Raw genomic sequence first — 144,179 nt, forward strand, 5'->3', positions numbered from 1 at the left:
CATCCCATACAGTACATGCTAGCATTTGGAAAACAATCCAGCTGAGGTGCAATTTGCTATCGTGAGAGTTTTTGGCTTGAAACAAGCCCCCCAAGGGAGCCTGTGGGATTTTTTCCTACTCCATGTTTTTGTATACAATATAAGCTCAGTCAAGCATCTGCAACAGTTCTGTCCATAACAAAAATCAATCAATATCTTGCCAGCATATCAATATGGGAAAAACAATCCTGAGTCAATCATTTGGTACTGTAATTTTTTGGGTTAAGAGAAACTTTGGAACTGCAGTTTAAAAAGTCTTATTTTTTTCTTTAAGCAAGGGATCCTTTTGTCACTCCTACACACTGAACATATCCATTCTGATACTACTGAAGCTCGCGTCTAGGCCAGAGGCCGCCTTAGCCTTGACTTCCAACGCGTTATCTAAGTCATCCAGCTTCTGGCTTAGCTCATTGTCAGACTCATCTGAACAACTCTCGGTGGGTAGTGAGGTTGGAACCCCTGAGGTGCTGCAGGAAGTTGAGGTAACCGTTGAAGGTGAGGAGAGGGGGGGGGGAGGAGAGGCAGACGGGGAGGAGGAAGCAGCTTTCCGGGCTGTGGTGGCCTGGAACAGGACATTTGGCCAGGACTTCATGGACAAGTGAGAGAGATGAGGAAAGGTGTTATTAGAAGAAGCTGCAGACTGCGAGGTAGATGTGGTGTTAGGAGTAGGGGAGCAGACAGAGTGAGGTAATAATCTAGTATGCTCTTTGGCATTTCTCATTGCTTGTTTGATTGTTTTCTCTTTGTGCAAGCTCGACTGAAGGTGTTGGCCAAGTGCTTCATTCCCGTTAACAACCACATTGCAGGCAACACACGTGTAGTTGCTCACTGCCTTTCGAAGCACTGTCTCTTGCGGGTCAGTAAAAGGATGTCCGAAGTAACAGAAGGACTTCTGATGACGCACCACTGAATCTTCGTCAGCAAAAATCATCTGGCACTTCCTGCATATAAACTCATGCTTGACGGACGGTACAATAAAAGCGTCAGGAAAATCCATGGTACTTTTGGTATCTGTTTTCGGTTCTTCTTTTGTGCTTTCTGTTGAAGAGCCTTTGTTGGTGTCATCCTTAGCATCTTTAGCTTCTTTTGGTTTGAAGGAATTGGTGGTGGTGCTCTGTATGCTCTGGGGTGTCTTTACTGGGGTTGGTTTCTGTTGCTGCTGCTGTTGCTGTTGCTGTTGTTTCAGCTGTTGCTCAAGTTGTTTCTGCTGCTGCTGTTGTTGCTTCTGCAGTGAATCCTGGAGGGACTGCTGGTACTGCTGGTACTGCTGTAGGAGAGCGGTCTGGGAGAGACCAGCGGCCATGGCAGCTTGTGGGACTGCTGCTGGGCCATATGGAAACAGATTCTCCATTCCACACAGTGGTGGGAAGTAGCCCCCTGTTTGGACCCCTCTAGGAAGCTGGGGAGAAAAGCAATTGGGAAATCCAGGTAGAAAGTAGGGCAGGAACTGCCCCCCCAAGAAACAGCTGGGATCACCTGTAGCAAGAGCATTCTGAAGTGCCTGAAGCTGTGTGGCGTCCAGTGAAGTCTCACTTCCTGGTTTCCCCGGAGCTGGACATGGTTTCTCCCTTTTCTTGGCCATGCTGGGGGTCTCAGGACGTGAGCTGCTTTCGTTCCCTCTGTCCTTCACCTTCATCTGAGGCGGTTTGTCTCCTGGCTTCTTGCTGCTGTCTCTCTCTGAGTCTTTACCTTGCTGCTCTGTATGATTTACTGCTGCCAAAGGTGTGGAGGGAACAGGAGGAGGAGGAGGAGGTGGAGGAGGAGGAGGAGTCTGCAGAAGAGTCTTGGTTGGGGTAGTGCTGAGAGACATGGCAGGAGAGGGGGTGGCTGGTGTAGGGAACCCAAGCATGCCAGCACCGGGAGACGCTAAAGCTGAAATACAGTGGTATATAAATATGGAAATATTCAATATTTAAATATTCAACCCCAAATCACGATGGATATTAGTTTGTATGACAAGATAATGCGTAATTTGTCACTGGCTGAGTCTTTATTTCTCTTGTTAAGATTTTGTTATGGATCAAAACTGTCACATGCGCTTTATGATAATTTCAATCTGCCAATATATTATAATATAAATATACCAAACCTACAATAAGGGGGAAAACAAACAACACAAACAAAAGCCATGATATAGACACATTTGTTGTAAAAAATCTCTGAATTATCAATTAGCAGTTCAACTCTGATGATGACATTATGCATGCACTAACTCCCACCATTTTAAAATAGTTTTAAAAAATAAAACTTTTTGACAAACACCACTGTGATACAGAATAAACAGTAGTATAGTAGAATAAAATAGTGCATGATAAAGCTCAATTCATAAAGCTTCTAGTCAATTTAACTTTTTTTTTGTCACTGTTCGTCATACTAACTCACCAGGTGTGTTGGGTGGGAAAACAGGAAGTGACGATGGCCCATTGACCCCAGGAAGTAGCACTGGCGGAAGGCCAGATAACCCTGGGTAGCCTGAGGGTAGGCTGAGGCCATGAAGTGCATTATTGTTGTCCACTGCAGTCTGTTGCTGCTGGCCAGGCAGGAGTCCATCTCCAGCTTTCTTCATGCGGTCCAGCTCTTGCTGGGCCATCAGCTGACGGACAGTGGTTGGTGCTAGGTAGTCCTTTTCTCTATCTACCTGGTTTCCCAGGGTTTCTTGCACTTTGGCGATGTGCTGTTTGGAGAAGATGTGGTCTCGGATGGACATCCGGGCCGTGTACTTCATACCACACAAAGTGCACTCGGGCCGGGGCCCATCTGGTGAGCCTTGACTTATCATGAATGGCTTTCCAATGTTAATCTTGAATTTCTTTTCTTTAGCACGGGCATTCTGGAACCACACCTGGACAACACGCTTGGGGAGTCCAATCTCATTACCCAGCATCTCACACTCTTGCATTGTAGGAGTGCGGTAGTCACTAAAACAGGCTTTGAGGACTTTAAGTTGCAGATTACTCATTTGGGTCCTGAATCGTTTGTGGCCTGGCCTGTCCCCAGCATTACTGCCTTTCCCGGATTTGAAAGGGTTACCTGCCCCAAAGGGACTGGGGGAACTGGGATCAGCTAGGCTTGATGATTCACTCCTGTCATTGCTTTCGTCCATGTCATCATCTCTGGAGCTAAAGTAAGAGTCATAGTCTTTTCCAGAGAAGCTGAGGGCAGGGCTCACCATGCTGTATTGGAACCTTTCATTGCCACCATCAGAATTTGATGCCAGGCCACTCTTGTCACTTAGCTTGTCTCCTCCATTGGCTGTGAGGCTCTCAACTTCGTTGTTATTACCCTCATCTCCAGTTGTAGCGTCACTAATGGCTGTATTAATTGATGATGTCTCGTCGAAGTCCATCTTACTGATATCATAAGATGAGGCTTCTGCTGAATTCATATTAGGCCCTTCAGTTTCATCACAGTTTTCAGCTTTTAAGGATGAAGGGCTTAAGAAGTTTTTTAATTGTGCCTCAGATGGTTTGACTGGAGTTGAGGATGCAGCAGGCAGCTCATACTCATTTGGCTCAGTCTTGGTAGGCAGCAGTGAGTAGTCAAAGAAATTATACTTATTTGGGCTTTCACCTCTTTCATTGTCTTGATTCATCATTGGGCTTGGTGGCAAGCTAAAGCCTGCCTGCTTAGCCTCATGCCAGTGTCTAGATCGTATGTGGCTATCTAGAGCAGATTTAGCCTTGAACAGTGCTCTACAAAAGGGACATTTTTTGTGAGACTGGGAGGGCCCTATAGCCCTAAACTGCCCCTTTCTCTCTCTTGCACGAGTGTTTTGGAACCAAACTTGAACAACTCTCTTTTTCAAGCCAACCTCTCGCGCAATGTGGTCCAACATCTTCCTTGTTGGGTTAGAGTCAAGTAGGTATTTGTCATAGAGAATCTCCAGTTGTTCTGGTGTGATGGTGGTTCTCAAACGTTTATCTCTGTGTTGTTCTTCACTACTGTTTCCACCATCTTTATCGTTAGTACTTTCGTCCTTGTCATCCAGTTTTCTCTTCATTGCCCCAGAGCCTGCAGCAGAGGCCAAACCAGAGCTACCCTGAGAGGGTATTTGGGAGAGACCTCCAGATAACAGCTGGCTAGCCATTAGGGGGTTGTTGGGGTCAAATATCATATAGGGCATATCAATGGGTCTTTCAAGAAACTGAGAGTGAAGGAATTGGTTTTGGGCAGCCAAGAAATGCATGTGCTGGTGCTCCTGCCATAGCTCCACAGTGGGGAATGCAATCTTACACTGGTCACACTGGTACTGAAGCATCTGGTGTGGGAGGCTGTTTGTGAGTGAGGAAAGGGCAAGGGAGAGTGGACTTGAGGGCACTGCAGCTGCCTGTGGCTGGGAATGGGGTCTTGACATTTGTGCCTGGGGAGCTTTCTGAGGAGGTGGCTGAGGTGTGCAAGCCTTAGATGGTCTGGGTTCTGGTAGTGACTTGATCACTGGCGAGGCGGCACTCTCCGTTTGTTTAGGTTCAGTTTCAGGGGCAACATCTGGCTTGGGGGAAGTTTTTCCCATACTGGCACGAGGAGAGGCCATTGCAGGGGAGCTTGAGCCAGAACTGGTGGCAGTTCCTTGGGACTGTCTGGGAGGCTCGAAAGATACTCTAGCTGGACCTTGCTGCTCAATATAATCTATGTATTCCTCACAGGTGTTGTCTTCGTTACCTTCCTCATCTTCATCCTTATAACACAACTTTTTCTGGTGAGTGATAAGGTCAAAGATGCGTGGGAACACAATGTTGCACTTTTTACACTGGTACTGCATGTTGCTGGTTCTGATGTATCGCTCATTGGTCAGCTCTTTTTTCTCATTGTCTTTAGAATCTGCCTGGTTTTCATAGGTCTTGCGAGCTTTTTGGCGGGCATTCTGGAACCACACCACAATGACCCGGGATGGTAGGTTGAGCACAGTGGAGAGCTGCTCAATCTCATCATCCTTTGGATAGGCATTAGTGTCAAAGAAATCTTGAAGTACCCTCAACTGGTAATCAGTGAATCTGGTCCTGGATGATCTCTTGTTGATGGTTGAGTCAGTTCTGTAGTATTCATGTGCACTGAGCTGGGGCTCCATTCGAATATCTTCCAATGTAGTGATGGGAGGAATATTAAAATTGTAGGGAGAGTCTTTACTCCGCTGCCTCTCTTTGAAAAGAGTGTTACGGAACCAGTGCTTTATGACTTTTTGGGGCAAGCCAGACTTCTCTGACATCTCCTGAATTTGCTCTTCATTGGGGGAATTGTTGATGTCAAAGTTGGCACGGAGGATCTTAAGCTGGTCATCTGTGATACGGGTGCGTGGTCGCTTAAACTGGGACTGGCGGAGGAAGTTTGGATCAAGACCCAATTGTTGCTGGCAGAGCTGTGTAAGGTCTGTGGAAAGAGAGTCCATAGTGGGCAGCTGGAGGGCCAGCTGAGGGGGCAGGCCTGGGTGTTGGACGGACTGCATCATTAGAGGTGGAAAAAGGGGCAAATCCAAGGGAACAGGGAGCTGCACTTGGGCAGGTGCAGGAGGGGCAGTAGGTGGTGGAGGAGGGGGTGGCGGTGCCTGGTGAGAGGGTTGGTGTGGGGTCTGATGGGGGACAGGAACTGATGAAGGTACTGGGGTTTGGGGCTTGGTCATTGATGTAGAAGGAGGCTGAGGAGCTGTCACTGGGGCTGGAGCAGGAGGCGGCGGAGGAGGAGGAGGAGGTGGTGGCGGTGGTGGTGGAGTCTCAGGTGAAGCAGGATTTATTGGATAGAGTTTGTCATAGGCCTCTCTGTACTGCTGGGCAAACTTTTCCAGCTCCACATATGGGAAAAATTGACTGTGCACATGTTCCTGGTGGCTTTTGAGAATAAGCATATTGGAGAAGAGTTTTCCACACATCCCGCACTCAAGCTTATCAATGTTCATTTCCGCTTGTTCAACTCCATCTTTGTTTTTCTTTTGGTTTTTTTGTCTGTTTTCATTGTACTGGATGACCAGTTCAAATCCGAAATTCTCTAGCAGTGCTTTGGCTGCATTGCCCCTTGCTCCTGACACAATACGTGGAGGAGGAATCAATGGCTCTGGGAACTTTGACTTTTTAGCGTCTTTTCCTCCATCTAATGCATCACTTGCATTTTCCATCTTTGCTCTGTTTTCTTGTTTTTCTAGGTGGTCCTCTGCCTCTCTTGACATCTGAATTTCTGAAACTGACACAGTGCTGGATTCCATTTTGGGTTTATGGTTCTGTAGTTGCTGGTTTTTCTGTTGCTGAATTTGCGACTGTTGCTGAGAAGCTTGCTGCTGTTGCTGCTGAGCCTGTTGCTGGGCCTGAGCCTGCTGCAGCTGGTGCTGCTGTTGCATCTGTTGCTTCAGGTCCTCTAGGAATGATCCAGTAAGGCCAGGCATGCCAAAAGCTGCTGCTGAGTGCAGCGCAAGTTCTGGGCTAAGGTTGAACTCTGCTCCTGGGATGTAGAAAGGGAAGAGGAACTGTGGCTGTTGAAATTGCAGCAGTGCTTCTGGGGTCATAGGAAAATGGGGGAAGAAAGCTGGATTAAGGAACTGAGGCTGGAAGAAAGCAGCCTGTTGCTGGAGTTCATGTTGAAGCTGCAGTTGCAGTTGGGCTGATGACTGTGCTGACTGATGGCCACTTGCCTGTGCTGAAATATGCTCAGTAGTTGTTGTTTGTTTCGTGTTGGTGCTGCTGTTAGCTTCTTTGGGTTCCACAGTGTTTTCTTTGTTAGCAGAGGGTGTTCCACTTCTAGCAGTGTCTGAGTTGTTGTTGTTCCCTTGTGTGCTTGGGGCTGGGCTTTTTGCAGGCACTGGACCACTAGTGCCAGTGATACTGCTACTGCTGCTCATTTCAGTTTTGGCTGTTCTGGCTTTGGTCTGGTGGAGTACTGACCTCATGTGAATTTCAAGTGTTGAGCTTTGGCTGTAGGCAACATTGCAAATATTGCATTTGAACGGTTTGTTGTCAATGCTGTTGCTTGTCTCTTGTGGAACAGGGCTTGAGGCCTCTTGAAGAACCTTCTTCAACTTATGCAGGTGGGAAACTGAATTATAGTGGACTAGGAGGATGTTCTTCTGGGTGAAGGACTCCTTACATACTGTGCACTTGTAAGGCCGAGAAGGATCCAAAAATTTCTCCATTGTAAAGTTGGGCCCTTTTCTAAATGGTAGGGTCCTTTTTGGTTCTGCTCCCATGTCATCTAGCAGAGAGCTACTGTCACTTCCTGTAGGACTGGGCTTCTCTTCCTGGTCCATTTCATCATCTTTGTCCAAGTCATGTTCAAAGACCTGAGCTTCTTCCAAGGCCCTGGCCTCGCTCTCAGTGATATCTCCATTCAGTGGCAGATTTCCTATGAGTTGCTGCACCTCAGCTTCACTAAGTTCAGGGTGTCCATTTTCCAAATGCTTCCTGAGGGCCAGGAATGTCCTGAAGCTGCGCTGGCAAAGGCTGCACATAGTGGCTGCTCTGATGGCATGGTACTGGGAATGTATCTGAAGTTTCTGCATTGTCTTGAAGGCCAGGCTGCAATGGTTGCAACGATATTTGTAGACATGACGATCAGATACTGAGAGCTGCTGTTGTTGCTGCTGGAGCCTTTGGAGCTCACTGAGATGATCCTGTAGGGTATCAGGGGACTTGCTATCATGTCCTAACCCACTGGCTCTCTTCCAGCCTGGGGCCTCTGAGGCCTCCTTTGGGGGCTTGAGCTCCTCACCCTGCAGGTCCAATTCATTCTTGTCGTGACTGGTCAGCTCATCCTTTGAGGTGTTTCCTAAAAGCAGAAAATGCAATTTGAAGTACAATACACATTGCTGCATTGCAATTGCATGCAATACTGCATCATTTACTTTTTGTTTATTATTATTATTTATTTTATTTCCATTCTTATTTTTCTGATAAATTACAAAAAACTGAATAAACCTAAGAATTATACATGATTAAACAAGTTAATGGTAAAGAGAAAATATTCTCAGTACCAAATTCTGCTCACCTTGAGACTTTCCTGACCCATCAGTAAGAGAGGTAGAGGAATCCATTAAAGACAGACCTTTTTCTTGTCCACTTTGGGGATGGATTATATTATTTGGTGTTGTTGTGTCAGGTCCGACAACCTATCAAGACAAAAGAAATTTCTACATTATCATATAAATTTAAAATAATGATATGAGATGGTAGATTACATCTCCAATATTTGTAAATGTGAATTTCAAAGAAGAAGCAATCAAGGTTATGGCAGTATCTCAAGGGAGTTTAACAAATGCATGGGAAATGTTTTATGGGAATCTTGCAGTAAACATTTGCCCTAAACTACACAGGAGACCAGAAGGAGGACTGGACAGTCCTGACAAAACATTTCCATAACATGTTCACTTCTCAAAATGAGTATTAAAAAGGAAAAACACTGTTTCTGGGTGTCTAAAAACACTTCACAAACATTTGAAGTGACAGAAACATCAGTTAATATTTATCAAGTAAAGTAAAACTACAGCATATTCATATTCTGCAATTACAATGAATCTTCCTGCTAAGTATCACCCTTTACTTTTTCTTTTGCAAATTTGCAAGAACACATTTGTGCTGATACATTCTCTCTCTCTCTCTCTCTCACACACACACACACACACACACACAAATCTTATTCATAATCATTACTACTACATACAGTCAGAATCAGCTTTTCTACACAGTCAGGAGCCACACTGTGAAGGTGGGTGAGATGCAGCTGCAGGTGAATCTTGTTGCTCAGGACATCCTGGCACAGTGGGCAGCGGATCACTGGCTGCATGGAATGCTGGGACATCACATGGAGCTGCATACGGTTGGCATCTTTACTGCTGTAGTTGCAATATGGACACTGCTGAACCTAAAATAACAGGGTGGTATAATCAGTCTCTGGTTAGGAGTGGAGAAATAATGCAATGTTATCCAAGAAAAATGACATCCTGTGCAAAGTAAAAATTAAACCAAGAGCAGGAATTACTTTTTGCACAAGATGTACTCCATAGTGGGTATCATTCTTGCCCAACAGAGCCATTAGCATAGCTTGTGGTCCACTGTCTGCCTCACTATAGAAATGGCCAGACATTTTTGAAAACAAACAATGGTTTGATCAAGACATGCAAGAACCATGTCTCCTGCACTGTTAAGGGTGAAAATAATCACATATCTGCAACATCAAATTGAATTTTTACAGGGCTTTCCTATTCTTCACTGCCCACTCATCCATTACATTCACCTCTCCCAACCAACCCCCATGCCCACCTTAAGACAGAAAATGTAGATCAACCATGTTTCATGTAATTCACTTAAGTCTCTCATCTCATGCAATTTTATTAGCAGAAAACACGATTGGCCAGAATTTCTAATCAGGGTATTACAAATGACAAAGGTGTGTACTCTCCCAAGCTACGCCTTGCCCTCATTACAGGGAGTACTCTGAACATGGCTGCCTCCCCACCACCTGTCTTAATAGAATCCATTTCTGAAATGACTAAGTCCTCCCTCCTTGCAGGGCCCAGAACCAGACAAGCTAATACTTCATAATCTAATTTAAAAACACATATAATTTAAAGAGATGCAAAAAGGGGGAAAGAAGCAGGGAGGGAGGCCTAAGGCTAGTGCAGGTATTCCACTTAAGAACACAAAGACTGGCCCACTGTGCTTGATGCTAAAAAGCTCTGTCAGGGAAGGAATGGTGGGCTGCATTTAACCCTTTGATAGAAAGCTGGCGCCAGCAATTGCTAAATGCTTAGCTTAGCATTTCTGCTTCTTACAATTCACAAGTATCTTCCCATTAGCTCATCCCACAGTGACAGTGAAGGTTGGATTTCATTAGTGCTTGGAGGAGAACCTGCCTCATTAGCTATTAGCTTTCTGTACCTAACATGTAACAATTTACTTGGAATATGAATTGCTAGATGCCCACTCTAAATAGATGCACACAAAGCTCGATAACCTACAGATGCATTTTCTCTGGAAAGGTGAGAACAGCTATAGGTCTTTGGTTGTCCTCAGTGCACTTCAAACACTTGGAGGATCAGTTGGAACACACCCTGTACCAGTAACACTTTCAAGATTGTTGCTAGCATAGCACAATTGGCAGTTTCCTTTTGATATTCTACAAACCTGCTCATTGGCAGAGGTCTTCCCCTCAGCAGACTTTGGCCTTTTGGGTGGACTTTCAATTTGTCGATCTGGCAGGAGGGAATGTTTAACCATAGCATTCGGTCCGGTAACCTCTTTGGATATGGCATTTATTCCTGGCAGATGGTGGAGGGAGAGAGAAGAGGAGAGACAGAGACAACATGTTAAGCATTAAAAATGAATGTTTTTCATTTCATCAGTTATTATTTATGTGTATAGCTTGTAAGTCTGCATTTGTGTAATAAAAGTTTAGATATGTTTATAATAAATCTTCACATTAAGTATTCAACAACACAACAAAGCTGATACAATTGCAAAATTATTAATGGATCAACAATAGATTTTTTTTTTAATGGAGCTTTTTGGAATGAGCACTGGAGCAGATTGACAAAGGAATGAAAGAGAGTAACAGGGCCCTATGTCACATTGATATATAGTATCCCATACATCACACAATTGAGTGAATAAATTGAAATGTCTGATATTTTGTGGCTGTGTTAGATGAAGTGGTCAAATGACTATTGATACACACATAACATAAACAAGTCTACTAAATTAATATTCACAGGGAAATAGGTGATGATTTTAAAAATGATTTGACCCCAAGACAACATAAGCATGGATACAAGCATGGACTGTATTATGCACATTCATATACACTGACGTGTTTCTGCCCTGAGGACATGTGAAATGGAGAAAACTCAAGCAGGCTCATTATCACAGCACGACATACATTAAATGTTATGGTAATATTATACACTTCATTAGTTCATATACATTTCCCCAGCTGCCTCAACAACTTCTCTGTCTGTACAAGATGCTAAATTTTCGGGGCTTGGTCACGGCTGGTGGTACAGTAGCAACACTACTTGTGTGTGTCTATTTGTATGTGTGCGTATAAGCGTGTGTGACGTTAACAGCAGGGCTCAATGTGGAGAGATCAGCCTCTGGTAGTATTTAGTAAATGCTGTAGCCGCTGATAAATCTTTCATTAGCCTCATCCTGAGATACAGGCCATGCAGGCCCTGCTATACTCTGCCACTGCAATTTACCCACTTGGCACAACACAAAGACACAGCAACAGCAACTCTCCCTCCCTCCCTCCTTCGCTCCCTCTCCGTTGCTCTCTTCCACCCTCTCTCCCTAAGCCATCACCCCCCCCCCTTCTCGTCTGGTCACTCAAGGCAATATGTGAGCCTCACTCTTGCGAATCAACGCTTCACGCTAGATGCACAAATGGAAAAAAAGGGAAATCAAAGCACTGATACATGGAGAGGGGGTTGAAAAAAAACATTTTGTATTTCATATTATTCTGTGGCTCGTGTTTGTATTGGGCGCATATCAATTCCTCCGGCCCGTTCATGCATTTTAATTCTGTTGCATTAAGTAGGCGTTCCACTTATTTTATTTGTAATCCCCTATATCTGGAGCCTGAAATATTGGCCTGTCAAGGAAAGTGACAAGAGAGAGAGGGAGGGAGCAAGAAAGGAAGAGAGAGGGGAGAAAAAAAAACACAAGGGCACAATGTGAATTTCTAAGAACATCCGAGAATTGCTCTGCAGCTCAGAATAGCGAGGTAATCTCGTCTTCCACTGCTTGTGATGGCCCCTGCAGGGCTTGTGTGTGCATGTATGTGTGTGTATTATGTGCTTCATGACAGGCCTCTGACACTCTATTGGTCAGACCAGTCCAGACTGGAAGCACCCGCCATATCACCTGACCTTTCCAAAGCCTCCGCTCTGCCTCCCATATTCATTATGACTATTTCTAATTTCAACTTTCAATTTTTGCCTCCGTCTTCTAGTCAATTTGCAACTAAATTACATCCCCGCGAAAGGAGATGAGGCGATTGTCGGGCACGGGGCAGCAAACACATTTACAATGCGGTGGGGGAAAAAGCCCACAGATCACCATTGATTACTGTCATATTGAATGTAAATGTATGTTTGTGTAGTATGTGTGTGTGTGCATGTGCAACATGGAGATCTGTCCTTCTGGTTTACATTCATCTCAACACTTATGACAACACACAAAGAAAAACAGTTGGTTAACCTTGAATGTTGAGAGAGCCATTCTCTCTATGGCCATTAGGAGCTTTAAATGGAAAGCCCTGCGAGTGAATAATACAGTTGTTTTGAGGCACAGAATTGCATTCAAAATTGTAGAGTGTCCTCTAAAGATATAATAAAACCTGTAACACAAATACAAACACTATCTATAAATGTATGAGAGAAAATCAAAATATCCCTCTGCCTGTAGGTTTTAACCAGCTTCATATTCTTCAATAGTGCATGGATAGCTAAAATAATTAGAGAGAAATAATGGAAGAGAACAGGACTGAGAACAAGACAGGAGCAGGAGAGTCTCCTCTCATTTTCCTTTGTCTCTGAGTCTGCGCCCCACACTTAATGACTGTGTCCTTTTTCCTCCCTGTTCTTTCCCCTCCCTTCCCACCTTCCCTCCATCCTTAGGTGGACGCTAGCAGCTGCAGCCCAGTGAAGCGGAGGGGTAGAATAAACCTGACACCCCCCCCCCCCCTTCCACCAATGACAAATGTCTGCGTGCAGCAGGACCTTGCTTGATTAGATAAATCAAAAGGTGATTTATGACACTCAACCCCTTTTGCATTGCAGGGGGAGAGAGCAGCACACTCGCCACCCATCTTTATTTGCAACTGTCAATGGTGTTTAGGGAGCTTTGTACACACACACTTATATACAAGCAAGTGGGCGCTCGAATGGAGAGAAATACAAAGCAATGGAGAGAGAGGCAGAGAAATGTAGAGAAACAGAGGCAAGAACAAGAAAAAATGATAGAGAGGGACAGAGAAGCCTGTAGCTCTAAATACCTCAGGATATATCTGTCCCAAATTGTTCCTCAAAAGGCAGGACGACCGACTATACCATCATAGCTAATGCTTTTCCCGTGGATCTATTTTAGAATCTGCCCTTTTGTGTTGGAAAGGGTGAGACATTTTGTGCAAACTGAACCAAGCAAATGAGATTTTCACACAAACAAGAATATCATTCCAACTGTAACTTTATATGAAAAGAACTACATCTTGCAGCGGGCTTTCAAAACAATCAACCGTAGCTATTGCAATCTTTTACTCTTTTTTTTCATTCTTTTACAAGCTGCAAAACAATTAGATTCCATTCTTGACATTTCATTTCATGAAAATAAAAAAAAGAAAACAAACACGGAGCGGGGGAGGGGGGGCTGTCAATTAAGAGGGCGCAGGCTGGGTGGCGGCAGCTTGGATTTAGTATTCAATTTAGCTGTCCTGAGCCCTGGCAGACTGGCTAAGGTTACGGAGCAGTAAATCTAGGAGGGAGAGCTGGCCAAAACGGGCCAGGGAGGGCTGGCCAGCATGATTTACTGGCCTACTGCTCTGAGGTTACGCATTAGGCTGACCCCTGGTCACCTGATAACATTACAGCAACACACTCTGAACCCCAAACTCCCACTGAAGCACTCAGCAGGCCCAGATCTAGCCGGAGGGATGTAGAGAAAGAGAGAGAGAGAGGGACTGGGAAAGAGTGAGAGGGAGAGAGGTAGAAACATAGTCAGATGGAGAGGGAGAGAGAGGAAGAGAGAAGCTGTTGAACAGCAGCTGTCTTGTAGTTTGTGTTTTTTAATGACTAGCCCTCCTTTCTTCCATCTCCAGCTTGTGTTCTAATGAGAGATAAATATGAGCATGGCCTTGTCACATTTGACAAATTGTCTGAGACGTTCAACAAGCTGTCATTACACAAGAAAACACACATACATGCACAAAGGAATCGCTGCAGGCTTGTAATTAAACATGCTAATGTCTTTAATATATTTTAATCTCATCTTAGAGAGACAGAAAACGAGCACAGCTCCCGTCTCTAGTTGGGCAAATTTGCAAGATGCATGCAAATAAAAAAAAAAGACTGAAAACATTCTGAATGTGAAGAAGCAAATATGGAATATTTAACATCTGATCTTGTTTGCATGCAATTCCATTTTGCCCCCCCCCCCTGTTATCTGCACAATTCAAAATTGTACACGAAATTAATACATAACATTTGACAGTAGGAACAATGAGTAATTTCTTTGCTAATTTGAAGCAGGTAGAGATCTGTAATTTCCTTAGACTGCCTGACAGGCTCATTTCCATGCTGGGGCCTTTGTTTAGTTGGTTATTTATAAGAAGTGGGCCCCTGAGCCATGGTGGCGACATGCACCATCTACACACACAGCACAAAGCTATCTGGAAGTAATCCACATCGGGGACATTTGCATGGAAAATGTAACATGGATTATAATTAATCTAAAGTGACATGGGATTATAAAAGACAATGTAAATGAAGCAAGGGAAAAAGCTCTTTCTGTCTTTCCTTGCCCCTCCCCCCACCCCCCTTCTCTCTCTTCCCCTCTCTATCTATCTGCCCCTCTTTGTTTAAAGGATCTTGGTCTTGGAGATGAAGTGTGCAAACATACTGCTCACTTGGTCACACTGTAATCCCTTCCCTGGAGATCTCCATACGGACACACACACACACATGCAAACACACACATGCACAGATCTGAACATTTCAAGCTTGCCAGAGATTTGGGGCTGACGATGGAGATGCTAAATCTTACTACTTTAAGCTGGAAAAAGAGAAAAACAAGGCCCTGTCTCTGATGATAACCCTAGCATAACAACACGCTGACACACCAGGCTCCCTTTTGCATTTTTTTGGCATTTGACTTTCTGAAACCTCCTTTAATCCAAATGCAAAATAAAACACCAAAAACCCACTAGCAATATTATATCTGGCTTCCTAGTCAAACTAGCAGATGACCCCAAGGCAATTCCTAGAACAAATTATTCACAAAAAAAATAAAAGGCATACATTTCTGCTTTATTAAACAGATTTCTGACATCTGACAAACTACACTTGGGAACACACACATACGTAAGCACGCTTTGAAGTAGGAAGTAGGAGGGACCGGGACACATTTTTTTTTTTTTTGCATGTGTGCGGCGGTGTTAAATGACGCTGGCGGTAATATGCGGCGGTAAATGCATGGATGGTGGTTCCCCGCCAGTCCGTCAGACAGGCCTGTCAGAGAGATAGAGCTGAAAGATAGATGACTAGCCAAACTAATAGGCCCCAGCCTCACTCAGCTCTCCTTCTGCCTCATTGAGCCTCACATTATGGAGCTAGGTATGGCACGCTAGGAAGAGGAGGTGGAGAGGGAGCTTGAGATGGATAGAGGTTGGGAGTTGGAAGGTGTGTGCGTGTCTGTGAGTTGGGTAAGAGAGAAAGAGGAGGAGAGACATTAGCAAAGGGAGAAAGAATGAGAGAGAGAACCCCATGCAATGACAGAGGGAAAAAAGAGGAGAGAGAGACCCCATGCAATATTCATCCCCAGCCATGGATTTCCATCTCATACATAAAAAGACCATATGAATTCTTATTTGGGTAAATCAAATCTAACAAAGCCAGGGCTATCCCGACCACAGCCTCGCAGCAGAGGCATTATGTGCGCCCTACCTCGCCCCAAAATAACAAAAACACCAAGCCGTCTTGTACAGATTGTTGCCCCTCCCCACTTACAACATTGCCATTCTTACAGACGAATAAACAGTTATTTCTATCTTGTGCTCTTTTTCTATCCGAGGTAATGCCGGGTTATAGGGTCACAGATTGGACAACAATTAAGGGATGGATTGAGCTGGAGAAAAAAAGAAATGGGAGAAAGAAAAATGAAGGCAGGGTGCAGGAAAAAAAAAACTAATTTAAGGGTTGCAGGGATGCGGTGCAATATTAGAAAAACATATACACAGGCCCCCCATCTAATCCTGCGCTTATGAAAAATTAATATGTCATCGGAGAGGGCACAAGAACGAGAAAAGATTAATGCAAGGCGCTTATAAATTACAAGCACGCAAACTGATTTGATTAAAAAATAATCTGGGGCCTGGACATTGCCTGGTAATATCCACAACACTCAACTTATCCCTCTCCCTTTCTCTCTTTTTTTTCTCTCTCCTTCTTTCCCACTCTCTCTCTCTCTCTCTCTTTTTCTCTTTCTGTCAGATGGAAACGATTAAAGCAGGTCACATGGAGGCTAGTCAGCAGCATTCACATGTTACACACACATGTTAGAACCTTATCTGAGAGAAAGGGAGAGATGAGCGATAACTTAGAAAAGAAGGGAAGCTTACGGTTCATATGTGTTTTGTACGTGTGTGTGTGTGTGTGTGTGTGTGTGTGTGTGTGTATAGACTTACGGTCAGTTCTCCTGCTGTCAGTCAAGTCTCCATCAGTGAGTCCAAGCCTGGAGGAAGAGCGAGGAGGTCTCTCACCATCCTCAGCAGTCTCTTCTGAAAATGCACAGAAAACGACTACATTACCCATGATGCTCTCCAAAGAAAAAACAGTATTTGCTGGCACAGCACTGAAAAAGAAACCTCCCATGGTTTATCAGATATCAGATATTGCTGTATCATATTAGTCACTTTGAAAATTTTCCTGCTTGTACATGTTCAGTTAATCCTCATAAAACCCCCTTTTTCTAAACAAAGGTGAAGTTCTCCCTGCTGAACAGGATATCTGACCAGCACATAATGCTTCTTGTGACTTGAACACATGTTCTGTTGAAAATAGCCCTGCCATGCCACTTCTAGTGCCTGAAACATAATACAGACATGGCCTGAAAGCAGGGAAGTTGTGTGACAACAAAATATATCCTACAGGGAAACTATTCCAGTCATTTTGATTCCCTCTCTACAGAGGGCACAATGTATTTAAAGATAAGGAATAATTATGTTTACTATGTTTTTTTAATTATTATTTCAGGTAAGACTTTCATAATACAGCATAAATGAAAATAGAAATGTTACTGTTTTAATGTAAAAACACAATTGTATGAAAAAGCTATCCATTCTAATCAATTAAAACCACTTGAAAAAAATAGAGACCAATATTAACATCAACATATAGCCTACAGCACCCATTCTATTCTATAAGGTCAAAGTAAAAAAACTAAAAGTCAAAAACACCATCGCATGTAGAGTGTGCCTATTTATTACTGTATACCTAAAAAAAAATGTGCGTGCATGCACACACACTTGCACAGACACACAAGCCAACACACACACATGCAGCTCTGTACTATTAGCAGATTAGCCTGCCCATCTCTGAGAGTTCAGCCCCTTGTTTGATAATTCTGTGTATCTGCAGTGTTCTGCCAGTGGATTAAAGTGTGTGTACGTGTGTGCGTGTGCTTTGTGTGTGTGTGTACAAGTGTGTATGTGTGTATATGTGTCGCCAGCACAAGCTAACACTAATCCTAGCCAAGCCCCAGCGCTCCCTTTCATCCAGCCATCATTTGTCTCCGGCTGGGCTGATGTCACTTTGTAATGAATTTTGAGCAGTCTGAGAGAGGCCAGATAACCAGGCATGCGCACACACACACACACACACACACACACACAAACATATATACACACACACATATATAGTACCCTTCTCCATCTCAGGGTAACACACACAAATGCAAAATCAAACAGAAACACTTGCACACAGGCGTCAAATCATACACACACAGTATCATATTCACACACACACGGAGCAAAACCGTTAAAAATTTCATGTCTTCTAAATGGGGGGAAGGGGGGTCTCTTTCACCACAAACCCCTCACTCTGCCAGACTATGAAAGCGGTGTATGTGTCTGTGTGCATGTGTGTGTAAAAGAGCTGTGCTCATCAATCCTGCACTGCCTTAATAACCATATTTTACAACACACACACACTCATAGAGAGTCATATTCATAGAAATCAGGCAAAGGGTGCATTGAGGTCAGCCTGCATTTGCATACAATCACTTTGGCCATTGTATGACGAGCACAAGAGGTCTGCAAAACCCCCCTCGGAAACATGATATGATTAACCCTTTCACATGCAGCAGGGTGCACACACACACACGCACAACCAAAGACACACACACACAGACAAAGACAGACAGACACATAGACTAAGCGCTGGCGCCGTTGCTTTAAGCGCCAACACATTAAGTGGACATTATATACAGCATGAAATTTTCATGGCAGATGCTGGTGTGTGATTGAGGAGGAAAATTCTGCTTGTGTGTGTGTGTTAGTATTCATGAACACTGTTGTATTTTTTGCATTTGCACATGCGTGTCAGTGATGTACGCACATGTGTACACACAGTCTTTTTCAAGGTGTATGTGCATCCTTGTACGTGTGTGTGTGTGTGTGTGTGTGTGTGTGTGTGTGTGTGTGTGTGTGTGTGTGTGTGTGTGTGTGAATGAGAGAGAAACTGGGACTGCACTCTGCTCCTGATGTTTTATTAATACGTTGGTGACAACAGGGATGAAATATCTCCTGTCAGCCAAGAGAGCCTGGGCTGCAGAAATTGCAATTTTCACTGCTGGTGCTGCAGCGTCCATCTTTGTATTTTAATTCATCCCACCTTCGTATGGAGGGAAAGAGGAAGGATAGCATGAGTGTGTGTGTGTGTGTGTGTGTGTGTGTGTGTGTGTGTGTGTGTGTGCATTGGTATAAATGTTTTGTGTGTAGTGGGTTTGAAAGTCCTTCTTCACTGGTTTATCTTTTCTCTATACTTGACTTTTGTTCGATGCCAAGGAAAAGCAAATGGCACAAATCGAACAGCATGTTTCACAGAACAGTGAGAGAAGAAGGGGAGGGAGATGGGTCAAAACAGAAATACAGAGAGAGAGAAAGCTTTCGAAGATCTCACATACTGCAAGGTCAGGACAATGTCTCAAAAGAAAGGAAAAAAAAATCGCAAAAAGCAGGAGGAAAAAAGCATTAAAAACATTGCCTACTTTCATTCCTTCACTGCACCCCACGGTATATATAAACACATATATGTAGAATATTACATATACCATCGATTGGATTGAAAGCAACATTATTATTATTATTATTATTATAGCTTTTAATTTATATCACAAATACTTCTAATTTCATATTATCACCTGTGACTTTAAACCAAAAGTACAACACGTTACTGACCATTATCATCAGAGAATAATCAGTGTAAGCTCATGCACTTAAAATAAACTAAACTTGGTTGGTAAGCTTGGTATGATGTTTGCAAGAGATGATTGCCCTGTTTTATTAGCCTATTAAAGCTAATTAAACTCTCCCATTTTCTTAAAGGAGGGCAACAAGGAGAGGAGGATGTGAGTCTTGTGAAAGTGGCTAGATGCAGCCGGTGCTTGATCATGACGTTACGAAACCACCATCTTATCTAACCTCTAGGGGGCAGTCTACCTGTAGCTCGACAGGGCACAAGAAAAATGAGAGACAATGAACAGAGAGAGAAAGAAAGAGAGGGAGGAATGAGGGTGAAGAGTGGGTGAAGAAAGAGAAAAAGAGAGAGGAAAGGAGGGGTGATCATCTGGGCCTCATCAGTGCTTCTTTTTTCACTCCTTTCCCCTTCTAGTCGGTTAGATCTGTGGCCGGTGTGTGTGTATGTGTGTGTGTGTGTGCGTGCGTGCGTACAAACGGGGAATGTGTTTCCACACTGAGGACATTCCCAGACGAGCTCTCTCAATACATCAGCACAGCGTCTGCCCTCTGACTGACCCTGACAGTTACACACCACATGAGTGTGTACGGGCAGTGCGTGTGTGACGGTGTGTGTGTGCACATGTTTGAGTGTGTTAGCGTGGATGTGCGCCATTGATCAAGTGAGTGAGACAGTGTCTGCATGTGTTTGCATGTGAGTTGTCATGTGCAAGTGTGTGTGTGTGTGTGTGTGTGTGAGAGAGAGACAGAGGGTTCTGCGGCAGGGACTCTTAACCATCAACTTAATCGCTACCAGAAGACACACAGAGCAAAACTTTTGCAGTCACCTTCCACTGCCTCTGTGCACACACACACACACACACACACACACACACACACACACACACACACACACACACACACACACACACACACACACAGGGAGTGGGTCAGGCTGTGGAGGGTGTGTGATTTTGGCAGCCTGGTGGGACTCTCTTTGATGTGGGCCGGTCGGAACATTAAAGCCGGCCGGTGAGCTCGAGCTAACCACAGACCCTGGGTCCGATTACCCTGCAACCAACACCAGCCTATATTTAACCGTTACAGAGGAAGAATAATTAAGTGACTCCTGATCAGGGATACAGCCAAATCAGTCTGGTTTTACATTTAACTATTAATTGGTAGCCAGTGTAACCAATTAGGTCCCTGGATGAATGACTCTCTTGTTTGTCCAATAAATAACTCCTGAAATCCCTGAATACAGCATATTTGGTTTACATGATAGAAGAAAAATAATATGTTCGGAATTATTTCAGTGCAGATTTTAGTACAAAACTATTTTACAAATGCTTGTGTTACTTCAAAACACCACAATAAAAAATAAAATAGAAAAATACGTTTTGGACAGATAGATACAGGAGGATAAGGAGGGAGATAAATAGAAAGAGATGTTTGGGAAAGAAAAAATGGAGGAATAGACATATGGAAGATGGAGGCAATGGAGGATGTATTGAAAGTGTGTTTGCGTGTGTGTGTGTGTGCCCTCTAGCTGTATAATGACCTGCTCTGAGACCACTCGCTCCCCTTCCCGTCTCCCCCTAAGGGCCCATAACTGCCATGCCGGGTCATTATGTGCCCGGTGGAGGACTCAGTCGTACAGCACACAACCCGTAGAGCAATGCCACGCCGAGAAAACTGGACGGAGGCTCCAAAATGGCTGAATTCATTAGCTGGGCCGAGCTGCCTCTAATTTGCTTCCTTAGGGCTAGGATGCTGCTCATTAAAGGGGTAAAGGAGTAAAAAAAAACTTTTCTTCCCATTATTGTTTATCTTAAATCATAGACACCATGAAAGCGGAGTATCAAGTGAAATGGTAATTGCTGCCAAAGAAAATATCAGGAGAAATATATGAGAAATGCTATAACAACTAGACTGAGAGACTAATACTGTATGACTGTTAGGATTCTATATGCTACAGTATTATCAGTGCTGTTGTGTTATATGTCCACAAAATAATAATAAAGAGTAGATATGTTCTGTGTCCGTTGTGTGTGTTGTAGTAATGCAGCCTTAATGTTTTGCGTAACACCCATGACTGCCATGTCTCCCCCACTTAGCCATGATGTTGACGCTGATTTCTTCTTACAACTCTGGTCATGTCCCCTGTGAGTGTATGTGTGTATGTGTATGTATGTGTATGTATGTGTGTGTGCGTGTGTGCGTGTGTGCGTGTGCGTGTGTGAGAGCAATAGGGGCCCTGTGATGTCACATTCCTGCGTCGCGCGCGTGGCTCTAGTTTGGCCTCTAGGTTTTAAAGAGGAAAGCTTTGAAACATTACACCATCCCACACGGGCACAGCCATGCGCACACACACACGCACACGCACACACACACACACACACACACACACACACACACACACACACAGTCAAGGGCCAGTGGTAATACTGCCAGGGTAATAACCTTACAGACTTACTGATCTCCCTCCCTCCCGTTCTCTCACCCTCAAATCTTTATTTACCCTACTCTCCCTCTTTATCCCCCCCTCTCCTCGTTCTCCCTGTACCTTTCCCCCCCGAATTTCAGCGCGTTTAACAAGCATTTAGATCTTAACCAGATGTTGTTAATGTAGCATGTCTAAAATACTAAACATCAACCCAGCGGAGAGGGGCTACAGCTCCTGCACAGGGCCTGGGAATAACTGACACACACACGCACACACACCTGCACTCGCTCACACACACCTACACACAAAAACCCTCTGCATATAACACACATTTACTCCCACATAGCGCTCAATGTATTTCATGCAGAGAGGTCCACAGCCCACATGCTAACATGTAAACACACACACACCAGAACAAGCAAACACACGTGTTTCCATCCACACGCTCCAATCCACCCACACCCACCCACTTATTGCTTAAAACACATGAGAACTTATTACACCAGCAAAAAATATCTATTGTTTCAGGTCGACTCTGAAAGCCAGACAATAGGATTGTCACATTTAATACGCTCCTGGTGTGAATGTCAATAAGTTGAACTGACAGAATAAGCTGAAAAAATGACTTTTGTGTAAAAAACGCTTGTATCAGCAGCTCCAAATTTGCTTTGTTGTTGTCAATTACGACTTCCTCAGACACTTCATTGTATTTTCTTTCACTCAAATTGCCTGCTCTGCTGTCTTGCAGGCGACTAACAAAACACCTATTACTCCTTTGAAAAAAAGAAGAGGAAGAAAAAAAAGAAAAAGAAATCATATGAATAAACATAGCCAAGATTAAAGCCTTGCATGCCTTGCTTGCTGCGCAGACAGAAACTGTTGTTTCGTGTTAAGAGGGGTTTCATTTTCAGTGCTGTGAGCAATGGGGGGGGGGGGTGATGTTAATGATTCTTTAATAGCAAATACAAAAGGTTTTCACAGGACAAAAATATGGCTTCAAAAGGTTCAGTGGTGGAAAAAAAATTGCCGCAACACCTGGCCTTATACAATAGACTAGCACACCTACTGTACACCTCCACACATGCACACACACACCTGCATCTTACACAACAGCCATATTGCATTTCGGCTGTTTGAATCACCTTAGGCTGAGTAGGTGAATTGAGGAGGCGGCACGGCAAGCTTACTGAGGGATTTAGGAATAATTTGAAAAGAAGATTCCTCTCCTCTGTTTCACCCCCCCCCCCCCCATCTCTTTCTCAATGTTCTGTTTTTCCTGGTCTTTTATGATTCCTCCGTCCAATATTTATCTGGTCCCTGATTATAAACATCTGGCCGATGGGCCAGTCTGCATCGCAGCAGCCGCAAAACACACACACACACACACACACACACACACACACTCCTTCTCAGAGAGTCACACACATAGTGGAAATATCACACACGCTCGCCAACGTGACCCTGTCAGGTCCAGACGGGAGGACGGAGGGAGGAAGAAACAGAAAGAGAGAGTCGGACCAGACAGAGACAGAGACAGAGAGAGAACTAGGAGCTGAGGGTTAATGGCCTTCCCATCTCTGTGATAAGAATTCATTCTGTTCTATTACCAGCACTTATCTACAGAGGCTGCTGTCTTTCCCCTCTCTCTCCCTCAAAAACATGCACACACACACACACACACACACACACACTGAGGGTCTGAGATCGATAGATGAACCTAATGAAGAAAGCAGCTGTTTCTCGGCATACCTGCTCAACTCTATCAGCCCAACAAGATCTCCCTACCGCATTCATCTGTCTATCTATCCATCCATTTATCTATCCACCTATCTATCCAGCTCTGTCCATCTATTTTTATATCTTTTCACGCAGCTATCCATCTATATACCTATCCTATCTGTTCCTTAGTGCCTCCATTTATCCCCTATCTGTCCATCCATCACTACACTGGTAAACAAAGATACCAGCAGGACAGATATAGTTTCCAATTGACCAGACTGGTCCTTGTCATGTATTCAAGGTTTATTTATTTTCCGGGAACTAATACGAGGCAGAGAATCGGGGAATCTAATAAAATGGCTGCCATGGTTTAAGAGAAAGGCTGTGTGTGTGTGTGCGTATGTGTCTATGCTTAAAATAGGCCTGTGACGGGCAGTGGCCAAATGGATAATGCTTAAACAGATCTTTATCCTATTGGGCTACTGTCCCGTTTTTAGCTGCATAAAAACCATCTGCTTTCAGAGCCACCAAAAACAAGACTGTAATCCTGGATGGGAATCAAAGAAAACATTTAAGTAGATAGAAAGGACAGATAAAAATACAGTTATAGGATCATGAAAAGTTGTGTTTAAATCGGTGTGCAGTTTTCCATTTCTTAAAAATAAAATTTGGAGATTTAGCGCAACAGAAATGTGAATGATCCTCATTCTGAAAAACTACACATTTCTGATATCTCATAATATAACATGCTTTGTATGCATGCTGCATTCATTGTATAATTCTTAGCCAGGATAACAGTGTGTTTGTGTGAATTATATATGAAGAAATGTGACAAAAAATTACTTCAGGTTTCCATTCATTCTATTCATTTTCAATGCTTTTCCATGACTACATTCCTTATTGATGGGGGCTTCAGTTGAGTCTGGAGCACCACATAGCTGTCATTAGCACATAACAATTTCATATACTGACAATAAGTCCATGTGACAAGTCTTTTGCCATAGAAGAGTGTGCAAAACAAAAATGTGTGCATCATCAGGGCCTTATTATGTATTGAGGTTGGGAGGATGGCAGGACTCTTCAACATTAGAAGAATGGAGTCACGGAAGAAAAAGAAAAATATCTTCGAGCCCAAATATTCATTAGGTTGCTCCGAATCATCTCCAAAATGACCACATGGAACCTGTAATACATGGGCACATATGTTCACATGCAACACACACACACACACACATGAATACACAAACCTGGGGCAATTGCCTCGGAGATGGTATTCGCAGACAGTTACAAATAAGGAGTGTTGGCTTTCCTCTGACTTTCTCAAAAACATGCAAAAAATGTCCATTTCATTACTGGCTAAACAATGTCATATGGGCCCCCACTGGCCCTAATAGAAGCAGACAAAGACAGAGCAGCACACATATGCTTCGAATAAATCAGATTACTGAAGGAGAGTGGGGGAGAGAAAGAGTGAGAGAAAGAGGGAAAGAAAGAGAGACACCGCCAGACACTTAGAGGATTGACAATATATCCCTTTTCTTGCTACCTCCACCCCTCCCTTTCTCCCTTCCTTCACTTTCTTAACTCCCCCAACCCCCACCCCCCAAGCGGGATCTGTTTTAGATTTGAGCCAGTGCTAGAGCCATATCTCTACCTTATCTCTGCTAGCCGTCAGAAAACAGAAAGCTCCATGTTTCCATGCATTAGACTCCCGGCCCCTGACACGCCAATTGAAAATCTCACAGCCCCTCAAAATGGTTGAGCAGGAAAATAAAACAGCAGAGAGATCATTTAATCAAATGAAATGCAGGTTACCGGGGGTTACGTTGATATCATTTTTTGGAGAGCGCTCTGATACAGTGTCGTATCAAAGAAAATGTCAGCCGTGAAAATTATGGAAATGCATTTTGGCGTTGTGACAACAAATGTCACCCGAAATCCCCCAAAATGAGATCACTCTTTGGGAGCCACAAAGTGTCATTAACTATTTGAGAAGCCATTAGAATTTGAGGGGCTGTGACATTTTTTACCCCCTGACCACCTCTGGGTATCGACCCCCATGAAGATATCCTGTTGTGTTTTTGGCTCCAATTATGCCAAAGCTCTTCTCTGATGACTGTAAAGGGAAGTATTGATTCTCCTTAAAGTTGTAACAAAAGAAGAAGAAAGCGTAGACAGGGCGGGGAATATGTTAACAATTTGAAGAAAAAGGAAAAATCAATATTCAAATGACTCCTTACATTGATTTATAATTAAGTCTTAATTGCGGCTGGGCTTGGACTTTTAAACTGCCCCGTGACGTTAGCTGGGAAAGAAGATAGGGGAGCATTATTGATACACTTTAACAGTGTTGGTCGTCCAGACATTGATTCAGCCGTTTTGCGGTGCCTTTGGCAAGCTCTGAGGATCTAAATGCACGAGCATTCGAGGAAACACGCATAAACACACATTACGGAGAAGATGCACATACACCTGCACGCACAAACAAATACACACACCTAAGTGAACTAACAGCATAATTAACCTTCATCCGGGAAAAGTCAGAGTTGCCTTATCTGCAAACTTGACTGTGCATGTGTGTGTGTGTGTGTGTGTGTGCTTGTGTTGTAATTACACCATTAGGTGTGGAACTGATTGACTTCAGATGGGGTTGGTGGAGGTATTATTCTGGACAAAATAAGTGAGTGAAAGGAATGTGTGTGAGTGTGTGTGGGTGGGTGTGTGTGTTTAAATGTATGCTTATTTGAGCTTACATGATTTTATATTTGATATCCCACTGCATTTATTTGCAGTCTGAGTGGGTATGTTTGTCTCTTCAGGTGCTTCAACCCATGTGGCAATGTGTGAGTATGTGTTCATGTTCAAATCTGTGTGTATTTGTCCCCACGGGCCTAATCAGGTATCAGATACCTTTTGTTTTGGGAGCTCATTGATGGATGAAATCTTTATCTGTGCTATTGATCAGGAGGGCGCGGGTCCTAAACTGTCTGTCTAGCTGCCTGCCTGCTCCTGCTCTAACAAGATTGCCAGGGCCGAGTATATCAGTTAACATTTAATCAATGGCAGCTTAAGACACTGGGGCTAAGGGAAAGAAGCCCACCGCTTCAGCCCCCTGCCCCAAACCATTACCCGGGATTGAAGGGGAACTATACTTGCGTGTGTGTGGGTTCCAGATGATTACAAGGGATTGGGTCTGGTTGATCACATGTCTTCAGGGGACAGAGGTGTGTGTATGAGTGTGTTTGTGTGTCAGTGTTTACAGGCATGCGAGTGCTGGCCTGTCGATACATGTTAATACGTCAAAAACGCCAGAGGGGGGTGGTATGTGCTACACTGCCCCTGCCACTCTGCAGAAAATAAGAAAACTGAATGAAGTGACTGATGTGTTAGAAAAATTGCCATTCAAATCAAGTGAAGGCTTCAAATTAAACACGCTTGTGTGAAAACACACACACACACACACACACACACACACACACACACACACACACACACACACACACACTGCAGTGGAGAGATATGACATATCAGGCAAAGTGTGATTTTTTATTTCTGCCTCGCTTGCAAAAAGCCCCCTGATGGTAAAATGCAAAAAAGGAGAGTCAGCAGAAAAAGAAATATGATCTGTTAGACTTTTTTTCCCCTGCTTTTTATTTTACCATCAGCTCATCTTACTGTAAACGAAACCCCATCAGATCTAAGAGGCAGATCCTTCGTCTCCCATCTCCAATTTTTTCTTTCATTTTCTTATTCATGCTATCGCTGGACCTCATCATCATCAAATCTCATTTTGAGAGGATTAAAGATATACTTACAGTATTTGCCCATGTACCGTGTGTGTGTATGTAAGGTTCAGAATGAGAATGTTAGTGCATAAGTGTGTGTTTGTCAGGGGGTTGCTCTGATGGGGGAAGCCCCTCTTACGTCCCTGCCTTTCGTCCAAAGCCTGGGAGATTCCCACCACCAAAAATCAATGTGTGTGAGAGCATATGTGCGCCTGTGTGTGTGTGTGTGTGTGTCAAGGTTTTGTAAGACAAATCTCTCCAGCGTGCGCCGCTTTAGTGCTATTGAACCAGGCTTCGATCACTCGGCCACTGTGAATAATGCAAGGGAGGCTACTGCTCACTTACAGCACAGGATGCTTGCGTGCATGTGTGTGTATGTGTGTGTGTGTGTGTGTGTGTGACAGGACAGTCCTTTTTCCTTCTTGCAAATGCAACAGGGCAGTTCTTCGACGTTCCTCCACTTGGCCCTCTTAATCTCATGTCAGATACAGGAACTCCCACATTGATACTGTCTCTTTGAGTGCGTGCGCCACGTGTGTGTGTGTGAGTGCGAGTGTGTACGCTGGAGGCTCCTACAGTAGACGGGAAGAGCTTAACTCAAGCAGACAGCTCAGGCCTGCACTTTGACACACCCTGACTCATTACATACAGCCGGCACACAGTGGAATATTGTCATTAAAAAAGACAATTAGATATGAAGTCAAGGGAGCATCACTTACACACACATGGACACACACGCCTGCAAACACACAGCGCAGGAAATATAGGTGAACACACTCTCGTCTTCATATCCCCAGGTATGTGAAGCGGAGATATTAATAATCAGGATGTTACAGAGTAATTAAAATGATTCCAAATGATGAGTGTGAGTGTGTGTGTGTGTGTGTGTGTGTGTGTTGAATGTGTGTGTGTTTCTGTTAATTAAGCTGAATGATTTGATATGACACAAACCGTAATGCTTTAACGGTGTCCTATACTTGATGCAGCTGGAGGGGACGACAGTTGATGGGGCTATCGGGAGAGACAGGGCGACACACACACACACACACACACAAGACAGACACTGCTCATAGGCCCTGCGTCTAAGAGGAGCATCTCTTTTTTCGACATAATTATCTGTGTCATCACTTATGAGGCAATTAAACAAACATCAGTTCCTATTTCCTCTCCTCTCTTCTTCTTCTGCTTCCTCATCCTCTTCTCTCCTGCCATCTGTGCTCCCATCGCCTCTCCTCTGCTCTTTTTTATTTAATCTTCTCCTTGCTCCTCTCCTCTCCTCTCCCTCTGTTCCTCTTCCTCCCCTCCTGTGTGACTCCAGACAAGGTTTCAATTTCAGCATGCTGATTGTCTCATTGCCGACTCTATGCATGTCTAACACTTACTGGCACTCTGGGGACCGGCAATACACACCATAGAATGCCTATTACACTCCCACACGTTTCTGGTGAGTGTGTGTGTGTGTGTGTGTGTGTGTGTGTGTATGTGTGTGTTTGTGTGCAAGGGGTGATGAGGGTGTAAAATGCCTATTACGCTGAGAGTCTGGTCTCTCTTACACTGGAGAGAATTCTCTGGCGCCTAAAGAGCAGAAAATTGCAACGCTCCTCTTCCTCACTCCCCATTAACCTGCTTTTGAAACAAAGGCCTGACCAAGGTGTGTGTTTTTGTGCGTGTGTGTGTATCCGTGCCCATTAGCACTATGTGCCATCATGGGTAAAGCACCTTGTGGGCCCAACCAAGCAGAAACACCATTGCCCTCCCTGCATAAACGTTATGTCTCTTTGTTTTCTATTTTATTTAGCTGCTTTGTACGGGCTACTTTTTGCGTACTTACACAACACCTTCTGTTCACCATCTTTTTGTCTCTCTATTCAGTCACCCACATTTTGTAAAATGTATATTTTTATGCCACTAAATGAACTTGTCACTCATTTTTTTTTTCTTCTTTCCTCCCATCCTTCATAGAAAATGGCAAAGGGAGATGGCATCTTATGAAGAGCTTCAAGATGACTAAAGCAGCAGGCATATTTGTCTAATTTGCACAAAGACATCCACATCAAAGCACAAATCAAGAGCCAGGCTCATTCAATGGATTTTTATCAGTCTATCCATTTCTTGTTCTTTTTTTTCCAGCATCCTTTTTCCTCTCTCTGTCACATTCCTCTTTCTCTCTCTATTTTCAGAGCGTTATTAGGACATGATAAAAGCGAAGGGGATGTCATGACATGGGACCCCCTGTTAGCATTAAGAGGTGGGAGAGAGAACGAATGGGAGAAGGGGGGGGTTTGTCTGGAAATTACTGCTCACAAGGCATTGATTCTCTGCTTTAATCTCACACGGTGTGCTCAAATTTCCTATTAGGGAGATGAAGAAAGGGAGAGAGAGAAGGAGATGGGTCTTATTCACATAGGTGGGAAGGTGAAACTTGGCAGGTCTCTCAGTGTTTCTTTGGGCAGACAAAACATACCATTTCCCTTATTCTAGAAAAAGAAGCGATGTTAAGAATCTTTATGTTTTTACATGTGCTGTGTTGCTTTTAGGCCATTAGTCTGCTGTAAGTAAACATTGGAGCTACTGAACCACTGGAGGGTCACACACACACATACGACAAGCCACTGACAGCTGCTATAGCTGCAAAGCTTCCTCCGGTTAGCGACGATTAGCCTTGGCTATAGGTAATCAATAGCTGCTATCAATTCCATACCTCCAACTGATGGATGAGGTAAAGGAAACAGAAAGGAGAGCGAGGAAGAAGGGGTAATAGAAGGAAAGAATCTGTTGCTGCTGCAAGGAATGGCAGAAATGCTACCTGACAATAATACCTCCTAAAGTAATGTTCCTGCTTTCTTCTTTGTGTGAGTGTGTATGTATATAGGCTGCCTTAAAATGTCCATCTGTGAATTGAATCATCGCGGTCTGAGATTAGTGGCTGCTTGGACCCAGTGAGCGTATTGCCTGGTTACCGTGGCTCTGGCTCCACACAACCCTCCTCCCATCACCGGATTGTTTGTCTTAATGCTGTGTGACACGGCCTATTGTTTTGTCCATCTGTGGTTAAGAGTCAATGGACAGAGGGTGTATGAGGGGATTGGGGAGAGAAAAGAATGGAGGTGAGGGAGACGAAAATAAAGAAGAGCAGGGGTGAGGTGAAAGGGGGGTTGGGGGGGGGGGGGTGTTAAGGCAGAAAAAAGGAAAGAAACAAGATGGGGACAAGAGCTGAGAGGTGAAAAAATATTTAAAGAGAAAGAGACTGAGAGTAAGGGGAAACATGCAATAACCCTGTGATTTCAACATGGTCCTCGAACTTTACATTCACTTCCTTTTCCAGGACCTTCCAGAGGCTTTCAGTTCCATATGGAGAGGGGCCTTAAGCTCTTTGTGATATCACCAACGTGAAAGACGTCCTGGCCCTGTGACGCCAGTCCCCTCTTCAAAGGGTTAAGTCATATTTAGTATGCGTCCTCATAGCCCCCATGGCTTTGTATTGTAAATAAGACTAATGTGGCATTGGTCAGGTATGCTAATTCAGATAATCAGCGCAATTTCTGCATATTATAACTGTCAGTGTGGTGGGCACAGAACCTTGGCGGAAAACATGAGGGAACAATTTAGCCCGGGTAATACCCCTCCACCAAAGAGCTGCTCAACTCAAAGAAAAACAATCGGCCTGAGCCCATACCGCCCCGACACACCATTACAAAAATAGTTTATGGTGAACGAGGCTCATTTTTTTCTTAGGCACAAGTCAGCCTGCTGCCCTTTTTTTCCCTATGTGCACACACAGACCACAAAGTAATTATAATTCGCTTGGATGGAATTATTCAAAAAATGACCACATCTTTTACTCCCTCAGCCATAGAGAATATGGTTTTGGGAAATTTGGGGTAAATTGCTACTTGCTGAAAATATAATAATATACATATATGAATGTGTCTTATTTTGATTTGACAAATGATTTAAAATGCAGTGTATTGTCTCCAGCTAATTGTACAGCAATAAAAAACTACATACTTCACAGAAATCCTCTTGGGTAAAATCACATCACCCTCATCAGAATAGTTCTCCCCAGGAAGTGCATTTTACTCATGTTGGGCACATAAAATAACATTCCAAGTTTTTATTATGCAAGGAATGGATCCCGCCTGACTGAAATCTGTGGACTTTACCTTTTATGTAAGTAACTTCCTGCTTCACAGTAAATGAGAGAGAAAAGGTCACGAATAATTTATCAACTGTAGGCAATCAGCTGTAAGCTTGTAAGCAAATCAATATGCAATATAATTGGCTGCCTTAACTTATTAAATAGCTAATCTAAACAGATATCTAATGGGTAAATGCATCAGAGGGATGGCACATGCAACAGGAGCACAAAACAGTAGCTACCACGATATTGTCCTTTGATGAGCCAGTCAGCTTGTCTCACCTACTACATTCTGACTTGAAAAAGAAAATGGCCACCACTGCGTTAACTCTAGTGGTTAGCTAGATCTGGGTGTGTGTTGCATCCTTTCTCTCACTCCTCTGGCCATCCGTGAATGTTTATGTAATGGCCACAAATTACTGAGACAAACCCTGGAAATAGACTGTCTGAGGAGAGACCTTCTTGAAAAAAAAAAGAAGAGAACCGCTGGAATGGCAAAACCACCCCCACCACCCAGAGGAAAAAAAAGTATAAGATGAAGGAGTGAAAGTGAGGGAGGAGGGAAAACCTAATTCCTCAAAAGATGCCTCTGTGTCATCACATCGAAATGCTCCTCGGGAGACAGCAAAAGCCCGTTACCACATTGAGAATTGAATGATCGTTTTTGGTGCTTTGACTCAGTTCAGACAGTTTGGATTGGGTAAATTTGGAAACAAGGAATGTCGGTGTACTTGGAAACAAGCAAGACGGCACACTTGCACTCTGCCCATGTTCCATCACTTCCTGCTGGACACATACACACATATAGGGATAATAAGTGTCCATTAGGCTCAGTTCTTAGCCTGCAGCTGCTATGTAAATGGTTAGCGCAGCTCCACTAATTTGGCTAGGACAAAAAATGTCCCTGAGCCTTATCACTCAGAGAAAACAAAAGGCCCTGGAAACACACACATGCACACACTCACATATATACACACATACACCCACACGATAAAAGTGTTGTTGGTCTCTCTAAGTCAGAAGAGGTCTTTTGTTTAAAAGGGAGAATCAGACAAAGAGGGTCCTCTCCCTCCCTCTTTAATGCATGTTGGGTGGTGGCGGTGTGGCGGGGGGGGTATAGAGGGATGGAGATGTGGGGTGGTGGGGTGGTGGAGGGATGGATGACAGGCCGGGCTCTCAGAAATAATTACCTCCATAAGATCCCATCTCCCTTTCCTTTTTATGAGGGACAGAGGGAACGAAAGGGGGAAAAAATGACAGAAAGTAAAGTATGCAGAAAAGGCCCTAGTGTTTCTGCTTGGTCTGGCTTATGAGGAGCTTTACACATGATGGAGCACAGGGCTAATGGGTGAGGATACACACATAGAAAAACACACTCATGCACACATACACAGACCTCCTCACAGTGTTCTTTATTGCTAAACAAGTGGTCAAATGGGTGAGGCAGCGGCGGCAACAGAAAAACAGTCGGACGAAGAAAAATCACCGTAACAACTAAACTTCAGAGACTGTTAATGTCTCCAAAACTACATTTTTCTGCTTGAATTTTACTAAATAGCTCTATTCAGGGAATAACTTCATTATAGAGTGGAGAAGGACACAAAAAAAAATCTAATTTCTCTAACAACTTTTGGACAACCCTCAAAGCAAAATGGCCTCCAAGTCCTCCATGTTGAGAGGCAATTCATTTATGCTTGCTCTTCTGATGCAAACTGGCATTTTTTATAAACTCAATTTTCTTTAACACTTTTAATTGTACACAGAGAGGGACAATTTATCTCAGCGATGTGGGCACACTGGGCCTTTTGTCTCTGAAGGACACAAAAGATCATGGCAAAATCTTTTTGCTGTACAGTCAGGGTCAGAGTTAGTGCCTACAAATGCATGAGCAGATAGGCACACACACACACACACACTTTTCACTGTCACTTCACAATGGTGTTTTCCTAGAGTAAAAGGATGAGATGACTAGGCCCAAGTTTGGGGAATTACAGACTCAAAAGGATAACAAAGAGTGAAAGGTTGTCAAATAAACATGCACCAGCAAACACATGCATTGACATGCACACAATGCAGTCCAGCAGAAGTGTTGCTTGTACAATCCTGTCTTTGTTCAAAACACCTATACCCTTGCATGGTGTCTGTGCAGTACTATATCCTTAATTAGGCCATAAAATCAGCATCAAAATTGTTTAATGAAAGACATTCACATGTACATAAAGTCCAGGGCATTAGAACTCTTATTCCCAAATGGGCCTATAATTATCTGGCTCAGTGCCAGGTCCCAGGCTTTAAGAGAAAGATACCGGTCAGCACTTAAATTAATCTTTTTCATACCAGTCTCTAATGAACAGAAAGTGCTCGAGTCAGGAGTTGCAGCCCCAGAAAACTAACAGAACGCATACACATGCACATACACACAAATAGAGGGTCTTTAAACTGAACACTGGCTGGAAATGTTGCCTACTATAGAGCCTTTTCCATTGGTGAAAACATTCACATCATCTATCACTATAGGAGCGTAAAGCAGCGATAATATACCTTTTCTTCCATATAACATAACCTACTGTAGCATGTACTGTTCGCATGGGTTGTTGTGTAGCTAAAATATACAAAAAGGAAGAAAAAAACATGTTCTCATGTTCTATTTGACTGCAGAACTATAGAACAAGAATACAACCGTGATTTATTACATTAACTTCAGTGTTTGATCTCTGGTTGAAACTGTCTTATTCCTTCCCTCTGTCTACACCTGCCAAATGTGTATGGTCTACAAGGAAATACCTTTGAAACATTTACCATGTACCCTGTGAAAGAATACTGTTGTTCACTAAAAATTATATAGAGTGGGCAAAAGGAGGGCATCCAAAAAGGTGGCTTACCATTTTGGACGCCGCCAGTGTCCGCTTAAGCTTTGCACTAGCTTCCTCATGGAAATTCACCATGTGGCATCAAAGCCAAGGTATAAAACGAGGGCCCGAGCAACAAATATGGTGTGTTTTAAGAGTGGAACATTTGAAATAGGTGCAGCGGGTGAATATTGTTTTTGACAGGTTTAAAACCTGGTTGTGCTCACTGGTTTGAGATGTAAAAAGGAGAGGAAAAAAAAGGCTTGAAGCTGGGCTTGTGTTCTGGAGGAAAAAAAGTGGACAGGAGCAGGAGAGAGTAGGAGATGGAATAAGCAGGACAAAAAAGGAGAGAGAGAGAAATAGAAAAAGAGAGCAGGAGAAAAAGAGAGGGGGGGGCATGTTAAAATGTACGGTAATGATTTATCTGAGCATGCTTTTCTGCTGCACCCCAAATCTCATCGAAACTTTGATCCATGTGTAATTAAAACCAAACGTACGCCGGCAACAGTCTCCATTTCAGGATTGGGAGCGCTTCTCCTGTTCGTGTGTGTGTGTGTGTGTGTGTGTGTGTGTGTGTGTGTGTGTGTGCGTGCGTGCGTGTGTTAGGATTCACATATGTTTCTAAGCGCTGGGCCCCCATCTGTTTTGGGAGTACATGTACAGTATAAACAGACACTTTGGGGAGTACAGATTCATGTTGAAATACACATAGGCGCTGACACACACACACACACACACACATACACACACACACTGATGGATGTATGGACTAATGCTATGCTGGAATGCTATTCAAAACGTGTTACCCCTCCACCCCCACCCCACCCGCTCCTTCAGGTCAAGCAAAGCAAAAACAAGTTAAGCGCTCATTTTCTCCCGGCAGCATTAACATAGGGATGACTAAATAATGGACTCTGACTCTTGGTCTTCTGGTTTAAATTACAGCACAGCCCCCTCCCCTTACACCCTGCAACCCCTCACCAACCATCCAACCCCCACTCAAAGAAAAACGATTAATCTTTTTTTTTTTTTGTCTCTCTGAATGTTTTACAGTTCTGTTACACTTATTAGCTGCTGGCAGGACGGAGAGTCTTAAATGAAAGCCAAATTGCTTTGGTCATGAGAAAGGAAATGAAAGCTCACTCCAGGGAGAGACTGTGTAGCCGTAGCATACGTGTGTGTGTGTGTGTGTGTGTATGTGTGTGTGTGTGTGTGTGTAAGTAAGTAAGTAATGTATGTGTGTGTGACAAATGTATGTGTGTACAGACCTTTTCACTATGAGATACTCCCAAGGTGAAATTTCATAAGCTGACTGCTTGCCTGCCTGGGATGTCCCTGTGCACGGGACAGTGTGTGAGTATGTGTGTTGCAGATATAAGCGCGGCAGCCTAATAGGAACAGTATGCTCATTTTGGAGAGATTAGGAGGAATGGACGGGTCTGTATCGAGAGACGTGATCTGGATATGAAGGCCAAAGGAGGGAGGGAGGGAGGGAGAGAGGGAGGTTTGACAGAATAAAGAGGGAGTGGTGCAAGAAAAGAAAAAAAGAGATGGGAGGAGTGTAACGAGTAAAGAAAGACGGATCTGACTTCAAACGAAGAAAACTGACCACCACAACTGGAATCAGCATTTATCTAAAATCTAAAATGTGAAAAACAAAAAAAGTCAGGGAGTGTGTGTACTGCACCAGAAAGAAGACAGGTGACAAAAAAAGCATGAAACATGAACCCCAAAATAGCCTTAAAAATAACAACAAAAAAAAACTTAAGCAAACAGACAAAGAGGCACAGACCTTGGCCGGAGGAGCACTCCTTGACGTGGAACAGCTCGTGGAGGCTCAGTCCATCCTCGTCCCCTCCCAGGCCTTGCTGGTGCAGCTGGAGTTTCCTCAGTCCTTCGTTCTGCTGGTGGCGAGCTGAGCGGGCGTGCTGCACCAGGTTGAGGCGGGCCTTGGTGGAGTAGTCGCACAGTGTGCAGTAGTAGACGCACGACTCCGGGCTGTACGCACTGTCCTGCTTCTGCAAGAGCTGTGGAACGGGAGAGAGGAAGAGTGCAGATGTTAGATGGTGTTCATGTTTTAGGGCATGCTGTGGTCGATTCAAGAATGAATGAGTGTTTTCAATACTGGTGATATTGCAAAGATACTTGGATGAATTTCAATGCAACAAGTGACGCAGAAAATCATGTTCTTAGTGTTTTGTGCTTTATGGCTATAAAAGCCTTCCCTTCTACTCTCCACCAGTTTGGTTCCAAACTTCCAACGCCCAGAAATCCCATTTCTCTGGCTTCAAACAAGAAAGTCAGTGGGTAACACCTCAGTCACTTGGCCTGTCTTCACCCTTTACAGTATGTGATTTAAACTAATGAAGCAAAAAGGCCACAGATTACCCACTAATCTTCGGTATTAGAACGCTGTTAATTTCATTTTTACCACAGAGTCACAGTAGAGCTAGTAGTGGGCAGTGCTACAACAAGCTACGATAGAGAGCAATGATTAAATCCAAAGGACGAAGACCATTTTGTTTAATAATTTCAAATAGAGAGAATACTATTAGCGCAGTAACAGATGTTCAAATACTACACATTCCAAATTAACTGGATATGTTTTAGGTGACAAAGATTAAAAACACACAAAGAGTCAGATAAGGGGTTGAGTTCAGAACACTATTTTTGTCTGTAACATGCACATTGTCCAGCTCTCCTCATTGTTTGCAGCTGCAGGGGTTTCTCATTCAACGTGTGCTGTCAGTTGCAAGCCCTTAATTTCCAGTTGCCTCTTTAATGGCATTGCAGCCATGCAAAGCTACCCCCTACCTCGATGTGTGCATGCGCACAAACACACACAAACGCACGCACAGCCCCCATCCCACCTTGCCCTACTCCCATACACCCAGTCAAGCCAAGCATATCAAGTGTGCCTCTGTTGTTGCTGCCGGGCTAATGAACAATGCACAAAAACAAAAGACCAGGCCAAGCTTTTATTATCTGATCCTCTGTGGAGGGAGGGGAGGGGGGAGGGGGGAAGACACGGAGAGGAAAAGAGAGCAAGGCAAAGAGACAGAGACACAGAGGTGGCTCACCAAGGTTAGTTTATGCTTTGTTAAGATTTATTCATACAGCCATGTGAGAAACAGGTGCAGGGTTCTATGCATGAATTAATACACATAATGGCGTGTGTGTCTGTGCGTGTGCTAACCCTACTCTGTCTCTCATGGTTCCTATAGGAGGAAGTTTCATTCTTGAAGCACATGAAAAGTTAGCTAGGTGATATTTTCTCCCGAGCATTGTGGCATCATGTTATATGGAGCAAGAAGAGAGAGATTGGAAAAATGTATGTGTGGGAGGAGTGTGTGTGTGTGTGTGTGTGTGTGTGTGTGTGGTGAGAGGAATAGGGCGGAGGGGTGGTGGTGGTGGTGGTGGGGGGGGCACAGTTAGCTGCAGGTGTGTGAGTTCTAACCCCCCTCTTCCCTCTTCCTCCTTTGACAAACAGGGATTAGCAACATAGCTACAGCCGCTAACACATCTTTTCTCTCTGTCTCTCCCTCTTTCTTTCTTTTGTAGGAAATCTTACGAGGTTTTTCTCACGAGACGGTGGGACGTCCCCTCGCAGTCAGAGGCCCTTTCAGAAGTCTTAAGTTTTAATTAAGTCAGAGTTGTCAGAAGAAAGCTCCCCTAGTCCAGAGCTCAGGGCCATTAATTACAGCTATCTTTGTTTCTCTGTGAAAAGAGGCCTCCCTCGCTCCCTCTCTCTCTCTTTCTGGGCTTCTTTTCTTTCTTCCCCTCCCTCCCTCCCTGGAAAACTGGGCTGCTGAGCTTTACCGTGGAAACCACACAGACGTGTGCTCACGGAAGCAAACGCACATATATCACATGCACAGAGTGCACACAAACATGCATACACATGAAAATGTCTTTTCATTTGAAATATAAACTTTTCTAATTGCCTCGCCTTCCTTTTGAGATTTTTTGGGCACATCCAACTGGTAGGAGACCCTGGGGTAGACCTAGAACATGCTGGAGAGATTATATATCCCATCTGGCTTGGGAACGCCTCAGGATCCCCCAGGAAGAGCTGCAAAATGTTGCTGAGGAGAGGGACGTCTGCACTACCTTGCTTAGACTGCTATTACCTTAATGGTATGGCCATTAAGGTGATTGCACTAGTTCAAAATTAAAATTTTCATATAAAATCAGCAGTGGCTTAAAATGCTTTACATCCTTCAATGCCTTCACATATATTCTATTTGTTTTGAGGATATGAGGCTTGGGCAGAACGTAGTTAGATGATATACTTGGGGTTGAACCGGGCTGCCAGATAGGTTTAGGCCTAATATTAATTCTCTCCCCATCAGCACATTCCAGAGGGTTTGTTTAAGACCTAAACTAGAGGACTGTCTGTCGCTCTCTGGCACTCTGCAGGCCTGAAATGCAGGCGGTCTGGTGATCACAGGCCAGAACATCCATGATTTATGAACTTTTAAAGGAGCACTTTGACTCCTGCCAGGCGTGGGCTGTGTAATGCATATTCAAACACACAAACACACTGTTTCTGCTCCTGGGTTTGCGCCCGTGTGTGTCTGCTTAAAATGTGTATGTAATTTATGCCGCGGCTGATTTGTGTGTGTGTATATGTGTGCTGTACATACATTTGTGTCATATGAGCATCTGTGTGTGCCTGTGTTGTGCGTGTGTGTGTAGAATGGCAAAAAAGCCCATCCCTGTCAATATGGCACCTCTCCAGAGTGCCCGGTGGTTAATTGTTGGGGATTAGTGTTTGGCAAACAACCAAATAAGCTAACACTCCCTGTGGGCCAATCAAAATCAGCTAAACAGTACTCCCAGGGTGGACCTAAACATGGCACAGACGGCTCTGGATGGTGGAGGAGGTGCACATACACACCCCCATACACACAGAATGCAAAATATGACACTCGGGACTTCCTGTTTACCTGTCAAAAACACAACATTGTGAGCTGTGTCGATGACACGCACACACACACACAGACACACACACTGGGACTTGCATGAGGAGAGGGGAGGAGAGTCAATTTGACAGGTAAGGGAAGCTCCCTTGTGTGGTGGTTTGCTGTTGGTGTGTGTGTGTGTGTGTGTGTGTGTGTGTGTGTGTGTGTGTGTGTGGGTGAGGATGACAGAGGACTGCATTCATTATGCAGAATGAGATGTTTACAAAACACCTTTCTCGCACACACATAAACACAAGCGCACACACCTCCCCTCCGCTCACTCCCTGGGTTTGCGGGGACGATAGCAGCGCTGCTGTCTCATATTCATTTGTTCTATCTGTGGTGACAAAGCTGCCTCATTAACTGAATTCTTAATAAGCCAAGGCAAAAAGACATCTCCTCACAACTTCTTTTATCTCTCTGTGCATGTACATGTACGTGAAAGTGTGTGTGTGTGTGGGTATAATTTCAGTGCTTCAAGTTCTTTTCTTCTTACTGTACGTGTGTGTGTGTGTGTGTTTGGTTTTTATGCATCAGTAATTTCGACTCCACATTTTTTGATTTTACCTCACAAGTGTGTTTTTGTGTCTGTCTACAATTCAATCCTGCGTTCTTTTCTTGCCTGTGCTTGTGTGTGTGCGCTGGTAACATGACAAAAATATTTTGAAAGAAGCGCAAAGCAGTGGGGTTGTGTTTTCCTCCATAAACCAAATGAAAAATTAGGGTATTCAGTACAAACATGACATTTCCTGTCATTAACGGTAGAACCAGGCAACTAATGAACATATAGTGAAAATAAGAAGCTTCCACTACCGCAGCTATCTCTTAATAACCAGTGTGTGTGTGTGTGTGTGTGTGTGTGTGCATGTGTGTGTGTCAGAGCGTGTGTGTACACGTTTTATACCTAAAGAATCAGTACATACATGCTGTTTTCCTTTTTGTGTCCGCTGAGAGTATGCACATGCATGCAAATGTGCATCCCACACATTGTGAAAATGAAAACCTCTTTATCTCCTTTCATCAGTGTTTTTTTTAGGGGAAGCAGGGAGCTTGTTGTTGGGTATACCTTCTTTTTGGAACGTCACCAGCTTCCGGTGCTATCCCCTGGGCCCCCGGGGGCCATCGGAGACAAAAACAGCCCCACTTGGCCCAGCAAATAACAAAAGCGTGTTTTGTTCCTTGAAAGTATTTTAAACACATACCAGCGCTGCCTGGAAGGCTGCCAAGTGTAGAATTCCATCAGTGCTACCACCTCCCTTACACATGTTACTGCTAACCGCCGCTCAGCCCCCAAGACATAGATGTAACGCAAGATCACTGCCAATGGATTTGCTGGCAGACTGCACTGCTGAAAAGAGATGCTGAGGGCCCAGGTATGTGCCACCTTCCCTTCCACAGATAAAGAAAGCAGCAAATATAGTGTATAGAGAGACAGATTCAGTGCTGCACACGCACAAAAACAAATATGCAAATAGATGTCACATACAAAAACTGCTGAATGCACATTGCATATGCACACATATATACACAAAATGCACATCTCCTGCTTCTCTCTCTCTCTCTCTCTCTCTCTCTCTCTCTCTCACACAAGGCCACTGTGTGTGATCTAAAGATACTGGAGACACAAAACAATCCCAGAAAAAAAAATCCCCCACAACCTACCCAACCTTCTTTTCTTTCCTGATGATGGCCGTCTTCCCTTTCTTTACTACCAAGCCTCTCACTTTCATAAATGCAACGAAACATATTTCCTGGAGCTAAATTGCCTCTCCTGTTTCTCTCTGTCTCTGCCTGCTGGTAGTCACATATGATCACAGCTCTGGGGCCTGTCCATGAGGTGCAGGGCCTGTGGGCGAGCTTAGCTTAGGTCACCCAATAATAATAAGCATCTATCGCATAATGGCTGGCAAGCCAAATAAATGAATTATCACAACGAGTCTTTCATACTAGCTTTCTGCTGCTCTTCTCCATTTCTCTCCAACTTCCTTCTTTTTTTTCCACTCCATTTCTTTTTTATTCCTCTTTGCTATTTATCAGCAGAAAAAATTGAGGAAGCCAATTGTGATAGGGCTTTGTGAGAGCTTGGAAAATAATGTAACTCATTAATGGTCTTGCCCTCCATTTTTCTGACTCCACACAGTCACTCACACATACACTTGTAGCAGTGACGTAAGTGTGTCTGACGTATGGGGCCAAAGGTCAATCTGAAGTTCACAGCTTCCTGACCTCTGGCCCCTCTCTTGGAAAAATCCCTTCTGACTCTATCTCTTACTCTCTCTGTTGCCCGGGCACACACACACACACACACACACACACACACACACACACACACACACACACACACACACACACACACATTGTGCTTACCAGAGCAAAGAAACAAGGAAAAAAAGAATCCTGCTGATTTACAACATGATCCATTTCTTCGGGTCCTAGTCGGTGAGGGTGTAGGTAATACCTTTTTTGCGTCTCTAAGCACAGTCTCCATATATTTTATTTTGTACTGCAGTTGGGAATAACAGATTCTAGGAGACAGAGACATGGACAAATCTTACTTACTCATCGGTGCATGTGTGTATGTGTGTTAGGTGTCTTGAAAGCCAGCTCACCTCCACCCCCCATGAAAATGGATCAGTATTTACATTAGCATTAGATTTAGACAGCATGGCTCAGCCACTTACTCCCTATTAGCCATCCTGACCTTAGCCCATTAGGGTCTAAAAGCCCCCGCTTGTCTCCATTGCCGCCAGGTGAGACTGACCAGACCTCCCCATTTCCCTAAACCATATTGCTGCTGAGATTATCTTTTCCATCGACTCACAATGGGACAGAGATCATAAAATGCTGAGATCAAGATCATCGAAATGCTAACATGCTTGTGGGATTATCTTTTTCCAGTGCTGTGCAAGGGGAGGGATATTGCTGAAATATGAACATGCTTTTGGGTAAGGTTCATCATTTTCCATTTTTCCCAACATGCAAAGATGCTTTTGGGAAATCAAGGCAAGGCCTAATTGACAGGATCTATGAAGAGAAAAACAAAAATAAAGGGGTTGAAAATCTGGGGCTTCAGCTTATTGGCTGGTACCATCAAAGAGGTTTGTACTACACTGATGTTGTTATACTTAACTAAAACTGAAAGGAAAGAGAAGGGAAAATAACTTTGGTGCAGAGAGGAGCAGCAATTTCTGCCAAGTTTGTTTTTCTTCGTTCTGTTCATAACGGAGACTTGCTGAAAAATGTCTATTAGAAAGAGTTAGACAAAAAGAATGACAGAAACATACAGTGAGAGAAACTAACCGATAGATTGAGAGGCGAAGAGAGTGAGAATCTATGACAGAGAAAACAAAAGAACAAGAGACGGAGAGAGAGAGAGGGAATGATAGGGAAGAATCTAGACGAGCGCAGTCGGGTTCAAATCACTAATTACACATTCCTGAGCCTGTGAAGGGGAGTATTGTTTTCCAGTTAGCCCCTACCCTGTCGCATGGTTTCACTTAGCACAAAACAAAAGGTACAGGGAACAAAACACAAGCCTAATACCAGGCCCTCCTAATGACAGAGAAATGGGAGAAATTATCCCTGGGGTGGATCCTCGTGAGAAAATGGCTGGTGATTACTGGACAATGGGAGTTCATTTTGAAACTGTCACAAAATGGCAGACTGTCTGCTTCTTTATTTTAAGAGCCGTATTCATTAGATGAGTGCGCTGTCATACTACGTTTTTGATAGATACACCACTGCACACATGACCTCGCTAATCTATACCTATCTAACTTTAAATATATATATATATATAATGTTACAAAATCCACTTCCTCACACTAAAATGTTATATTTCAACACACTTCATAGAACAAAAGGCGAGGTTAAAGGCCTTATTCCTCAAAAACAATGTGGCTTATTGTGTGCACAAGCTGTGTATAAGTGTGTAAGTGTGTGTGTGTGTGTGTGTGTGTGTGTGTGAGAGAGCACACGTTGGAGTGGTACCTCTGCCAGGGAGAGCACAATGAAAGCACCTCTTCAGCAGCGTCGCTTTGCATATTGCCACAGGAAATCAAATGCCTTGCAGTTGACCTACAAGATGGCACACTTGATCCCTCCCTACGTTCTTTACAGAAGGCGGCTGATCTCAGTCTGCGCGTCTCTCCTTTTGTCTGCTTTACAACTCTTTATCAAAACTCAAACATTTAAATAGTGGCTGTGTATCACAGAGCACACACTGATAACTATTTCTGTAACAGTTTCTGACACGTCACATAAACTCAGTCAACCAGACATTTGACAACCTGGGGTTTTCTGTCGACCCCCATAAACCCATAATGATGAGCTCTGTGCTGTTCCGGCAACATAGAGGACCCTACCATTTTCTGCATGAGCCGGGGGGTGGGGGGGGGGTGGGTAAGCGGATAGCACTGGCAGCACTGGGCAGAGTCGCCTGGCTGGTAGTGTTTGCCCAGGCCCCGGCCGTCTAAAGGAAGGATATTGTTTTCCCCTGAAAAAGCCTCAGCCGCAGTCTACATACCAGCGTCCACTCAACATACCAATGGGCTCTTTGAAGATTACTCAAATGTTTGCCTTTGTTCCCCCCCCCCCCCATCCGCCCCTACCCCTAGTCCTAACCTACACTCCTGCCAGAACGAGGAAAAGAGGAGAAAGGACAGAGGGAAAAAAAATCAGACTTATATCTTCAGAAAACAGTGGGAAAGCAATACCTCCCTCAGCTGCACTCAGATTCAAAATGGCCTCTGTAGGGGATGGGCAAACTCTGAAAGGAATAATAGCGCTATGGCCACCAGCATAGTAAATCTAAACATAAACAATAGAGAAGGGCGGCATATTAATGCATGGCGGCATGTTAAATGCAAGTCTCCCATCTGTCTGCTGATAAAGTGCAACATGCTTTTAAGGACAGTCCACTCCTCATCCCTGTGCAAGTAAGTCCACAATTAGAGTTGAGTATGATAATTCCAATGGGTTAATTTAACTAAATGTGCTGAAACTCAGGACCCCCCACCCCCCCTCCACCTAACCCACATTAATCCTGAACAAGTAAGTGGGCTTTCTATCAGGTCTATTTCAAAGCATTAGGGATTACCTCGCAGAAACTAAGCTGCTTGAACTCACAGGAGGTCAGCGGTATTGTGCTGCTGCAAGGATGGAAGACCAGCGGTAGAGACGGATAGACAGCAGGACAGGTCAGTTCCTCTTTCTCCAGCTCTCCAACAGCATCCCTCAATCCTTCACCCTCCCTCCTTCTTTCTCTCTCTTTTCATCCCCGTCTCTCTCTCTTAACCGTATAATCGAATATCTCCCACTACTTATCTATTCACTGAGCACCTAATGGTTAAAATCAATTACAGCTGGAATGCTGAAATGCCGAATACTGGGCCACATGCTGATAATGACAGAGAGAGTGTGAGAAGGAGAGGGAAAGCAAGAAAGAGAGAGAGAGAGACTTGGGACTGTTCCAAGAGAGGCACAATTACCTCCAATCGATTGATTATTGATTTGGAAGGGCGTTGAGGAGTATTTCAGTTCAACTTTGTCCATATCAATATCCTGATAGCTTCATGAGAGGGGAAAAGCATGATTGTGCTATCTAAATACCATTCTAAACCTGATGTAACATTTCAGACTATTTGAAGAATAGAACACCTACATGTCCCTAATTAACACATACAGTATTAAGACAACTTTCATAGAAATTAGGCATGCAAGTCAGTGAACGCCAATGAACTTACACAAAAATATTTATCTGATCTGGCTGCCATGTGATCTGTCTGAAGCGGCTCTGATCAAATCAAGGTATCAAAAGTGAAGGCAACGTTCCCCGAGAGATCACATTTGAGATCATGTGCCCTCTTTGATTATACCTCAGTTTTTTTCAAAACACTCTTGTTATCTTTGTCCCAACAGGATGATCAAGACCCAAGAGAGAAAAGAAGGGATAGAGGGGAGTTGAAGATGGGAAAAAAAAGGGAAGGGAGGAAGGGAGAAGTGTGTGAGTAGGGGCTGTAGGGAAGGAAGGAGGAGGAGGAGGGAAGTGTGTATTTGGGTGGGTGTGGGAGGGTTCAGCCAAGGGGAAAAAAAAGACAAACTCCTGCGAGCTCCTTTGTTCCTGCATCCCAGCGATGTTCCCTTCCCTCTGGTGGTCTGGAAGACACTGACCCCCACCCCCTGTACACACTCCACACTACTAACCCCCCTCCCTTTCTGCTATCATTCCCATACCTGTCAGCCCTGATCTGCTTCACAGTCCCCTGCACATGGACAAATGGCTTGGCCCTGGCCTGGCCTGGCCCAAATGACCCACAGCTCAGAGAGGAGTGGGGATGATTATGAAGAGGATCACATCTGGCTATTAATATGAGAAAACCAGCCCTGTCTGTTTCTTTTGTCTTACACACAGAAAAACACACCTTGCTAAAGGAGGAAAAAAAGGCTTCTCTACCATCACAGTCTGCAGGCCTTAACCAATTCACCGGAGAGGTATGAAGAAGAGAGGAGGGGAGGGGGAAGCTGGCTAGTGTAATTAAACATTACATATGAGTGTCAATCAGGAGCTGGACCAAAGCTGGACATTGCACACACACCAATGCTTTGCCGACCATCTGGTTAAGGCATTGGAGGGAGAAGGGGCGAAACTCTTATTAATATCTATGAGGATTATTTGTAGAAGGGGGAGGGTGGAAAAGTCTGTCCATTCAAACCTTTCTGTCAAACACACAATGCGGCAGCATGCACACAAACACACACCTGCTTTTATGCTTTAATTAGCCGCCACCATCCGTCCCCCAATTCACCATCCCCGGACCTCTGAAAGATTTCCATTGTAATCTCCATGCAGGTGAAAGAGGAGACGATTTGAATAATCTACTAACCGGCGTCTCTTTGCCTTGCTCACACAGAGAGAGAGAGAGAGAGAGAGAGAGAACCTTTCTGGCAAAAACACTGAAGTGAATTCATTCGTCTGTTCAGGTTTACATCGCTGAACTCTCGGCAGCAGGCTGCATCATCCGTCTCCATGACAGAACATGAAAATCTATATCTCACATTCAAGTAGCATCAACTGTGAAGTGTCTGCGAACATTCCTTTTTGAAGAGAATAGCAACTCTTTAAGTCTGTCTGTGAGTGTGCGACAAGGACACAGTGATCAAGAGCCTGTGTCTGGAACAAGCGGACATGGGCTCAAGTGGAAAATGGTAACTTGATAACCAAGACTACAACTGTGTGTGAGTGTGTATGAGGTTACTGTATGTGCCAGTGTGTCTCTATGAATGTATGTAATCCCATACCTCTGTATGCACATATGCATTTACGTGAGTGTGTGTCATAAATGGTGCCATGCATTTGTAATAGATTTCTATTCCGGGGACCAGCACAATGGCTTTTTATGCAGATCTATTGAAGTCAATCTCCTGTCCATTTCCCCATCACACAAGTCCAAATGACAGTCCAATAATTTGGGCTGCATATATATAGGGCCATTTGATTTTCAAATGAGAGTGGGCATGGTTGACCCTTGCTAATAGCCAAGGCACAGCGGTAGACTTAATATCACAGATGCATAAGCACAGCCATCTCCAACTGAGGGAGATGGAGGAGAATAAAATGTGAGGGAGGGGGCAAGAGAAAGGGGGGAAGGAAGAAAATAAAAATACAAAAAATACAAAGGAGATGATGAAAATGAGAAAAGGGGAGACTCTTCTTTTGATGCATCTTTTCCTTCCATCCCTCCCTCCCTCCTCCCATCACTCCACTTGTTTAATTCCCCCCACCCCTCGTTTCCCGGCTGTGGTATTGCCAAGAGGATCATGGGTAATGAGATGGCCTATCTGCGGCTCCCCAGGGGAGAGACAGAATGAGGGAGAGAGAATGAGAGAAAGAGAGAGTCAGAGACAAAACAAAGAGGGTGGGTAAGACAGAGGGAGTAAAAGAGTGTGAGACAGCATCAGAAGGAGACACTTTCCATCTCTCCTCTTATACTTTGTATGTCCCACTAATAAAAAGCGCTCCATCCAAATGTCCTCACCTCCCTCTCTCCCTCCATGTCTATCATAAAAAGTTGAGCATTTTATAAGCCTATGAGTCTGAATTCAAAGGAGAGCATAAGGGAAGAAAGGAAGGAAAGGGAAGAAATAATGAAAAGAAAAACAGAGACATGGAAATGTGCAGTGGACCCCAGACGTCCATTTCCGCTTGAATTATGATGGAAAGCTGGACAGACAGACAGGGGTGGGGTGGTGGTGGCTAAGGACAGTTTAAGATTTATTCGGACAGCCATCTGAGAAACAGGTGCCACGGCCTATGAGACACAGTGTGTGTGTGTACATGTGTGTGTGGTCCTTGACCATGCCACATTGACCATGAACATTCTCAACTCCTAATGACCCAGGGGCAAGCACAGCCCAGATCTTAACCTCAAAGCTCAGTGGGGACACACTTACACACAAACACACATGCTCACTACAAAATAAAGCCCCTGCTTAGCCCTGCAGCACTTGTGAATGGCACTGACAGATTTACTCCTGTCTCCATGTGTATTAAGGCCAGTGTTTGTTATTAAAAATCATAACGAAGCCCTACATCATCTCATATTCAAAGCTAAGCCAAACACGAGCCAGGCCAGCTATGGACACGCTACGCTACGGCAACATTTAACGCAGGGCTTACCTCACAGGCTGCTAGCATGCAAACGCTACATTAAAACATCTTCCATTTAGTCATTTATAAAGATTTGAAGTTGACAGCTGTGATAATATTGAAGTGAGGTTATATAGACACTTTTAAATTCCAACCAAATTCAGTATCATGAGAGATAATGTGGAAAAAACGCCCTGTGCAGTAGTAAACAAACAGGGACCAATGAGATTGCCTACATTTCCTCCCCAATCAGCAGCGAGGCGTAGACCTCTGCTTTTCCCATATAAGGCCCATGACTTCCTGCGCCACCTGCTGTGCCCTGGACACCAGATGACTTGATGTCCATGTGCTGCTAATGTCATTTCCCTCTTGCTGTTTCAAAGTCTGGAAAAAAAACACTTTCAAACTCTCAATTCCCCTTAGAAGTACTCCATTGCTGCTACAAAGCAGCCATAAAATCTCCTGAATATGCTTTTTGTTTGTATCTTCAAATGGTTTCCCATGCCATAAAGATATTCTCTGTTTCCAAAAAACCAGATGGTAAAGTCGTCAGCACTCGAATCTTTTATGCGCCCGGCCAAGCTACCTCCATCCCCATGTGCTTTTCACCTCTGCCAATACATAAAAGGAGAGGTGTTTTTCTGGTCAAATAAAGAAATGATTTTTTTCCCTCTGCTTTTGCTCTGCCGCTCCTTGCTTTCTCTCCCCCTCTCTCTGCTTTACTACCACATGTCCAAGGGTAAAATAGTGGGATTTCTGCCAGAGGCATAAAAAGCGTCATCTGTGGAACAGATTTGTTGAGGCCTGTGGGGTAGGTGGGTGGGTAGATGAGGTACAGGGGTGTATGGGTGCACAGAGGGGACATTGGGATGACCCTCACTTGCCTTAGCTAAACTGGTGTTTGTGTGTGTTTCTTGGAAAGCAAAATGAGAACTAAGTTAGGAATATGTTCAGACAAGCCTCTTTATTTCATTTCTGTACAGTTTTTACTGTACTGTGACTGTGCTGTAACTGACATAAATAGCTTTCTTTAGATGATTAAATGGCTGCCAATGATCAGTGTAGCCTAGGTAACCTATCTGGCTATTGCCTTATATTAAATCAACTTAAACTGCCGTCAAAAGTGGCTCAATACTCTAAAATGCATGCACACATTCATAGACAGACACACACCTATGCTGAAGTCTTCCTCTGACAGTAAGGAGATCCTGATTAGTCTGGATGAATCAAGCTGATCCTATAGGTCAGGACCTCAGTTAATGTAGCCCAATATGCAAACAGCCCTTTGGTTAAGGATTTATAAATCAAAAATATTTCAATGCAATTAGTGATCAGTCCCTGAGGACAGACATCTCCAACTCATCCCGTGCCAAGTTCAGCCTTTGCCAGATTGTCAGCCAATCCTGTGTCAATATGTACATCCTGTCTAAGTCAACTACGACTGTGAGAATGCCAGTGTGCTTAATCCACTCAAGCCTTGCAACTGTAAGTAAGAATCGGTCACAGATTTCCAAATGAATGCAATTCCTTAAAGGTTACTGTGCAATGCAGAAAAATGATTCAAAAGGAGTGACTAAAGTCTGGTGGGTCATTTAATTTTTTTATAAATGTAAGGTTGCAGATTCAAATCTCAATCAAAATCATTGTATGTCATTCTGTCTCATCTGACATTTTACAATTATTTAAAAATAAAAATGACACTTTGAAAAGTAAATAATTGTGACATTTTCTTAGATAATGCAAAAGTGTGTACATAAGTATAGAAATAAAATTGTAGTTGTATATTCTATTTAAAATAAAACATCAATGGACAGTTTTATATCCTCTTGCTATTGTTGTCTCTACATTTAAGGCACAACATCCACACACACACACACACACACACACACACACACACACACAAACACCTCCCACTGCCAAATGTTGCGTAGAGTAGTAAAGAAATCCTCATTAATGTAATGCACTTGATCCTGTCCTGTAGGTCAAGGCCTCGGAAATGTAACAGCATCCTATTAAGCTGAAGGAGACGTCTGACAAACTAAATCACCTAAAACATATTGGAGAGGAGAGCGATGCCAAATGTTGGTCGTGTTGGAATTTCTTTGCAGAAACTGTTTATTGCTCATAGTGTGAAGAGTTTAATTAGTTAAGTAAGTGACTCCTGCTCTGATGGGCAACGAGTGTGGTAACCCTAAAACAAGTCACGACCAAATAATCCCATGCACCTATCGGCCATGTGTGTGTCTGCAGGAGAGCTGTGTGGATGTGGATGTAAATTAGTGTGTTTCTGGAAACATAAATTATGAAATGTATTAAATAAAATACATTTCCACATGTGTACACTTACATTAAAACATTTGAAGCCATTTTTTTAAACAATAATTAAAAAATACAAACATTACATAGAAATCGTGTTTTGTAATGTCTCTTGTTCTTCATGTGTGTCTCATATAGGGATCATATATCAAACGTTACATATATAGAGAGTGGTCTACGTTCAATGTGTCATTATTCAAGTTGTTAATAAGGCTCTACACTCTTATCATGACAGCTGAATTCTTGAATTATTCCAGAATTATTTACAGCTGGAAAAAAACAAGCTGAAGAAAATCAAAACTTTGAAACATTTGAAACTTGCTGTATGATTAACAGCAACAGTAGTGCCAGCTGGTCACAAGCAGCACATGTACCCATATCAGATGGGAATCACCCATCATCCACAGTGACCTTTTCCATCTCTGTCATTCCGTTCTCATGGGAACTTTATATCCATGTGACACTGCAGTTAAGGGGATGGAGCAAATTCTATATAAACAAAAACATGTGTGGTTTTTCTGAATCTGAACTTAAAGTGGTGTTCCCCTCAGATGTATACCAGTAAGAATGTTATTTTATCTGTATTGTACTGTGTGGATGTCAGTGTCCTGCAAAAATAATGTTTCCCCAAATTGATATCTGCATTTTCTTACTCACAGTCACTGTTCTTTTATTGCTGAGATTTTTTTTCTCAGTTGGAACAAAAACATGAGATTAGAGAACCGATGTTTCTGCAGGACACTTATAACACTGGATAAGAGCGTTTTTACCTTGTAGAGGCGGATGGCAGCCTCATGCCTCTGGTTGGTGGCATGCAGCCTCAGTTTATCCACGCTGTTGCTGTAGTAGTCACAGGCATTGCACTTGAGGTGCACTGGGTTGCCAATGGCCACACACTTTAATCTCCACTGGTTGGCCTTCCCTCCCTCCTTGATGTGGGCCACCAGCTGGTGCTTCTGCATGTGCTTGTCTGTCTTGCAGTGCAGCTGAAAGTTGGCCTTAAGCTGCGTGTTGTAGCTGCAGAGCTTGCACTGGTAGACGTCACCCATCACGCAACGCCACTCCTCTTCAGGCAAAGAGCGCTCTGCATTGACGTGGGCATTGAGAGCCTCCAGGCTGTCCGTGGAGTAGCAGTTGCACACAGCGCACTGGTAGAGGCGCAGTGAGGGGTCGTTGATGGGTGGCGACAAAGAGGAGAGGGAGGGGTCTGATGAAGACATACCCCCCATTCCACCTGAGGACACCAGGGATAGGTCGTCTGCCATGAGTTGACCACTGGCAAGACGCAACTCCGCTGATAGGTCAGTATTCACTACAAAGAAAATGAGCGAGAACGCAGGTTAGACAGCAAAGAGAAATACAGAAAGATGTTTAAAAAGTAGGGCTTTCATAAGGATTACATACGTGGAAGCAGAGAAGGATAACATGTCAGATAGAAGGCAGGCAGTATGCACAGCGGGAAGAATGGTACAAAAAAACAAAGAGGTATGACAGAAAGACAAAGCTCTGATGAAAATGAAAGGCAGGGAGGGATAAAGGATAGAGAGGAAGAGAAAAGGCTCTTTTAATGAAATTAAGTGTGGAGAGAGAAGTGAGTCCTCTATGCAGGCCTCTCTCACACAAAAGGATTTGATAAAATAAAGCCTCAGACTAGGGCTCCTTACAAAGTCTTGTCTATAAAAAACCCTAATAGGATTGAATCAGGATCAATTACAATCATCCTTTTCAACTTGCTAACTCGCTCATCAGGTAGCTTTAATTACTGCTCTCAGCAATGGCGAGGCAACGGTTTTAGGGCTCCAGGCTTTTCTCACATTCACACACAGATTTGGAAAAGCTGATCAATGCATTAAACATGTTTTCTCTTTCTTCTGCCCGCCCACCCTAGGACAAAAAAAAACTGATCTGCCATTCATACAAATGTAATTAACTCTTTCGTTTGATCCCTTCATTGCCTCTCTATGCAAGTTACCAAAGCTCATCAGATCTTTTTTTTCAGATAATATCTCAACACAGTGTTTGGAGCACAGAGGATTTAACAATTACACATCATCTGGACCTTTTTTTTTTTTTTTTTTTACACTTTAAGTATAATTCCCCCAATTAGTGGATGACTAAATGTGTGTTTTTGTGCAGGTGTGTGTATGTGTATTGGTTTTGAAAAAGACCACACATTTACCTGAATGAGGATGCAAAATGTGAGCAGAAATTTAGAATATGTAAATCTACCATTGTGTATATGCATTTAAGCATGTATATTCAGTGACTATTTGAATATATAAATATCCCGCTCACACTGTCTAAACCTATGTACAGCTGCGCTCACTACGGGGAGCTGTGTGTTATCAGTGTAATTCACTGAGAGTACATCTGCTGGCTGGGCTGTGACCTCCACACGAGAGGAGGGAGTGGGTGTGTAACACTGCAGGGTCATTGTTAAATCTCTCTCACTCCTACGGGAATCCGCTTCCTGCTGTGTAAGAGTGTGTGTGTCTGTGCGTGCGTGTGTGTGTGTGCACATGTGTGTGTTCTCTCCAGGGTAAGCGAAGGTGGGGTGGTGTGTGTAGGGGGGGGGATTAAGCTGACTTAAGAAAATTACAAATGAAAGATTAAGAATAATTCTCATGTGGCGTCTCATAATCATTTTTTAATCAGTGAGAAGGGTCAAAGAAAAGAGACAATGACAGAGGGACAATATGAGAGCAGAGATAAGAGGGGAAGCGAAAGAGGGTGCGGCAAGGAGGGCAAGGTAAAAAGGATGGGAACAGAAAAAGAGAAGGTGAGAGGGCAGGGAGAAAAATGAAGAGCAACAAAGGAAAGGTTCAAAGATAAAAACAATACCCAGATGGCATCAGATACATGAGAAAAAACAGATAAAACTGACCATGTGAAAGATGAGGTGAAGAAAATTGAATAACAAGCTTGAGGGCAAAAATAAAAGTAAAACACTTTGTCACACCCTCATCAGAAATGCCTTCTTTTGCATTTTAATTGGCTAATGTGTAGAACTTATCAGACGTGTATCCCTGTGTTCCATTTCAATTCTAGAATCACTCACCTAGACCAGATCCAAGAGCAGCCGCAGTTGCAGGATCTAGCTGGAATGGGTTAATCATCATCTGGGCGTCTGGGCCGCTGCTGCCGGCTGGGTTCTCCAGTTTTACACCTGCCAGGCCCATGTTTTGAGCAAGGTAGTACTGGTAAAGCTCTGCCTCGGCCGGGGCCAGGCCTAGATGGAGGCTGTGTTGGATCTGCTTCATGTTCTGCTGCAGCAGCATCATGTTGTGCATGTGTTTCTCACTGGTCATATGGATTCGCAAGTTCCGCGCCACGTTGGTCTCATAGTCACAAACCTGTTGGGATAAATTAAATGTTTTAGGGTATGGTTTATCATCGTCATCAAAGCATTGTTCCACACTTTAAATTTCATTAAAACATATTTACACATTAACATTTACATTTATATAATGTTCAAATTGGCATTGACAACAACAGAAGCTACAAAAAAAACACAAACACAAATCTTAATACCTAATCCATGTGATAACATTTGATACAAGCATTTTAGTAACGTGGTCATGATGATGAATTTTTTATGGTTTCTACAATACTTGGAGATAAAACTAGAATGTATGAGAAATTCTGAGGTCCAGAGGTCAGATGATGTGGCCAAGAAAAATAATAGACATAGTGACGCAGAAGGAAATAACTGCCTCATTGTGTAGACATTGAAACAAGCAAATTGGTATGTTGCTGCCACACTGCTACAATGACGCACTGTGTGTTTCATTACCTCACAGCGCCAAGTGGGCTTCTGTTTGGGCTTGGATGGTGAGGGTGCACCGCAGCCTCCACCAATGCTGGCACTGGGTACAGGGTTGGCATGGTTGTGGTTGTATTGTACCTCACTGCCACCATTCTGGAGTGTTTGTACGTTGTTCAGATGCTTGTCTGACTGCATGTGGATGCTAAGGTTGCCTTTGGTGGTGGTTGAGTAGTTGCATACCTAAAAAGGAAGAATTTACAGTGATGCATGATATACATTATATGCATTTGTGAAAATAAAAACTGCTGATATCTGAAAAAAACATTTAGTAAAATTGATTTTCTTTAGTCAGTTGTAATAATAACCTTTATAGCTGTGATCGGTGTTGTTGAATAAAAAGACAAAGACAAACACATTTAACTCTGTCTCTTTCCTCCCTTCTGACATTAAATGTTCAATTCAAAAGTAAATTGCATTGTCTATATTGCCAAGATTATGATATACTTTATCTATTAGCATATGTCCACCAAACCCAGTGATTAGTTTTGGTTAAATAAAAGTTACAAATTGGCTTAAAAAACAAGGGCATTATCTTAATTTTGAGATTCCAGAAAGACAAAAAATACAAACAATATTCATGAAGATGAAAAATTAGACGGACAGACCTCACAGCGGAAAGGCTTGTATCCACAGGTATAGCTTTCTCCTCTGGCTAAACGTGGGTGAGGCTGTCCTGTGCGGCAGTAAGCACATGATCCACCAGACTCTGGATGTTTCTCTTTCATGTGGGCGTCCAGCGTCTGCTGGTACTTATAGTGCCAGTTACACTTGGGACACTTCAGCGTCTTGCAGGAGTTACGTGAATGCATCATCGTCATATGCCCTCCCAGAGACCGTGAGGATCCCAAGACTGTGTCACACTTGGGGCACTCCACCCCACTACCTGGGGACCCTTCACCTGGACCAGGGGTACCAGGTGTTCCTGGAGTTCCAGGTGTACTAGGATTTCCTGTGTGTTGATGCAGAGGCCCAGGACTCTCATCATCTCTGCGCAACATCATCATGTCAAGGGGGTGGGAGGATGGCGACAACCCATCCCGTCCAGCCAGGGCTTCACTGGTTGAGTCGTTGCTGCTCTCACGCTCTCTGGCAGCTGCCAGGGCAGTGGACAGACGGCTCTTCTCCATCTCCAGCTTCTCACACACAGGCAGGGAGGAAGAGGAGGTTGATGCAGGGCCTTTGCTGTCACTGTTAAACTTTAGCACACTGTTGGAAAGGGGGGAAATACTTTGGTTTAAGAGAGGGAAATCTTTGCTACTCGTGCTGTTGGCCCGCTGGCCTGTCATCGCCATGGTCATGGCCTGTTCCTCCTCCTCATCTGCCTCCATTTCTACTCCACCACCATTGGAGTAAGCATCCTCATCCTGCTCTGGACTTTCTCCTCCCACTGCACCGGGCTCCCGCTTGATGGGCGGGTACTGGCTCAGGTCCGGCCCATTGGGTTGCAAAGTGCATATGTCCCTAACGTGGCCCTTGAAGTCACTATCAGAGTTCCGACCTTCCAGGTTGCCACCAGTGGCAGCAGCAGCAGAACTCCCGCTGGGGGTTCTCTGGGCACCAGCCCCTCCTCCGAGGTTTGGGTTGGTCTCAGCCTTTGGCATGGTTTGGGTTCTGGGGGTTTGGTCATTGGAGGAGCTGCTGGCACTGCCCTTCAGGAAGGCAAAACCTGCCTGAAGGGAATCGGCATTTTCCCCACTACTGTGGAAAGCATTCCACAAGCTGCGGAGCCCCGTGTCTGGCCCTAGGAAGTTGGCAGGTGTAGGAAAGTGGGGTAGCACAGAGTTGGAGGGGTTTTTTGGTTCCAGAAAGCTTATAAGAGGTTCTTTGTCCTTGCCAATGCCCTGGATGATGGCGGAGACGTGCTTGTTGCTCAGCAGCTTCTGCTCCTGATCATTCAGGGTCATGCGGTGGTCATGGACAGCATGTGTCACGAAGGAACGGCTGTAGCCAAAAGACAGCTTGCACAGGAAACACATCAGCACAGGCTTCCGCCGCCCATCGGCCACGCAGCCCTCAAACTTGGACAAGTCCACATTGTTGGGGACATCTTTGGACACACAGGAGTTTTTGGCTGCACCATCCGCCGTTAGATAGTCTTTGTCATTCTTGTGGCGGAGGTCATAGACACGGAAACTGTGCAACACGGGACCAGCGCCCGCCAGCCCTCCAGCTGAGGTATTTGGGAAGGAGGGGTGGTCGGCCGCTAGGGATTTATTCCCCAGGGATGAGGCGATGTGGAAGGTGTTAATGATCTGGGGGTAGAAGGACATGGGTGCAGCGGGCTGCTCCAACCGCTCCCCCCCTGGGCTCAGGCCACTCTGGCCACTGCTGACCTGGGCATTGGGGAAGGTCTGGGGGGACAGCAGGCCCCTGAATTGGAGAGACCCAGAGTGCCCCCCCTGGTTGCCACGCTGCTCTTTGGAGTCCTCCAGGATGAAGGCAGAGCCATCGGGCTGGTAGATGATCTCGCTGCACATGTTCTCCACATCACTATCCTCTTCCATCTCCATCTCGCTGTTCATTTCCCCCACCTCTGCAGCACCCACTTCACGCTCTCCTTCATCTTCACTCTCCTCCCCTACCATTCCTTCAACCTCCTCACCCTCCTCATGACCTCCAGTGGTAGGCAGGCGGGCATTGGGGCAGTGGTGCTCCATGTATTTTTGTAAACTGGAGAAGGAACTAGAACATTCGTTGCAGGGGATCTCCTTTGCCGGCGCCACGGGAGATGTGGCAGGGGCAGAACAGTCCGAACCCAAAGCTGCTCCTCCTCCTACTCCTGGTAAAGTCCCAGTAACACTCCCTTTGTTACCGGTAGTAAAGCTTTCTCTCCGACTCTGTTCAGTTACAGGGTCGGTGGTTGCACTGACAGTGGTGGGGGTAGCACTGGACCTCAGCGGGCTCACAGCAGGCTCTCCAAGGCCATTCTCCGGCTCTCCAATGGCGGCAGGTGACGATTGGTTGTTGTTGTTGGCGACACTGGTCTCCATGGCGACGACAGAGTTGTCCTCAGCAGCAGCGTCCAGCCTCTGGCCACCATGTTCCTGCTGCCGTGATGACACCATAGGGGGAGAGTCACAAGTTGCCATGACGACCACTACATAGGGATCTCATTTCATCCAGCCTAACAGGGACCTGAGTTGAGGAAAAACAAAAATAAAAAAAGACAACAGAGATTTAGTACATACTGCTTAACAGCAGATAATGTTAGATAATTCAAAATTAAGTTTATTATAACTATTTCCAACTTACTATAACGCCACATTCAATCCTGGTACTAACTGTGTGGTTGTAAGCCTCATTTGGATGAGATTGATTTCTCTAGGAGAGGTTGGTGATTTTACTATCGCATGCACTGATCAGTTATTTTAATCCAGTCCAGAGGGCATATGTTTGTGATTTTTCTGCCGCTAACCAAGCATGAATTGATGCATGATTTTCCTGCAGAACTTTGTTCACAAATTGCCTCCTGTACTTTGGCAATTTCTCCTAAATGTTGTCCAGAATGATGTTACACTGTTGTTACAAAGGACCGTGGCTAATAATTTGGTAGACAACTCCTCCTCCTAATCCACTCCAAATGGGGCTATACACACCAAAGGTTCCTTAGATCCAAAGGCAGCTTTGCATGCAACAAAACAACATCACATCTGCCTCTGTATTGCCTACCACCTACTAGAAATAAAAACAGCGTTAAGTAGTTTGTACCATGACAACTTTTGAAAAGTGGAGAAATCCAATATTAACTTCTCCCACTCGCATCTTTGGCTTATAACTGGCAGACTGAGATTGCTTGCCACAACCACAGAAAAACCCCATCCTTAACAAAAGTTTTGTCTCTTATTGGCCCCAGGGACCAGAGCTTGGAAAAAAGGGAAATTAGGTACATATGAATGAAGCAGCTCACACGGCAGACGGCAGTAGAGACGTTTATAGGAATAACTCAATTGTCTAATAAATAGACTCTTTGATCGACATACCACTGTGCAACACTGGAAGCAATGTCGCCTTTGTTGCGTTAAAAGATTATGATGCCAGGGAAGTACAAGCTAGCTTTGCATACATTCAAATGTGCAGCTGTGGACAACATAACTAGCACACAGTAGTAACACTTATCAATCAAGTTTATCAAATAAACTAACTTGCAAAAAAAGTTAGTGTCTTCCTTTAAGAGGAATTGGAGTTAGAGAAGTCTTCAATCATTGGCTAAATCAGTCTTGGCATGTTCTTACCAGTCAGGAGTTGCTAATTAGGAAGTACCTATTAACCTATTAATGCCCTGAAGGTATGATTTAGACTCTGTGTGGAAAAGGAAAGTAAGAAACTGTATATTGTCATGCAACTAACTGTGTGACTATACTTGAGCATGTGGAAAGGTAGAATACCACCTGTTGGCAAATTTTCTACATGAGGGTGCAGAGGCAGGAACAAATCAGGTTATTAAAGAATATTTACGATCATAATATTTCAAATGTCTTTTAATGCACAAGCAATAAAGGAAAGAAAGAGAGAGAAAGAGAGTGGCCGAGCTTCCATGAGGAATGATGTTTGGAATACCAGTGCGATGTTATCAATCCTGGGCGGCTGCCCATCTCTCAACCCCTCACTACTTCAATATCTTGGCTTTTCACAACAAGGCACAAATGCAAAGGCACACACAACACACAAGCCTCCTAAGCCCACAAACACACAGCATCCCACAGTCATTTCATTTTGTAATCATAGGCATATTTCTCATCACCTAAGGAGAACAAGAAAAAAACAACTGAGACAAAGCCATAAGTTGAGAAAAAGAAAAACAGACTAAAAGCTACTTAGAAGAAACTGCTTTCTGCTAAATGCAACAAATGAGAACTAGTTGTGCATGCCAGTGTTTTTCACTTGATACAGTACCAGCGCCTTTCAGATGCTTGCGTGTAAATGAGCTGGCATTAAAAGAAAGCTTTAAAGAGCCATGTTAACCTTTAACCCAATCCACCTGCTGCTTAATTCTCCCTCTTTTTCTACACTCCCTCTCTCTCACAACAAAGCTACAAAGCAATTAGAGGATTAATCCGCAACAATCCAGGGCTAAACAAAGCCAGTGGGAGGGACAGTAAAAGCGTGAGGAATGAAATCAAACATGTGTGTGAGTATGTTTGTGGGTGCATGTGTGTGCACGCGCTATAATCAGGTCTAATCTGACATATCCCAGAGATGATTCCATGGGGACTAGTGATAGATTAAAAGAGAGAAATTATGTTTTCTCTCTCTGTGTCTCACACAGTTTCTGTGTCTCTATTCGTGAGATTAAAGAAATATTAACAAGGAGCAGAAAATGAATTTTAGTGCTTATCTGTTCGGCATGGATGTGGCAAAAGGCAGGAGTTAGATGTGTGACATGTACATAAAAATAATCACCTCCTAAGTGTAGGTATGTGCAGTCAAGCAGTAATTTTTTCACCTTTAAAAAGTATCGTAATGGAGTGCAAATGTCTGCCAAACATTTCTGTCACTTGAAAATGTGTGTAGTATACACTGTACATTTTTTGTGACCAATACCAGTGCCTATATTTCCTATGAAGATTCAAAACACACCTGTCTACATGTTATCTCACACTTGTAAGTGCAAAGACATTAGCAGCTATTATTATACCTGCATTCTAAACAAGCAAATGCTGCCAAGTCTGTGTCATGGCACATGAATGCATGGTATTAAGAAAAACACACACTGAGCCTGTTTCACCACAAATGTATGTCCTAATTTTAGATATAGTTGGACTGACTGTATGACAGAAGAAGAAAACAAAATTAATTTGGCAGTAGGGAAAAGATGATATAAAATAAAGGTGTTTCCACATCCACTTAATTGCAGCTCACTCAGCTTTTTACCATAAATCATCCATCCCACAACAATATACTGGGATTGTTACATATACATATTTCCTTTTTCCACCAGTGTCCCTCTTACCAAGGCTTGTGTTAAATGTGATTGAGGGTAAAGCTGTTCAGAAGCAGTGGGTTTGAGAGCTAATGCGACACATACGACAGGATTTACTACTTGTCAGTGGTGTCATTTCACTGCTTATTTCATTGGGGAGCAACCCCTTTGAATTGTAGCTCGGACATAAAACACTGCGGTTTATGAATTATGCATCTCCTAACACTTTAAGTATGGAATTATGTCTCATGGATAAGCCAATGTGTTAAGCACTTGGCACTGACATATCACCTCTAATGCTAACAGGTTAGCAGCTGTTTACATGTGTGCTGCCTGCCACCAATAACGTCACTGTCCATTATTTTGTTATCGTTGGTTCTAATTGAACAAAAGAATTGTGCCACCAACAGAGCACTGACACTATGTCACTATGTGACTAATGCTTAATGTTAGTCGCATGTTTGCATTTGTTTTCATAACTAGATGTGGAAAATATGCACAACACCGTGGAAAAGGGCTTGGAAAGTACTAATATGGATGGATTAAAATATGGCATACAATTTATGTGAACATGCGTTTCTGTGAGTGCACTGAATATTAGTGTCTCTTAATAGTTGACCCTTATGTGAGGCTGCTTTCAGAAGACTAGATGCCAGATCTTAAGTAAAATGCTTAAGTCTTAGCTCTTAACTTAGTCCATCCTCTCTTATGAAAGAGCAACGTGGTGCAATGTGGCCTGGTGTAGGCGTTTGAAGTCATCCTGATCCATTCAGCATGTGTTAATTTGGCATAGTTGGAAGTAATGAGATGTCTGGTCTTGCTATCAAGTGAATATAATATTTTCCCCATTCTATCTTTCTGAGTTCAAAGTAACATTTTGGACACCGGAATCTTTAGATTTGCACAGATAAATATAATGACTTGGAACTCCTGACATTACCTGACATTTTGTCTCAAGAATAAACGGATGGAAAAGTTACCCGCCTTGCTTCTTTTTGTTTTGCTCCATTTCCCAGGCTTCGCACCTTTCAAAGCAGTAGTGCCCACTACTGCTTCTTTTAAGGCAGATCATGTTACTGCTAGCTAAGAAACCTTCCTCTCTCTCTCCCCCACTGGCTTCCTTCGCTCTGCAAACCAACCAAGCTACTTTCATTTGAGAGAGAGCGATAGACAGATACATAGAGAGAGAGAGAGAGAGAGAGAGAGAGAGAGAGAGAGAGAGAGTGAGAGAGAAACTAACAATGAAGCCCAGGTTTTTCCCCACTGCAGAAACAGTTCCCTTCTTTTAACAGAAGAACAAAAGAGATGGCCTGAGCTGCTCCCACCTCTGTTTTTTAATTAAGCATGTCCCCTCGCTTTCACACGCATGCACACGGACACAGGCTCACACCCACCCATACACAAACACACACACATACACTAAGGTAATTAAAGTGGCAGATCAGATCCAGTGAGAGGCAAATAATAGCCCAGGAATGCCTGGTTTGGACACTGCTAGTTCTGATGGGAGAAAGGGGCTAAGAGACTCCTTGGCCTATTGTTTTTCTCCCCCCTCCCCTCCTCTCTCTCTCCCTCTCCTCTATCCCTCCATCTGCTTTTCAGTAGCTCCCTGAGAGACAGAAAGGCAGTTTAAAGCTGGGGATTTCTTTTTCATTTTTTCAAACTTTTCTCCTCTCTCTGTGACTCGGGTCATTCTCAAAGCACCTCTGGTTTGGATAGAAGTTGGACCCTGTATCTTACAGAAGTCAGAGTGGACACAATCATCATCGCAGACTATTCTTCAAACATAAGTGTGCTGGACGAAAGCTACCGCATAGGCCAAAACTGCATTTGTTAGGGCCTGTGTCAATGATAAGCTTGTTCAGTTGTAATAAATGTGCTGATAATACATGAAGTCCACAGTACAGATCTGAGGTACTGAGCTCCAAGTGATGTCAGAGTCTCCTCCTGCTTTTGTCCTGCTGTCAGACTATCATGCATTAGCCAGCGGTGCAGTCTGTAAAATGCCGAACATGTAATTGCAGTGTCGCCACACTGCCGTCTTTGTTTACACAGGGATCTGTTAGGTTCAAATTCTTCATCACTAACTGTCCGATATTTTAATGCAAGGGCAGACAGTACTGTTAATACTGCTGTGAATATTTATAAGATCTGTAAACACTGGAATTAGGCAGATCTGTGCTTTGGGATGTGGTCGTCTGAGTTCTTAAATGGTTATTTTCCCTCTTCTTGTCAAACATTTTGGGTACGTATGTGAGCACAGCTAATAACTGGTGAAATTAAATCCAGATTGAATCTTTAAGGTGACCCATGAAAGCTGGCAAAGTCAAACAACAAAGTCAGAAGACAGCGTGAGACTATGGCTATGTGTCCGTTCCTTGAGGTCTCCTAGAAGGTCATCCCTCTCTCGGCATGTGGCCCCTCCGTCTAACACCAAATCTTCTATCAAAATGTCACCAAGCGTTAGCCAAAGACAAAGGCGAAGGGCGCCGTGAAAGCCCCTGCATCCATCTCCCACTGTCAGTGCCATGAATAGGCCTACTCTGGTCTAATTAGACCTGTTTATTTGTTGCCATGCAGAAACGGAGGGATGAAAAACGAAGTGGATGAAGGAGGACGGGAATTATCTCCTCCCTCACAATGCGAGGGGAGCGTCGGCAGCCATCAAAGAGCGCTGATGCGTGCGTGCACAAACACATATGCACACATGCACACAATCACAGAAGAGGGCCTAATGCTCTCTGTTTAAAGTCTTAAAAGAAAGGACAGAGGGAGAAAATTGCAAAAGGATGAGAGGGGGAGGGCTTTTGCGTGACCAAGTGTTTTTTGTCTTCTTTACTTCTTAACCTCACAAAGGGTTTTCATGCAGCCCTTGTTTGTTGCCTGGAGGTGAAATATTAGACGCTAGATGCAGTAGATCTCCCCAATGCCCCCCACACCCTTTTCTGTCCGCCTGTCCTCTTCCCTGTGTCTCCCTTGTGAGCAAAGGCCTTCATTACCAAAAGACACCTTATCATTATTGCAAGGCGCGGCCAGACACCTAAAGCAAGCGCCACTCCATTTAGCACAGGAATCTTGTTCGACAAATTACCTACCCCGCAAAAATGCCTTTCAGCAAATCAAAATCAAAATTACGCCTACATGAGCAATGATCTCGGATTGTAGAAGGAGGCAAAAGAATGAAGAGAGAGGTTTGGAGGAGGAGGGGGAACCAGTATAATGAGGAGAAATGTAGAGGACGGAAGTGGCCTTTTTTTTCTTTTCCTAGGTTAGGTATGCCGGTTCTATCCCTCAGGTTGATGACAAGTAAATTGGTCTCATTGGTTTCTCAGGTAACATACACCCAACTTCCCTCAGGTCCTTACCTGATATTTCATTGTTAGAGAAAAAAATATATCTGGCTAACATTGGAAATAATCACCAACATGTAAGATGAGTGTCAGGAAACAAAAATAGTCAAATATGCAAAAACAAATAGTGAATGCAACCCAATCCATGTTTGTCTTTTTTTTTCTCTCTCAGAGCAACAAGATAACCATATCCCTCAAGCCATGGATGGGTCCCCAAATCTGATTTAGGATCAGATTACACCAGCCCCTATCCTTACTTCAACCAAGATGAGCTGAAAACATCTATCATGTCCTCCAGTCACTGCTCAGAGGCAACTACCTCAAAGACAAGATATCCTATTGCCCAGTTAAATTTATTTCCATTAAGTAGTTTTTCATTATGATATTTTGGATGTGTATCCTAGGTCAATGTCAGTGTTTATCTGCTGCTTGTACAGTTTCATAGAGGCTGCAAGTTTAATGGATTAAAGACAACTTTGACTGGATTTTACAATTTTACAAATGGACTTTGGGCTTACACAGTCCAGTCTAAATATATGCACAAGTCTCACGCCTTTGAAGAGGCAATATTTCAAACTAAACTCAAACTGAACATGAAAATAAACAGTCAGACACTGCTGGGTCGCAGTCACCACTTACTGCCCTTGCTAAAGATTTTTCCAGCATCAAAGGCAAAGCCAATCTACATAGCTAATGCCTTTTTTTTGACTCCCCTTCCTCGAACTCGAAACAGCAAAGACCGAGGGGAGCGAGAAAAAAAAAGTGGGGATTTTTCTTTTGCCTGCAATCTGGAAACACTCTCTAGTTAATTAGGGTTGATTGGAAATGAACCGCACAAACAAAGGGCAGCCTATGCCCCGACTATTATGACCGTGCACGCGTGCGTACACGTGCACAGGGGAGTACTATAACCACCTTAGAAGCGCATGCTGGTAGAAGCTCCACTCTCTAGACTCTTACTTCTCGCTCTCTGTACCCCTTCCACCTCCACCCCCCTCCAGATTAAGGGAATGCACCGCCAAAGAATGTGTGACGACCTCCACTGCCACAGAGCAAAACTTCCAGCCCCCGACGCCACAAAAGGCAAGAAGGTAATTAAGTTTGAAAGAATAGAAGCACTGCCACAAACAATGCACCAGTGTCCATGGGGAGGGATTGGAGGGGGTGTGTGTTGGTGTGTGTGTGTATATGTGTGTGCGTGTGGAGGGGAGGGGGGTGAGGCGAGGCAGAAAAGCCATTAACATTCAGTGGCCGGGTGAGAGAGAGGAAGGAGGGCAAAGGGGAACTGAGGATGGCATTCTCTCTCTGTGCTTCTCCCTGTCTTTCTCTATCGCAGCACGACTTGTCTGTTCATTCTTTTTATTTATCTCTCTTCTTTTTATTTTCTCTCAATCGCCCTCACATCTGGTTTGGACCCCCCCTCACCCTCCCAAATCACCCCTCACCCTTCCAAATCACCCCTCACTACACTGCAACAGCTCTCCAATGCTCTTTTTGGCCCCTTTGCTGTTCCTTGTTGTTGCTCTCTATGTGAAGGGTGCCCCCCTACAGACAACACACACACACACACACACACACACAACTTTTTTTTATTTCAACTCCAGCTCTTGATGATTTGTTTTGCAAGGCTAAATTTGACACTTTGCATACCCTGAAGCTTGAGGACAGAACTAGCAAACGGTGATACACACACAATATTTCTGTTGGTTACCACCTGAGAGTGCTAAGAGCTAACTAGATTACCCCCCTACACACTCAAACTCAGACACACACACACATAACATACAAACACAAAACATACACAGGGAGCTTTCATCTGTTTTTTTTGCCACATCTCCAGCAAAGCAGTTTAACTCAATTAGTAAAGAATGTAATTTTATTTACAGACTCCCAAGTAACTCGTAACACACACACACACACACACACCCAAAGACTCGCACAGTATAAGCAAACTGTCCCTCTCCCACGTGGTTGGAGCTAAGAAAGAAGTATTCATTGCTCTTGCATGTGTGTCAGTCAGTGTGTGTGTGTGTGTGTGTGTGTGAGAGTGTGTGTGTGTGTGTGTGTGTGTGTGTGTGTGTGCATGTGTGTTCGGACAGTGGAAAGATCATGAGACACATTTACGTCAGATGAGTGAATCAGACTAACCACCACTAATTTCAATGAGGGGTTCTTTTGAAGAGAGGAAGAGGGTGAGAATGAGAAGTTAAAAAGTCAGGGCGAGGCAGACAAACAGCGACAACAATAGGTAAGTAAGCAAGAGATGGTTAGGTAAAAGCAAAACTTTGTGTGTGTGTGTGTGTTTGTGCAGGTGTTGCCTCATCTACTGTCCACCTCTTTTTCTACACAGCTGAGGAAAGCAAGTCACCAACTAATTGTGGCTCTGCGGCGTTATGTCCTTAGTAATCTGCCTCTCTTTGTCTCTGCATCTCACCAGAGACACGGATTAGTGCTAAAATGATGACTGCTTAATCCTTGATTTGCCTGTGCTAAATAAATATTAATCTAGCCTGCTCATCATGCTCTTGTAAGGTACAACATACACAATATGAAAGGGCTTAGATGTTACATAAATCACAGCCTTATCCTTTAGATGAGGCAAAAGCATGAGACCATACACACACACACACGCACACACACGCACACACACACACACACACAAACACACCTCCTTTTAGCAATAACATAGCAAGTTGAAGGGGGTGGCAGGGTGGGATTATTTGCCAAGTGAAATTAATAATCCTGCTGTACAAGTACAAAGCCTGAAAAAAAAAAATATGGAAATGCATTTAAATGCGTTTTGCGGGTGTGTAGATGCACACAATTATGTACAACCCAGGAAAAATAACAAATATCACTCATTTGTGTTGATTCAGACCCCTCTCTTTCTCTCACTCTGCCTCTCAGCAGGTTTGTTTAGAAAAAAAATACTGCTGGGAACATGAAAAATGAAAGCTACCATTGCTGGACTCTCTCACTCACACACAGACACACACACACACACACACACACACACTTAAATTGACAAGGCTGTGGTAGTGCAGCGCAGAAGAGGTTAAGCAAACACTGTCCACGTCAGTCAAGGATAGCACACACTCACAGACAGACACAGAGAGCAGTCTCTGACGCAGGCATTTCACATCCACCTGGCAAATATAAACGGCTGGTTATACTGTATCAACTACCATGAGCCTCAGATTCTCCGCTCATTTTAAACTATGATAACTGCGGCGCTTGTGAAATAACTCGTATGTGTGATTTTCAATACTCAAAAATAGCTATGATGTATCCTTAAAATACTCGCCATCATCACAGGCCCAGCAGTCGGAAATTAAAAACATTAAGTACTTTTCCAGCACTGAAATCAGTTTTGCAAGAGCAGTAAGTCCTGCTGATATTTTGAAACCTATTATTAAGCATGCAACTAATGTAGCAACTCCGGCTACGTCTTGCCAAAAGTTCATTCCTTTTTAGGAAAAGAAGAAAAAATGTCACAAATGTTGCCCTATTTGGGAAAAGACGTCTATCTGTATCAAATGACCAAAAAACATGCCAGCATCAAGGCTAGTGATAGGATAGTACATATTAGTAAATGCATTGTACCACAGCGGTGTGGTTGCTGGCTGTCTCAAATGCTTGTTATTACTCTATTATGGTCTGAACAGGTAGGGACATCTTGTCTCCCTGCTGTGTTAAAGTCAGCTGATTTATGTTTGCTTAACCTGTGCTTATCTGTCTAATTACACTGCCAAATACAAGAAGAGAGGACAGAAGAGCCGAGAAGAGAACATCTGCTTTTACAGTCAACAGTAAGGATACAGAGACACCTTGCTAATTGTACAGACATTTCTCCGACATGGCGACCAAACCTTGCAGTTCTTTTCCAGGGGTAACAATAAAGTTTAAAGTTCAAACCCCCACTGTTTTCTAAAGATGGTACTCGGCGGGACCCTAGCCCTGTTATTATCTTCATAAACATAATCATAGGGCAGGTATCCTGACTGACGCCACAAGCTATGTGCCCCTCACTTAAACATCTCCCGAGCACTTCTCTGACACGCCACAAAGAGACTGTTAATGTCTCGAGCATTTCAGCAGGGAAAAATGTGCGGGCCTTGCATAAGAAAAAGCACAGACGAACACACATTTAGGCACACTTGTGTAAAGAGATGGGAGCAGGAATAAAGGGATTTGAGGGAAAACACACAAAACACAAATGCACACATACCTTTTGGCTTCCCAAGTGCTCGAATACTCGTGACAGGTCTAATTTCTGGACCCAGGGAATTACTAATTAACTTAAGCTTTTGGCTCTCTATTTAATTAGAGAGGTCTCCAAATGAACTTTAGACCAAAGCCATTTGCTTTTTAAACAAACCCCCTTTTTCTGACAGCTGTTGTGAGTTTGCCCTCTTCTCACAGAAACCACAAGGAAAGCACAGTTGTTATTTATGCTTTTTCTGGTTACCGTGGGAGGGAAGAAAGAGAATGGGGGGGTGGGGGGGGGGGGGGTATGAGCAATGGAGTTGAAAAGTGTACATTTTAATTGGATTTCACTACAAACAAACAACTGTCAGATGTAATTAGCGTGGTTTTAGATTAGCACCACAATATTCCGTTATCAAATAAACACCATGTCACGCAAATCCAGGGCCAGCCCGCTGAGAGGGAGCCGAGATGAAATGGACCCATTACCTTACTGTTCGCTGTAGGAAATAACCGCTATTAGATATAAGTGAAACAATAAAATATTGAAATCTAACATGAAAGATAAAAAAAAACTTCTCACTGTGTACTTACTGTTAAATTATCAACATGAAATGAAGGTCTCGCTCTTGCTGTCTTTCTCTTTTCTCTCTATGTGTGTGTTGCATTGCCCTTAATGTGACAACCAGGGGACCGTGGAGGTCAATGACAAGGCAGCTGAAGACCAGAGTCAGCAATATCTCTCTCTTTTCTTTTTTTGCTCTCTCTCAAACACACACATGCACTCACAGATTATGCCTACGGCAAAGCAAAGCCACAGTCAAACATGTCCGTGTTTTATTTTTAAAATCATACATAACATATATCCTGAGAAAAGGCAGGCAATCACTCTATGTTTTAGTCTTTTGATAAAATCGCTGCTGTTACTTTTACAATATTACAAAAAAGGCATAAGGACGAGTGTCTCCGACAAGCCGAGAAGAACACCGGACCATCCATCACCACATCATGACACTTGTTTGGGTATTGTGTTAAGGAAGAGGTCCATTCTTCAGCCATACTTTGCTTTTTTAACAATTCCTCCCAAAGCCCTCCTATATCTGCTCATCTAAGCTGGGATGAAACACGGCAAAACTCCCCTCTTTATTTAGTCTAGGGGCAGAGAGCTGATACATCAGTGAAACCGCTGACAAAACCGGCCCTGTTAATACCTACAATTTCATATACAAGAACATTCCTGTGCCTGCTCTGCTCTTCTTCTTTACTGTCACAGGAAAAAAGGAGTCTTGTTTTTTTTTTTTCTTTTTAAAAGCAAATAATTAAAGATTATTCCACGGCTGGTGCCAGGCCAGAAAAATATAAAAAACAGGCAGGGTTTGAGAGGGATAGTGTTGGCTGGAGTCTCCTCAGGGGAGCTGTGGAGACATATGCTTTCTTGTCTGTATTAGATCAGACTGAGACATACATAGGAAAAGTAGAGATTGTTTTTTAATACTGTTCATATATCCCTGTTGTTATAAAATGGTCCAGAGAAATATTCATATGTGGTGTGGCCAGGTGGGCGGCCATTTTCAAATCTTAAATCAAATAATTGTAAGTTTCAATAATAATAATAATAATAATAATAATAACAATAGAATAATTGAGAAGGTCTCCATGCAACTAGGGCTAAATTCTTTGGTAAATTCATCTCATCTCTCATTACACTGTTTGTTTAAGCCCACAAGTCATGTATAATTAATTAGCCACTTATTCCCCGACGAGCCCTGCCAATGGCCTTGATATCCACATGCTATTGCCTTCAGGAATAACACATGCCAATCATGCCGCATATGAGACATACATGCATACACAGGCATGTGCAGATGCTGACACATATTCAAGCATTATACATGAACGTAAGAGAAAGTAAGGGTGATTTAATACAGATATCCTGATTAAAACACTAACAGTTATGTTATCTATAAAGATTGGTTTTTCTTAATTTCCACGGATATATAGTATCACTCTCCCTTAGTTCTCCATTTTTCCTTAAGGTCTATTTCTGTGCATATGTCCTGTGACTGGGCTCTGAGCTTCTTAAATCCCTGCCTTTGTCTTTGGCCAACGAGGAAGAGAATGTATCATTTGTCATGAGACGTCTTGTGCTATTGTGGTGTATCTTTTCTCAAACCTGGAGAAACTTAGTCATTCATCAACTTCTTTTCCCTCTTAACTGAGAGCTTGTCTTTGTAACTTCTCTTTGGATGAGGTAGTTGCGCACATTGTTTTTTTTCTGGTTTTGATTTTACCTTGCCAGCTTTTTACAGCTATGAAAATACTTCTGAGAGCAATCGATAAAATGTGGCGTATAACCTTTTGTACTGTGCATTATTTTGTTGGTAAGTACAAGAGGGACTTTCTGAAACAAAAGCCTGCTGAATGCTTTGTTGAATATGTAAGATGAGGACTTTGAGGCACTCACATGAACCTGAAGGGCTGAGCAAGTGTCCTTCATAGTGACTGCATCAAGGAGTATAGAGGACAAGTAATGTCACAGTCTGAAAGGTAACTGCAGCTTCAAGTCTACACTGAATAGTTACATATGTAGAGCAATAAAGTAAAAGTTTAGAAATATCAGCGAAGGGGAGTTTCTCTTTGCATTCAAATTGTCCAATCACTGTTCTTCCCTCCCTACCTGACTGAAATGCCACAGAGAAAAGAAAAAGAACATCCATGCAAATGAAACACGAGACCGAGGGCAACAGAGAACATGAGACAGAGACACCAACAGAGATCTACAGAGAAAGCAAATCAGTGAGAAAATATGAGAGAAAGAGAGGCCTCATTTTTTCAACAGCCCATTTTATTTCACATAAACCTGAAAATCTCAGCCACCCCCAGGGCCCACAGGACCTCAGATCAAACAGAAAGAGTCCTCGAACACACGGCCCCGATTGTTCTTTCCCCACCCTGCAAAATCCCCCCACTTCCACTTTGAAATGAAAAGAATAAACATATTATTCTAAATGAAATACCCAGACCCATGTTTTCCATGGCTAATATCCTGTACGAGATGGCTGATGCTAAATAGGCAGGAGAGCCTGAGAACGGGACGGAGCGCAGAGGGAAGAGAAAAATCCCCCTCTTTCTATTTTCCCTTAAGAGACTGATGAAGGCCTGGCGAGATGAGAGTGAGAGAGACAGACATAGAGACATGAGAGAGAGAGCGAGAGAGAGAGGGGGTAACGCAATCCTGACTGGCGCAGGACCAACAGCAACAAAAACATTTAGATAACCGCGCTCAATAATGAACGATTTCAATGAGGACAAAAATTACATTTCCTACAGATAACATGTCCCCTTCCCATAACAGAGCCAAAAGAGCCCCGAAACCACGTCATGCTCAACAGTGGTGCACTGGAGTATTATGTTAGGGGAGGGTTGTAGTAACTATATTAGTATCCTTTTACCCCGCCAGAGACAGTACTTTACTGGTTGTAAGAAGATAGAGTTGGCAGAGCTGAGAGAGACAGGGAGAAATATAGACCCTGTATGACAACGCGACTAGTTTCACTGGAAAAGCAACAAATTACTCCTCAACTGACTCGGCCTGAGCTGTAACGCTACCAGTCGACACACTACAAGGGCCACTCAAAATAAAACTCCACATACACATAACCAAGGATCTCTGCAGTGCACTTGATCCTCACAGGTGGTGCAGGTCACAGCGAGAACACCATCCCCACCTTTCCCATCCACTCAGCACTCACTTCCTTTCATGCCAAACTCTGTCAAGTTGTTGAGAGGGGAAGAGGCAAGAAAAGAGAAGATATAGCGTGGAAAGGAGGCAGAGAAAGAGAGAGGGAGTCTTTGTCCTGCTCCACTCAGCTCCAGCATGTTTCCTCCTCGGGTCTGGCCGGCATTAGCATATGAAAGGCGAGGGAAGGCGTGCAAAAGGTCAAAGAAAGAGGATCCTGTCCAATGAGAGACAACAAAAACAGGCCACACCGGCCTTTGTGGTGCTCATGTTCTCCACTACCCAACCTCACGCCCCTCCCTCGACCTGGGATCATTTCCATACGCCAGATGCAATACCAATGATGACGGTTGATCATAAATTACTCTCAAAGTCGAGCCGGGTCATATGGAAGTCACGGCGGCGATTTTAAGCTGCGTCACCACCCTTGCGCCCCCTCCTATCACTACCACCAGAGCTCACACACAGACACACACGCAGGCATTCACATAAAACACACCTGCCTCGCAATTCCACTGTTCCCTCTACCCAGACAGTATCCGACCAAATCCTTAGCAAACACCTCAATAAAGGAAAATGTAAGAACAGTGTACTTTGATTTGATCCATGAAAGCCGCTCCCTTCCTTCCATGTAAATGCTACCTGAGCCACATCCATCCACTACATAATTGCACACTCCAGTGCTTTAGGGATGCAGTTTAGTATATACATGGAGGCTTAGGGAGCCCAGAGTTTACCAGTCTCCACAGTTACTCTATTATCATACATATTGCCTCACATGACAGCTTCCATCTGCCGGCATCCGAACAAACATCCAAAACACCAGCCTGGTGTTTCCGGGTCCTCTCCAGCAAACACAGTCCTCTACTGGCAACAGCGGCCAGAGACAGAGGGACTGTAGGGGAGAGAGGGGAGGGAGAGGGAGAAGAGGGGTAGAGCATTTCATCTCTCTTTCATCTCTGTCACCCAGTCAAGCGTTCAATGCCCCATTCAGCGCCTGCCCAGCATTATGCAAAATAATGCTAATCCCCTTTCCCGTGCTTTCACACTTGTATAAACCGCCGTTCCTGCCTCTGAAAAGCAATTATATCAGTTTACGTTCCTGTCAAAAAACAGGATTAGCATGCAAGTACTAGTAGCACCAACTAGGCCCAATCTCTATCCACCTTTGGCTAGCGGGAAGCACAGAAAATTAAATGTTTGTCCACCCTCCCCCTTAAAAAAGAAAGTCCTGCTGCTCGGTTGGGGGTAGCTATAAAGATGTGTTGTAATTAGATATTTGGATGGAATGAAAAGAAGGGCAGAAAGTTTCAAAGGCAGAACTCCTTGTCCCTGTTATTTAGACCCGAGCTTTTCTTTGCCAGAATCTCGGTCTTGTACAATAATCAAAAACAAATTCAGCTATGTCGCTACACAGGGCCATACCAGCCTCACAGTCCCAGTCTCGCTTCACAGACGGCAGTGTGTTACACATGTGACACACACAGGCTGACACACACGACACACAACTGAACTGTTGTCGTCCCCTCCGACACATTGCCGCCACATGCGCACAACCTTGCCAATGCACGAGTGCACATGCAAACGCACGCACTGCACAGACATGGAAAGATGGCAGAGTATTTTTGAATATGCAAATGCTTGTACAAGCGGAACGTGTGTAAATAGGAGTCATTGTGTGCTGGTTTAATCTGGACAGTCGGGCCTCTCTCTACCCCTCTCTTGTTTTGGGGGGGGGGGGGGGTGCACACCCATCCCGACTGACGACAGATCAGGGGACATTAGTCAGCACAATTAGCCAGGTCGTCATGGCGACTAATGAAATTTGGCAAAGCGGCCAGCCAGAGACTTAAATGAGCTAGCTGGTTATGTGCTAGCACGGGGGGCTGGCTGGCTGGCTGCTGGCTGGTTGCCTTACACACACCCATTATTCTCTTTTCTGCCGTGGTGGTACAATGGAGTCACTTGTATCTCAGCCGATACCCACTGGCGGTACAAGCTCTCCGCCTGACAATTTGCATATGTTAATATAATTAAGTGCTAATTACACTAAAACTCGCATATTCACAAGCACCCTCCCCGGGAGCTACGGAGGGGCTTGATCTCGTTCCAAGTCTTTAACCCTCCTCCGCCTCTCGCTCAGTGTGTGTGATAGAGAGAAAGTGTGTGTTAGCGGTGGTGCCCCAGGGCTGACAAAGGAAGCCCCCCCCTCCTCTTTGAGACATAATGCTGAGCTGCTGCGGACTTCTTAGCTTCTCCCCCTACAGGCCTTGCTGGGCCAGGAGACCCTGACACTACTATCGCAGACCTTCACCCCTCTTTCTCACAGACACTACATAACCAAGAGAATATCAAACCTGGATCCATCTAAAATATTCAGCTGTTAGACAGCTCTTTGCATCAAAAACTGCGTGCTTTGAACAGTTGCATAATACATGTTGCATAAAACACCATCTATGAAAAACCTGAGGTAAAAGTGTAAAAGAGAGAATCTGATGAAGACAACTTGGCCCATCAAATACGACTGGTGCAAAACACTGGTTATGTGTGTGTATGTTTGGCCGGCATTGTAACTACACTGCTCCAGCTTGAAGAATTTATTTTTACTTTGTAAATTCAACCACCCATATTTGGTGTGAGGAGAATGCTGGGTACTTTACGGTATTGAAGCTGGTGACCGGAATGATAGCAGTTATTTGAGCCATAGATAAGAGACAAAAAAATCTACATGATTCCCCCCAGTGAGTATGTGTGTATGGATGTGAGAGTTTGTGTAGGCCTGCCGTTTTGATAATGGAGGACAGGCGGTTGTGCTTTTCACATCGTAATGGCCGTGAATCAGGGAGGAAGCCAAGCGGTCGTGCTACAATTAGAGCTCTTTTGTGCCTCTTCCTCTGTCTCTTTCTCTCTCTCTTTTCGTGTTTTCACTCACTGACACTCTCCCTATCAAGGGTATGTTAAAACAGTCTACTCTGCTCTGCTGCAAAGGCTGAATGGGGGGTGGGGGGTGTTGTGGGGCTGAGTGGGGGGAAATTCACACTGTGCTGCTGCTGGACATGCACGTACACACGCACCAGATGGTACAGGAAGGAGGATTAAATAAACACACGCGCACATACACACACCTATTGGCAGACAGACGCCTCTGTGTGCACCGTCCCTTAATGAATGTCTATGGGGAGTCAAAGGGTCCAAGCTCATTTAGTTGACTCTCAATGAGATGCAGCATTATGACTATGGTAATACGCTCCTCCCTTCCCCAATAATCATACACAGGTCATTGTGTCAGAGTGATTCATTTCTATTGCACACATACGCCAGATGTTATTAAGCAGGAGAGTAAATCTCTCCTGTGGATGTCAATGGGCTTCCACGCACAAAAGGCGAAAAAGTGGAGGAGAAAGAGAAGTGGAAAAAAATATATTGTTATAGCAGTCCGGCGTATAGTATGCTATACTGTTCGCTCAAGCATGACGGCTGGTAATGCAGGTTTGGATGTAGCTGTGTGTGTGTGTGTGTGTGTGTGTGTGTGTGTGTGTGTGTGTGTGTCTTTGAAGGGGAGGGGGAGCTCCCCTTCACTAATACCTGCTACTCGGATTACCACAGCGTCTTAAGTATTCAACCGGACTCATATTTTCCCTTTCTGCCTTTTTAGCCAAATTGGCTGTCTTTACACTGTAAAGCAGCGATATAGCCCTCCTTACTAAGGGCCTATGGGGGATCCACGAAGAAGAACATTAAAATGCAGCGATAGCCTTGTTGCAAAGCTCCTCTCTATGTCTTTCTCTCTCTCTCCTCTCTTTCTGCAGCAAAGGCTTCTAAATCATCCAGCCTCCTCTATTAGACGGGAGACTTATTGAGGTAGAAACCATAAAAAATGAAGAAGGGAAATTTAATCCCTGAAATATTGATTTGCACATTAATATCAGATAGGCAGAGGGCAATCTAGCCGGGTGGAAATGACACATTGTCGACCCCTAGGAGAGGCCCGAGCCAATCTTCTAGCTGCATGTGTCTTGGGCCCAGGAGTTATAGGACAGACTCAGCCCCTGTCTCCCTCTCTCCCTCCCATCCTCTCCTCCTCCCAGTACCCTCTCATCCCTCTCGCTCACCCCCCACCCATCCGCACCCTTAATGAAGGCTGCAATGCTGAAAATGCATTAGCTTTTAATAATCAAGAAGCATTTTCAAGCCAACAGCTATTGTCCTCCCAAGGCTGTCTGCCCATCTCTCAAACTATATGTTTTTTTTATCCCTCCCCTCCACGGCTACGGGTAAAATGAGCGTTACAAGCTGCTTAACTAACATGCAGAGATACACACACCCAGCCTTTGATAGCACTAAGACATCCCGCACAGAAAAACAAAAACAAGGGGCCTGGGCTTCTGCAAACATAAAGCTCAAAAATTCTCTCATTTGCGAGACAAGAAAAATAACACAGATATTCTGTTATTATAGAGTGAGACAATACCATCATTAACTGATGAAATTCACTGCAATTAGACAGGATCATCTCCTCTCATGATTTCACTTTTTTTTTTTTGATTTTTTTTTTCAGGCCCAGGCTGGATTTTTGTAATGAAATGTAGGATTTTATGTAGATGCAATTAAATCGTCTGGACTCGAGAGAAGATCCATCCTGTCCAAAAAACATCAGTGTTCATAGTTTATCAATCTATAAAATTGATCTGACTAAAGTAAACATTTAATTGATAAAAAACAGGAATGGTTTTATTGAATTTAGTTTTAAAATTTAAATATCAGCCTACGTTTTCACATATAATTATAATAATAATAAAAAATAATACAAATAATAATGACATTGATTAATTCTCATTATCAAAGCAGTGATAACCGTCCGTATTTGCTGTACGAGATTCTACAGAAAAGCCCGTATTTTGATTAAAAAGTAGGTTCTTATATAAAAACCTCTACGCATTCAATAATCCAAACAATTTTTTGTAGTATAACACATTTGGAAAAACGGCTTTTAAAGCCTCTATTTTCGGGGATAAATACGCTCTGAAATCCATATGAAAAAGCCAGAAAAGCCGTGTATAAATAGAGACAGTCCGGTAAAAAAAAAGGTCGCCTACCCTAAACACCGTTCATCTCTCCACGCACACACACTCACACACTCTCACTACACCGTTACATACCCGGGTTGGAGACTGACTGGCCCCTTGGCCGTGATGTTTTGTTTTTTTTTTTCCTCCCGTGCGATCGATGTCCCCCCTGTCACTGTAGCGTCCCAATCCGAGCCAAGTCTATCTGCCTACCTAAAAAAAACAGCCATCAGGGCGCAAAATTACCTGAGAGCCCCTACCTCTGCGCTCTGCCTCCTCGAAATTAATACACAACAACACTAACCGACAGCATAAAGAAGATGTTGCAACCCGCATCTCTGGGAATTAAGAGAAGGACAATTTATATAAGGACATTATAAGCCCACCACCGACGCGGATGGGGACCAATCGTGGAAGTGGAAGTTACAGACTATGGATGGAAGGCAGAATTTAAAATGTGTTAATGCCAATAAATAACAATAACGTATGAGTTTTGGATTCATTCTGGTCTTTAAAATGCCGGTGCTAAAGAAAAAACAGGGGACCCAGGAGTTGGCTGGCTCTAAAGGGACTCGCCGTTCTATCAGTAGCCCAACGGTCGGTCTCCTTTCTGGGCGACGCAGCCACCCACGCCTCGGTAAAGTGAGACTACTTTTAAAGCGCAGCAGGTACAGATGTGTGGACTGTGATCGGCAAATGCACGTAGCTTCTGTAAAGACCATTTAACAAAGATATTACGTCGACTGTTTCAAACATATCCACTTCTGCACACGGAAGGGGATCGTGTCGGGAGCCTGATCGTGTCACTTCGGCCGTGAATGCCTGGAAGGTGCATGAAACCCGATGTGTTAAAAACTGTCTTTGAGCGCTGAGGTGCACCCAAATGATCTCTTCACGTGAGATATCGGGGTGGTTGGGGACTGGGATAAGGAGTCGGGGAGTGAGGGGAAACATCTATCCGGACCCATCGACTAGAAACAAGCTCAAAGCGGACATGTCCGAGGGATCGGACTCTGGAAAGGCAACACCATGTCCGCACTGCAAAGTCACTAAAGGAGAGAAACGCTCGGCTCGTTCTCCTTATATCTAACGTGGAGTATTCAGTGAATCTCTCCACCACACAATCTCCGTAACAATCGCATAAACTTTGCAAAAGGCAGGTCTGGACGTGATATCCTGTAATACCACGGACACATGCGTAAGAACGCCTCCGACCCTGTCAGTCGCTTGCTTTATTGAAGCCAAAGCGCCGGAGTTGCACTAACATCACGATATCCGCCTTTATTCTGGACTAAAAACACCCAGCACCTGTTCTCCAAACAGCCCCGATGTCAAAGATCCACCAGCGAGATAGATAATCGATACCCGACCCCTAAATTTAACACACACCCCAAACTACTCAATAAAAGTTAAAGGGAGAGGTAGAAAGGAAAAAAAACTTACTTTCTTCCCCCTCCAAAGCCGTCACCTCCGCTTCTCTCTCTGCTCTTGGGTTTTTAAAACAGTCACATCCAGCGGCTTGCGTAATTGGACAATCAAAACGTGGAAAAACAGGGAAAATTACAATAATCCTCCAACTTTATATTGGGAAAAGGGGGTAAAACCACAAATGTCAAGCGTTTAGAGAGCTATCCCTTATTTTGGTTCCGGTGGCGGTGAAACGACGTGTCGACGGGCTGCCTCGCAGTTTCTCTTGTGGACGGGGGTCGGGAAACGGAGGAAAGGAAATGAAAATCCGATATGTCTTTATTCTGCTAATTATTATCGTTTTAGCCCTGTTTAAAAAAATGGCTGATTAAGTTGAGTGCGCATGTCTTTGTGTGTCTATTTCCCGATATGCACTCTGGGAATGGGTAGAGAGACAGAGAGAGAGAGAGGGCGAATGAGAGAGAGAGAGAGAGAGAGAGAGAGAGAGAGGGAGAGAGAGAGAGAGAGGGAGGGAGCAAAAGAGAGACGGAGAGGGAGGGAGAGAGAGGAGAGAAGTGTAATTAGTGAGTTGATCAACAGTCTCCACATTGCAAATGACGCGCACACGGAGCCCTGGCGGCCGCACAGGTCTATGCGCGCAGAAAAATCCTTTTGTATGGTTTCTCTCTAAGGGCCAAATCACATGTAGAACAATGGACAACCGCTTCCTGCACAGCAAACAGGCTGGACTTCGAATTACTTAGAAGTACTTAGAAGTCATCTTTCTCTCTAAAAACAAGTTTTGCAGATGGATATGTCTGTACCGCAGCGCTCCAACACGCTTCATTCTTTTCCACTGAACGAACATAAGATGACTATTTTGTTCTACCCGTGGTGCTCATCTGCGTATTACACCAGCTTCATTTGACTCATTATGACACCACAGGTGAATTACTTTTTCTAACACGCGCAGAATGAGCAGTCTTTGCGGATTCCGGGAAATGTTGGAATATAAAAAAAATACTTGTGTGGGTTTGGAACAATTCATGAAAATGAACGAATAACACGTTTTATGACTAATGTGAATAAAAAACAGAAAGGGAAAAAAACACCTGAGGGGGGAGGGGGGGTCTTAACCACACGAACGTCTTGTGCCGCGCATCAAACCGGGCCTACACATAGTGAGGAACACGTTTTATAGGTAACATCAGATATGTATAAAAGCACAAAACGCATTCACACACAGTTCTGCCTTTTATATTGTATTTTCTAATAACATACTCGTTTTTCTTTCTTGGACCGAGGAGACTGTATCTAATCTGTGGCAAATATGGTACACATAAACATTCAAGCTTAAAAATCAAAGCCACGATGCATCACAGTAATCCACCACATGTTGGAAAGTCATCACTGCCCTTTCGGGACCGCTGAGGCCCCGTGTGGGTTCAATAGAGCCAAACTGCAAAATCCAATACAGGGTCACACAAAAATCCCCCTCTCTATTCAAAGCTCCATTCACTGGCGTTTACATTTAATGTCCTCACAAAGTGCACCGGTCTGTTGGCCCTATATCCTTTCAATGCAAACCGTTTACTGTGTGTTTCCCCCCCAGCTCCTTAATAGTGGCTTTTGGGCGAGAGGAAGACTTTACACAGTCTCAATCGGGGAGAAAATCAAGAGATCTTGTTCGCCTTCATGGAAAAAATCGAAGCTGGGGGTGAATTGAACTGCATGAGCCGGGGCTTGGGATGTGATGATAAGGCTGCTGCTGGCAAGTGAACTACTAGGTCTACTTTGCAGCCACATTGACTGGACTGCACTCATACCAACTGGATCCTTAAGAAGCCAAGAGATCCGAGCCCGACCCGACCCGAGGCTGTTTATTCTGGGTTTAGAGAGGTCTCTGACAAAGGGGGTGGGTGGGTCGAGGTGAGGAACAGAGGCGTCACTTTTCACCCGGATCCAAGGCTCCTGCTGCTGCCGCTACTGCTGCAGCTGCCTCCCTGTCCTCCAGGGGGGTTTTCCAGCCTGTCAGCCTTGGGAGGCGTCGCTCACAGACGGCTTGGTGAATCCAGTCTACCCGCTGCCGCAGCGGACCCGCAAAAAAGTCCAGCGGGGCCGTGCGTCGATCTTCACACAGCTGTGTGGAGTGGACCTATTTCTCATTTGCGACTTTGTACACCTAAACGGAGGACTTTTGTAAACACAAACCACCGTGATTTTTCTTTTCTTTTTTACGAGCATCTCCATCTGTGTGAGAGGATCCACTTCTGATCCACTTTCTACTGATTAAATGTGCGCGCGCTGTTGACATTTTCAGCGGAGTTGCGTTTCTTATTTTATTTGTTTTCAGTGAGAAAAAGAGAAAGTACAAAGCGGATTTAGAGAACTGATATGGGCTACCGCTTATCTTAACCTCCTGCGTTTTGTAAATCCCCCCGGTCTCCACCCTCCCTCTCTCCCCGCAGACGATGCTCTTTTTCCGGAGGACCGCTTGACAATAGACCGCGTTAACTAATATTTCGCCCCATTTCCATATCAGCAGCACCCTCGATTAATTAGAGATTTTTATCTGTAAACTCCGATCTGGTTTCTGCTCGTGCTTGCTTGTGTGTGTATGTGTGTGCATGTGCGCGCGAGAGTGCGAGTATTTGTGTGTTCTAAAGCAAATAGATTGCTAAGACATTTCTTCTGCATCACCGGAAACATAGACCAGGACGACTGGAATTAAACTCTTTTAATTCTGGTGTAATTATCAAACAATAAAGGCATTGTGTTTGTTTTGTTTTCTCATGCATCTGCTGACATGTGGAAGGAAGCATTGGACAGTCACAGTGATCACTTCAGTAGATCAATAACTCTGAATCGTCCGAAGATATTACCATAAAGGCTTGACACACTGGGAGATGCCATGGGATGGGATCATTGTGGCTCCATCAATATATTCTCTGAAGTCAAGCTGAAAACCTGGATTGATATAATCTGTCATATATATTTAAAATAATTGTGTCGATTCGGTAGCCCATCCTGGTGTTTACTACAAACAGCCACCTGGTCAGTGTATTCTGGGTGTGCACACAGACTTCCACCTTGTTTGTCCTATGCGTCGGCGCCCTCATGGGGTTGCTTGGCTGACCCCTCTGCCTCATCAGGACACACACAAAAACACGTGAAAAGCCCACAGCTCTGACCCGCAACCTGCCACAGTGACCCACTGGCCAACTCTCGTCCAGCAAAACACACGCACAAACAAGCTTCAGAAAGGCCCATAAAACAGACAATAAGAAGTTAAGTGCGACTCTTTCAACGCATGACACCAACACAAGATTTCACTCACTCCAGAATAATTAAGACAAATTAAAATGCACTTTAAAATCTTTCTTTTAAAATATGTGCAATAATTAAAACTGTATTTTTACCACAATAAGAGAGCATTCTGACACAGAAATCCTCTAAATGTAAAAGTCACTTGGAAGTTGTCACCTGTGATAAAGGAAGGTGCAGAGATGCAAAACCAATTAATTGCAAATAAATCAAAAATGACATAATAATAATAACTATTTTTGTGATTTCAGCGAAATGAATGTCCAAGAAAAATGTTTCTTCAACTTGTCTGCTGACAAAACACTCCACAGAGAATTGGGCAAAAACAATGTACTCTTAAGCAATAAATGAGGAAAACGTAGTAAAATCAGTGAAACAGCTTTAAGTTTTTGCTCATATATGCTCAACATAAACTCTCTCGACGTTTTCACACTCAGCCCTAAAGCCATCCAACAGCGGTCCATAAATATGCAATCGTTATAAAAACTTCAAATTTTCCTCCTCTTACCTCTTTTAAATCCCCCAAAAAGCATAAAGTATAATAAGCCATTGAAAGAGAAGATAAATAAAAACGTAGACTCTCGGTACCTTTGGTATAAAACATTCCGTTTTTCTTCTTTTCTGTCTTTCTCTTGCTCAGTAGCGATCCGATAATAGCATATGGAAAGTGTTTTCAAAATGCCCAGATTTGGCACATTGTCATTGAAAAGAGAGGAGCGCAGTGATGCGGTGCTACAACAGGGGAAATGAGTTGCGGATTGGACGCAGCCCGCCTCGGTGCGGACTTATCCCACTTTAATTTAATATTCCGCAATCACACACACTAGTGATGGCATATAATTCAAGGAGAAATTCAGAGGGAAGGAAATGCTTTTGTGTGTGTGTGTGTTGTTTTTTTTTACACCACTTTATTTGATTAAGGAGAGAGGCAGCACAATATTGTGTCTTTTTCACCCTGTTTCGCTTCTTTTTTTGCCTTCCCCCATCCCGAGTCAGTTTTTATATTTTTTTATGCATGAAACAATAGATATTTATTTGTGTGTATTTATATCATTTATTTAAAAATCAACAATTCCGACTTCTTTGCGCAACGGTGTCACACTGGAATCATCCCTAACATAAAATCGAGACCCATAAACGCTTGTTTGTAAAACACTGAACCCAAAATCAATGTATTGGGACATTTCAATCGATTATATAAACGAAAATCCATACGCAACATGAGACCGGTATCAGCCCACTCTTCCGCTCCCTTTTAAAAGGAGAGAGAGAGAGAGAGAGAGAGAGAGAGACAGACAGACAGACAGATAGACAGAGAGAGAGGGGGGGGGCAGAGAAGAGAAAAAAGAAACAAAGACTGTCAATGCAGCCCTTTGCCTCAGTCACTTAGATCAGGGCTTCTCCAACATTTTCATGTCAAGGACCAAATGGACACACCTTATGCCAAGGGTCCCCATTTAATTGGATTGTGTCCCTGGGATTCCCAATATGTTTTTTGTTGTTGTTATTGATTTAGAATTACATTGTAAAGCTGCTGCAAATGAGGCGCTAATGGTGAAGTGAAAGCTTTGTTCAGACACATGTTCTCTAATTGGAATAATTTCAGATTAATGAAATCCCAGTGAAATTAACCAATTCTTCATTTCACGGGGGGGGGGGGGGGGGGCTGCATGGCCTTCGCGCGGACTTTTGAGGATTCTTGAACCCCACTTTTGAGAACCACTGACTTAGATGTCAAAGTGCTTCCAGATGCACAATGATAGTGCAAGTCCTGATGACAACAATTAGACAGGAAAATACCCTAATCAAACGGGGCCACACGGGATTACGTTGCATTTCAAGGGTCAAGGGGAACCGTTTCCCCACCCCCAACCCACCCCCCTTACCACCACCCCTGTCTCCACAGCAAAATATCACATTTCAGCATCACATAACCTGCCCGAGCAACAATCAAGCACTTCAGGCACTATAATCAGGTATGCAAATTCCCAGGGAAAGGCATGGACATGATAGCCAGTGCGCACTGTCAGATGAGCTATTGCATAAACTGCGAATTAATATGCAACATAATATGAAGGGGGGGAACAAGGGACGGGGGACACGCGGAGGGGTATAGGGGGGTAAAATAAGGAGGTGCCAATCATGTAAAATATACATGGGACCACAGCTGCTAGGGCTCTCGAGCAGTTGAAGAGGTGGGGTGGAATAGGGAAGGGAGGGATTAGGAGACAGGGGAAGGAGGGTGGGTGGAGGTGCAGGGTGGTGGGTCCGTGCAGCCGCCGGTGCCACTCTGTGTATTTGATAAGAGCAATCGATGGCCCCTGACTGTAAAGTCTTTACCCAGATGCAGGCGGGGGCTGGGGCTGCCGTGATATGGCTCCCGAAGAAGAACAAGTGTTGTGGCAAGCAGGAAGGAGGAGTAGAAGAAGAAGAAGAACATAAACAAGAAAGGAGGAGAAGGAGGAGAAGGGTGACTTGGCAGACGTCGTCGCCCGCATTTCGGTCGCTCGCGAGAGGAAATAAAAGCGCACACACACACACACACACACACACACACACACTCCCCGCTCCACATGTGCATCTCTCTACCACTGCTGTTTCCATTCGGTCTCACCTCGCCCTACTGCCCTCCTCCCACTTGGCCCTTTGCTCCTCCGATCTTTTTCATTGTTGATCCCTCTTTAATAGACACGCGTCCAGTGAGTGTCCTCCATATATGGACCTCGGAATAAAAAGCCCCCCAAAACGGCCTCCCCGTGATGCCCCATACACGCAACACACACCCACCCGCCTCCAGCCCAGTTCAACGCCAAATTCTATTGATTATCACTCAGATCCACAAACACTTATAGCCCTGTAAAGCTGCCGTGCATGGGAACAATAGCACCTGTATGCTCCGTATTAAAGAGAAGGAGATTCATTGACAGCATCAGAAATGATTATTGAAATAACTTGAATGGCTCTCAATTAACAATTTATAGGTTGCATATTTAAATATTGAGAACTACTGCTGGAATAAAAGAAAAATAAATCAAATATGCTACATTGATCAAATCTTCTATCATACTATTAAAATATATTATTTAAAATAGCAAGGAATCAATAATAACAATAACAACAACAACAACAACAACAACAACAACAATAATAATAATAATAATAGTAATATAAGATTGCACACAGTGTGTTAAAATAAAGTATTACAATAAAATGTACGTCGAATTAAGTCAATAAAATTTTAATTTGAAATCTAACAGAAGGCCTGCTATTTAATGGCCTCTTGAAAGTAAGACTGCTGTACTGTATGTTGTCACATGGCTTATTAAAGTGCTTTCTTCATGACAACCCAGGGGCTTGAACATGTCAATTTAGTGGTCCGAGAGGTCCTTTCAAGGAGCCCCCACTCTCCTCCTCTCTTGGGGACCGTCACCCCTCCACCTCCCCACCCCATCATCCATCCATCCATGCCCCCCCCCCCCCCCCCCCACACACACACACACACATCTCCCCTCCTTACCTCTGACACTCAGTGGGCCATCCCAGCACGGACAATAACCCAGTCAGTACCGAGAAGTCACTTCTATGGCAACAGATTGACATCTCGACATCCAGGGGGAAAAACAGAGCGTCTCCTCGTTGCCAGTGCTGGGCATGTTACTCAAAAAGTGATGTTATCCATGACTTAAAAGTAATATTACTGGGGTCCACTTATCCTTGGCAGCAGGCCTATATTTGTGACACAACTGATGCTAAATTATCTTAAGCATTATAATGCAAAAATTAGGATATTTTGACAATTTCAATTTATTTTTATCCTATTTCTAACAAATGTGCTACTTAAAACCATGCTATGACATCATCTTGACTAATTTAATTCAATTAGTGTAATACAAAATTAATGACTTATTGTTTTAATTAGTAATTGTCATATTTTGACATAAATTATGTATACATGGATATTTCTTTCACCACTCGTTATTTGTGCTGCAGCACGTTACAAAGCAAAGAGTCACCACCCAACACTGTTGTCAGCTGTGAGCTTGTACAGTCAGCCAGTCTCCTGCCTGGACGCCATCATCCATCAAGCCAACCAAGTCAACCGGAGGCGCAATGACCAATGCGTAAATGCGCACGGATTAGCGGATGCGGCTCAGACAAATTGGCAACGCTTGGAGCGAAAGAGAGAATAAAGGAAGGAAGAGAGAGAGGGGGAGAGAGAGGCGTCATTTTTTTTTAGGTGTGCAGTGACCCTGAAAGATGCTTGTTGGCTTCTTCACTGCATTAGAGGAGTCCTTATGAGGGCTCTTCATCCTCCTGTCCTAGTGACCATCATTAAACCGGATGACCTGAGTTCAAGCAACCATTTCTGCAAGCATCTACGGTGCCGAAGTGTCATTCTGTGGGTGAGTGTGACCTCTGACCTTACTGCGTTTGGAGGCAAAAAACAGAAGATTTTCCCATGGAGATCAACACGGTTTAACAATAGAATTTATTATAACCGAAACAAATTATGAAACAGCAGAGGCCAACAATTATTTTAAAAGCTCGTGGAATTTCAGTTAATGAGTAATAGGAAGTAATCTTTTCTGTGCTTGGATATTAAAAAATGAAATGAATGAATTCATCTCTAATTTCCATCATTAAGTGCTCATAAAGTTTTGTTAAAAATAATTAGTACAAAATGAAATTATTAAAAATGAAATAGCAAAGTGAATATGGTGAAATGAGCTTTGCACTTCCTCATCATACATGTAAATGTAATACGACCAAGATTGAAAGATAGATTTAAGGGAGCCGGAGAGAGAGGTGACTGCGTATTACAATGCAGAGTCAATATTGTTTTTATGGAACAAACCCCATAACTTGAACTAATTCACAATCAAACAAACTGTGGAAAACAGTGAAATGGTGCAAGAAACCCCTCAAAACACACACACACACACACACACACACACACACACACACACACGCACACAGAGACACACACAAACACACACAAACACAAACTCTGTTATGTTTTCAATTTGGGTTGAAATGTAGACATTTTCCCTTGGTTGCATAACTGCCATCCGTATCGCCCCTCCCTTCAATTAAATGCTATTTCTCCCAAACAAAATGTCAGAATCATTCCACACAGGGTAGTTCAACAGTGATTTGTTCTGAAAGCTATGTGTCTTTCTCTGAGATGGTGTGTGCATGTCTGTCTGTGTGTGTGTGTGTGTGTGTCTGTTTGTGTGTCCTGACCTCAATTCTAACTGGGTTCACAAAGGGACGGAAAAAAGGTGCCTAAAAATAAATTTAATTCACAATCAGCCCAACTGAGCTGAGAATGACAAATCCTTTTAGAACGCCCCACAGTGAGATGTGAGATTAGGAAACATAAACACACACACACACACACACACACACACACACACACACACACACGTACACACGTACACACGCATGCATGAAGTTGTGCTTACTACACATGTGCATGGACACACAAAAGAGAAGATAAACAATCAGCTGAGGAAATTCCGAAATAAATTCTACTGCAAAATTACATGCTTTGAAAAAAAATTGGATTCTGAAGACATTACTGACCTGAAAACTGAAAACTGAATATCAGACACATTTTTACCTCATTGTTAAAGTGGATATATATTGAAAGAATAATCAAAGGAAACTAAAATATTCTGTCCAGTTTGTTTGAATGAATAAGACATTTTTGTGCTCTACTAAAGGTTATAATGAATGAGATTGAAATGAATAATACAGGTACATTTTTTTAAGCATATGGTACAGGTGTCCTGTAACAGCTCAGTGGAAAAATAAAATAAAATCCAAATACCAGACAATCTTGTTTGGTAATGAAAAGTGTGTAAAAAAAGTACTGATATTTTTCTCTTCATCAGACCACTTGTCAGTTTATTTAAAGCAATAAAACCACTGCGCTTCAATCGTTCATCTTTTCCGTATGTATACACCACTCTGCTCAAGTCCACCAGCTCAGAGAGATTCCAAGATGGCTGTGCACCTGTCATGGAGGTGGATTGTCCTGATTATGTATGGAGATCACCTCAAGGCCTCTGTAAGCTACGGCGAGCATGCACACCTCAAGTTGCTGGTTCAACGCCGGTCAAAAGCCTGTCGTTTTAAAACCGCTGACTGCCCCTTAGAAAGAAAGGATAAACCCTGGCAGTGTCTCCTCTCTACTATCTCTCTCTCTCTCTCTCTCTCTCTCTCACACGCTTCCTTTCTCTTTCTCCCCATTGCCCTCTCTCTCTCTCTCTCTCTCTCTCTCTCTCTCTCTCTCTCTCTCGCCCCCTCTCTCACATCAGAAGTGCTGAAATGCACCCCAGGGCCAAATCGCACAGAACAACCCCTCTGAGCCAGAGAAAAAAGCTGGAATCCGTTTGCCCTGATATTTCACCAGCACCAGCCAGAAGCTAGGGGAGAGGGAAAGACAGAGGGAGAGAGAAAGGGAGAGAGAGAGAGAGAGAGAGAGAGAGAGGGGGGGGAAAGAGACTGGGGCAGAGAAAAAGGGATAGATGGGAAAACGGCAGACCAGGGCTGTATTTATTGGGGGTGTGAGTGCCGTGCTGTAGGCTGTGGGATGGTCGGGAGAGTGCAAGGTGTTGCTGTTAGGTGTGGTTGGGTTTACAGAAAGGGAAGAGCATGCATAGATAGGATGGTGGAGGAAAAAAAAGAGTGAGAGATGGAAGGATTGGTCATGCGCAAGGTAAGAGAGAGGCTTTGTTTGATTGTATGTGGGAGGGGGGGTAGAGGTGGGGATGAGGGGATGGGAGGGAGGGGGCTGAAGCTGTCGTCTGTGGGGTTATTATTATTGCAGGCAATCTTTGAGTGTGTGTGTATATGTGTGTGTTTGTGTGTGTGTGTGTGAGAGAAGGAGAGATGAGGAGATATGAGATTCAGCTGCAGGGTCATTATTTTTTTCTGACGCATGTCATGAGGCTAAAAGAAGGGCTTGAAGTCACACACTGTCTGACACCACTGATTATGCAGGCTCATTTGCAAACTTAACAAGAATTTGTGACGCAGGTACCAGCGGAAGCCTTGACTCGTGTGTTTTAGCCACCTATTGATCTATTGATTTGAGTGTGAGGACTGTACTCAAATACAGTATGTGACATCCAGTGGAAACACGAACACTAAGTATACATGCGCAAACACAACTAGGCCTTGTGCTGAATATCTCTCCCACTATCTCAATAATAACTGTAAGAAGAACAGACTACCTTAACAGTGTAGAGAGAACTGATGAGGAGAGAAAAAAAGGCCAGAAAATATAAAAGGATATAGGGTTTAAATGAGAGACAGAGTAGGAGAGCAGAGTGGGAGAGAGGAGCATTTTTGCCATTTCACCCAGTTTAATAGGAGGACAGTTAATGGGCCTTTTTTATCGGGCACAGGCATCAATCAAGAGGTGTCAGGCGGCCGCTGAATCTGGGCTGTGGTCCTCTTCACAGATGACTGATTAGCAAGCCAAAATCACCAGATCCATCTTCCGACGGTCACTTTTATTACAGTCATTTTTAAAGTGACAGCAACCTGCCTTGTCTCACAACACTGGCCACCGCATATATATTCTCATCTTCTCTCCCCCTCTCGCCTTCCCTCTCTGCATCTGTCTTCCTCTCGCGTTCTGTCACTGGGTATTTGGTCAGTCACTCTCCCATTCCCTTCTCACCCTCTCTTAACTACTTTTATCTGACTTTCTTTCTGTCTCTCTCCAATACCCTCCACCCCACCACCACCCCCTGTTGGTGCTACACGTATTCTCTCACTCTGCCGGGCAGGTTGAGGGGAAGCAGGGTCAGGGAGGTGTGGAGAGAGACGGGGGAGAGAGCAGAGAGAGAGAAAGAGTGAGAGAGAGAGAGAGAGAGAGAGAGAGAGAGAGAGAGAGAGAGAGAGAGAGGAGAAAATAAGACCCCCTCCTCTTCCATTGTCTGAAGGGTGTGTTCTGAATCCCTATATCGTTCGCTCTCCAGAGATGGCGAGAAATTCGTTTTGCACAGTTCCCTCGCTGTCTTACATTGGAGGAGGAATTCTCCATTCCCAAGCACAAGATGAATGTAAATGAAACAGTTTCGGCACAGAGTGTGTTGGTCACAGCTGCATTTACATGGCTGCACTCTGCAGACGGCATTTTAAGAAACAGACAGGGTGACATTAAAGTTGGAGGCCAGGGAGTGTTAAAATGTGTTCTTTTGGGGGGCCAGGATGTAATAATATGTTGCTGGGAAAGGGGTGTCAGGAGACCATCTCAGGGTAGAATTTTGTTTTGGAGCTTGTCAGTCAGATTTCTCATCCTTTCCTGCCTCAGTTTACTTACAGGCTGCGTTCAAAATAAATCACTGCATCAAATAATCATCACGCAATCATTCAAAATGGCAGCTGAGCTATGTTTACCCAACGGTTTGCGTACATGTGTGTGTGTGTTTGTGTATGTGTGAGCGAGTGTGTATGAGGCCAGGCTCTAAAGAGCACTCCTGTGTCTTGGCAGGAGATATGCTAATCGCAACTGACATCAATCTGAAAAACATCAGCCGAAGTAACATGTGTCTAAGATTACATTTACAACCTTCTGAGCAAAGAGGGACAGCGCGCGCACACACACACACACACATAAACACACACAGTGAAGGAAAAGTGGGTCAGGTAAAACAAGCAAACGTATTTCAGAGACAGCCTGCCATTTGCGATGTCCTCAAAAAACAACTGATTGAACAGCTTGTCGAAACATTAAGGCTCAAATTTGAAAGCTTTGGAGTCGTCTTAAACACAGGAAGGATTATTCTATTAAACAAACGTGTCCTTTGTTTTTCATTGCCCGCTTAAATACTGAAAGCTTTTAATACATGAGACACACACAAAAAAGCTATTACTCAGACGCTTAAAGTTAAGGTTATGAGTTCCTTCCTTTGTTTTTTAGAAGGGGTGGAGGGAATATGTCAGGCTGTGATATGCATTAGAAGACAACCTGGGTCACATTTTACAGTGAAGCACCTGAACATCAGAGCGACTCCGACTCAGGCGGGTGTAAAATATGTGTCCTGCTAAAACCCATTTGGACAGGGCCCTTAGATGTGTGTGTGTGTGTGTGTGTGTGTTGAGGGGGCAGATAGACAGAGAGACATACACACACAGGAAATCATAGTAATGGTGCTAGCAGCTGTGGCTTGCTAAGCGAACACATACGACCGTGGATATGCTGGATCGGTCTTCCCCTGAGTTTGGGATCAGATCTGTCTGTGTATGAGTGTGTGTGTGTGAGTGTGAGTATGTGTGTGCATTAAAGAGGCTTTCATGTCTCTGTATCTCAGCATTATAAAGTTTGAATTTGCACTTACATACACACTTAAACACTTAAGATTCAGATTCATTTGTCTCAACTGAAAAGCATCAAAATTGTGGCAACAAACTTTGTCTATGATTAGTGTCTTCCTCTTTCTTCATCTGCCTCTCTCTCACAAACACACACTTACACACTTTCATCTGGAGGGCAACGGGGCATTCAGGGGTCTGACAGTGAATTCGTCCCGAACATCCGCCAATAAAAGATCGCTGCAGTATTTTACGCTAGAAACGTTTGATGACAAGCAGTAACTAGCGTGAAATTCACCCTAGATTAAATGTCCTAGGAGTTGTATTCCCAACCGGCAAATACACACATCTGTGAGCATGTAAGACTGCACACACAGTCACACACACACACGTACGTACACACAAGCTGTAAACCTCAGTCAGGGTATACATCTCAGCAGAGGGAAGGTACAGGAAACAAATATAAATCCTGAGGTGAACACACACATACACATATGGACATACAGTACACTCATGCACAGACATAGTCCCATGCACACACACTGACATGAGCAGACATATATACTATATATATGTACTATATAAATACATGCACACGTCGGCATAGAGAAACACTAACTTACTCACAGGCGTTCAGACTGCAGACACACCGGGGGGCAAATCATAGCAGGAGACTTGTAGCATGTTTGGCTGATTACCAGTCGAGTAAATAGCAGAGAGAGCATGCTCACACTGCCACCTCCATCCTCCTACACACACACACACACACACACACACACACACACACACCTGTTTCTTTGTTAGTTAGTCAGTGTGCTGATTATTATAATTATTATAAGTTTAGCTTTTCTTCTCTTTTTTTTTTCGTTTTTGGCTCTTTATTTTTATGCCGACTGGAGAAATAATTACAGCCGGCCTCACCAGGCACAAAAGATCAGAGCGGGATCTCAAGAAGCGAAAATACTCAGTTAGACAGGTAACACTGAAGCCAAGTGGAAGGAAAAAAATGAAGGGGTGTTTATACAAAATGATAATTGGTGTGTTTTGACGAAAGAAATTACCTGAATTTAAATCCGACTGATTATCAAATAAAGTGACATTTCTCTAAATTTCTCTGATTCCTTTGTCCTGTTTGTCAGTGTTGTCGAGCTGAATAGGTGACGGATGAGGGGAGAAGTGCAGACGGAAAGCTGTGACAGAGTGAGGGATAGGATGAGGGAAAGAGAAAGAAGAGCAAAGTGCTGTGGTTAACTTTTAGCAGACATATGGCGTGGTTATCTGGGAGGTCTGTCTCTTCCTCAGTCATGCTGACACTGTAGAGCTCTTCTGTATGTGCGGACTCTTGATGGACAACTACGACCTGCAAGGCAAGGGTCACGTGACGTCTGTAGGCTAGTTGCTTGATACTTGCATTGCAGACAAAGGTAATGAAGGACAACTGTCGACAAAGGGAAAAACACATTCAAGTTTATTTTTTCACCTCTTTGTAGTTATGACAAATTATGAAAAAATTATGATTATGAGAGAAACGAACTAAAGACTTATATATAATATATTATATCCATTAGGAATATTCATGAAAACAGACGTTTCAGTTAATTGGTTTTTGAAAACCACATTTAAGGATCCCTTAAATAAAAATTAGCTAGCAGATTAGTTTGCTAGCGATAATGCTAGCTCGCCCACCCCCGCCGGTCACATGACCCTCACCTTGCATGTTGTAGCAGAACTATGAGAGTCTCCCGCAGAGAGGCAAAGAAGCAGAGCTGGCTCGGATTCAGGCCATGTGAAATGCATAAGCTATATTTGAAAATAATTTAATTCTGTAGGGTGAGAACATTATCCCACAACCTACTGTGGGCTCTCTCTTTCTCTTCTTTCCTCTACTTTTTTCAGAGACTGAGGACACCCTCTAGATCTTTATCTTTTTAAAACTTTAGATTTATTTACTTTCGCCCTCAGTTTGCCCCACTATTCTATTCACTTCAGAATGTATTAAAAGACTTATAACATAGGCCTACAAAACTGCCTTGTGACCCATCATATTATTTTAAAATGAGGGCAAATTTTACTTACATTCTAATCTGTTTTATATTATTTTGAGTTTAATGCCAACATTTAGTAAATCTTAAATGCCTGACTTGGTTTTAATATTTTAAATGACACATCACACACAGTTTGAATAGTTTTAAAATGTGAAGTGGAAAAAAGCGTCCATTTGGAGCACAGTCACATCAAGAAACAGTCTATACATCACAATGGATTTAATAAATATCAATTTGAAAATCCACCACACTGGGGCAATTTCACATATACAGTACGTAATGCCTGCTGGTCCTTACGCAAGGCTTCCTGCTGTTCTCATGCAGGGAAAGTCGAGGCGGAGTATGAGGAGGTCAGACAGAGGTAAGCCTAAATAAAGTCTCTAACCGGGCTGCTTTACAAGCCTTAGTTAAAGATATTGATTCAGTCATAAAAAAAGCAACATTCTGCTTAGCGAAGAGAAAGTTGCAGTTTACAGCTTGTATGTTCATATCATCTCCTGGCATGTGTTTCCCTTACCGCAGTTATGTGCTATAATTACATTAGACTTATGACCTTTCAGAAGAGCGGGAAGGGGCAAAAAAAAAATCCTTGAACATCTTAATTCGATCCGTTTCAAACAAGAGAGGCCGATTTCGGGAGAGGAGGAGGAGGAGGAGGAGGCTGCACACATAACATATTACAAGGAGAGCGTTGCCAGCTAAAGCGGTGCCCTGTTTTTTATTTTCACTTCATATTCTTCAATGAAAGGTTCTTTTGTTGTCTACTGGCTGATTAACTTTAATGAGAAACATTCCATTGTACCAAACGTCGGTTTTACAAACTGAACTTTGTGTTCCTCTTACTTGTTTTCAAATTAGAGTCCAAAAGGGACACGGCGGGAGAGGCAGGGCCTAGGCCGTTCGGGATCACAACAAAACATGACATGCACATGCACACAAGCATGCCCGAGTCATTCATACATACTCACACACAATGCTTTAATCCCTTTCCCTTTACACCCCAAACTGTGTTATCGGCTGTAAAGAGAATTCGCAAAGCATGACTATGACAGAGAAGGAGGAAAAGCAACGCTTAGAGGAGGAAGGGGAGGGATGAGAGGACAGGATAAAGGATTTTGTTCTAACTATGCAACTGTATTCAACTTGATACTCTCACGGTATTAAACATGGTTCAGTTATAAGGCTGCAAGTGTCTTTGTGTGTATGTGTATGTGTGTGTGTGTGTTTGTGTGTGTGTGTGTGTGGTATTGACAAACTCAGCCCTTGATCTGTGAAGAGGAGGTGATGGTGTCTTAAGAGTTGGTTGTGCACAAATTGTGTAGATTTAACCACTGGAAACAATCACGTAGTGTGTGTGTGTGTGTGTGTGTGTGTGTGTGTGTGTGTGTGTGTGTGGATAGAGCTACTGAAAGCAATTCCTCAGAATAACCGGTGAGTTGGACTACCTGCTGGCATGAGCTAAGCTGTAGATCGATAACAAGTGTTAGTGCGTGTGCGTCTGTATATGTGAAAATGTTTGTCGTATGTTTATACATTTGTGTGTGTGTGTGTGTGTGTGTGTGTGTGTGGGTGTGCATATGTGTGTGCTGAGGCATCATACAGTTACTGGAACACTTACTATATTTGGCTCCCTCAATGCAACATCAGGCTTTATGAAAGCCATCCATCTGAATCGCAGCAATAAATTTCCATCAGCCGACAATTTCTTAAGCGAAACTAACAAGTGTTTCGAAATTCTTTATAAAATTACATCTCGGCTAGAACAGATTAGATGTTACAACATTTAGGTCAATAATACAGTTTAGAAAACACATCAGATCAATACACACGCACACACACGGCACAAGGACATACACAGATTCAGTTGCCATGGTGTCTGTATGCTTTTTGCATGTTCCTGTCACAACGGTGACGGGTGTGTCATGTGCTGAAGGGCATGGTGACCCAAGCAGCTGGCAGCCTTTCCTCAGGGGTGACACGTCCATTACACTCTAACAACAGGGATAGCCAGCGTCAGAGGCCCGGTTCAACCTAAAACAGGCTCTGACAGCCTCTCTGGCACTCGTCTTGCATACCGCTGCTGCTCCTGTATCCCTGAGAATCATTTCTAAAAAGATTTTAACATGTATTTGAACTTCCACAGCCTAATTTCAATAAGTGACATGCAGAAGGCCCTGGAAACCTTCAACCTATTGGCCCTTACTTTCGGCTGGTTAGCCAAGCTTAGCCGCAGGCAAATAAAATGCACAGTCATGTGATATTATAGAATATATTACAGAGCTGTGATCGAACAGGACAGCTGAGGGAGTGCTGCCAGTGCGGCCAAGCTGCATGTGGTCCGGCTCTGATCCACCTCTGTTGGTCAGATCTGATGCTCAGCCTAATCAATGCATCTGGCAGGGTGGCTGCATTTGTAGTGGCGGCCGAACAGTTGAGCCAGAATGGTTTATGCACAAATGGTTACTATTGCTGCTGGACTACACATATAGTTAAGACCCTCTGCATTTTGAACATGATGAATGAAATGAATCCCTATGTAGAAAAAAAACAACTATTATCAACAATTTTAGTGATTATAATTTGTACAATTTTTTAAAAAAAGGATTATGTTATCTAGGAGCAAAGATGAAGTAAACAATACATTTGCATGGAAGGAGTCTCTTGTGTTTGGTGTTATTATCTTGACAATCGTTCTTCCGATCGCCACCACACATGGCAACAATACATAAGATCCACAACACATATTTAGTGGTGATGCGTTTCTACCGCCAGAAGTACACACTGTGTAGTGTATTGAGAGGGGACCCCTATTAGCTTTTACACCACCGAACGGCATGCTGGGTACAACTCATCCTCCGTCGCTCACTACGGTACAATCAAGAATAGATGAAGAAAGAGAGACTGAAGAGACCAGAGACGTTACAGTATATCAAAGTCTTGAAGCAGTTGGCCCGTGTGTTGGGACAACAGGCACATTTTCAACAGCATTGCACCAGTTGTTTAAATTTTACAGTGTAAATGAGCCACAAAACACACCAAATAGATAAAAAGACAGACTACAGGTACAGATATCTAAAGTTACCCAACACAGTGTAGCTAAGTGGTAATACAGACAGCAAGAGGTCAAAGGGCACAGAGAACACTACATAATTGCTATTGGTACTAAGATAAGATAGACTCTATTGTCCCAGTGGGAAATCTGCCTTGGACGTCTGTGTACGCAGTATAAAATTACAGCAAAAACATCAGTAAGAAACAACAAATACATTCATCCCTCAATTGCACATGCCCATCTACATCAGTAAAATTGCACATATAGTACAATAACAGTGATCAATGACAAGAAGGACAGCTACGGCACACACATATTTCAGCCTGGGTGGTGCTAGGCGCTTTAATGGACAGGGGGACAAAGGAATATTTGAAACATTAGAGATACTCAGCTATGTAATCACAGTTTGCCAAGTAACCAAGAGTAAAAAAAACTGAACAATGTTGTTTCTAATAAAAGTAGGCAACGTAAACATAGTTATTGCTCTGGCTGTTTTTGAAGATGAGGACACATACATTTATTTTAAACTGTAAAGTGTGACTGCAGGTAATGTTGCTCACATGCAAACAGTATGTGGATTACTTCCCTCCAACTAATGTTGATTACCCCCAGCCATCCAAAAATGCCTGCATCCAAAACCTCCATCACTCATTTAGGAGGAGATGTATGCGTGCTGCAACAAAGCAATTGAAAACAAATGATGAAAATGGTGCAGGCATGTTCAGAAAAACATTTTGAATACAGTGATGAACAGCGCAGAAAAGCTTATGAGCATGGAAGGAAAACATACCAACTAGATTCAGAGTTGTTCTGAAATACTGTATTATGTGTTTATAGTTTCACATCCCATACCATGAAACAATTACTACATTTTCAAATTGGTATGTTTTATTGATACTGATTTATGATTTTAACTTCATTTAAGATGTTGCGACATTATTACAGTACTACATAAAAATGATAAAAACAGCCAAAATATGAAACAGATTAAAATATCTCTAACTTTATCCCCCAGATAGGTTGTTAATATTCTGGCGAGCATGTCTCTGTGCAAAAAAAAAAAGTTGATATGTCTGGCCTAACACTAAACATAATCACTCCCTGAAAAAACAAGGGGAAAGATTTTTGAAGCCCTTCTTGATGTAGACAGCAGCTTGGAGTCGGTAATGAGGATGTTGATTTTGTTCTGATTATAGAATTGCTGGTCTGTTTTGTTGATATTGCTCTGCTGTGTCCCTCCCTCCCACTGAGCAACATGGACACCAACTGCCAACATGTGAATTAAAATTACTTACCATCCAATTAGTCACACCGCTCACACTCGGAGCAGCAAATGTTCAGCACAACAAGAGATCAAATTCAGACCTCCTGCACTAACACCTTGCAGTTGCTTAAGAGATAGGTCTAACTTGGGCTACTGAGATGTAGTATTAATATAGCAACAGGAAAAGATGCAGTCATACAACCATCTGCTATGTGAATTATTGCCTTCAAAGGAATTGTTTGGAAAATTTGTCCGAAGGTGATAGAAATTAGCTGAGAAGAAGCTTGATCATGACATCTAAGATCTGTATATTTATGTTTCATCTATACACAAACATGCCCTTAGTTAAACTCTGCTCCAACCTATTGACAACTTTAGATGATCACACACATCCACATTACTCCATTTACAATCTCAAAACTCAAAGGAAGCATCCCCAGTCTCTTGCACATGCTGTGGATTTCAAGATGCACTCAAAAAGGCAGCAGAAACAACTCATACACCCTCAAACCCTCTTAGTAAAAATGCTAAAATCTGAGCACTCCCATTATACATAATTTAGGGGAATCTATATTCATAGAAGTGCGGGGCGTGTTGTGCTCAATGAGGTAAAACGCCCCTGTGTGGCTAATGGAATGGCCTGAGTTGCGTGATTGAGTGAAATGTGCTGGAAAGATTGGGAGGAATTTTAGTGCAGATAAATAAAGAGGAGATTCTGCTTTTTACTGGGCGTCAGCATTAATGCAGCATCTCCCCAGGTGATCAACACATTCAAATGGAGAGATGGAAAGACGGAGGGAGAAAGTGATGGGGGAGACAGATAGAGAGACACAGAGAATGGGAGAGAGGGAGGACACTTTAAGAAATAGCCTGCCTCAATACCACTCCACATGCACAAGGGCCATAGTATAGCATCTCATATATCATCATAATGTTACCATTGCTAGGTTCAAAGGAAGAAAAAAAAGGGAGTGAAAGAATTGGTCCTAGCAAATTCAAAGTCAAAATAACCAAGGGACATTATGAAGCTTCTACAGTAGATGACTTGAGAAGGCCAGGCCTGTCATGAGCATTTTTTCTTCTCCTTTTTTCTCTTCTTGCCTTCCATAATTTTACGTCAAATGCGAACGGGCAGCCCTTTCTTTTCACCTCCCACTCTCCACATCCATTACCTTTGGAGAGATGCAAAGTGAACATTTCAATTGGATTGCAATGGCCAGTTAGCGCTGCTTTGATCCCCACTCTGCTCTTTGAGGGCTCCATTGTTCCTGATTTGCTGGCTTGATTTGCCTGCCTGTGGATAATGGCCAAGGAGCCGCAGTCTGCCCTTCTCCCATCAGCCTATTTCTCCTTATCATAATTCTGAAGCTCAAAACATATATGAATTACTGTGATGTACTCTTACGGTATCGGAGTCCCTCGTCCTCAGGAATATACTATGTGGACTGGGATGCACTGTGTGTGTATAGGTGCTGTCATGCAAACTATACCTCAGCCTACAGTACAGCACTGACTCAGGTATTCAATCCCAGTTTCAACCTACCCCAGACACCGGGGTGTAAATTCCCCAGACACCCCACACTGGTGCTTGAATGGAGGCTGGTAATACTAAGAAGTGGCAGTTACAATTTTGCTGGACCACATGATCCTTCATCTCATCAATCAAACACTGACACAATAAATTGGTGCAGAGGTGACTTTAAGTGTGCAGTGGTTTCTTCTTTATCTTTTAGATTGTTTGGATTTGGGGTTAGCATCACCTTTGAGAGTAAAGCAGAGGAATACGCATGTTGTCTGGTCTATTTTAGTGAAGTCTAGCATGCCCCTTGACATCAAAAAGCCTCTCTGTTTTGTCAATGAATTCTACTCTTCATGATCAAAGCTACATGGCCGTCTTCTATGATATAATATATGAAGATGGGTCTTCATGTGAGGCGCGTACACTTGATTGTTTTATGCATTTATAGGTAAGCCTCATAAACTATGGCTTCAGCCTACATTTTGTTGATCATTGCTATCATCTCTCTCTAATCATTTTGTGGTTTGTGGTGTACATTTCTGTTTACTGTTTATTATTTTATTCTATTGGACTAAAAAAAGACCAATTCTGTTGGATCTTCACTGATGCACTAAAAATTTTACATGTGGAGTATTTAATGAACTCTGCTTTAATATGTATAAAATACTTTTCTTATGTTGCAGTTCTTACCTACTGCAGTGTAAATGACGCGTCAATTCAGCATTTCTTCCACACAACAGTGCAGCAAATTCTCTCTCACTTGTATGTATTTAATATCTCTGTAGATACAGTATATCCTGAAGGCGATCATTGACCAGCTTGGCTCTCATTTACACATTTGATTGCCTGTCTGAGACTTTAAGACAACAATTGCTAGGGCCTCGCCTCTCCCTGGCTCTCCTGCACCCCACCTTAAGATAACTTTTCTGCAGCCCATGTAAAGAGAGAATGTAAAGAGAATTTGCTCAAGTGTCTGGTCTCCTCCCAGATACAAATGAACAATTTGTTTTCCATTTCTTTCCAAACCTTCATCTAAGCCGTTCTGCTTTGAAGTGGGGAGTGGGAAGGGAGGAGAAGGGTAGAAAGGGGGGTGGGAGGGGGGGCACAGATTGTAGGATAGAAAGATTGTCTTCAAAGAGTTCCGACTTGCTTACAAATGCACTGGCGAGTACAACACCTTCAAGGTGAAATTGATAAATCTGGTGGTAAGCTCTTTCATGGCAATAATAAGCAGAATTTGTAGAAGGGGTGCATGGATTTTTTAGATGCAAATGTTGTCAAACACCACTAGGCGAAAACTAAATTGAACTGTGCCAAGCAGATAAGAATATTTTGAAAAAGCACAGAGGTGCATAATTACATTCATGAACAATATCAAATGAGTCTGGTACGGATTAATCAGGGCCGATATAGTGTTTTATATGTTCTGTACTCAAAACATCCAGCGTTTGCCCTTTGATCAGCACCAAAGTTGGCCATCTTCAATGAATTTCCCATTTCTGAAATATCCACAACATTTCCCCTCTACATATCAAACACATGATCTTATTGTAGTCATTCAGACAGAAACTTTCCAGAGGCACAGCACAAACAAACAAGCCATGAGGAAAAAAAAACAATACACACACACACACACACACGCACGCACAGAAAGACAAAGAGGAAAGGGAGAAAACTCATCAGTTGTCCATCTGGCAGATGACATCCTTTGTACCCTCTCTGTCATTTCTTTCTCATCTGCTAGGATGGACAGAATCTCCCCTCTCTCTCTCCCCGGGATGACTGCTTCACTGAAGTCCCTGGAGACACCTTTTTCCTCTGTCTCTCTCGCCTCTCCTCTCTCTCTTCCTCTCAGTGGCTGCTATTTTCCTGAAACTTTATGAATTAGTTACAACCCTTTTTTCTTTCCTCACCACCTCTCTTACTTTCTCATCTCAGCCTGGACGCGAATTCAACACCTGCCTCTAGACAAACTGTCCGTTTCTCTGTCCATCGGTCTGTCTGTCTACACCCCCCCCCCCCCCCCCCCCACTCCCACTTTTTCTCAATGCCTGTCTGGCCCAAAAGCTCCCTGGGAAAAATACAAGATGAAATTGAAAAAAAAAATTATATAGATATATTTTTCAAGAAAAAAAGTTAGTGCTCTCGCATTCGTAAATGAAATGCAGCTGTGGATCGAATGGCCTCACAACTCCCCGCCGCCCCCAACTCCCTCCAAGATTGGGCAGACACAGGGGGTGTGTGTGTGTGTGTGTCTTCGTGTGTGTGTTTGTGTGTCCGATTCCTTTGTGACCGCTTTCCTGAACCTGAACCCTCCCTGCACAGAGGGAAATGGCGGACTGTGGCAACGACAGGGCAGTTTTACAGTGCACCGGGCTGAATGTTAAACTTATATTTAATGTATGACATTTCACACAAATCATCCGGCCACAGACATGACCCTGGGGTATTCCGCAGATTGCTTTTTCAGTGCCTCAGCAACTGTGGAATTATTCGTCCCAGAGAGAGAGAGGGAGAGAGAGAGAGAGAGAGAGAGAGAGAGAGAGACTGGGAAAAAAAGCCTTTGAGTTTGGCGAAATGATCGCCCTCTCACTGCTCTGGCCATCCCAGACTGGAAGCTCTCTCTCTCTCTCTCTCTCTCTCTCTCTCTCTCTCTCTCTCTCTTTTCTCTGTGATATCATGATCGCAGGGCTGTGCCAAATTGAAAACATCTTGGCAGTCTGGAGGCTGTATGAAATAACCATATATTATGTGTAGTATAACACCCGATTGGATAGCAAAACAATTATGCTGTTTTGCAGTCTCAAAAGATTCCTTATGCCCCCCTCGACCCTCCACTCCCTTCATTTCTATGTAAAAATCTTCAGAGGGGAGTGTGAAAATGATCTTAGATTTGTAAATTGGAGTTGGATTTTAACCCCACACCCCCTCCCAGAATCTGGTCTGATATGAATGAGTCTACAACAGTTTACAGCGATATGTACATACCCCAGCATGTCCATCTGTACGGATTAAGAAACACGCTGTAAATATCTCATATTCAATTCCCCCTCTGTGGGGCGTTTTTAAACCGACACAATATGGAAATAGTGGCAACCACAATAAGGGTTCATGAATACACAGTGAGCATCCCCAAAACACTGCAGTGCTGAAAATAAACACAGGGCTCTGCTTTTTGCTGCTATGGCGAGCTTTTCAAATTGCAGAAAACCATACAGAGAAAAATTCCACATTTTCTTGCCTTTCTTGTCAGCTCAGCCTTGCAAAACAATGTATTTATACCGATGGGTTCTACAGCTGGCTCATCCATTTTATCTGAGGGCACATTTTTCAACATTTAGGTTTAGATGTCAGTGGTGCGCTGTCCACTACATCAGCGTCACTCTCTCTTTTCAAGGTTAGACGGGCGGGCGGGGAGTTTAAGAGCATTAGGGCACGGGTACCTGTCACACTCACAATGGCACGCGCACACACACACACACACACACACACACACACACACACCTACACACACAACACACATCATGCACATGTATTAATAGACAAAGCCAGATAAAATTTATATACTGTATGAATATGACTGCTGTTCCTTCATGCTTGGATTTTATACATAAAGCAGTGTGTAAACAACTGAGATAAGAGGATTTGAATCTCTGCATCATGCCCAATTATGAAGAATCATTTGGTACAGCTAACACCATCAGCAGTGTAAACATTACAGAAAGATAAAAAAGAATAGGCTACCACCCACTGTACAGTCCCTCTAATCCACACACACACACACACACATACACGAAAGCACTTGAACATATGCTTAATATACAAGGCCCAAAAACAACTACTCAACTGTATTCGCCTGTTGTGCCTTCAAGCTTAGATTCAGTGCACAACATGATGTACAAGTGTGTGTGTGTGTGTGTGTGTGTGTTAGGCTGAGTGCTCATGATAAACAACTGAGATAAGAGGATTTGAATCTCTGTATTGTGTCTAATTATGAAGAATCATTTGATACAGCTAACAACGTCAGCATTGTAAACATTACAGAAAGATAAAAAAGAATATCATACACTGTTAAGTCCCACACACACACAAATACACAAACACTCTAAGTCACAACCACAGTCAACAGCATAATTATCAGTTTCCCCTCAGGGCGTTAGGAAACCTGTTCCTAATTGGAACCCAGTTGGGACTTTAGATGGATTAAAATACATGAGGCTTCTGCAACAGTGGAACAGGAACGCATACACACACACACAAATAAAAAAACACACCACCCCAATGAGTTGACGTTTCCCCCAAATTTTTATTTACGCTAAATCTGGCATGATCCCCGTTGTCTCGCTACACACGGGTCAAGCGCAACAACACCAGTCTCCAAAGCACAATTACGCCACTATCTTCCTCCTGTTTTGTATTCTGTTTTTCTTTATTTTTGTTCCATTTCCCTGACTTAAGCTGTTGTCTAATGGACAGCATCGTGACAGAAAGGAGTTTGGTATCAGATTGAAGCCGGTTGCCCTTTTTGCCAATTTGCGAGCAGCCTCCTCTGTACTTGTAAGATGGCCAATTAGCTGACCGTCTGACAGAGGCTCTCTGACTGTGGCTATTAAAACACACACTCGTAGGTGCACGCACACACACGCAGCGCAAGTACGGAGACACACATGCACACACACATGTGCTCACACATACACACACACACAGTACAGTGCTGCCTCTGACTGTCCATCTCTATCTGCTGTTTTTGTGAGAAGCGTGCCCAGACCTCACCCCTCACCTTCTACTCACAATTAGGAAGATGCACACACACTCGCACCTTCATTTTCCTCGGCAAAAGACGCTATGCTCCCTGACCTCTTTCAACCCCCTCCCACCCCCACCTGTTCACCTCCCTCCAAACCTTTTCTTCTCCTCCCTCCTCTCCACGTTAACCCTCCTCCTCTTTTTCTCTCCCTTCTTTCCAACCTCCACCTCCTTTCAAACTTTCTCCTCTGCATCTTCCTTCATCCCATTTATTCTGACTCCTTTCATCTTCTCCTGCAGCTACTTATTTAAACTCATCTTTACCACATCTATTTGGAATATAGGTCTTTCTCTCTCTCTCTCTCACACACACACACACACACACACACAAACACACACACATTTTTCTCTTCAGCAGTACTGTACTGTGTTTTTCACACATCTTTGGAAGTGTTAGTTGTTTAGTTTAGTGGAGTTTAGCTCATATTTTAGTAATTTCTTTTATCCATATTCAAACAATCAGACATCTTTGGGGTTTACTTTTTGCTTGGTTTTCTGCACCAAATCTATGTAGGCCATCACTCAATATACAATATATATATATATATATGAACATGAGCATTAATGCACACATTTAAATACATGTTATATGCATGGGCACACAGCATCTATGGTATGCATATCTTAGCACACACATGTTGCTTGTGTGAACTAGCTTTATAACCACAGCATGCTGTTTTATTGTGGTTTGACCTGCTATAAAAACCTTTAGAAAGGTCTAATGAAGGTGGATATTAAAAAAGTAAAAAGAAAATAAGCAAATGGATGACTTAATGAAGGAACAGATTTCTAAGACCTGATAAACTACATATGGACACACCTAAACAAACACACGTGCACCCTGGGGACCTTCCCTCTTGAATCTCAACCTTTATGCACCCCCCAACCCAAGCCAACACCAATCCCCCCTCCCCCTCTTGTCTTTGTTGTCCATCAGAGTGGTTTGTTTTAAGCCTCAGCTCCAGTCCCGTCACCCCTCTCCCTCCACGGTCAAGTTCAAGGGTCCTCAAGAAACACACAGTGTGGTTGTGAGGGGGGCCGTGGGTGAGGTCAACAGTTCCCTGGAACCATAAATGCACGAGGCGTGGACACCTGCAGGCGTACATGCTTGTGCACCAGCCGCACACATGGACACACTCACCCATATTCAACACATGATAAGATATATATATATATATATATATATATATATATATATATATATATATATATATATGAACAGAACACAAACATACACACATAAACATTCAACAATTCTGAAGCAGAAAAAAAAAAAGTCACAGAAGCATGCGTTTTGACCTGCAAAAATCAGAAAAAACAAAATGAATAAATAAAACGTACTGACACCTACACACTCATCCGATGCACCTGCTTCCTCAAGGTCTGTCGGCTGCAGTCAAAATGGTGGACACAATAACGCCGGGCTTAGCTTTGATTCCTAATATGGAGGAAACAATTCTATTTTTCCGTGGGGCCACTGATACTTGGAGATAGAATTCAACCTCTCTCCCTCACGCTCTCTCTCTCTCTCTTTCTCTCTCTCTCTCTCTCTCGCACACACACACACACACACACACACACACACCACACCCTATCTCACTCCCTCTTTCCATTTCTCTTTCTTGATATATCTGGACATTACTGTGTGTGTCAGCTTCAGCAGTAACAGAGAGGGGGGAAGAGAGCGGCTGTGACACATACATCCAAAACCAAGAATCCTTCCCCAGAAATAAGAAATATTGTCACGTTGTGCGATGAAATTAAGGTGAAGGAATAAATTGTTTAATTTAAGCAGACCCTCAGCTACCTTCCTGTTACTTAAATTCATACCTAAATTCGAGAAATAGCTTTAAAATGTCATTATTTGAATTTCTTATATTTTTTATTATTATTACAGAATAATCCTGGCAAAAAATAAACTTGAGTTCTGCTATGCTAAGATGTCTATCTACAATTATTTCTAATTAATTTTCATCTAATTCTTGGGAGACTATTTCAGCCCCAGAATTAACACAAAAGAACTTCCTGCCTCAGTTCTCACACCAAAGATAATTATAAAGTTAAGAGGGTTTGCTAATTTAAAAATGCTATCTGCATGACATCAAATATACATCTTTGATCTCACTCTGTCCCTGATGGTTAAATGCCTTCAATTATATTCAGGAAAAATTAACTTTCTCTGAATAATTAACAGCAGTGACTCTTTTTGTTTGTATGTAGAGTGTGTTGCATACTTTTTGCTTAATTAATTCCTGCGACAAACAAACTCCAAATCTCTCAGTATATACATGCTAATATACAAATGTGCAGGAAATCCATCAACTCCATATCAAAACAGTGCACTCAATTGTGCATTCCCAATGCAATTGCCTTTATGCAATGCGTGCAAATAGTGCAATAGCTTTGCCGTTCCACACACATATGACTTGCACTTGGAGCAATTTCCTTAAATCTCTGCATACCGTGAACCATAATCCTTATACATTGTGAAAATTGCACAAAGCACACATATGACCCACATGTGTTCTTGACGATCAGGGGGGACCTTCTCCATATCTCATTATATTCCCCTATAGCATATCAGCATCTCCCTAGTTGAATGTGTATACATACACAGAGAAAGAGAAAGAGTCAGATGATTCATATTATCTTTATCACCCAGCTACAGGAGCCGACTCGCCTCCCCTCTTTCCTCCTCCCCATTATGTAAAACTATGGATTATGTTTGGTATGCGCATGAATCCTGCATTCAGAGGTGTGTGTTTGTATGCATGTGTGTGAGTCTGTGAGTGTGTGTCTGTTAGTGACTTTATAGCATGTGTTTGAAAGGACAGAGGAAGTGGGGTGCATATACATCCATGCATGCATGTATGCAACCATGCAGAGACCCCCATCTCACTCTCTCTCCCTCTCTCTCCATCTATCATGCATCCATAGGTCTATCAGCTTCGGGAATGAGGTGTGGAGAGAGAGAGGAAGGGGGCGAAGGGTACACGGGGGGAAGAGAAATAAATTTAGCCCCCCTACTTTAAAAATGCACATACATTTCCATACATTGAAAAGGCAGTGAGGTGCACACACCGTGCACGCTGCTGTATCCCCAATATGCGTACCCCCGTCACAGGCACCCCCCCCCCCCCCCACCAAAACACCAAATACAGCAAAGATGAATGTGTGTGTCCCGTTCAGTGGGTGCGGGTGAAAATCTAACCCTTGCCATATTTATCTTCATAAGAGCAGAAGGTGCATGTGTGTTTGTCTGTATACATACTGGTTGTGTGCCTGGAGTCTATGTGTGTTTGTTTTTGTGTGTCTGTGTGTACATAAGTTCATTTACCTCAACTGAAGAAAAAAGACCCTAGCTGCTCTCATGCGGCATAAAAAAAAAGCCCAACAACATAGATTTTCTTGGTTTTCTTGATTCCTCAATGTAATGCACATCAAAATGTTGCCGCATGCACTGCAGGTCCAAAACATGCAATTCAAGTCAATCGAACGTCGCAGGAGTTTGCAAGTTGCAGTGCCTTCACGCTAAATCCACAATTCCCAAACGCCTTCCCTTTTCTTTTTCATTTCCATACCAAAATGTATTTGTTGATGCATAGATTCCAAATAGTTTATAGTCTATTTGCTATCCGTCATGTTGCAAGGCTTTCAGACGTCAAAACAACAACCACGACCTTTCCTTAAAAAGCAGCCGAAATACCCACCCCTTGTAGATAATGACGGCCTGTCGCGAGAGAGGAGAGAGAAACACGGGTGTAGTATTATTAAGCAGACTAGTTTGTTCGGGAGAAGTGTTTTTGGCTTTTAAAAAGTTCCATTTTGCACTCCCCAGGCGCCGCATATGGGGTACCCCAGGGAGGCGTGTGTGTGTGTGTGTGTGTGTGTGTGTGTGTGCGTACTCTAAAATATTCTGACTGAGCTGTCTAGCGGCTCACAGAGCAGGGAGATGTGTCCTGTCTCCTGCATTCAAATATGAGTGGGTTTTTGGAGAGCAAAAGTAAACAGATATGCTTGCTTGAACACACACATGAGAACGCGTGTATGCACACACCTGCTGTCTCGACATGTATGCATGCATGTACGCACAGCAACACACAAATATTGTACCGAATATGAGCATGCACATGTGAACACAAGACACATCATGTGTAAGTGTGCGTCTCCCCCATCTGTTGTCCATCCACATTTCCACCTATCTGGCCATCAAGCTCATCACTGGAACGTCTGCTCAGCTCGGCTATGCTTACAAGCACGGCGGCGTCAGTCAACCGATTTTATATCATAAATAAATTAGAAATATTTTTAAAAAGAATGTTTCATACGGGACCAGCTTCAGGGAGCTGGTCGTCATGGACTTGCCCTTTCGGAGTCTGCGAAGGTACAGTTTTATATGGCAACGTAAACCTCTGCAGGTCTACATTCTCAATTCACTCCTTAAGCTCTTTAATACTTTTCCATATCACACCTGCAGTATATGGGCTGTAATATAAGATAGCCCAAGACAATGAGCTGTCCAGTTGCCGAGGGGGTTAGCTGACAGCGTGTTATGAGGGAGGAGGCAGGAGGGATAGAGAGAGGTCGAGCGAAGGGTAGGATGGGGCCCTTCAAACAAAATATGACCCTTAAAAAGCCTCGCCGATTGTGCGATTCAAATCCTCCTTGCTACCATATTTCCTCCTACTCTTCCCTCTCTCTGCCGCCCCCCCCCACCGCCCCACCCTCCCCTCCTGCTCTCACTGTTGTCCCTTCTTCACTTCCCTCTTTCCTCACTCAATCCATTCACACACAGATGTGTTGTCTGTCATGACCATGATGATAAATTAGCGCGGGTGCTGCTGGTGAAATAGGAGCTGGTGTCTGAGTGCAGAGGGTGATCCAGTGGACAATGCCAGGGATGAGCCACTGATAGTTCAGCTGTGGCTCGATCTGGAGAAACGCTTTGGATGGGACCGTGTCGGAGTCATATTTGCTTCCAGTGCAGTTAGAGTGTCACTGGATGTTACTTTATGTGAGGGTTGAAAGGCCAAAAAAGATTTCTTAAATACTTTTCAGTCATAGTGTTTGTTTTTCTTCTTTTTCCCCTTTTTATGTGTTATTTCCCCTGAAAAATAGCCTACACTTAAAATAAGGAAATAATGAAAAAAACAGGTTTAGAACATTTCATATTTAAAACAAAACAGACACACCATGAGAGTAGCTTTAAAGGTGAATGCCATGCATAAGCTACAAATGAACTATTGTTTCTGAAATGTGAAACTTTCAGACAGTTGGAGAATGTTTGAGATGCCTGAGTGTGTGTTTACGCCCGTGCCAGCAAGTATGATCCCAATCTTTGCACAATCTTTGGTTACAACAGAATGGCCTTGTCTTGTCACCTGGAGCACTGCAAAAATTGGCCTCATGTATGTATGTGTGTGTTTGTGTGTGGATGTGTGTTGGGGGGGCTGGAGGGGGCCGCATGCATGTGTAGCAGTTTTTTTTTTTTTTTGAGTGTGATTCTTTTACCTGCAGGCTTTGGTTTTTGTGTGCCTGTTTGTGTCTATGCTTGCGTTTCTGTGTGTGTGTACGGACATGTGTTTCTCATGAAGGCCCATGCCGGGCAAATTAATTCTCAGAAGTTGCGTGGCGGGGGCTCTCCTTCCCTTTGAAATGGGGCATACGGCTCCCTGTAATCAATAAGTCAAGCCATCTCGGCCGCATGTTGCAACCCCCCCGGCACACAGATGAAGAAGCCCAATTTACTCATCATAAATTCTGATTCCCACAATAAATATGAGAGGAGGTCCCACGGTATTAGAATATCTGGAATCTCAGGGGCGTTTGAAATGCCGACTGGCCCTCGCCTCTGCCTGGAGTTGCTTTGTTGGTTAGAATATGTGTTTTGTGTTGAATAATAATGATGTGGGGTCAGGAATATTTATTTCTTATCCAAGAAAAAAATTTCAAAAGGCATTTTTATTGATAAAAAAAGGAAGAAAAAAAAAAACATGCAACCTATTTTCATGCCACAACATACAACATCAAATCAAATATATGTTCCCACATTCAGTGAAAACACATTACACGCATCCCAGAGATTTTTGTCTACCTTTTGACAAAATTTCTCTGTTCTTTAAATCTTGGCATTTTCTAATGAACCTCGACAGGCACCTCCAGACAAGCGGTGACGTGTGCAGGCGAAGGCAAGTGACGTGGGGGATACGCTAATCTAACGGACAAGCGCTGTCTCTCCTGTTTAAAGCCTCCGTGCTCAGTAGGTCCAGGCACATGACAGTGACCTGGGGAGGGGAAAGTGTGGCAAAAATGTGACACACCTACAGAGGGCGGGGTGGGGCGGCTGCTGAATCGGCTCCTTGAACAGCGGTTATTTTAAAAAGGGGAGGGTAGGAATAAAGACTAGAGGAGGAAGAGACTGTTCACACATCTGCGATATCTGTGTGTGTTTTGTTGGTGATCACTGCATGCATTCCTACCTGTTTACAAGCAGAAATGCTGGCAAGTGTCAGTGTATTTGTATGCATGGTTGCATGCACATCTGTACAAGTGTGCATGTGCATGTCTGCATTAGCGTGCGTAAACATGATTTAATGCAACATGGCATCCCCAACACCAGTGGCGCTCTATCTATCTCCTTTTTGGCAAGGACTTCCTGCTCTCCCGAGCGGTTCCGTCGATACATGACATTTATGAGGCTCCCATGAGCCCCGGCGCATGTTGCCCAGACAACTGAGACAGCTTCAGCGCCATGACAACAAAACGCCAAATACTGTCATGGCCAAATCTGAGTGGCCCGCTGCCAACGTGGCGGTTGAAGTCGTCCAGGGGAGAGCAAAATTTAAAGAAAAGGCTTGCTTCAGCTGATAAGTAAAGAAAACACATGACGGGAGATGATAAGAAGAGGGGACGGGAGTGAGACTCGAAGACGAGACTGAATCTCACAAGGAGCAAGAAGAGAAAGTAGTTTTCCATGCTGGTCAATACAGCTGTCTTCATTTGTAAGGCAGTGTTAAAAGCACTAATTCCTGACCTGTTAGTTACATCTGAGAAGAGCTGCGCCGGGCGCTAATCCATAAGTCTGCTGCTAAGTGGTTCATCAGCGAGTGCCTGAGATCGAATGTCACCAATTAAGATGCCTAAATGCCTGGCTAATTGTGCTCAAAGTGTAGTGCTCTGTCTCTCACATGATCACACATGATTAGAGACAGCGCACACACACACACATACACACACATACATACACACCTAGCTAATTGTGGGCAGTTCAATTGTGAGGCTTGACAACATGAAAGCAGCTGTAAGTATAGGAGAGAACATAAGATTTGATTGGCAAAACAATTTACCCACATCGTCACATCATTAGCAATTAAGATCAAACACATTTCAGCTTTATTGGCCAATAACACTGAGGATAGTTTTTAATGGACGGGTATTTAAAGATAACCGAACACTTTCTGAACAGCAAGATTCAAGTAAGCTGAAACAAGCGGAAGTAAAAATTCAATTTAAACTACATGCAGTTACTTTAAATGTAAATCTCCTTGATTAGGTTGTTAATGGAACCAAATTCAAATATTTCAGCTCCTACACTTACAATATTTTGAATCTCATTATATTGATTATTCTTAGTTTAAAAAAAAAAAAGATCCAGTCACTAGTCAGTGTGTCGTCTCCTCTGCAGCAAATATAACATTCCTAAGTGTGCGTTTTGAGGAGGAGAGATCTCGTGAAGAATGAGAACAGATAGCATCTGCTCTGGGCCTCTCCCTGCCTCTGCCCACAGGTCTGAGGAGCAGAGCGAATTGTGTCTGAAAGGGGATGATACCCATCGGAATGTTAATGGTGCTGAATATTTCAGAGGTGGGATCATCACATGGCAGGAGGAGGACGGGTGGGTTTCCCGAAAGCATTTAGTGGTCGAAGTTCCTCTCTGTTATTGTAAACCCAGAGTCAAAGATGATTTCAATGCACAGCTAACAAGGCCCAGTTGCTGTCGGGGGGGCTTGAGATGGTTGTACCCCCCCTCCCCCCTCTCTCTCACAACACACTGAAAAATTAAAGCTTGTTGGAATTTCTTTGAATAACAAGTGAGACTATTTCCTTTTTTAACTTTTTAGTTTCATTATATTTCTTTTAGCTTTGAATTCATTGAGCAACCAAACAAAACTGAAACAAAAACAGAAACATCTTTTCTTTTTTTTTGTCCTCAGTCTGAACTGGATGTGCATAAATCTCAGGATGTGCGGCTTTTCGTAAAAAAGAAGCTGCCTTCAGACTGAAATCCATTCAAAAGCAATAAACACAGGTAACTCATATTCCTTGTGGCTCTTTTACAGTATTTGTCATGATGAAATATCAACTAGCATTACACATATGGTAAATCCAGTTACCATAGCTATATGACATAAGTGGTTCTTAAGACTTTTTTAAGCAAGAAAGAAAAATCATGGGAGCCATAAAAAAACAAGGGGATTGCCCCAACAGTCCTTATAAACATCTGGCAACCACTACGGTACCTTTATTTCAGCCAAAATGACTGGTTGTGTTAGCCTTGAGAGAGTGAGAGAGAGAAAGAGGAGGGATAGGCTGAGAGGAGGCTCTTTTTTTTGCCAAAGTGAAATTGAAGTTCTTTGAAGAAAAAAAAAAGAGGATAGAAAAAGAAGGAGCAGAAGGAAGAGACGGGATCTAAAATTAAGAGAATTATTGCATGCTCCCAGATGTGTGCAAGGAGGATGACCTGGGAAAGTCAAAGTTGTCCCCCATCAATCATTGCCATATGCTTCTAGAGAAATGGATCCTACAGGACACTTCATATTCCTCTTTCTGATTAGTTCATTTGAGAGATGAAGAAAGGAGGGGGGAAAAATGGATGGTGGAGCTCTCTGAAAATGGACGGCCCCGCTGTAACCCAAGAACAGAGAGGGTTCAATGTCAAAATTAAGGCCTGCTATTTAAGACTTCAGGGATCCTTTTTTTGTCGGTCTATTCCTCACTCACCTTCTTTTTTTCCCTCCTCCTGTGCTCCATCTTTTCTTTTCAGAGGTTGGTGTCAGGGAGCGGTAGAGCGAAGGCAATGTGTTCTTAACTCTGATCAAAGTAGGGAGAGAGGAAAGCTTTTCTAATGACTGGCATTCACTCTCCTTTCTTAATCCATCTCTCCCCTTACCCTCTCCTGTCTCCCATCTCTCCCCTCTCTCTTTCACTCGCCTTTCTCTCTCAGGGCATTGGTAATTATCGGTGAGGTCTTAGTGACTGCAAATGAAATTACCATTTAAGAGAGAGGGAGAAAGAGACATCCCCTTTGCCATAGGAGAGGGCTTAAGTGAGGCGGCTAGGGTTTCAGCTATTGATTTTTAAACTGCTACATCAGAGAGTGTAATGCTTTCATAATTTCAAATAAACTGTCTGGTTACGAAGTACTAATGAGAGAAAGAGTGAGAGCGGACCAAACGAAGTAAGAGAGCGATGGGGGTTGAATTTTAAGTGTTGACGTGCGTACGGGGAAATTAAGCTAATGCACTGGTCAGACAAAATGATCAATGTGTCAATAATCCTGCAGCAACTGGTCGTTTTTTAAGAAGTGCATGGTGGCTGCTAACTACTTTCTGATCATCAGTGTGATCATTTATGATGATTATGTAAATACAAATGCCATTGTTGCACGGGCGCATTTCACATCCAATGCTCTTCAAACCACCAACAGGTAATAAATAGATACGGAAAGCGGAGAATGTCTCGTGATTTCATTTCACACAAACTCCGCCATTCAGATGGAAAAATATATCCCTCCAAAAAATTTCCAATTTCCAGCCCTCTTTTTAAAAAGTATGGAGCGAGCTAGGTAGTCACTCTTTCTTGCAGATGTAAGTCACATGAAATTTCAAATGTGTGATAAGTGAAATAATATTTTGGTCCAGAGGTAATTTGTAGTAATGACTACTACTTCTTTCTACTGATAAAATACAGAAAGATGATAAAGATGAGGGATAGAGAAAGGAAGATGGATTTTTGGATGACACTGCATAAATCCAAATCTCTCTCTCTCTCTCTCTCTCTCTCTCTCTCTCTCTCTCTCTCTCTCTCTCTCTCTCCCTCTCTCTCTCTCTCCCTCTCTCTCTCTCTCTCTCTCTCTCTCTCTCGCCACAGACCGCAGGCCGTTGGAGGCAGCTTAGAAATCTCTTACATCTGGAAGAGCCATAATTCACGGGATTTGGCCTAACAGCCATGACAGGCATTGGGGCGGCCAGCAACAACTGTCTCCTGTGTTAGCAGCAGTGTGTGTGTGTGTATTAGCTTAATGTGTGAGAGAGAGACGGAGAGTAAGAGACAAAGAGTAACATTAAACAGTGTGTGTGTGTATACTTGCAACTTTTTATTTGTGGATATTATGGATGTGGATATTACTCAGGAAGATTAGACTCACCTGAACAAGGTTTGCTCATCTTTTTGTGTATGGAACTGAGTTTGGACTCTATATGTTTATGATATACATTCATAGAACTGTGGTGGACAGGAACTCAATTACTGTACTTTCACTACTGTACCATTTTATACTAATTTCTGCTACACTACTGTACTTCTACTCCACCACATTTCAGAGGAAAATATTGTACTTTTAACTTCACCATGTTTCACAGCTATAGTTACTTTGCAGATTCATATTTTCATACAAAACACAGGATCAACAAATAAAATATGACACATTGTTATAGAAATGCTGTTTTAAATAATATCTTAATCCAATAATATAATACGCTTACAATAGCATATAATAATAACCATTCTGCATAATTAGTACTTTTGATATTTTAGTAAATTTTTACTCAAGCAAAATTTTGAATGCAGGATTTTTCTTTACTTTATTTGCAGACTGTTATTAAATTGTAGCAAAGTTCGGGATATTTCTTTTACAAACTATTATTATATTACTCTATAATGACAGTAGAGACAATTCAGTGAAGAGAAAAATACATTTTTTTTTCCCCAAACATATAACATTTTAAAGATTACCTACAATATTGCACATATATCTTCCTCTGTGCACAAATGTTTCTACATGTTGTACATACGTATGCACTCACACACACACACATACGCAAGAGACATAAACCGACTTGCAGCAGAAAAAGCAGTGCCGTCCATGTGTTTCATGGCGTGCCAGAGGCTCCCTGTGTCGGCCCTAAATATTACACACAGACAGTAGCTATCACTTCCAAGCCTGAAATCCCACATTCCACATTCCTGATTCCAGCGGCTCGCCTGCTAAGCTGGGCACCACATGAAGAGCCATTGTTAGAGAGAGAGGGGTCATGTATCTCTCTCGCTCAGTCTGTCTGTCTGTCTGTCTGTCTGTCTGTCTGTCTGTCTGTCTGTCTCTGGCTCTCCCTCAGCCCTCCGTCTCTCCGCCCAAATATCTCTCACTGTCATACTCTCCGTCTGTGACTCTCCTGCTCCGTCTGTCTTTCTATTTCTCCCTCTGCCGGTTTATCTTTATCTCTCTTACTTATTCCCTCTCTCCTCCACTGTGCTTTGTCGCCCACTCTCCCACTCGTTTTTTTTCTGCTGTCTTGCATTTGTTTGTTTATTTCTTTCTCCGTACCTTGCTCAGCCTCCTGTCTCCTACTGATGCTGTTTGTGGCTCTCCTCTGTACAAGACTCTTAGTTTGCTTTCTGCTTCTTTTCCTTTGTCTCTCCCTCTCTGTCTGTATCCTGCTGTCTGTCTCTCCCTGTCTCTCTCTCCCTCTGTGTCTCCAGATATTCATGTAGAGATTTTCTCACATGTTAGATATAGATTTACGACCCCAGCCAGATCCCCTTGGCCACTAAATTTGATACCATCCACTAAGCCACATTGTTTTTGTGTGTGTTTGGGCTTGTCTGTTGTGTGTGACTGTGGGTAAGTATGTGTGTGTGTGTGTGTGTGTGTGTGTGTGTGTGTGTGTGTGTGTTCATGCATTACAAGGTGGAGGCGGGTGACTTTTAAAGGGTTAGCTTGGGTACGGTAAGCGCAGAGGAGGAATTTACAGTTTATTGAAGCACAGCAGCCAGGTGTGTGTGTGTGTGTGTGTGTGCGTGTGTGTGTGTGTGTGTGTGTGTGTGTGTGTGAAATGTGTGGGGGGGGGGGAGTGCCTGTGGGTGCCAGGTGACCAGGCTAACCTCTTGGCTGGTGTTTTGGATTTAGCCTTTGGATAGCAGTGAAAAATAAAAATGGAATGCTTTTTCAATTACAGATCAGAAAGAGAGCGAACAAAGGCAGGAGTAAAAGAAAAGATGAGTTATTGAGATCTAACATATAAAGGTTTCTCTGACGGGCACATTCTTAAAATCCGAGTGCATTAATTTTGACTTGCAGAACATTTTGTACTTGAACGTTTGGAGAATTCTGCAGAGTCCCATAATTCTGCTCAGTCGTTGAAATGATTTATGTCATGTTAAGACGTTGTTGTATTTTAAGATATTATGCATGGGTGTCGAGAATATTTGTATAAAACAAAGACATGGGGAAAAATACGGGGGCGGGGGGGGTACTTTTTTCTCCGCCGCTTTTGTTTTTTTCTTGCAACTCGTCTAATAATTGGAGCTTCTCATGCATTTTGACATCACATTATTGAGCTGTGTTATATTTTTCGGAGCTCAAACATGCATGCACACGTAAGTGCAAAAATAGAACATGAACAGAATAGAATATGAAGACACAGACAAACACCTGTGGAAGACAGTAACTGTTATTGTGTTTTTGTTTTGCATGTTATTAATTCTGACAGTAGTCAGTTTAAAGATAGTCGTCCTCTGCCATGCATATTTTATTGGCTGTAGGTGGTATTTGTTGTGTATTCATGTCTGTTTGTTTGAATCCTCCTTTACTTCAACCCATTCCACAAGTTGTCAAGGGTGGGGCATTTGAAAATGGCATTGTCAAGTACCGGGGATTGTAATATTGTTGTTTGTCTGTGTGATGTGAGATGATATTCGCCTTTTGATGTTTGGCTTGGAGGAAATACACAAAATAAAAGCCTTGCGAGATAAAGGTGTGTTTTTGCACATGTCTGCGTGTGCGTGTGTTCCCTCAGACTGCTTATCTGTCAGTCAGGCAGAGTGTGTGCAAAATTGTTTGCGCTAGTGCGTGTGTGTGTGTGTGTGTGTGTGTGTGTGTGTCCGCATCCACATCTAAAAGCCATATCTGGCTTCAGATCAAATGGTGTATGAAGGAGGGGAATGACAGAGAGAGAAAGTGATAGCTCTTTAATGTTACCTATCCACTCTCAAACCCAAATATAAGACCAAGAACACACGGAATAGGCAAGTGTGTTTTAGGGGGGAAAGGAGTGACATGAAACACTTATGTAGAAAAGCTCTGAACATGACGCCGGCTTTGTAGCGGAGGGGAAAATGTCTCACCAAACAGAAAGAAAGAGGGTAAATTGGATGGAAGGAAGAAAGAAGGCAGGGGCACAGAATGAAACAGCGACATGTGCTTGATTGTTTGTTTGTGCACGTCAAGGTATAGTGATATTTTGTTTTTTGACTGAATACCAGCTATTTTATCCAACTCACCTTCTGCTCGTTCTGTTCTGAGGTGTCTAAACTTTCACTGTCATCCCTGTGCGGTGAAACTTGTTACGCTGACGACTGCATTCATTTCCATATAGTTTTGTTGATTCACGATTTCACTGAAATGACAGCATTATTGTTTCTGGGTAACACATTTTACATGTTAATTATCTGTGTGTTTGACTGGAGAAAATACTTTTGTTACATTGTTTTAACACCAGAAGAATATTAGTCTTGGTAAATATACATTTTTGCCTTCTCTCTTTACCTTTGTCATCCATGTTTCTCTTCTTTTTCTAGCAGGTATGTAGCCTGAGATGAAATGGATGAAAATATTTACTGTGTTCTCTCCTGCAACACGTCCTTTTCCCTGTTTTTCACTCTCTTTTCTCGTTCTCCTAAATCTGAACAACTGCTTGCTCTGACACAGATATGTGAACAATAAAGGTATTTCTATCCTTCCTACATGGGCTACTGTCCTTCTCTCTTGTGTGGTTGTTTAACACAGACCAAGTGACTCATACACACACACACACACACACACGTTCAAATCCTCCACATTCCTCTCCTCATTGCAGGCCTTGCCCCCTTGTCCCACTCGCTCTCCTTACCAGGAAATTAACCTTGACATTTCCAAGACATAATTCCCTCTAATAAAAATGTGTGTGTAAATATATATAAACAAACGTGTGAAATATTCATAGAGGAAGCCATATGTGAGGAGGGCCCTGCATATCAAAGACGAAGGCACCGCTGGGGAGGATTTCTATCTCCATCTGCCATCTTAACGCAGCCATCATCCAAGGATCAGGTTCCTGCTATGAACATTACTTTGCGTAGGCCCGTTGTTACATTCAATAGAAACCTTCAGCCTGGATAAATGAACAGTCTGCCTCAGATGTGCTGCCTATTCAAAGACAGAATAGGAATTAGAATCACTATGATGGCCAAAGTGCAGGAATGGAGGAATGTTGAATGTTCAGTGAGACATATTGATGGCTTACAGAATAATAAAAGACATTCTGACATGTTTCAAGGACAACAGGACCAACGTTACCCCATACAAAGGGAGAGTGCAACGCAAAATTTGGGTAGTGAATACTGGTTAAATATTTTATTTATTACAGCTATGGTGCCAGTCATCTAGTCAAAAGATGTATTTATACTGCACCTGTATGAATTTCCTTTATGTGTTCCTCCAATTAGGCCACTATGGAAATATATCTGTGGAGTAACAGTATACCATGTTCCCTTCCCTACTTGCATTTAAAACTGCTATAATGCTGCATGCCTGTCAGCATATAGTAGTTACAATATCTTTCTATCACAAACTGATTTCACAATGTTAGATATTTTTTGCGGTGGATTTTACCACTGTGAAACAATGTCAGCGTGTGGCCGTGTGCATCACTCCATACATATTTGTGATCTCTGCACATGTGCGTGCACGCTCGCATGCTCCCATCATAATGGAATGACAGTGATGCGGATCCAAAATGGCTGGTTTTAGCATTTGGACACCAGGGTGAGGCTAAAATGAGGCGGGAGGGTGAAGGAAGCATGTGGGTAGGTAGCGATCGTATAATACCATCATGGAACACCATCACTCCATGTCTGACCGGCCTCATTTTAGGGCAATGGAACTCCAGAGGAAAAGGCGCCAATGGCACATTATTCTGCCTTGGAAAATCACCCTCATGTTTTTATTCATGCCTGCACCACAAACAACAACAGAATTTGATTTCCAGTGTAAATATTCTGGACCAATACAGAGATGGAATGAATTATTTGTGTAAATGTGTGCATCAGAGAGGGAATACTATTTTTCACTAGATAGATAGATAGATAGATAGATAGATAGATAGATAGATAGATAGCATGCTGATGTTGTAAAAACAATAGTCATGTGTAATGGCATCTCCATAACCCCGTCTCGCTCTAATCACTACCCCTTCCTGCTGGGGCCTGCTGAGCCGACGACAGTAACTAGGATGAGGTACATGTACCTCCCACGGTTTGCACTGCTGATGTCTCCACGGTGACAGAGGCCCTCACCGTGACAACCAGATCTGAGGTTAGCTTAGGTTCTTAATGTGACGGTGAGATACGTGGACTGGCAGATGGAGATCAGCATCAGAGCGCACCAGAAACATGGAGAGAAAGATGAAAAATAAATATGGAGGCTAATATAGTACGGACAGAGGAAACAGACACTAGAAGGATAGACTGAGAGAAAACAAACAAATAAAAAAACAGCATTAAGTGATTTATGGAAACTCTCTGAAAGAAACCATTGAAATAAAAATGTATACTTGTTCTGGGATCAGCCATTGATAGTTTGAATTCAAACAGTGGCGTTTGGTGTACAAATGGACTGACACAGCATACTGCCATATGTCATGTATGTTATGGTTGCTGTGAAATGCAAAGCATCTCTCAAATGCTTACATTTACAGCTCATGTTACCTTATGATGCTGACAAGTTCCATGACTCAACCTTCTATGTCTTAGAGATCACAAGTGAATAAATACGCCAATCCATGTGTGTAAAATACATATATACGCGTTCCATCTCTCCTACATGAAACACAGTGCAGGTATTTCAACAGCGTTGAACCTTTCAGTCTTAAGAGTTCAAAAAGACGAAGTATGGAGTTGCTCTTTTTAACGTGTCAGATTTACTACCAGGCTTGTTAATGTACACATTTACAGACAAATATATAACAACTACTTTTCCTACACTTCTGTATTATATACTGCGGTTACTCCAGTCAAAGATGTGATGCTCCAATAACAATCAGGAGAAACACAAAGCTCTGTTTACTCCCTTTTTGTCAAGTGCATTAAAGTGGCTTTTGTTTCCCTTTTTCAGGTGAGTTTCTCGTGCGAGCAAGGCCAAGTAACATGTTGGAGCGTTTTGTTACTCAAAACTACTGTTACCAAGTAGCTGCCTACACTTTTGCAGGCCATCCAGCAGTAGAAACCTAATGGTACTTCTCGAGCGGCTATTCCTCAGAAACCTCACCACATTGGACACATTTAACTCTGTAACACTTGTCACATAAGTATAGATCTTCAGAGATGCTTCCATCTCTGAAAAGGTAAAGAAACCACATCATCTTGGAATTTAGCTATTCAGCTTCAGTGCTATTCAACTTCCCAGTCACATATCCGTGTTTCTCTTCTTATCAGCTCAATTAATGCTGCTCAGAAGAGGCCAAAGTTCTGTGTTTATTTGTATTGAGGTGCCACTTGACGGTAATCAATGGTAAGCTCTTGCCAGATTCTGAAAGATAACCTTGAGATTTGCGCACTGTGGGCTAAAGCTTGTAAAATATTGCTCTTGCATCAACTAAATAACTATGTAAGTACTTATATTCTTTATAGTTCCCATTGCTATTGCTTCAGAAAGGTATAAAAGCAATATCAACAGATGGCTTACAATTATTGTAAAAAATATTGGACTGTAAGGTTTTCAGCGCAAGCCAAACATCTGAGTGTGTCGACAGCTCATGAGAAAGCATTTCTCAGATACCAGAAAAGGTGATTGCCTTTTTCTATTAGAATACCAGGGTGATTTGTTTCTTTCAGGGTAGATTGGATCTGCTTGGACAAAAAGGATCAAAAGATCTCTGTGTGTCCAAAAATACCAATACATGCATACAGCATCGGTATTCACTGTATTTAAGATTTCAACGAAACCAGATCTGGCAACATACCTAACTTCCTCAACTGTAGCCCTATGTGTATATTTCAATCAGAGGACATCTTTTTTTTTTTCAACATATCAAAATCCCACAACAAGGCTGAATATCTCATCTATGTCCCGCTCTGGAAAAAAACAAAAATATAACTCCTGCTGTACACCACTGCTATATGATATTGTGAAATAAAATATTGACTTCATAAACACAACAGTAGTAAAAATAAACCTGCACCAGCCTGTGTTATGCCTAGCTGCAAGCATCTTCACTTAAAAAAAAAAAAAAGTAAGGTTGAGTGTGCAAGAAATGTGAAATTCACTGAGAAAGAAAAAAAAGGAATTCCCAGCATGTTGCAGAATACCAATATCCTTAAGCAGGCGGGGTTTTTGATGTATAGACTCCTGCCAGTGAATTGTACAGATGAGACACTTAAGGCAAGACAATAGTGTTATAGATTGTGGCAAGAGTTAAATCAATAGACCTTCTGAGGAGTAACAAGACACCCGGTAGCGAGTGCTACTGCTACACACACATAGGAGGGGCTGGGAAACAAATGAGGACTGGCAGACAGGGGCTAAGACCTTGGTGTCACTGACTAGCCATTAGATGTTAGTGTGTACGTAGGTGTGTGTCTGTGTGTGTGCATCCCAGTCCTACTCGGAAACATGTGTTATGGATGTGTGTAAGTGTATGTGTGAATGTGTTTGTAAGGCATAAGCAAGAGCAGATACCTGTGTTTCAGTTGTACTTTTATCTCTGCTTCTTGGCCCCGTAATCTCCCACTGGGCATCAAAGCAGAGCCCCATCACTAGCTCTACCACACCCCTATATATCCCCCAGATCCCTGTGTGTGAGTGCACGAGTGTGTGTGTGTGTGTGTGTGTGTGTGTGTGTGTGTGTGTGTGTGTGTGTGTGTGTGTGTGTGTGTGTGTGTGCGTGTGTGTGCGTGTGCAAGAGAGAGAGAGAGAGAGAGAGAGAGAGAGAGAGAGAGAGAGAGAGAGAGAGAAACAGAAATAGAAGAGAGTGAGAGTCGACAATATTGAATATGTGAGAGAGACAGTGAAGAGAAGAGAGATAGGATGGGAGAATTAAAAACAGGAAAGGAGAAACAGAAAGTTATGTGTTAGTGGATATGGATATGTGTGTGTGTGTGTGTTGGTGTATATGTATGACTGAGAATGAGTCCATCCTCTCTCCCACAGACAAGAGAGGGGGGCTTTGCAAGGGGCTTTGGACCGTCACCCAGCCATGGCTGTCATCCAAGCCCAGCCTGCGAGCACCTCTCTAGGGCAGCTTCTACTAACCCCCCCACAGGTCTTACTCCCTCTTACTCCACCTCCTCAGTCTCTTCCACCTCTGATCCAGGATCAGTGGTACCCGGGGCCTTGATAGGTGTCAAGGTCCATTAACCTGGAGCAGGTCTTATCATATTCATCAGGAAGATCAGAGATCAGATTTATCTCTGTTTTTATCAGATTTGAGGCTTCAGAAGGCTGCCAGAGATGTCACGGCTGTATGGTAATGTGATGGAGGCTAGTGACAGACACCCAAGAGCAGCAGGCACACTCAGGCAGGTACAGCTGTAGATCCACACACAGTAAAGGTAAATGTACACACTCACACACACAAACACAGTCAAATTTCTTTTAGAATCTGTCAGCAGTTGCTTGGACCTTTTTGATGGGGTTGTCAGGTTTGATTAGTTTATGAAACAGGAGTATCTCACCCGCTGACCTTCCTAAGCTTTCCATCTAGAGCAAAATTTAATCTAATGTAAAAACAGTTTTAGACAGTTAGTCTATGAACCAAACTTGTGAGGCAAGTAAAAATGTAAAAGTACAAAACAGTAAAATTAAGTCTGGTTTGTTTTTCTTTTATGTGCAAATGTGCATCATGGCCGAGATATTAGGGTCACTTGATGAGGTCAATCTGGGTAAACTTACTGTTACTGATTTCCATAATCAAGTCTGCACAAATCACAAAAGAGAAGCTACTTAATATCAGATATAAGGGTAACTTAACATTTTGTACAATTAGTGTATCTAGTTTAAAAAGAGGATTTATGAATATATAAGATTAATAAATGTAGTTTTGACGGCAATGTTGGTCACATACACCTTCTGAGAGGAACACATCAGCAGCAATATTTGGATGCACTGTTTTAGCTTTTTTCAGTTTGCTTGTTATCTACATCTCTTTGAATAAATATTTTCCATTTCTTTTGACATTTGGCATTTCGTGTCCCCACTGACTTCCACCAAATGTCAAATATTTTGATAGCGCATGTTCCAAGGCTAGCAACTTATTTTAATTTGGCGAGCAGTACCTCCCACATGACCTCCAACCCTAACCCTGACCCCCAGCTGCTAGTCTCAACCACACTCTCGGGCTGCTAATGAATTATTGCTGACTCATCATGGTCAGCGGTGAGTAATCAAGCTGACACTTTGGGCTGCAGGACACATGGCTGCGGTGCTCAAACAGTCATTTAGGTTCCACACTCTGTCCGCTACACCCACAGGGACGGCAGTGCTTGTGAGCTCAGGTTTGGAAAAAAAATGAAATTGCCAAAACAAGAGGGGAGTTTTCAGGATCAGAAATACCTTATTGATCCCGGGGGGAAATTATACAAAGATATATTTAATAATATTTAATTTAATAATATTTAAAGGTGTGTTTATCTATATTTTGGCCATTCTGAATGGACGTAGGGATATATCAGTCAGAGTTGATAGTCTTGTCGGGCAGGGATATGAATATGGAGTTAACTGAAACATATATAGTAGTTATGTGAGACCTGCTTCATTATTGAACACAGGAGCCATTTTGTATCCCAATCCATATTGAAAGAAACAATGCGCTGAACAAATGTAGCTGTCTGGTTAAAACAACAGAGATTATAAAGTTAAAAGGATTGTGGATTTATGAAGACTTGGAGGGAAGAAGACTTTATATATATATATATATATATATATATATATATATAGAGAGAGAGAGAGAAAGATAAAACAGACACGCAATAACCAAAGCACACACACACACACACACACACGCACACGCACACACATATACACATCTCCTGCAATCCGGCCCTCATCAACATCCTTCTTGGAAAATCACTGCGGCTCTGAAAAGTCATTTCAGCCACAGTAGCAGCAGGCCCTTAAAGATTCATATTCCTATTTACTGTCTGCCTCTCCTCAGACACACACACACACACACACACACACACACACACACACACACACACACACACAAACCAAGCCTAACTAACCCAGCAGGGTTAGGTTCATGAATAAAGGAGGGAATTAGCGCGGACCTGGAGAAGTCAGATAGACAGATAGAGATAGGTGGAGGAAGAGAAGAGAGAGAGTTATTAAATTGTATGAAAAGCATCGTAAAGGAAGGGGCAAGTCTACGGAGGGGAGGCATAATCAGGAGAGATCAACAGAAAAAAGGGAAATTTGGAACAAGAGAGGAAGGAGGGAGAGAAGAAGACAGAACTGAGAGAGGAAGATAAGGACATAAATAGAAAAAAGAAGAAATATATATAGCGTGAGAGACAGAGAGGGAGAGAGGGGTGGCCACTGGCTTTACTCCTAATTTAAATTGGTCAAGTCAATTCTATGCTGCATGTAGAGATAGCACAAAATGTCCATTTGTCCATGTGTGCATATGTGAAAAGAGCTAGATCATTGTGGTAGTGAATATCAACACACAGCTCAACATGCCTGGTATAATCTGTAAAACCTCCACATAATCCCTACTCCACACACACACACACACACACACACACAGAAACAACAGCGAGATATCGACAAAATAACACATTTATTACCAAAGTAATAATATGTTTTAAAGCAAGCAGCCCATAAGTGAATAATGCTCACTGATCTGAAGCTGCCGTGTACATTACTGAAATCGGAAATATCATTGCACCATAAAATGACATTACGTTTACTGGGGGAGCAGAGGCAGAGAGAAGAACTGAAGGAAGCTTGATGTTAATTTTCTGAAAATAAAAGAAGCAAATAATTAATCACAAAAACAATGACACATGATGAAAACAGAAAATCTGCGACAAAGGGACAGTAAACATCTCTCAATCACCAGAGGGCTACAATCATCACAGTATGCTACGCTACTCAGATACTGCACACAGATTTTATAATAGGTGTGCAGGCTACGCATGCTCATGCGTGTGCATGTGTGTTTATCAGTGTGTGGGGAGAGAGAGGCAAGAGGCTGTTACCCTGCACCCAGATAATAACCTGGTTTTATAATGTTGCATATCTATATTCAGGCCAATTCCCTCTGGGGGGAGCCAGAATAATAATGCTGGCCATTTTACCCCTCCTCGCGGGCGGCCATTTTCTGCCCTGATTCTCAGCATGGACTTCTCCTCATTCCCAAGGTAGCACGTAATGGATGCCGCAATGAGATGGAGTGACATTGTGGTGTCTGAAATGTGAAAAGCCTATTTGCCGACCTGCCCTCCCTCAACGGGGCGGCTGCTGGAGATATGGGAGATGTTTATGCCTAATCCCCTTTGCAATTCCATATGTTGTCATTTCTGATGATTGTCGGTATTTACGGTAAATTGGCAAATTTACAAAATAGGTGCAAAATGGCAGTGAAAAATGTATATCTTTTTCAAAAACAAATGTAATCCCATAAGAGTTCTGAGAAAGTCATACTGTGTGATATTTGAATACCATGATTGTGTGGAGTTTTGCATATATCACCTGAAAACAAAAGAAACATATATTATCTAAACATTGAATAACAGCGCCAGCTCGTGAGCACACACACATTTGTTTTTAAGTGTGAGTTTCTATCAACCATAGAAGAGCTGGATACAAGTTCCAGACAGAATGGGGAAGTAGTATCTCACGTATTAAAAGATTTCATCATCCGCATACAGTGCAAACACAGCTGTAAGTTGAGGAGTGAAGGAGGTCTGGATTCAGGAGGGACTGAATCCACTCCATACCATCCTGGTGAAATACTGTCCCACTGACCAGTCAATTTCAATAAAACTACAGACAAAGAAAGGTTAGTGTATATAGATTTCCCATCGTAGCCATCCACACAAGAGTGCACTGAGCCGGCCGTCTCTCTCTTTCTCTCTCTCTCTCCTCTGAACTCTAAATGCTACTCACTCATATTCTCCATCCTATCTCTTACCTCTTCAATAATTCACACACGGTAGCCTTCTCTGTCCTTTCAAACCTTTGAAACGTAACCTACATCCCGCAAACGCACCATCCTTGTTATCCAACTGATGACATGTGTTTATTCTGGCCCTTCGCATGTTGAGCGGAGGGAGAAGAGGAAAGGAAAAGCTGCACACTTCAAAGATTATCGACTGTTATTGACAAGGTGATAGTAGATAAAACAAAAGTGTATTTCAGATATATCCACTTAAATATGTCTTGATGTACCACCTTTATTTGATTTTGCTATTGATTCGTCAGTGGCTGGCATACAATACATTTCCATCTCAACCTCAAAAGCACTTGAATGAAGGCAGTGAACCTTTTGCACTGATTGACATTATGGATAATAAAAAGTTTGATGCTTGTTTATGCCACTGCCTCAAATTCTACTATTCTAAAATCAAAGTTTATGTCCCCATTTACTTATTTTGGATTAGCCATCACTGGGATCAGGGAAATATATGAGGGGAAAAACACAATTATGATGACAAATAAATAAAAAACACGTTCTGGGAATTTTCCCATGAGAAAAAGTTAGAAAACTTATGGGCAGTGTAATAAATCAGTCCACCAGGGCTTGTGAAATGGAGGACAGTTGGAGAGAGCAGTATAGGCAGTCAGAGAGAACAGCTCTGTCCAAGACAATCATATGATGTATCATTCATACTGTCAGTATGGTGTCTCTCCTCCGCCCTCCTTCTCTCGCTCAGTCTCTACGTCTCTGTCTGTCTCTCTCGCTCTGGACTCATCCAGTCTCCTGTGGAGGCTATGATGAAGCCTGGCTCTCTCCATCACACACAGCTCCCCAGCTGCTCGGGGATTACACATTTCAATGATGCATTCACACACGGTGCCATTCAAACAGGCGCTTGTGCCGTACATTCCCCGCTACAGCAGCACCACAAACAGATATTCTTGCAAAAAAATGCAACTGGTTCTTGTTGATAATTAACACAAATACTTTTGGTGCTTACTTATCTTACTAAACCTCCCGGAGACATCAAGGACATAATAACACCATGTCCTTTTCATCTGTAGAACTAGTTTAGTGGTATGTCTATTAATTTGCGGCCTCATTTTATTCATCTTGGACTGTGCGAGGTGGTTTTAAAAGAGCGAGTGCCTGCCTGTGAATCATTTGACCTCTGCGATTTGCTAATGAATGCTGCGAGCAATCACCGTTTCCCAGAAAATGGACAAAAATGATCCCTCATCTGTGAACCTAATCACTTACTGCCATTACCGTGTGTATGTGTGTGTTCGAGAGTGTGTGACTGTCTGTCTGATTACCATCCCTGAATGAAATAGTTGTTTGGAATGATCCCATGGAGGAGGAGGGGGGTGGGGTTGTTCTTCAAGGTGAAGGGTGGGATGCAGACCTTTTTATTTTTCGTGCTAGCAGCTGAAGATGGAGATAGACAGAGAGGGACGGGGACCCATAAGAAAGAAAGTTAAAGGGGTGGGTGACCATAGAAACGAGTGAAATTATTATCAACTTTCCCCTCCTGCTGCAGCCCTACACTGAGCTGAGTTTATCATTCATAAAAGAAGTCACAAGGATCTAGTTCTTCCCTTAGAGCACTTTATTTAACAATACTTGTAAGCATGTTAGGGAATCAGAGATTGTATCTGCTCTTTAGATCAGACCTAACACCCACACTTCTACCTCAAAGACCAAGTCAAGACCCAAAGGCCCCAGTCTTGCAAGAGCAAATACCCAGTTTACACTATGTTGCCTGTTTTATCCACATTCTGTCATCTTTGTTTCCTTTATTGTTCTGTTCCCACATTGCATTCACTCTTAATAAAGTGTATTGAGAGTTTGTGTCAAATGCACCTCAAAGGGAAATAATCCGAGTGTGTGTGTGTGTGTGTGTGTGTGTGTGTGTGTGTGTGCCTGCACCTGTGTGTGCATACAGTAGAAATGTCGCAAGACAGACAGAGAGACAGAAACAAAGCAAAGGTCATGCTCGGCATTGTGTGATGAACTGAGTCCCTTGAAATCTCATTTCCAAGGGCTAAATCTGATCAGCGCCTCAAACGTGGACGCGGAGCTGGAAGACGATGAGGAGAAGAATGCGGAGGGAGCGGAAGAGGAGGAGAAGAAAGGAGGAAGTCACAGAGAAGGAGACATGGAGGGGAGGATCTGAATGAGGAAATTCCATTTGCTTGACCGCCGCTTATCTCAGGCTCTAATGGCCGAGAACAAAGAGGAATCCCACAATAATCGGTTTCTCCATCAAACGCTGCCGTCACTTGTATGGAAAATGAAAGATGGCCCTTGATGACAGAGGGCGACCCCACCCTTTCGTTCCTCTCTTATTCCTTTTATTTCTCTTGCTCACCTGCTCCTTTGCTCTTTAATGTCACGATGCTGGCCCAATGCTTCGATCAGGAACAATATGATTACACTCATCTCTTTCTCTGAACATGAGGGTAAAGAAGCCGAGGAGAAATCACATACTGCTGGAAGACCTCTCAATTAATAGAGCTGCCATGTTTATTCTCAGCCCTCTGCCGAGGACACAGCACATCTTTCACACACACACACAAACACATTCACATCACAACTTAAATAGATACATAAAAGTCAGAGGTGCAAATAGAAAAAAAAGAATACAGGATAAAAAGGAAGTAGAAGTCATTGAAGGTGTGATTCTATACACCGTCAATACTGTTAGTGTTATCGCCGTGACAATGAAGAGGAAGCTTTGGCAGAGCCGTCTTTTCTTTTACTTCTAACATCAGCACTATATAATCCCTATTTGTGGATCACAACACACCTGTGTGTGTGTGTGTGTGTGTGTGTGTGTGTGTGTGTGTGTGTGTGTGTGTGTGTGTGATGATTGCAAGTTTCTTCTAGAGTCTTTCTTCCTGTGTGTCCTTGTCCTTGTGTGTTTATGCATGTGTGTGTCCATTGGCGAGTGCATGATGATTGCATGTTTCTTTTAGGGTCCATCTGTTTGTGTGTGTGTGTGTGTGTGTGTGTGTCCAGATAGGGTCACCTTGCATCCATCTCTTAGCGTTTAGAGACCCCCTACAAGGATAAAAATCATCCTCTGAACTTAATCCAGGCTTATATCCTCTCCTTCCTCCTAACTCACGAAAACACACACACACACACACACACACACACACACACACACATAGACGAGCCCAGAACACCTGAGCAGAGGGACCAACAGAAACCAGCTAAGAGTAAAACCCATCACAAACAGCTGAGTTTGCAGCTTCATGCACAGATAGAAAGTAATCTGTGTGTTCTCACTCCGAAACGTTCCCTAAACCATCACCAATCATGGCCAATGCTACTGAACGAGAGTATAGTCTTATTATGATAACATTAATAATTGTTTGGACTTGACTTCATGTTTCTAGATTACAAAAGTTGCAATTTCTTCCACAGAGGAGTTGGTTGATCATTATTTAAGCTTTCTCCAGAAGAAAGTTGTATTTGTCTGTGCAAACCAGGACTTAATGGTATATCTGATAAATTCCAAAAATCCAAGCAGTCATTGAAACGGTTTTATAGAGGGAAGGAGTAGTTTTAATCCCCAGATGAGCACTTGACTCCCAACTGCCCCAGTGAAACTGTTCAGTCGCGGACAGTCGAAGGCCGTGGCTGTACCGGGCAGCTCCCAGGTGAAAATGTGTGATGGCACCACTGTGAAGCAGCACAGAGAAAGCTATAAATTCTCAGCAATCCTTAATTAAACAGACTTTTGTTTTTTTTTATGAAAGATAAACTAGTTATTAAAAAGAAAGGTCCTATGGCATGTGAGTGCTCTAAATGAACGTGAAAAAAAGAAATGAATCTGGTAGCTGTAAGAAACAAAAGAGTAATCAGACAATGAACTGGGTGCTAGACACAGCATTGATTTCAAACTATCTCTCTAAGCAGCCTCAGAGGCGCAAACCATATCCACCTTACGATATTGACCCTGCCTCTAACAAATATGCTCATATTTATATTGCCTTTCTGACTGAGACAATGTGCAGCCTCTCTTTGGATGGATATTGGATCATATACACATACTTACCTCCAAATTCAATATTCATTCTTCTGCTTTATATTTGGAGTAAATATTAATGTGCTGTTTGTCACGCAGCAAAAAGAACCCCAAAAACATAACAAAACAAAACAAAAAATCTCTCAAAGACTAAATCGCCTTGCGTCAAAAATCAATGATAAAATGGGGGCACAAGCTCTGTTTTCTAGGTCACATTTGAATATTTCTTTTAGAGATATTGATTTGTTTTGTGTGACCTACCCAGGCCATTCTTTGTAATTAAAAGAGAGAGAGTGGGACTGTGGCGAGGGGGCTATCTCGGTCGTGTGGCAATCCCAGTTGGTGTATTATGTGCGTGTGTGGACATGTTTGTGTGTATATTGGTGTGTAATGAATGAAAGGCAGTTATGATGAAGAGGGGGTGGAGCCGGACCTTAAGGAAGATTTATACTGTGTTGGGTATTTGTGTGTGTGGTAGGTGAGAGTGTGTGTGAGTTGTGCTGTGTGTGTGTTGCAGTGGGGTAGATAATATATTAAATACTATATTAAATTCAGCCTATAATCCCGACTTTTTCTGCCTACCCAGAAGCCTTTACTTCAGACGGGCCAAAGCAGACAAAGGACTCCAGATCACAGAGGCAACAGGATGATCTGCGTGATTCCATGTTTATGAGTGTGTGTGTGTGTGTGTGTGTGTGTGTGTGTGTGAGTGTGTAGAGAGAGAGAGGTAAAAAGAGAGAGAGATTGGGAAGAGATGAGAGGTAAAACATCCTGAGCCTAAGCATCCTAATTCACAAAGTTATGAAGTCTGTGTGTGTGTGCACATACACACATGAACACATACACGTGTGTGTCTTTTTGCTACCTCCTGAGGCAAACTTGTGCCTGGTCTTAGATATCACACATCCTCCTAAACTTGTTTATGCACTTTATTTCTCTGGGTGCATGTTACTGTATGTTGTCAGTAAAGGCACACACGATGTACTTATGTGTAAGAGTTTTGCATATAGCATACAAAGTGTATGGGTGTAAGTGAATTTTCAAGCAGTGGATTTGAATGTTAAGAGAGACCTCACATTACACTACCTTTGTAAAAATGGCTGGAAAAATTAGTCAGATGCCAAACTTAGAGAGCTCAAACCTAAATGTAAAAGCCAAAAAGCGCCTGCTTTAACAGATAGATGAATGCAGAACGCAGAGTGTAGGGCATGGACATCCAAAACAATTACTTACACTTACTACAGATGCTGGATCAAAAAACAAACTGAAGGCAAATGTCCGACAAAAGATCCACAGACTGTACTGATAATCAGCTCCCAGCAAATTTAATTCAACAGAGAAACGTTTAGATCCAACAGAGATCTTATTGTCAAATAACCATCACGAAGCAGAACAAGCAATATATAGACACAAACACATTCATCACTCAGGTGGTCATGATCTCCATGATTGAGAGTCCTTCCACTCTCAGACTTGGACCAATCAGAGCGGGGCTGGATAACAACAACAACTGATACGGTCTGACAAAGCATGCCTCTGTGTTGGTATGTATGTATAATATTATTCAAGAATATATTAAATCTAATACATCAAAAATCCGGTCAAATGTAAAGCATGAAGGAAACAATTATCACAGAAACTACTATGTAGAAAAATACATAGAAAAAGTAGACTAGTAATAAACTAGCAATGGTGATACTTATTTGAGCCTGATGAAGATCACTGTTAGATCGAGCGTTGGTCTGTTACATTTGCTGGGAGCTGTCAGTACAGTGTGCAGATCTTGTGTTTGCCATATAAATGTGTTTACATGTGTATGTGCCATGTGTGATTAGTGGTTGTATGGTGTCCAGTTAAACATGACTGTGCAGCTCTGGATATGAACGTCAGCCAAAACCGTAAAACTGTGTTTCCTGTGTGTGTGTGAGTTTGGTTTGCGTGGCTTCCCTTTGTGTGCGTCCTGTGTCCCTCTGTCCTTTAGCCCCAGTGTCATCTCCCTACCCTGTCTCCGGGCCGTCCAAGCCTGTTTGAAGTGGCTATTAGCCAGAAATCAAAGCCTGCCATCAAGCCCATCTCAGCACTGTGCCCTTTTAGAATATTCACCAACGGCCTTTTGTGAGCCCCCCGGAATAAAAATAATCAAAATCAGAATGGACCTTCATGTGCAATAATACTCTGTCTACTCTTATGGCCTCCACAGTCAATGCCATTTATAATTCATGCACCCATACTGATGGGTCCGGGGCGCGTTCAAGAGGTCCGCTCCTCACTGTTCCACCACTGTTCATCAATAGCTGCCAGCCAGGTAGGGGACTTTATTATTGAACAGTGGCCATGCTAGTTTGACGCAAACAGTGTTCTATAATTATTAGAACTTCAAAAACTTTACACTCTCTCTCCCTCGCTCCAACTCCCTCTCGCTGTTTGAAATGGCCTCCCTTCTCCCTCTCTTCTCTCTGTTGTTAATTTAAACACTGGCGGTTTCATCCCTCCCTGTAGGTGTCTGTTTTACAATAAAAGGTCATCCTCATTTGTCCACAGACACAAAAGGGACCACCGTCGGGGCTGGGGTCAGACAATCAGACAGACAGATAAATAGACCTACGGACAGAGGGACGGCTGGCGCTCAGGAGGCAGGAGAGGGGAGAAGGGAAAGAGAGATGAGAAGGTAAGATAGATGGAGAGACAGCGAGAGAGAGATAGGGAAAGGCAGGAAGGAGTGAGAGATGGGAAAGATGGAGGGAGTGGTAGTCGCTGGCGATGGGGCGGGTGGACGAGAGTGAGGACAGATAACTAATCATGCCATCACCTCCAGTCTTCTTCCTCCTCTCTACTCCTTCTTCACCTCCTCTCTGCTCCTCTGCGGGGATGATTGACGAGGGCACGGTGGACTGAGGTTGTCCCAGTCCCCAGATTAGAAAGCCCTCAAACAAATGAAGCCTGGAAATGCTGCCCTAGGGAGCTGGGAGCCACGGGCAGATAGACAGGACACACACTCTGGCTTAAAGAGACATAAAGATAAGGGAAGGGAGAACCAGAGAAGAAGAGGCAGGGAGAGATGGGAAATTACATGTTCCTTGGGTTTTAAGGGTATACAGTATGAGGAGAGACAGGAGCCGGAGTAAAAAGGAAGGGGATAAGTTTAAGACAAGTTTAAGATTCTAACAAAGAGTGTGAGTGGGAAAAAAAACAGAAAGGCAGAAGAGACAAGAGACACAGACAATTATACGTGTAAGGTGAGCGAGGGAGAAAGCGTGAAGTCACTTTAATTAGGTTACCTGCAGAGACGGACGAAATGAGAAGCTGGGCATGACAAACAGAGGGGAGAAAAAGAGTGATGGAGGAGAGGGAAGGAGAGACAGATAAAGAGAGAAAAAAAGGACTCCCGACCATGCCTTTACACACCTGTTCTCGTCTTTCCAAGATTACCAACTGCAGATTGTTCCCCTCATGCTCCTCTGCAGATCTGATATGGTACATTTATCAAAAACTGAGCATCACCCTGTTCCCCTTACCAACCCCAAGCACATACACACAAACACACATCCCTGCACACCCCCCCTTTACCTCTTGAAAAACGATCATCCTCGACCCTGAACCTATTGTTTAAGATTCAAGCATTAGTGAAAAAAGGCAAAAAAAGGAGGAAAAAAACAGGTGATATACGACCAGATATTAAGAAAAAGTTTGATTTTATAGATGTCACATGACCCTAGCATGAGTGACCTCCATTTTCCCAAATGGTGCAGGTCCAGGGTTTTAATGGAGTCTCCGTGAGCCATATATCAGCGCAGCTTGTCTCGTAAAGCTCTCCTCGGGCCGACCTCACAAACCACCTCCACCTTTATCGTGACACTTAGGGAGGTTTTCACAAGCAGAAAATAGATGTATTAACAGGGAATGATTTTAATATAGTCAGCGGGCGAGAATGAGGAAGGTGTTGGAGGGTTCTGCTGTTTTTGCGTGCGCTGTATATATTTGAATTTTTTTTTGTCAACAGTTTCTCCATCCCTCCTGCTCTGTCTCAATCTCTGCTTCCTTCCTCCCTCCCTCCCTCCCACCCCTTCTTCCTATGTCTGTAGAGTGTCACAGTGTTACAGCTAGTCAACATGACACTTTTTAAAGTTTTGCGAGGAGGCTGACAGAGCACACAGGAGATTAACCTAGCTGCCTGCCATAGCACCTGTCCCTCTACTCCCTCTTTCTTTTCCCTAATAATAACACACAGGACCACGTGAGGCGGCTGTATGGGCCACGTTGTATTAAATATAGGACAGTGAAAGCACTGGAAGCACTTTTATAAAGCAGATATTGTGAAAAAATATACATAAAGATTGGAGCATATGCATGGTAATTGGGAGAATACGGAACATATTATGCAGTTGTTCTGAGAAATTAAAATTTATATCCTGCTGGTAATTTGGTGTCATGCAAAAGGCTATTCAATCATAAATCATTTGCTGCTTCAATAAGGTCAAACCCAACTCTACATAACTTTTTGGTGTATTTGTTTTCATATGGTGTTAGCTAATCTCCACAGCCTTTAAAAAAAATTTGGGAATTAATAACCATAATGGCGATAAGCTTTAAAGAGACTGGATACATTTCTGGGTGTGTGCTGGAAGCACCGACTGTAGGTATTGTATGCATCTGCACTGCTGAGTATCAAAGTGCAGCCTCCCCCCAAAGACTCTGCTCCCTGCGGTGTATTTTTGTAGCTTTGAACACTTCTTTAAAAAAACATGATATGTAATCTCATTTTACTCAGTGCAGGGAAACTATACATTTGATAACAGAACATGAGAATGAATACAAATTCAAGACGAAAGTTGTAGTGGAAAACTGCTGGCGAGCAGGAGCGGCTGCTGCAGTGTATTGTATCTGAAGTAAATACTGAATGACTAGTGAGGCGGTGTTTAAAACACACAGTGCCCCCAGTCAGAGCCTGCTCTTCATCAGTCAGAAAGGCAGGAATGAGAAATGCATCTGAGCGACGCTTTAAAAGGCAAAGTTCAGTAATTGGGAATGACAGACACACACAAAGCATCCATCACTCATGACCTTTCCATTCCTCCCTCTCTTTCTCTCCTTCCCTTCTGCTGTCTCTCCATTCAGGACAAGGACGGGAAAAGCAAAGGAAGAACAAGAAAGCACATCTTTTAGATGACTGCATTTAATTGCTCTTTGAAAGCCACATTGTGATTAACCTGGAATCAGCTTGAAGCCAATGTTAAAATAAAAGGAATGAACATTTTGTGTATGTGATATGTACACACACACACACAAATATGTGTTTACGTACGCTTCAAGCACTTAAACTGCTTCATTCAAAAGGTCAGTATTTCATGTGGATGTGGAAGTGTGGAAGTAACTTTCTGTATTTTTTAAGATGCAAAATACATGAAAATAATGCAAGGGGGGCAGACAAAACGTAGACACAGTTCATGTCCCTGTGCTGTGCTTGAATTTTAGGGATAATGGGTTCATGGAAAGTTAACTTGGTCAAATCATGGGACTGCATTTGTTGCACATTTTCTTTCATGGCCACACTCTTTATTACCCGCTCTCTTCTTCCGTCTGTCTTACTTTATTTCTTTTCATTCCTTCTTCTTTCAGCTGTGCTAAAATGACCAGGCCGTGCACAAGAAACATGCTTCTCCCCCTGTCTGTCTTAGACACGCACACACACACATACACACTTCACATCTGGACTTTGTGTTTAATTTAACGTCAAAATCCGGACAGGAAGCACCTGTCTAGATGAAATCCTGCAACAGAGAGAAAAGGAGAGAGAGAGAGTAGAGGGGAATGAAAAAAAAAAAAAGAGAGGAAAAAAAACCCGAGGAGAAAAGAAAAACATTAATCCATCTGTTGTGGAAATGCTTGTCACAGTCGTCACATTAAAAGCAACGTCAACAAACAGAGCGCAAACCAAATTGGTTTGGAAAAGGCAAGTCGTCTGAAATTAACACAAATTTCATCCCCTCTAAACGTTATCGCGTCTGTCTGTGTTCAGAGCTGAATGCAGGTCATTCTTTTTCTCCGAGGCTCAGGGGGCTGCTCACTAGCAGCTCCGCAATTACAGAGCAGTAAAACTTCCAGATGTGGGATTATTCTTCCCTTCCCATTAGCGGATTAAAAGATCACTGTCTGAATAGAGTCGCACACCTGTTACTAAGGTGCTCCCCCTGACATTCTTAATTGTCAATAAATCAATTGAGCATTTCTATGGGATGAAAGTCAGAACTTAGAGTTGTGTAAAATAAACATGCATTTTTGTGCATTTCTTTTATATTACTAGGACTGGACACTTTGACTATTTACAGTAAGAAGCAAAGCTCTATAATGCATAATTGTATATAAACTTATAATATAATAAGAATATATTGAACTACCACCACATCTGTGATTTTTGGATATGTCCAAAGGAAAAGTCCAGAAGCAGAACATCAGTATGTAGAGGGGCTTAAATGGATTAAGAGCCCCCTCAGATGTTAATGCAACAGCATATTTGATCGAGCCTGAGATCCTGGGCTAAATTTAACAAGTTTACTTTTTGGCAAAGAAATATGCCACTCTGCATTCTTTGATGACTTTGCTCAAAGACTGCAAAGAATATAGTTAAAGCTACAAGAAGGAGGAAAAAAAGTTTGACATTTTTCAATGACCCAAACACAGCTACAGCGAGAGCTTTGGGAAGTACATAACACCCAAAAGGTGACATTTACACAGTGCACACATGTGACTGTAAGCCTCCTTTGCAGTGGAGTGCTTGGAAACATTATTGTTTTCCATGAAATATAAAGGTAGCTGTTCCAATGTCAGATTGTGTTTGAAGAGGTAGTGCTGAGATTAACACATTTTGTTAGCTATCACCAAATCTTTTGGATCTAAAACCCTCAGAGTTGATTAGATAAGTAATGACAACAAATGGTCTTTCGTTTTTATGCTATTGTTAATGAATCCTTGGTCTCTTTTTTATGCCCTGGTTTTTGAAGTAAGCTAGGGTATAAGAGTCTTTTAAAGAAACATGTACTCAACCCTGCGTGTCCACTAATTTAATTTCCTTTTAAAAGTTATCCTTTATTGTAAGGGCCTTGGAAAAGTAGTTGCTGAGTAACTTCTTTAAGTGACTTCATCAATGCCAGTCTGGCCTCTGCCAAGAGGAGGACTAGAAACTGCAATTTTGAGGGTCACAATTCAGACAACTGTTCTGTTTGATTTCTACCTTACTTGTGTGCAGATGATGCTAACATGGATCATATCATCTTGTTGATGAGTTGGCAAATGGGAAAACCCTTTAGTTGGTTTCTGTGTAACCTTGAGAGAACGTTGCTCCGTCATTGAGTTCGTCTCATGACCAGCCTCTCTAACATGGGGTTCAGTTCTGAGGTAACATCTATTCTATTCAAATGCATTTATCCTATATGGCAACTATTTCATCAATTCCAATGTGTCTCTTAACATTGCAAGGAAAATGATACATACATTTATACATCATTTTAAACCTGATCATAACCTGATCATTCAAATATGTCAACAAAACAGACTTACATACATATATACATATACATACATATATATATGCATATATAATATAAAATAATGAGTTAAGAGAGGAGTTAAGAGAGGGTCATTCTTATTATCGGTATCATTCTGAATATTTAGGTTTTTTATGAGAATATGGATCATAATTACACACTACATTTAAATTAATTTGGATTTATACTTTACTGGCTTTAAAGCTACCTCAATTATTGTATATTTCTGATTTTCTGTGAATACCTGAGGCAAGATTTATATTTATCTCTGTAATTTTCTTATAAGGCATAAAGAAGGCAATGCAATGTACACAAGATGTGGAAGTCCTTGGTATCTCTTGTTTTACCATAAATGTTTCCTCCAATCTTGGGGGTTGTCTTGCTTTATTTTCCATACCGTCATTGAAATAATATTTGATCTTTAGCCCGATTAGTGAAATTACTCCTTTCCTGTTTCAGATTGAGCTCAGTGACACAGAGAATTACTGACATTTAAAATTACTAGCATGCAGCTCAGGAAAGTTCAGACAAATTCACTCATGCAATGTTTTCGGCACGTCTTTTACATCATATCTGAGACGTAACCGGATGTTTATGTCAGAACACATCTGTTAATTGATTTGGTCAGAGCTCAAGTCTGCGCTGCGGGTAATGTCCCATCACGAGTAAGGACGCCAGCTGTGGGCCACATATAACCCTGTTCCACTTCAATGTGCAGCCGTAGACTACAAAGTTTAGGTGTGCCAAAGTGTGTTAAGCTCAACACATGCACTCCAGGTGACATCCGACAGCTGCTACCTTAGGTTAAAAGTCCTCAAAGGTTGTAAAGGTTGATGCTGCATGCATTCAGTTATGGTCACAATCCTCTTGTAACGGTGAATGTACGGTCATATGTCTACAATCTTCTGTCTCATGGCGTTCTTGAAACAGGACATTGTCAATACATAGTTTTTCCTATATCAAAAGTAAAGTAACAAAATGCCATCACAAGTAAGAACAAAGAAAGAATATCTGGGCTCTGCTTCATGATATTGGCTGTGGTCTATGCTGTTCATCTCTTGCCCTGTATCTGTGACAATGTTTAATGTCTGGTTGTGAGCCAAAGAGCCATTAATCAGCTAATTAATTAGCACATGTTGGCAGTAGATACTTCTAGTGTAACTATGAGAGATGAGAGTGGAAAGAAATGTCATCAATTACACACAATCATAGAGTACGATCAGCAGCAGGAAGACTGAGGTTTGCATTAGACGCTTAACTCTGTTGGCGTCCCATTATTGTTTCAGTATTTATTTCACAAAAGATAAATCAATATTTCTTCACGTGGACCACCCCCCCACCAGAGAACATGCCTGAACTTGTTGCATCTAGTTGCTGGTTTAACGTGTAGGTGAAGAAAGCATTAGTGCAAGTGATGAGGATAATACGAGCAGGAGAACACTTTCTCCAGTCGAGAAAAGTGAGTTATGCCTCAAACTCACAATGCAACATGTCTTGTGTCTCTGTTGCTGCTTCTTTAAAAAAATGTACTCTTCCTTGATTTTCAGGTATGATGTTAAATATTAAATGTATTGGATTCCTTTCTTTTCAGCAGGACTGTTTTAGATTGCAGAAAATGTGCGATCACACTTTGCTGTAACTGTGACAGGTGGATCAGGTGGATCTGAGTTACTCATGCAGCAATAAGAAAAACACAGCACCAAATAGCAAAATGGAGCCCGACTTGCACAGTTTTACCATTGATTTATTCAACTGATTTAAGGCACTGTATTTAACTTTGCTTGTATGCCAGTGTCCTGAATTCACCACAAAAGACCTATTAGCAACAGAGATCTGTCATTTTAAATCAGCAAAGAACTTAAAATGTTCTTCAGGAGTCTAAAACCTGCACAAACACATGTGCCTTGTGTAGTATTACTGGTATTAGGAGGATAACATTAAGATAGCTCAGAGAGTTGTAACTAACAGACGGGGGCCGTAACGACCATGGCCATTTCCCTCTTTCTTTCTTCCTTCCCTCCTCCCTTTTTCCTTCCTTCCTTTCGTCTCCTTCAAGGTCAGTCGTCAGCGTAAGGCTGCATGTCACCGCTCCTTTGTCTATTCAGATAAAATTGCTGCATTCATTGTATGTCAGATAAACCTCAAATAGGGAGTGAGGAGGGTATAGTGAGAGAGACAGAGAGGGAGGGAGGGAAGAAAGGAAGAGGGAACAGAGGAAAAAAAACAAAAAACAAAAAAAAACACCCCTATCACGCCGTCCTCCAGCCTGACTCTAGCCTGTTTTTATCTGTCCATGACAAATTCAAGCATTCATTCTCTCCTCTCCTCTTTCCTCCACATTTTCTCTTCACCTTATCTACTGTCTCAGCACTGCATCACTTGCCATTTTAGAATAATGTCCCCCCATGTCTATAATGACATTGCCTTTGTGCTTCAGATTACCTTGGGATTTTCAGCCCCCTCCCACCAACACACATGGATGCTGGAATAAAGAGACACTCGCGCACGCACAGACACACAAACATGCAATGTCAAAGAAAATCTGTCCACATACTGTACCTGTATCAAGGTACATCATTAACCAGCACAGTTTTTTAAATAAAAACAGGGCTTTGACGAGCACCAGCGTATAAAAATACTACTTCTGTCATTGTTTGGGTCTGGTGTAGAAGCATGGAGTGTTTCAGAGTTTAAACAAAGTTTGAATGGTAATGGCTGATGGGCTTCTGCATATTCTTATTTACTGCAGTCAGTAATATCTGACTTCGAAACATAAGTGTGCATCCCTTCATATGCAGCATCATATCAAACTGAGCAACTTTCTGGCAGATGATTGAGGGAATCTTTTCCATCTTTCAGGTCAGTACATTATACTGATAATCAAAATGCCACTAATCACTTTATGTGGCAAGTGTGGTTACACCCAAAAAGTGTCCAAGCTAAATCAATATTTAAAAATGATCAATTTGTGTAGCAAAAATGTTGTATCCCTAGTATTTCCAGCTCATATTTTACAGTGCAAGTTTTGCTATTTTCTCCGATAAAGAAATAATTTTCCTTCAGGTATCATCAGACATGAGTCTCCAGCATGTATTATTTCTGTGCTCTGATGAGCTCCTTAAACTGTGACAGGTCCTTCTCTCCCCTGCCTGGCCATGTCTCTTAATGAGATGGTAATCAGCCAGTCATCAGCAATGGGACCATGCAGGACACATAATGAGAACATTAGGCTGCATACTGAAAGGACCCCCTGCCGGGTGGAGGATCAATGGTCTGGCCTGATGAAAGGTGGATGACGCGGCTGATGGTTAGAGAGAAGGAGCGAGGGAGGGAGAGAGAAGCAGAGAGTTGGGGTGTTGATTGTCCAACACATTATCTACTGTACCCAATCCTTTGACTCACAGAGAAGTCACACAGATTTATACAGGGAAAAAAAGAAAGATTATAAGTGGTGTTGCATTTATTTCTTTAACACATGAATCAATATTATTATACAGTTCTAATTTACAGTTTTGTCTTTCTTTAATTGTGCTCCATTATAGTTTATTCTCTGTTTTTTGACTGTATTTTGCACTGGTCACCAGCTGTCACCTAATGTGTCTTACAGCTCAGTCCACGCACCTGTACTCCTCTGGAGGATGGGTTATCCCAAACAGTTTTGAAGGAAAATCTATGCTAAAATGCTAAATCCAGCAATGCTATGCTACACTGTTAACAAAGCTGTTCTGGTCGAGTTTGCTGTTGGGTTGTTTATTTTCATTAATAACTGGCTTAACAAGGATGACTGAATGTCCTGTGTTTCAGTGTTTCAGGTGGAGCTACAATGGAGTTTGGCAGCAGAGAATAACTCAGCTATCTAAAGCACCAGTGGTAAATGTTTTGTCAGGTGCCGCTCCAAAAGAATCAAAGAGGAAGAGCTTCTTTCTAGACTCAGCAATCATATAGAAAACACCAAAAGGTACCACATTTTCTTCTAAGTAGAACAGAATGTTATTTTGCCACAAGAGTTGGCATGTTGCATTCTGCTTTAGGGATGCAGCTGTGGTCGTAGACATGCCTCAGTGTTCTCAAACTAATTAGTTCACATGGTAGCTGTATTTAATTACCATAGAGCCACCTTTGATTGAGGGAAATGTTCATGCCTGTTTTCTGGGCTCTGTCAAAAGGGATTCTGGATAATGTAATGCAAAATGAATTGGCCGAGTTGTGACATGATACTCTTGTTAACATGTCTGACTGAACCAGAGAGTCCTATATAAACATTGAGAAAATATACACAACAAATTCAAATTCATAGAGATTTTTTTGGCAGCTAGAAAGCACTCGATTCCCTGTGGTTCTTGCATTCTTAAAATCGAGAACCGAACTGGAGTATTATTATTGCATACAGGTTTACATTTGCTATCATGTTGGCCTTGTGGCTATAGTACAAACCACCAAAGAAGAGAGCGCTTAATGCCAAAAGTGTCACCAGAGTAAAAAATAAACAAACGAGAATCTTAGAAAATGATCACTTTAAGTCAAAATACCCCTGGCTAATGTGCACTGGTGCTTCAAATGGATTTTGCTTCTGTTAACCATCTTTGTGCCGCTCGCTATACATGCTGCCGTTTAAGTGGCACTGGTTTGGGATCATACTTCACATCTTTACCAATAAAACAAACATAACTTAATTTATACGGTCACGTGTTTGTTCAGAGAGTGAAAGAGCATTGCACATGACTAGATTTGTGACTCCACAGTGAAAAAACGTGATGAGCCCTTAAAATGGGTGTGTGTTAGGTGTGTTATCACTTATTTACATTATGCAAAGAGGAATACATGTGAAGAAACAATGGGCACCAGGGTCAACACTGGTTAAATATTTAGATGGGTAGTGCCAGGATGCCTTTAAACAAAATAAGACAGTAAAGACTGAATTCAAAGCAATATATTCATGTTTTATGGGGGTAATAGCAGCAATAGATATTCTGAACTCATCAAAGATCATAAAATATCACTCAGTGTCAAGCAGCTTCTTTATACCTTCATAAAAAGCTGTTTTTACCCCTCAGCTTTACAACTACACCATCAGCTCATATGTCTTTAATTGTGCATTTGGCCTGATTATATATAACACGGTCTAATACAGTACACGGGTCAAAAAAGAGGATCAGAGAAAGAGACTTTCAGTGAGAGTGAGTCATTTTGATATTCAGTTGTTAGAACAATCCAGGCTCATGTGAAGCACCAGAACATGTCTACCCCCACCATGTTGTACATCATAAAAGCGGCTGTGACAATTCAGATGTGGAGGATGAACTCTCCCACCCCAACTTCCCTTTCCCACGTAAACCGTTTGGTAACCCTTTATGGATTTCACATATGTATATTTTTATTTATGTCCACTCTGTCTTCTATCATCACTATGAAACGCAGTCGCTGTTTGAATCCGGCCATAAAACCGACTGGAGTCACGTTAATTGTCAGACACAGACGCAAGTTCTGATCATAAACGCTGTACTACATACTGCTGCTTTAAATCACAGACAAATCTATCCCTCCCCTCTCGGGTGCCTTCCAAAATGATTTGGTCTCAATTTGTAATAAAAAAGACCAGCAGAGAATGCGCTGCCAGTGCCGGCGATAGGCTTCTCTTTTGTGTTTTGCATTTTTTCACCTTTTCTCTCGTCGCAGTGACTGACTTTTAATCTAATAAACATTGCATGAGCCCACTGACCAGAACAAAGGGGAAGGAAAAAAAAAACATCTTTCTGAACATCTATCAGATCGCTCTTGTTAAAAAAAGGGGGTGGGGGTGGGGGTGGGGGTGTTCCTTAATAGGAATAGGGTAGGATATAAGGTTTCATGCCAAGATCGTAAAATTACTGAGGAATAAAAGCCATTCATTTCACATGACATCACCACCTTCTGAGGATGTGAGCTTCAGCAGCTTCAAAAAGAGGACAAAATGTTTCCTCCATCAACTTCGGCACTGCTGTTGTCTGACAGGACATACAACACGGCAGAACAAAGCAGCGGGATTAGCCTCCCTGCTATAGGCTGGAGCTTTTGAAACATGCAATAAAAATATAATATTCTTAACAGCACAACTGTCTTGGTACATAGTTTATATATATATATATATATATATATATATATGATCAGACAGTGAGAGACTCTGCTTGGGGCAGATTTGAATGGATTTCTTTTTTGCAGAGATGTGGGCACAGTAAAAGTTAACACACACCTCACAGTGACCCTGGTGAAATCACAAAGTAATAGCTTACACAACAGGGATGATAAATAGCTGCCGATCACTCTACAAACTTGTTACCTTCACTTCAGTATACCGCAGTACATTTCCAGTTAAATACTTGCACTTAAAACATTCCTTCTGTCTATGTGTGCTATTAGCGCTGCCCACTAATTTACACTTAAGCGCTAGTTTCCAGTAGGATTGCAGCCATTATGTTTATTCACATGGATGTCAGTCACTCGCCATGGGACCAAGTCAAATCAGTGTTGTATGCATGACACAAATGATACAGCACTGGAGCATGCTCCAGGGGTACTAATGGTTGGTCTGAGTAGTTCTCAGCCACAATTTTACAGAAAACACATAATTTCCAACCCGCTCCACAGCAAATCCATGCCACACTCAAAGAGATATACATTTGCTAATGGTAAATGCATTGGCTAACAGAGGTGGGCTAGCTACCTGTGATGCATATCTCCTATCAACAGTGACTCTCCACATGTGGGGGAGAGAAGGAGGTATGTGTTTAGTGACTGTTAAATATAAATCAGCGGCGTATTCAACAATATATGCACCACATGAACTCAGACGGCTTATAATTCCTGCCACCACCTCTCACACTGCAATGTATGGAGCTTTAAAGGACAGTGGGGGCTTTCATAATTGGCAGTGAGAGGCCCCACAGCCATCTTTAGTATTAGTTTATCTACATAAAACAAACAGGGATGCTACATTCAAAACACAGGCAGACATTATTAACAACGTATAAAGGAATAATTTCATTTTTCTCCCTTTCTCAGAGAAATGTGACACATCATCTGGCGCGGTATTGCGTTGCCCGGGGTGAGGGCCCTGCACAGTAGATGGACCGCTGTAATTTCTCATCTATCAAATTATGGTTTATTGTTCAGCACTGCGACCCCAGGCTACACACAACCCTGTACACTGACAGTTATGAAACATTATATTTCCACTGTCATAGTCCAGACCTGAGACAAAGCTTAAGAAAGAAAAAAAGAAAG

General features: G+C 42.9%; 1 protein-coding gene across 1 annotated transcript; it reads right to left on the bottom strand.

Annotated features, from left to right (window-relative positions):
• Positions 1-334: 334 nt before the first annotated feature.
• Positions 335-77,758, bottom strand: zfhx4 (zinc finger homeobox 4). The gene is made up of 13 exons (XM_070927922.1): positions 77,588-77,758; positions 54,469-56,998; positions 53,831-54,043; positions 53,096-53,390; positions 50,808-51,349; positions 35,903-36,137; positions 16,405-16,497; positions 10,137-10,270; positions 8,674-8,874; positions 8,002-8,122; positions 5,633-7,782; positions 2,422-5,578; positions 335-1,911 (listed from the first exon to the last, which is right to left on the bottom strand). The coding sequence occupies exons 2-13, from the start codon at positions 56,950-56,952 to the stop codon at positions 335-337; spliced, it is 11,202 nt and encodes a 3,733-aa protein (XP_070784023.1). The 5' UTR covers positions 56,953-56,998; positions 77,588-77,758.
• Positions 77,759-144,179: the final 66,421 nt, after the last annotated feature.

Source organism: Enoplosus armatus, chromosome 21 (genome assembly GCF_043641665.1).
Source record: "Enoplosus armatus isolate fEnoArm2 chromosome 21, fEnoArm2.hap1, whole genome shotgun sequence".
NCBI lineage: Eukaryota > Metazoa > Chordata > Actinopteri > Centrarchiformes > Enoplosidae > Enoplosus > Enoplosus armatus.

Bases quoted from the DNA above. Each gene is read 5' to 3' on its own strand.
- zfhx4 (XM_070927922.1), bottom strand. From the start codon at position 56,952: ATGGCAACTTGTGACTCTCCCCCTATGGTGTCATCACGGCAGCAGGAA. The intron at 16,498-35,902 runs GTCTGTGCCTCT...GTGCATTTTCAG, and splicing joins GGAGTGCTCCTCCGGCCAAG to AAGAGACTGCTGAGGATGGT. The intron at 8,875-10,136 runs GTTTGTAGAATA...CTGTTATTTTAG, and splicing joins AGACCTCTGCCAATGAGCAG to GTTCAGCAGTGTCCATATTG.